We start from the raw sequence: 144,179 nt of genomic DNA, 5'->3' as shown, positions 1-144,179 counted from the left end.
AAGTGCATAGGCCTCCATTTAGAGTGTGTGTGTGTGTGTGTGTGTGTGTGGTGTGTGTGTGTGTGTGTGTGTGTGTGTGTGGTGTGTGAGTTTACATTCATTTGTTTTTATTAGTTGAATTTGTTACTGATTATTAAAATTCTGCAGTTTTCACATTAAGTCAGGATAGCTGGCACTTCTTTTGAAAACAAAAATTGACTCTCAAAATACTGAATTTATATTCCCAGATGGCAACCCTGGAGCTGAGTGGAGCCCCTGTCCTCTGGTTTCCCACAGACCCAACACCTCTAACTCCCTAAAACCCAGGTATGGTGCCAAGGTCAGGTATCACTGAAATTCTGATGTCATTTCCTTACTGTAGAGTTAGAAGAAAATAACTACTTGATAGACTCATGTTTCATGCAGGAAAATGAAATACAGACAAAATGGCATTTTAGCTTTAAGAAAAGTGGCAGTGAGGACATTTCCTGGTGGAAATGAAATATATTCCTACATGTCTAAGAGTACAACTTAAGAGTAGAGTTGCCAGATAAAATATAGGGCATGAGTTAAATTTTAATCTCAGATAAATAATGAATTTTATTTTAATGTATGTCCCAAATATTGCATGGGACATACCTATGCTAAACAATTGATCAATCAATCATGATTTTTCTAAATTTAAGTGTAACTGGGCATCCTGAGTTTGGAGAATTTTTGTTTGCTTGTGTGTTTGTTAAACTCAGCCACCCTTCTTTGGAAGCTATTAGAAAACAAATCTCTTTCCTCATTCATTTCAAAAAACATATGCTCATATTTTCTAAGAACATAACAGTAGAAGAGAGTCTCCTGGTTACAGGGTAAAAGTCTCTCCAATAATGCATGCAAGTAGAAGAAGAAAAGAAAGAAGTGGAGAACCTGTAACTTAAAAGAAATTGAATCTCTCTTCTTAATCAATAACATATGGATCATTTGTAAGTTTATGCAAACCTTGTTTGGTCCTATTTATTGCATTCATTCATTCATTTATTCAACAAACAGGTATGAACTTGGCATGGGGGCTCTAGGTTCTTCTGGAGAGTGACAAATGCTGAATGCATACTATTCAATATATAACACTGTTCTGTCTTTTTTTGCCCTCAAATGCTTTCTTCCAACTTTGAAGGGTGCCTAAGTGCTCAACAGTTTTAGAATTCTCCGCTGGCCTTTTCCTAGGTTTTTCCTCCCCACACAAAAACAGATACAAATACAGTTCACTGTGAAGACTCGGGTTGGCTCTGGGATGGGAGTGGGTTTGGATTGGTTGTGTGGTGTGAGCTGCAGAAGATGAGAAATGAGCATACTGACGTGATTCCCTACTAGTGAGGAAAATTCTAAGAAACTGTTCCCAAAGCAAGGCAGTAGAGGATTTTTCTCTTCTATTAGACTTATATAACTCATAAAATAACAGGCTGCCATTTTAGAATAGTTGGTATTGGCATGCTATTATTGTGAAAATTACACGAAACTATTCTTTTTAGAAAATATTACTTCAGGTTTTAGGTTAAAGCTTGATGCCAATGGGTTTACACAATTATCGCCTTTTTCTTAGAAATAAGGGCAAAACCTCAAAACATGCCACAGCAGAAAAGCTATTTCTGTCACTGGCTAACAATTGAAGGACATCCATAAACCTTTGGAAATTAATATCCCTCAGGAAAATCTACTTGACAAAAGTCACAAGGAAGTTATTAACTAGAGTTAAGTCACTGGCAAGAGGTATTATTAATGATCTCATCAAAATTTCAAGTGCATTTAACTATCACGTTGCAAGCCTTATTATTGACGACTCAGAGTATTAAATTATTCTACAGTAGTTACTTGGCTAGAGATCAAATGCGAAAGAGATGAAAAGCTTAAATTCTAGGTAATTCCATAATTCTTTAGACTTCATACAATTAAAAAGTTAGAATCATTAGCCTTTCTGTCTTCCTCTGCCCCAAATCTACCTATCGCTAATACAGTCAGTTTCTTTTCATTGTTAATTGTTCCCTGTTTCTCTTCCAAATGCTGATGCAGGAACCGTGAAAGTCAGAGAAATCCTCCAAGCCTTGGTTTTCCAAAAGCAGTTCAGGAAGCCCAGTTTATTTTCAGATTGGAAGAGACACTTTCAAGCACACTGGGCATTGAATTGCCATCCATCAAAGACATTTTCCACAAGGGAAAGGCATGCTCTTTCCCACTCAATTCTCTCTCTCTGAGATTTTGTCTCAACTTTCAGGTTGACACCAGTTTCAATCTGTGTTTTGCCTCTATAAGGTCCTCTCCAAATGCTAGAGCTTGAGCAAGCACTGAGGTTGGGTAATAAAATTACACACACACACACACACACACACACACACAGAGTGTCCAGATTATTATGACCACCTGACGTTTGTAGGCAAATTAGCTATAATTTCGTGCTAAAGTTGCTGGAGGGCCAGACCATTATAAATAGGGAAGCAGGTTGTTTACCACGACAGTAGAAGTGATTTTTTTCTCAAGATGTGGGTAAACAACGTGATTTAACAGCCTTTGAACGTGGAAATGAAAGTGAGGGACAGTGCAGGTAAGAAGATCAGGAGAAACACATGCTGTGATGTATCTTTTCTGGGACCCTCAACTTCTCTGCTGAATCTTCTTGTCAAACTAAATGCTCAGCGATCTTATTGGACTTCTTGTGAACGCCAGCGAAGGACAGCTTCTGTATTGCAGAAGCCCAAGCAAAGAGGGTTCCAAAAGATTAGCCTTAGTTTCCAGCGAGACAGCCAAGAGACAGAATGTCTTCCATTTTTAGAGGTGTGTGTTTTGATCTACCACAATAATTTCCCTCTTATTGTCATTGTTTTTAGTCTGAATGAATTTGACAACATTGTAAAGTTCAACAGATCTCACTTTTAAAAACACAGATGTTCGGCTTTTCTTCAAAACGAGTAAACGATGTGGCAACTCTGGGCCCAGAATACCCCGGGGAAACAACTGATGGGAGTTGGATAAGGTTGCCCAGTTATGTGAGGCACAAACACTTTAGTTGCCACAGCCCCCGGCACTCTCCATTGCCTATATAACTAAGTGAACCTAACCAGTTTTGAGTTTGCGATCCCTTCTGTAAGACTAAGAAATTATCGCAGGACTCTTGGTGGTGGGAATTGGGGTTGCAACTAATTTCTTATTGAAGACAGGAGTCGTTTAGTCATGCTCTATTTCTATAGCTATAGAAAAAGGCCAATTATTAGTTATTAAATAGGTATTTTAAGTATCTTGAATCTTCTAATCCTCACAAAAACCCTGGTTGGTAAATACCATGATTATCTATATTTCACAAATAAAGAAACTAAGACTCAAAAAGGGTAAGTAACTTGGCCAAATCCAGTCTTCTGTAGATGAGGATTGGAATATGAATCTGGAATTCCAAGGTCTTCATTCTTTCCTCTACTCAGCCTTTCTCTGGACTGTGATATCCACCATGTCTTTTGTTGTCCCCAACTAATCACCTACTGTGTACTGGATAGAAAGTGATGCCATTTATTGAGGCATCTGGTGGCAAATAGTGCAGAATTCTCTGGTCACCCACTTCAATGTTTTTCTTAAGGAGTCTTCTCATTCTCCCTCTCAGTTCTCACCTCTTTTTGGCTTCATTTTCAGATGGCCATTCTTCATGTGGTAGCAAAATGGTTGCTGTCAGCTCTAAACCTACTGTGTCCTTACAGTGTCTGTCTCCAAGAGAAAACATCTTTATTCATAATGTCAATAAAAATCCAGTGGAGATTTCTGATTGGTCTGGCTTAGGTCATCATCTCTGAATAAAATCAATTTCAGCCGCCAGGGCCGGTTTGGCTCAGTGGATGGAGCGTCGGCCTGTGGACTGAAAGGTCCCAGGTTTGATTCCAGTCAAGGGCATGTACCTGGGTTGCGGGCACATCCCCAGTGGGAGATGTGCAGGAGGCAGCTGATCGATGTCTCTCTCTCATTGATGTTTCTGGCTCTCTATCTCTCTCCCTTCCTCTCTGTAAGAAAATCAATAAAAAATATTTTTAACAAAAATCAATTTCAGCCCCACATTGTCCAGTGGCAGTCACAAATAGGAAGCCACAAACAACAATCATTTCACAATAGGTATTCTCAAAGATATACTTATTTTCTCCATTAACTACAATCTAAGAATAAGAAATTCTTGAATACCACATTTGGAAATCAAAGAAGACAGAGTGTATTCTTAAAACAAGACTAGGCCTAAGGGCCCACCCCACGAAGAATAGGCTCACTGATTCAGCTCTAATGTCACCTCAGCTTTTCATTAGATACATCAGGCATTCCAAAAAGATTGGCTGAATTGCCCTTGTGAATGCAGGAGGCAGTGGGGGGAAGAGGAAGAGAGGACTGAATAAGGGAACAGGAGAGGATGAAGCACTAGGAAGATATAGGGAAAGGAGAAAGAGAAAGGTAAGGAGAAAGGGAGTACAATGCAGTGTTCAGAGACTGTACCCTAAAGTCAAATATCCTGATGTTCAAATCCCACAATGCCATTATCTTGAGAAAATGTACAAGATTTCAAAGATTCTGCACCTCAGTTTCATCATAGAGCATAACAATATGTTTCTTACTAAAGTCTTAGAAAAATTCTAAGCAATTATAGTTGTAAAACTCTTTAGCTCAGTCAGTTCCTGGTACACAACATTCATTTAATGATAACTTCTAATGTTATCCTTACTTTATGCCCAATGTTACTGTGTTATCCTTACTTTATGCCCAATGTTACCGTACAGAGATTGGAATATAGGGAAGGGTAAAATGGGGCCTCCCAGAGCCTCGGATGCCTCTCAGAGGCCATGAACAGTTCTCTGAAGAGGTTCAAAATATGCTCTGGAAAAAAAAAGTCTGCAACCAAAAAACTCAGACCATTTCTAGAACCCAATCCAAACCAAACCTTCTTGAAGGTCATAACGTGTTCTGAGGTTTCATTCCACTATTTTTCACTTATACAGTCTTCAGCCCTGCCAGAGCTGAGCTAGGATTTGAGCTCAATGTAGCCAAATACCACAAGGTGGGGGGGGGGGGGGGTACCAAAGTCCTTTGCCCTGAATGTATTTCCAACTCAACAGAACTGAAAGCCCTGGAAAGCTCCAGGCCTGTGACCCCAGAAGCCATCTCTTCACAGTAGCTTCAGAGCATCATCCTGTGGGCCCTGGGGAATGACCACAGCCCCCAGCTTGCTCTGTCTGTTGCCTTCATGGCCATGGATGCAGAAAGGGGTGCTGGCAGTCCTTGAGTTCTGGCGACCCATCCACAGGCTTTGGTGAGAAAGGAAGGCTGCCAGAGTGGGATAAACTAACTGATTTTTCCAGAAAGTATCTTCCCTCCAACAAGGCTAATGTGAATGTAGTCACAGAGCTGATTCATGACCACTTTCTTTGTGGAAAAGAATTCCCCAGTATTCAGTATACTGTGTGTCTACTAAGTTGCTTCTTGCAAAAATATGGGCGGGGGGGGGGGGGGGCAGTATGGAAGATAAGATGGGTTCATTTAAGAAACAAAGTAAGACAATTGCTTATAGAGAGGGAGGGGAGAGAGGAGGAATAGTAAGGGAGGGAGGGAAAGAAAAGAGAGAGAGAGAACAGAACACTAACATCTGTTGAGCTGAAATGGAAATACAGTGTGTTGTCTTTTAACACCTTGTGCTTTCCAGTGACTCCCACACAGATTTTGCTGGAAATGTGGAGAGTACTTGTAGAAAGAATGAGTTCTAGAAAACAGCCTTCCTACACTTAAGATTAAAGAAAGAACAGACTACCTGAAATACAGGGATCTCTTACAAAGATGTGTAATAGTCATTGATTCAGCTAAAGTTTATATCACTGATAAAACTATGTGTGTGAGTGTGTGTGTGTGTGTGTGTGTGTGTGTGAGAGAGAGAGAGAGAGAGAGAGAGAGAGAGAGAGAGAGAGAGAGAGAACATTTTTTGAATTTTACCATTTACTGACTGTGTGATTTGGGAAAGCTATTTAACCTCACTTTGCTCACTTTGCTCAAAATGGACATAAACTAGAATCAACTAATAAATATTAAATGTGACCAAATATGTAATGTACATGGTGCCAGGGACATCATAATCATTCAATAAATAACTATAACAATAAAATTATTATTAACAACCTTGGCATATTGGGATAACACTCTAGCCATTTGAGCTACCTGGCCAGAGCCCAATTCCAGCTCCAAACAGTCTGTGTACCTTCCTACTCCAAGTTCCCTACCTGCTCTGAGCCCAATGTCCTTCCCACTAACAGAGGAGAAGACAAAAACTGCACACTCTTCCCCTTTCCCATTTTCCTCTTTGCACCTCTTTCTTCAACACCTCTATACATATATGCGCACCCCTGACCAAGTTCAATGATTGCAAGAAACATTTATCCCAGGTCTGTGCTGAGTATTAGCATCAAAAGCATGAGGAAGGTCTCTGTAGTGATGCAGGATCAGGACAAGAGCATGACAGTCATGGTTCATAGAAGTCATTTTCAGAGTCACCTGAAGGGCTTGGATAAACACACCTCATAAGGTATACACCTCCCAAAATTGAAAGCAGGGTCTATAATAGATATAGGTTGTCCCAAAAGAATGTATACACACACTTGAATAAGTGTGCTGATTAAAATACATTTCATTTACAAAATTGAGCTATCAGCTATTAAAGTGTGTATTCATTTTATGGGGACACCCTGTATTTGTACACTCATGTTTATAGAAGCATTATGCACAATAGCCAAGAGGTAGAATCAACTTAAGTGTACATTGATAGAAGATGAATGAATAAACACAATGTAATACGCACATGCATGCGCGTGTGCAGACACACACACAGTGGAATATTATTCAACCTTAAAAAGGAAGGAAATTCTGACACATGCTACAACATGTTTGAAACTTGAAGACAGTATGCTAATTGAAATAAGCCAGTCACAAAAATAAAATATTGCATGATTCCAATTATATGAAGTATTTAGAGCCATCAAATGTATAGAGACAGAGAATAGAATGGTGGCTGCCAGGGGCTCAGAGTAGAAGGGGTAGGAGTGTTTTTAATGTGTTCAGAGTGTCAGTTTTCTAAGATGAAAATAGTTCTGGAGATTGGTTATACAACAATATGAATATACTTATCATTCCTGAGCTGTACACCAAGAATGGTTAAGATGGTATAATTTATGTTATGTGTACATTTTACCACTATTATTTTGCATGGAGACCTAGAGTAGTGCTTAGCACATAATGAATTCTCTATGAATGCAATTTTCCTTCCATCATCCTATTTACCAAAGTGCTATTCCAACCTTCGCTATCTAATTCCAGACTCCTAGTCCTCTTCTCCTCTTTGGGCAAATGACTTTTGCTAATACTTTTTAAAGATTTTTATAAAATTTCTCAATCTCCTACCCAGCTCCCACAACTACAAATATAGTCATTTTTCTAAATATTCTTATCTTCTTTCCTTCTATTTTAAAAGGAGAAATGTCCTTTAAGGCTAATCCTTCCACCTGTCCTTTGTTTTCCCTGCTTTTGTTCTACCGGGACACATATAACCATCAACCATGCCCCTCTTCTTCCTACCCCTTAAGCCTCTCTCCTCTGATTCCTTCACCTCAGAAAAGAAACCCATTCTTTAAAAAAAAAAAAAAAAAAGGAGCCAACAAAATGCCTCCTCTCTAACCTCCATCTCTGTGTGGTTCCTGCTCTAAACCTCTCCTTCTCTTCCCAGGCAAGTTCTTGGAAATTTAGGCCACCCCTTGCTGATTTCATTTCCTCTTTTCGTCACCCACAGCAATCTGGCTTCCAGCCACCCCTCCACTCACTCTGTTGTTGTCAAGGTCATGTTGACCTCTGTAGTTACAGATCCAATGGAATCTCCACATGCCTCACCCTATTTGACCTTTCTAATGAATGCATTTGGCACTCCTCCTTGAAACTTCCTCTTCCGTTGAATCTATTCCTTTTTCCAACCATCTCCCACATATATCTGCTCGGTTGTCCCATGGTCATTTCAAAATCTGTGTGCAAACTGAACTTTTTGTCATTTCCTCCAAATTGAACTATCCTTTTCCATTTCTTATCCTTGATAATGGCTCCTCCATTCATCAGCTTACCAAAACCAGAAACTTGAAAGTCATCCTCGGTTTTTCTTTCCTTATTCTCCATTTTCAATTGATAAATGAATTGATATATAGCTATAGATATTCTTTTAACAGTTTTGGAATTCATCTGTGCCACTTCTTTTTACTATTGCTGCCTTTTTTTTCAGGATATTACAACATTCATCTAGCTTATTTCAACGGTCTCCCAAGTAGTGGAAACATCTCTAGTCACTCTTAACAACAATCTGCCTTGGAGTAGATGAAAACATAGCACAGTGGTTAAGCAATAGACAGCCTCTATTGAAATTTAGGCTGAGCCCTTTCCACCTATGTAATACTGAGCAAGTAGTCTTCTCTGTGCCTCAGTTTCCTCAACTGTAAAGTGGGGATGCTAATAATGGTAAGCTTCCTTTCAGAGTTCTTGTGATAGCAAATGACTTCAAAGTGCTTAGAATAGAGCCTGGCAAAGAGTATATGTTCATTAGCTATTAGTTATTAGTCATTGTTATTATTATTTACTACCAGAGGCCCAGTGCATGAATTCATGCATGGGTGGGGTCTGGCTGCCCACCCCAATAGGGGACAATTGGGCTGGTGGGGGGGAGGGGCCATGGGAGGTTGGCCGACCAGCCCTGCCCTTGATTGGGGTGGGAGGGGCCAATCAGGGGGCCAGGCCAGCTGGGGGGAAGGGCCATGGGAGGTTGGGGGCCGATCAGGGCCCTTATTGGGCCAGTTGGCCATCACAGTATGCATCATGGTGACAGGTTTTTCCGGTCGTTTCGGTCATTCTGGTCACTTGGCTTTTATATATATAGATTATTATACTTTAAGTATTAGTTAAGTCACTCTCTCATTTTGAAATAAATTGATTCTACAACATGGCAGACAAGCTGATCAGATTCCCTACCTGCTCCTTCATTTCCATCTCTTATGGCTCATGCTCCACACACATTTACATTCCAGTCTTACAGTGCAAACAATGCACTTTTAAATTTCTGGAACTCTGTACATTATTTCCCCATGCCTGGTATGCTCTAATGCTTCTTAAGCACCACAAAATTCCTATTCACCCCTGAAATCCCCTATACTGTCTGTGAAATCAGATTATTTTCTACTACCTCCAATTTAAAAAAATCACAGATTTTTATATATTCCTTCTATAACTTGCAGATACTTACACGTAAATATACATACATTATGTTGCATTGCATTTGTACACCTGCATGTCTATCTATCCTTCTAGAATGTAAGTTCTTAAAGACAGAAACTATCTTATTTACCTCCAAGTAGACAGACCTGACATATAATGTGCCCTTACAATATTGACATTTTAATTCCTGTGTTTTGTAATTTACAAAATTATATTTGTAGCAGATCGTCATAATCAATTTCTTCCCTCACTGCATGTGTATCCTGCTTTGTCTGAAGACTTTTTTCTCTCCTCTTAAATTTAGGCTCTCTTTGTTTCTGCTTTAACCAAAAGGATGTGGTGCAAGTCACATTTTGAAACTTTTAAGCCTAGATCTTGAGAGAACTAGCAGCTTCTGCTTTCCCCCTTTTAAAAGCCAGCCCAACCACTCTGAAACCATAATGCTAAAGGGAGCAAGGGCTGTGAAGATTGGAAGATTGTTTCTTCCCAATTTTTATCACACCATTGCCACCATCCAGGGAAAAACCCAGCCATGCCTCAGAGCCAGTCTGCTCCCTCCTGTAGGTAAGTTAATCGACTGGCCTGATTTACCTGGAAATTTCTTGATGTTAGCACTAAAAAGGCTCATATCCCAGGAATGCCTTCAGTCCTAGGAAAGCCAGGACAGTTCATCCTCCTGGCCCTGGATGCCTACCACTCTTAATCTGCTCTCCTGGATTTCTGTTGCCCCCCAGAGCTCTCTACGTTGGAAAAAGACATTTATTACCTCCAATATCAGTTTTCTCATAGTCCAAAGAATCACTCTCTATTCTATTTCCCATCTCCAATCATGCCTAGCCACATGGTTCAGTAGAGCTTGCCAAAGATTATACAATGAACCCAAGTAATACAATGAAGACTATTCCAGAGTTATGTAACAGAAACTCCCTCTAATTATTCAATTCCCAGTGAAATGAAAGCCTGAAAGTTAAACCCCAAACGAAGTCCCTTTTTAAAGCTCAAAGTACAAAAAGTTAAATACATAAAATCAAAAATCCTCTCCTCTCCAATTTCTGTCTCTGTTCAGTCTCAGCCAGATGGCATTTGGGTTCCTTCCACATCTCCTGCACCATCTTCCTCAAGAATGAACAAAGCTCCTCTGCCTCCTAAGATGCACAACTTCAGCTCCACAAGCAAACCTGAGTATTGCAGCTCCTCTTGCCTAGCACATGGTCTCCTCATCATAGGTAACTTGGACCTACAATGTTGTTGCAAACCATGAACCATCACAGAGACATGGTGCAACTTAGGGGTGGAGAGAAAAAAGAAATGGGCTGAAGCAAGAACTTAAAAGGTAGTTCTCTCATCCAACTCAAGGAGAGATGGAAGGAATTCTAGCAGGGGATTTATCTTAGTTTGTGATTTCTAATTCCAATGTCCAGTTAAGAGGATTTCACTCATTTCCTGTTCTGGGGGGTCCATCAAATACCTCCTTATATTAGAACTCATTTCTGTGAAATTCTGTTGCCTGTCGTCAGAGAATCTTGACTAAAACACCATTGCTAAGAAATTACTTATTAGGGAAAGGACTTTTTCCCCCACCAAGAACTCATCCATTGGTTCCTTGAATTATCATCTTACACAATGAAGCTATAAATAAAGCACTCATTAAGCACAAAGTGCAAAGGAGCTCTGAGAACGTAACTGAGTAGATAAGAAGCATGAACAGAATTTTTAAAATTTTAATGATTAAATTGCATTTTTACTCATTTATCAGCTTTTTAAAATATTAACACTGTGGAATCTATAACAGCATTTCTATTTTAGGGGGAAGCTTCCACAGACATGTGTCATGGCATGATTTAAGATTTATGGAATCCCAGAATGCTCAGAAATATTATCTGCCCAGAAATATAGCCCTTATTATGGTTCCCCAACTGCATACATGAGAAGTAGATGAATACACAACAGATGGATCAAAGGACATTTGATGTCTTTTTAAAATAAAATAAAGCCCTAGATGCTTTGAATATGACAAGAGAAGAGAGATTCTCCATATTCATGTGGGGGTAGGAGAATTGGATCTTATAACCTGGATGCTTGTCCCCAAAATTCACCATCCCCATGAACATCTCTCACACTAAGAACAATCAGCACTAGTGTGCAAGCCGAAGGAAGTGGAAAGGGGTGCTTCTCTCCTGTTTCCCTTTTTGGTCCAAGTGTGGACACATGAGCCTTTCTTCATATTCTGTACTACAGCTTGAGACCAAGCTGGAATGTTTAAACAATACTTTTCTAAAGGCTTAGGAATGGTGAAAGGAAAGAAAATGCAGATGTAAGCTGAAGTCCTCCCTATCCCTTTGTTCTAAAAGAAATTGTTTTAAACCATCTCCTATACCACCTACATCACCAATTACCATGGCCTAGGAAAGCCCAGAAACTTGTCAGGACCCTACAGCCTCAGGTCCTTTCTTCCCTGAGTGTCTTCTTCACAGATGCTGCGTCTGCCTTTACACTGAATCAGACAATACACAGAAATCAGCATCTATTTCATACCTAAAAGAGCATTGTGCACACATGTACACTCACACATACACAACACAGCACCACACAATCTGGGCTACCAAAGATTCTTGTAGAAGCCCAGAAGAAACAATGACTTATATCACCTACCAAGCAAGAGGAAAATCCCTTCTTGAACATTTGTTATCCAAAGTCCCCTACCATATTGGGGCCATCTCTCTCTCTCTCTCTCCCTCTCTCTCTCTCTCTCCTTCTGCATTGCTATGCCAGTCTCCTCCCCTCATCTCCCATCTTCCTTCTTGTGGTTTCTCAACCCTTTGTTCCAAACGGAGTCTTAAGAAAAGCTCCTTTTCTTACCTTATGCATAGCAGTTTGGCAACCATCTCCTGCTATTGAAACATACCCTTGGGATCTCAACTTCCAACCTTAGAAATGTGTCAAAGAATTTTTTCCACATAGGTACAGTGCATTTCTAAGAAAAATTCTGCTGAATAATACTTTCTCTGTCTTTGTACAGAAATTAAACCCAGAGAATAACATAAAATTAGAGAATCCACTTTACTCATATTACTTGCCTTCAATGCCCATAGACCTGATCCTATCCAAGCTTTAGACCTGCCTTAATGTGGTGGATGTCACTGCCATCCAGTTCCTTGAAATACAGACCCAAGAGACCACACCCAGGACAATTTTTTAGTATCTGGTTTTCTATCTGAGGATCCATCTATTATTCACTTGATTGACTCAGGAAAATTCTCCTTTTTGAGAAATCCATGGCTTTTCAAGTGGGCATGATTTTATCAGTAGACTACACATGGTCACTTGGTATTGACAGCATCAGGGCCAGCTTCGTGGGCATGTGAACTAGTCACACAAGGCCTCATGCTTAGTTTAATGTTCTGTAATTACCGTCTTAAAATTTTTGGTTGTCATTGAACAGGGCCTCTTCCTCACATTTTCATTTTTCACTGGGTCCCACATATTGTTTAGATGGCTTTGCCCAATATTTTTATGAGGTACACACAGAAAGAACAGGGGTGTTTCTTTTCTTTCCAATGGCCTTAGAAACAGTAGCAGAAATGATGTTAGAAATCATTATATACAAAGCTTCTTCATCAGATGAGAAAATGGAATCCCAGAGACTCTACATGGGTATTAAGTGGTCCCAGGATTCACAGCTCATTGGTGGGAGCCCTATTGCTTTGCACAACTCCAGGGAGCATCAACTTATTATCTTAGAGCTGCAAAAATCACCGTCCACCTTATTTGCTATGGGAATAGTGGTCCCTACAGATTGTTACACAGCAACTCAGAACTCCATCTCCAAACCAGCACACTCTCCCTCTCCTACCATCCTAGCTCAGGGCACATCCCACCACCTTCCAAAGCTTTTGTTCTCTTTTCTGTGTCCACTTAGCTACATGTACTTGAGCAAGGAAAAGGCAATGTTGTAAAAGGACAGATCGAGGAACAGGTGCCCAGAGAACAGAGGAGGATTCTAAATGAAGGAAGAAACCAGAAGTTCGTCAAGAAAAGGAGACCCAGAGAACACTTTTGTTATAAATTAAATTTCATAATGCTGGCAGGGAGTTGAAAACACTAGAAAGGCAAAGCTAGAGTGGGTGGCTGACAGCTGTAGGCAGCTGGAGCGGAGAGAGAGAAAAGGGAGACCATGAATGCACAGCAGTGGGAAACGGACCTGAAAATAATGAACATAAAACCCGACTGAGGAGCGAGGTGACACAATTAGGGACACATAATGGACCAATAACACAGTTACTCAGTGCCTTTATTCTCCGCGAAAGGAGTTTTAATTTGCTACTAATAATTTTGATGTACTAGCATGTGCTGCCCGAGGAATGGAACACACTGTTCGAAACTCAAGGTCATTTGAGCCAAGTTTTGAGGTTTCTCCAAATAGGGCATATCTGAGTCCACCTCTGGCAGGAGGTCTGATTGCCTCACCTCAGAAAATAATCCTCCTGTATCCATGTGTAGTCATTATCTGGCTCCTGTGGATGCCTCTGGTGTTTGGGAATTCTTTCTGTTGGGAGATTAGAAGAACATTGTTTAAACTTACAAACTACAACCCAGATTAAAGCTCAGCCCCAGGGGGTAGGAGCAGATGGGAAATATGAATTTAGTGAAAAAACATCTGAACATTTGGAGTAAATCTGAAAACAGAACCATCTGTTAAATAATCAGATCCAGTAGACTCCACACTTTGTACCACCAGCTGCTCTCAAATAGGAGATTATGAAACCTTGTAATAAATGCTCCACTAAGTCTGTTTTCTTGTTTCAGGGTTAACTTGGGGCAGAGCCACAAGGTTGTGGGGATGAAATGCTGGAGTCCTTTTATAGAAGCATTTTTTTCTAGATGTAAGTCTTTATTTCAATCTGGTCATCCACTGTGGATGTAGAAGTACCCTCAAGCTCAATGTGTGAGGCTGGAAGAGAGGAATAAGAAACAAGATCCACAGCAGCTCTGTCCCTTATTTAGTGTAAATTCTGATTTCCTCTCTCATCTCCCCTGGTGTTTGTCCAGTCATCTTCCCTTCTCTGCTCTTCCATGGCCCAACATGGTGGATTAATCTCAGAAATGACCCAGCAAGAGAAATAAAGGCCAGGATTGAAATGGATGTAAGGATCAACATTTGGGGGTTCTTTCTTTTACTTCTGGCTTTTCCCACAGAAATGAAGGGGGATTGTCAAGGCAGAGGGACAGTCAATAATAATGCCAATGAAAAGACAAGAGGGACCATTCTTTCCATTTCTACCCTCTAACTTCTCTTCTTTCTTTGGTCCATGTCCAGCTCCCAAAACTCTCGTTCTGAGTAGGTCTTGGTCATTGCGATGACTGAACTACTCTGGGTGTAGCTAAATAAAAGGTTTCTGTTTACTGCAATCTCACAAGAGAACTCGGACCTGTGAGAATCTGGAGCCAAGAGTTTGAGTCAAGACTGTCCTTATACCTGGCCAACATCTGGGAGTCTTTTTCACCTGCTCTGTTTCTCTTATTACCCACATCTAACCCATCAACAAGTCCTTTTGCTTCTATCCCCCAAACTTTTCCCAAACTTCTTTCCACCCCTCTCTTTACCTCTGGTCTGGAAGCCTGCCTCCTACTGGTCTTAGCCTGCCCACACTTGCCCCACCTCAATCCTACCTCCAGCCAGTAGCAACAGGGGTCTTTGAGAAGCTTAACTCAAATGATGTTGTCCTCCTGCTTCCCGCCAGTGGCTTCTATTATACCTAGAACAAAGTTAAACTCCACCATGTCCTATATCAGTGGTCCGCAAACTTATTAGTTAACAGAGCCAAATATCAACAGTACAACGATTGAAATTTCTTTTGAGAACAAAATTTTTTAAACTTAAACTATATAGGTAGGTACATTATTATTAACTTAATTAGGGTACTCCTAAAGCTTAGGAAGAGCCACACTCAAGGGACCAAAGAGCCACATGTGGCTCGCGAGCCGCAGTTTGCCAACCACGGTCCTATATGATCCGGTCTACCACATGATATGATCACTTTGGCTTCATTTATCATCATTCTTCCCCTCACTCACAACACCGCAGCAGCTCCAGCCTTCTTGTTTCTTGGATAGGATAGATTGGTTCCCAGCTAAGGGTCTTTGCACTGGTCACATCTATGCTCAGAATCTTTTCCTTCTGGGTGTTCCCATAGCTTTCTCCTTCTTGATCCCCTATTTAAAGTAACTGCCACTTCCTGGCCTCCAAGTTAACTCTCTCCTCAGCACTTGGATTGCTTCCTTCACAGTACTTAATACAATCTGAAAATATGTAGCTTATTTATCTTATTGTTTGTTTACTTACTAGTATTTATCGCCTGTCTTTTCTCACTAGAATACAACCTCATTAAAGCCTGGGAATGTTTCTGAATGGTTCACTCCTGTGCCCTGGCCAGTGCTTGAACATGCTTGTGAAATGAATGAATAAGTAAAGACACTTAATACATTCTCTCTATTAAGGGCTCTCACATTCAGTGATTTCAGAGCATCATTTGAAAATTCAGGCCAATACATTGCATTTGTTCTACAACTACATTCATGTTTATCAATGGAAATTATATGCATGAGTGATACACATGCTATGTACAGTGATTCACATATTATGTAGAGCCCATTTCCCCCATAGCATGTAAGTATAATCATAGCAAACCCCCATGTTTGTGAAATGCCCAACCATTCCAAAGTACATCCTCACAATAACTTCCTTCACCCGTTTCACAGCAGCCCTCTGAAGTCATACCATTGCACCAGTGGGGAAACTGAGGTCTGGTGACATTAGATGACTTCCCACAAGGGTTCAGAGATAGGTAGGGAGCATCTGCCTATGTGTTCTAGTTTCCCACTCAGCCAGGCCGCCTCTCATGATCTCATCTGATGCTCAAAAACTTCTGAGGGGACAGAAGTACAAGACAGTAATCCCTGTGACATTCCAGTGAAGTGTTCACATCACACATGTGATGCCAACCCTGGCTGAAGAATCCGTTATGCACAGATCAAAATTGGAATCAGGATTACAAGGGGTTCTCTTAATGCCACACAGTAGCAGGGTAAGCTCTTCCAAGTTACTGTATGTGTGAAGCTCATGCAAAAGATGAACCCATGCTTTCACCAGCACCACCTACCCCATGCCAAAGTCACAACCTTCAGGTCTATCTCATTCCTCTCTCTGCTTTACCACCACCCACCCACCTATGCACTAAGTCACCACATAGGGTTCTTTCTCTCACCAACCCATCCTCATCTCCTCTCTCTTCATTCCTTAGTTGTGAGCCAGTCTGACTAGATTAAAATCTCTGCTCTATACTTACTAGGGCAATAAGAACTGATCTCACAGAAGTATTACGAGGACAAAATTTTCTGGTGTCTATAAAGCAATACTTAAATAACCAGCTTTGAGAAGTTGATTATTGCTTGATGCTAAATACACACACACACACACACACACACACACACACTTTTTAATGAATAAAAAGGGAAGGAAACAAAAAGAGAGGAGGCAGAGTTATAGACATATAAAGGGACCATAACAATTAAAATGTCACTCATGAATTTCAAAAAAGAGAACTTAAAGGGGATTTCATTACATTTCTCTACATTTTGAAGGGAAGAGAAATGAGGCCTATTAAAATTGATTGGGTTACTCAAAAGTGAAGCTGTGGCAATGTGTGTGTGTGTGTGTGTGTGTGTGTGTGTGTGGTGGGAGGAAGGAAGGTGGGTAAACTGTTAAGCCCAGCAAAACCTCATCAGACAGTGGTGTAACCCTGCTGACTAGCACTTTGAAGATTTCCTGTAAGTTTATAACTACAGAAAAGAGGCAATAAATTGAACTCCTTCCTTCTTTTCTTCCTTCCACAAATCTTGATCGAGTTTCTGCTATACAACCAGTACTATACTAGGCACTGTTACAGCAAAGATGATAAAGACCTGGTCTTTGCACTCAGGAGATCCACATATGTGCTGAGAAGACAGATGTGTTAACAAGCAACAGTTCCAAACATTGCAGGTATAAAAGGACGTACAAACTACAGTGCATGGTGATGAATTTTATTTACGGGAAGCTAGAGCACAGAATTACGGTAAGGAAGGCTTCTTAGTGGTGGTGACAACTACATCGGGCTTTGAAGGTTCCACGGGAGCATGCTGTCAAACGAGGACAGGCATGAAGAACAAAGTTGGATGGATCGCAATACAAGATATCAAGCTATATTACAAAGCCACTGTACTCAAATCTGCCTGATACTAGCACCAAAACAGATATATAGACCAATGGAACAGAACAGAGAACCCAGAAATCGATCCAAGCTATTATGCTCAATTAATATTTGACAAAGGAGTTAAGAGCATACAATGGAGTTATGACAGTCTCTTCCATAAATGGTGTTGGGAAAATCAGACAGATACATGCAAAAAAATGAAACTAGACCACCAACTTACACCATACACAAAAATAAACTCAAAATGATAAAGAGCTTAAACATAAGACAGGAAACCATAAAAATCTTAGAAGAATCCATAGGCAGCAAAATATTAGACATATGTCGTAGCAATATCTTTACTGATACAGCTCCTAGGGCAATGGAAATTAAGGAGAAAATAAACAAATGGACTACATCAAAATAAAAAGCTTCTGCACAGCAAAAGAATCCATCAATAAAACAACAAGAAAGCCCACTGCATGGGAGAACATATTTGCCAATGTTATCTCTGATAAGGGTTTAATTTCCAAAATTTACAGGGACTTATACAACTTAACAAAAGGAAGATAAACAATCCAATCAAAAAATGGGCAAAGGACCTAAATAGACACTTTTCAAAAGAGGACATATAGAAGGCCATGTTGGACTTACACACTTTTCAAAAGAGGACATACAGAAGGCCAAGAGATATATGAAAACATGCTCAAAGTCACTAATCATCTGAGAGATGTAAATCCAAATGACAATGAGGTACCATCTCATACCTGTCAGAATGGCTATCATCAACAAATCAACAAATGACAAATGCTGGTGAGATGCAGAGAAAAAGGAACCCTAGTGCACTGCTGGTGGAAATGCAGACTGGTGCAGCCACTGTGGAAAACAGTATGGAGTTTCCTCAAAAATTAAAAATGGAACTCCCATTTGACCCAGTAATCCCACTTCTAGGAATATATCCTAAGAAATCAGAAACACCAATCAGAAAGGATATATCCCTATATTCCCTATATCCCTATATATGTTCATAGCAGCACGATTTACAATAGCTAAGATTTGGAAACAGCCTAAGTGCCCATCAGCAGATGAGTGGATTAAAAAACGGTGGTACATCTACACAATGGAATACTATGCTGCTATAAAAAAGAAGGAACTCTTACCATTTGCAACAGCATGGATGGAACTGGCTGGAGAGTATTATGCTAAGCAAAATAAACCAGTAGGAGAAAGATAAATATGAGATCATGTGATATTTACATTTAGATAGTTATGTAACAGGCAGTACATTGGATAGTAATCTAACAGACCATCCAACCTAAGAGGGAAGGCAAGGGTGGGGGTGGGGCGGGGTAAGAGATCAACCAAAGGACTTGTATGCATGCATATGAGCATAACCAATAGACACAAACAGTAGAGGGGTGAGGGCATGTGCTGGGGCGGGGGGGTTGGGGGGGATGTGGGAGCAGCCAGGGAGAGATAAATGGGGGAAAAAGGAAATTTATGCAATGCTTTAAACAATAAAGAATTTAAATTTAAAAAAAAAAAATGAGAACAGGCATGCCCAGCAGGGCAAGAGCCAGGTTAGAGATCCTACAATGCCATCTTAAATCCTTCAGCTCTACCATGTTTATTTACACACTGATGAGGCCAGCCCTACCCAGGCCTGGTGCTGGGCGGGAGACAAATGCCCTTTGACAATTAAAACATGCAAAGAAAACACAAAAAAGAAATGGCAGTACACTGGATAGTAAGCAAGCAAAAAAACAAAAAAACCCAAGACAAACAAACAATTAGAGTAGCAGAGAGTTAAAAGGGACCCCAGGATTCTCCAAACCCTTTCCTTTCCAAATGAGAAGGGGATTGACTAAGAGTGAGCATTAGAACCAATGCAGGGACTCTCCCTGAATCACGCTGCCCCTTCCTGACCACCCCTTCTCCCCAGGCTCTGCAAAGTCAGCCCACATCTCTGCAGTAGGAGACAAGTGTACAGTCTCCAACACCAGGGAGTTCAAGTTCAAGGCTTCACTGCTTCCTTGCTGGGTGACTCTAGCCAAACTGCCTGTCTTCTGTGAATCCCAGTTTCCTCCCTGATAAAATGAGAGTGAGGACGTTACTGACCCACCTTGTAAGAGTCTGCGAGCAAAGCAGGTAGCAGTGTGTGTGAGGCCACGCTTGCACTTCATAGGTGTTGTTTAAAAAAAAAAATCAAATCTGTATTCACACTGCAAAGCAGCAAGCAGGAGTGAAGGCCCGTGCTGCCACAGGTAGCTAACAAGCCCAGGCTGTTCCCCTCCAGCCCTGGAAGATTTATCACCCAGAATGCCCCGCGGGAGGCGCTTGCCCAGCCCCTCAGCCCACGCATGCGCCTCACGCCCACACGGACTGCGGTGGCCAGGTGGTCACGCTGCCCTGCCCTGAACGCATCTGCCCAGGATCACAGAGATGTCAGGGGAAGCCGCTCTGACTAGGTCGCAGGCGCAACCTGACACTGGACTTTTCTCTCACCGGCCAGGGAGGACACATGTGGAATGAATTAATGGAGCCAACTGAGGAAAGCAACTGCAGATGAACTTCAGTGGGCTGGCTCCCAGTAGGCCCAAGGAGTGACCCCTCAGCCAGCCCTCAGGCCTAGGGAGGTGGGGTTTGAACCCAGGCAGTCTGGCTCATGACTGAGGAACTAATGGATCGAGCGAGGGAAAATAGTGAGCAAGACAGACACAGTCAGGACCTCATGGTGAGAGCAGCTTCATGCTTGCAGGTGAGGAATAGTGGAGAGCGGTGGGGGGGGTGGGGGGGGAGGGATCAAAGCCCTATAGTTCATCCTTATACAGTGGGACCTTGACTTACGAGAGTCCTGACTAACAAGTTTTTTGAGATACCAGCTGTCTCTCAGCCAATTTTTTGCATTGAGTTAACAGAGTAATTTGAGTTAAGGAGCTCCTTAACAAGCTCCTTAACGAGCTCGGTCTCAGAACGAATTAAACTCGTAAGTCAAGGCCCCACTGTAGTCCGGACAAAGTTAAGCTGAGAGACTGTGCACCTGTGGCTTTAAGTGCTCCGCTACACCTGAAAACGATTCTTTTCCTCCCACCCTTGACCTGGGTTAAGTCTTTATCCCTACAAGTGAAGCAGTAACTTCCTTGCAGCCACACGGTCCCCGGGGGTAATAGAACTGGGTCCTGGATGTGCTGTTGCTTCTTCCCTGTCCCATCACCCAAAGTGTCCTTTCTTCCATTGGCTGCCCTGACCTAGGGTCATTCTCCATGATGGCATTTCATGTCTGGACAGGTGATGCCCAGTTTGAAAAGTTCAGTCTGCACTGACAGATGTTGCTGGGTGCTCACACCTGCCTGATGTGGGGCATCCTCTCCTTTCAAGGGACATGGCACAAGGGGCTGATTAAGGAGAGAGGAGCATGCAAAACAGGATGCCAGGTATCTAACAAGGTACTTGCAGTGGAAACAAGGAGGGACGCTGGTGGAGGTTTCTCCTAACGGGAGACTGCTGTCTTAAATCATATTGGCTGACAGCCACGGCTAAGGCTTTGGTGACATCCTGCTGCTCTGGGCCAAGTGAAATGAATTTCTCTCCTCCTTGGGGAGAAATGTTTATCTAAGACAGGCTTAAGGGGGGAGGCGGGGAAGTTAAAAGGAAGGTTAAATACAACCAGCACTGAAGTGGAGTCTTGGATAACCTTTGCACATTCCAGTGTGATTATTACCTCTGCTCCCATCTGAGTTCCACGCCCCTCTTCCCTGGCAGAGCATGCTACTAGCATCTTCCTGGCTCCACCCAGATCCCTTGGAAGGTGATGCTTTGAAGCGAGGCTGTCTTCGTGAGCTTGTCTCTGTGATGGATGGCCGCCATCATCCATCCTCCCCCAGGAGCCTGCACATCTGGGCACATTGAATCAGGTTGTGAGATCAAGATGGGGAAAGGAACTGCCAGCTAAGGGACACTGTGAGAAGTGGAACACGAAAGCACCAGTTCTGCCTAGCCAGTTTGGCTCAGTGGATAGACCGTCAGCCTGCGGACTGAAGGGTCCCAGTTTCGATTCCGGTCAGGGGCATGTACCTTGGTTGCAGGCACATCCCCAGTAGGAGGTGTGCAGGAGGCAGCTGATCGATGTTTCTCTCTCATCGATGTTTCTAACTCTCTCTCTCTCCCTTCCTCTCTGTAAAAAATCAATAAAATATATATTTTTTAAAAGCACCAGTTCTAAGAAGGGCAGCCATGGGATGGGGTAAGTTCTCCCTGATACAATCTTCATAGGACCCCAGCCACTGTCAATGGTGTATTTTCAGTCACATGGGGCTGTCTTTCTTCTTCTTCCTTTTTTTCCCTTTTAATTGTTGAAAATACACATAACATGGAGTTTACCACTTGAACCATTTTTAAGTGTATAGTTCAGTGGCATTAAGTACATTCACATTATTGTGCACCCATCACCACCAACCATCTCCAGAACTTTTTCATCTTCTCAAACTGAAATTTTATACCCATGAAATACTCTCTATTGCCCCTCCCCTCAGCCGCTGGAAATCACCATTCTAACTTCTGTCTCTATGAATTTGACTACTAGAGTCATACAATATTTGTTCTGTTGTGTGTGTGGCTTATTTAATTTAGCATTATGTCTTCAACATTTATCTATGATGTAATGTGTATCAGAATTTCCTTCCTTAGCAAGACTGGGTAACATTCCATTTTGTTTATCCACATTTTGTTTATCCATTCATCTGATGACAGACACTTAGGTTGCTTCCACCTTTTGGCTATGAATATGAGTGTACAAATATCTCTTCAAGACCTTGATTTTAATTATTTTGGTTATATACCTAGAAGTGGGGTTATTGGATTATATGGTGTCTCCCTTCTTCTCTCCCCAGACTTTACCCTCTACGTATGTAGTCCCTGGGAACTATCCAGTATGTAGTTCTCCACAATGTTCTCCATGTTTATGTGATCATATCAATAAATACATGTTCATATTGTATATGAAAAAGTAAAAGCCATTATAAAAATGGGAAGTTATACATGCTTTTCTGAATTCTGGCTTTGTCACTCAACTTTCCTCATGGAGTTCCCTCTAAATCAAGCGGCACACTCTAAGTCAGTCTCTGTAATGGTTTAATCCATGGTTTGCCTGTGCTGTAATTTATTCAGCCACCCCCACTTGGTGAGCATTTGGTTTTCCTGTGCTCATGTGGACTGAGTGCCGATCATGGACTGTGACTCAGCTACTCAACACTCTCCAGAGGTGCCTTTCTCACTCAAAATGAGATCTGGGGGCCTTACCATGGTCTTAGATGATCCCTTCACCCTCCCTTCCCCACCATCCTATGCCTCACTCTCTCTGCTCCAGCCACACTGACCTCCTTGTTGCTCCTCAAACCTGCCCCTTCCCAGGCCGGACACACATCACACAGGCAGTTCTATGCTTTTCCCAGCAAACTTGTACCTGATATGTACCCTAAACCACCACCCCTCCTTTTGCTCTTCATCAGTTAAGTCAGTCAGTTCTGTGTTCCCTGGGCACCTTGTCTTTGTCCTTAATTTGCCTTTCCTGGCTGTAGATACTGCATGTGGCCCCACCTCTGAGGTTCCCAAAGTTGTAACCATCTCTCACCAGAAGCTATAGGGAGACTGAGACCAGGCGAAGTAGAAATCAAAATGTGTCCCCACAAGGACCAGAAGTAGAGGACAGAGCCAGAAACTGAAAAGCTAGTTGTTAGCCTCTCCACCTCTTTCTCTGTAAAATGGAGCTCTGGTCCTGGTTAGTTTAATGGCACCCCTAGGAACCCTATTACCAACGTTTGAAAAATTCTCTTAGCCACTCTGGTTCTAATGAGGAAAGTGAATATTATTGGGCCAGATGTTCTGGAAGGTGTTTTTCAGCTGTAAAACTTAGGATTTTACATTTCAATTCAGCCAAAGTAACTGCTCCCACCCCCAAATCCTGTTCTCTGTTTTTTGCACATATAAGATGCCATCCTACATTATCTAGTGCACCGCCCCCCCACCTCCTCCCTCTTCCCCACCCTCTCCCCTGATGGCAGAATTTGCCATATTTGCATTCATATTTCCCATGATCAGGAGAACCTCTCTTTTCCAAGTCTCATATTTCCATGTGGAGAGGTCTCCTAAATGATCACTCCTGGTTTCTCTGGGTGCCTCCAGTCACTTCTCCCTTGGGATAGATGACTAATCTGATTGGTGTTTGGAAGAAGGAACAATGTATTGGTGCTCAGCCCCTTCTGAGTGGTTCTTTCTTGTGACCCTTCTGCAGAGGACACATTTGACCTTCTCTTCCATGATCTGGAGCTGGCCCTGTGGGAGAGACCTGCGCTGCCAGTATCACTTAAGATTCAGTTTGGCTGAAAATGGCAGAAAACCCAAAATAACTAAAGTTTAAGTCAAATAGTTTATTCTTTATCATATGTAAATGTCATCAGCATTAAGCAGTTCAGACCAACTTAATACTGAATTACCATGTTTTTCACAAGAAGAACTGCATCTATTTTACATTAGATATGTTGTTTTACATATTAGATACATATGCATTAGACACCTATTTTATGTGAGATACCAGCAAAGCAGCCCATCACTTTTGTTTAAGGGCACATATTTGGGAGAGACAAAAAGCATTTGAATAAGTAAGAGTTCTTCTCTTATTCACAGAATGATTCATTTCATGTCACACATAGACACTTCATTTTTGACTCATACCAGCTTTGTAAGACATAATTATTGATGCTATTTTGGCACCGCTATTCACTGCCTTTTCCTTGCCTCTCTGCATTAATAACCAGTTTTTCCTCTTTATTATTTAGTATCCAGCCAAAGATAACTGATGTCAGCCAATCAGCATCTTGGATGATTACTCATGTATATTCAAAAGCTTAAAAATATTAGGTTCTTATCAACAGAAATTAAGTTTGCTGCTACACACTAGGCACTGAGCTAGGTCGAGGGAGACAATGGACTATAAGAGTGGGTCCTGCTCCTGGTCTCTCCTGCTGAAAATGTAAACAATTGATTCCATTCCTGCTGAGATCCCTTCCAGAAGAAATGTGTATTTTAACACAAAATAATTACTATCACTGACTTCACAGCTAACAAACTGCCTTCAACTGCACTGAGCTCACTGGAGTTGCACAGCAGCCTCAACAGAGGTCTCCATCATTAGCCCCATTTAACAGACCAGGAAACTGAGGCTTGAGTTAAAAAGCTAGCTCCCACATTACGTTACAATGTCAAAATCAAAATTATCTTTAAAAATCCCACTCCATACATTCCTTAATTCTGGAAATCTTCCCTGAAGGTCTGGATAAAAATGTATGGAGTGTTTTCAAAGAGAGGTGCCTGAATTTCCAGCCTCAGAATCATCTTGGGTGCTTGTCTAACAGGCACACTCCTGGGTCCCATCCCAGACCCACTGAGTCAGAATGCCAGGAGGGTCCAAACAAGTGGCAGTTGAACAACTCCTCCCCCAGTTCTTCTCTTGCCCACTGTAGTTTTTGGTCCTACTGCCAGAGGAGGTCCTCCACAGGCATTAAAGGAAGGATAGAACATTCCAGGCTGGGAGAAGTATACAAACCAAATATTGGAGTTATGGACATTCATGACAAACTCAGAATCCACAGCAGACCAAAGTGATCCTTTGCATCAGTGTCTGGATGATGTCATAGTTTAAGCACTGAGTTGAAATTCTTGAAGGAAGGGGCTGAAATGCTTTCAGAGTCCTCAGTGCCCTGAGTCTCTGCAACACCTTTAGCCTCTTCAATCAGATGGGCTACAACAGCTGGAGGGTCAAACGTCTGCCTCTTGAAATCAGGGACATTTCATTAATATCCAGACACAATCTGCTGCTGGCTGCAAAGATCTGCTTTCTTCTTCTGGAAGGTTTGTTTTTTTTTCCACTAAATTATAGCCAGGTCCTAGACAAACTGTGTACAGTAATAATCAGAGAAATGGACTAGAAGCCAGGGGACTCTGGTTCAAATCCTGTCTCAGCCACTGAACTCATTATATCTCTTTGTTTGCATGTTACTGAGCTATCATAAGCTAACAGAGGCATTTATTGTAAAGACACAGAGTATCTCATAGATTCCTAAAGACATATCTCTATTATTATTTTTCTCTACCTCTCTTGACACATCTGTTTATTTTCCTTTCCTTTGCCAGAGTAGCTTTTTCTGCTGCCCTTTTTATGGGATGGAACATAGTTCCCTCTCTTCTCCCAAAAATAGCTATAACACAAACCGTTCACTTACTTCGGTCAGGCATTATTCTAAGCTGTCTGTAAATACTAGTTTATTTAATCATCACAAAAATTCCTTTTGATAGGGATGCCATGATTACCCCTGTATACAGATGAAAAAACTGAGACACTCAGAAGTTAAGTAACTTGCAAGGACACACAGCTTCTTTTGTTCTTGACTCCAGCCAAGCTGAACTCAGAGCCAGTAGATTTATGTCCTGCCTTGTATTCTTTCATGCCACATACAAAGGTTTATTGACTGTCTCTCCATCTGTTTTCATATTTCCAAGTAGAACCAGATTGTCCCAGCATGACTGAGGCCTGTGCTCACAGCAGTGGTGGCCTTGAGAAGCCTCTGTGCTTCCTATGCAGGTTCCCTCCCTGCCTGTTAATCCAACCAAGTTATTTTATCCAAGTCCCTTCTAATCGTTGGGTCTTAGGTTCTCCTACCATACAATGAAGGCATTGATCCTGCTCAGAACGTATGCTATGAAACACGGGTTCCACGAGATGTTATGCACATAAAGAGTTTTGTGGGCCAATGGGAAATGCTATTTACTTGACCCCCCTCTTGGACACTCACAATGGATGCTTGTGTACTAAAGACTCGGAAAAGCCCGTTGGTGGAGATAACTGCTAACCTGTAACACAGCATTTCTCAATTATATTTGTCTACAGAAACTCTTTCCCATCCTCATTATAAACATGGAGCCTCCTTCTCTACAGAATCCATGGAAAAGTTCAAACTAAATCCAAAGTACACTATACTGGTCCTCACCTTCCATCTCCTCTCAACAGCATATAACACTGCTGAACAAGCCCTCCCTCTAAGCATGGTCCCCCTCCCCCGCTATGGTTTAAAGAACACGCCCCTCCCCTGGAGTCCTTCCTACTCCTCTGCTCCTTCCAAGACCTGTGGATTTCTATCCTGTGTCAGAATCCCTCACGGTGAGTGCTCTGATTATTATTACCCACAGCTCCAATTATTATCTCCTCTGAACACCATACATGTAGCTCTTTCTGCTCACTTGACATTTCTACTTGGATAACTCAGACATTACTCCAAGGGGAGCTGGTAGAGGAGGCAGGGAAGACTACATTTTCACCAAATTAAAGAATAATTTGTGGGCCACTCCACATTTTCTGTTCCTCTTAGATTTACCTCAGATACATTCAGGACATGACAAAAGGCAGACAATTTATTTTACTAAGAAGATGACAGATGTGTTTGTGACCCCATCAACCTGGCCTTCTGTTTGTTTTTATGGCTTCAGTCCTGAACGGCTGCTCTTTTCCCCGCTCTTGACATGCTGGCCATTCAGAACCATCTACCCACCACCACCGCCATCATCATCGTCCATCACCACCCCAGCCGCTGTGGTCACATGCCATGACCGTTAAGCACCATCTTTAGGACAAACAAGCCTAAATTGCTAGGTTTTGTCTTAGGACAGCATTTGAACAATGTCAGCAATAGCTAGGATGACTGAGCGCTTGTGACAACCAATGCTTAGCACTTGACACACTCCTCTCATTGACTCTTCACAGCCACTCCAAGATGCTGGCACTGTTGTTAACCCTATTTTCCAGATGAGGTAACAGGCCACAGAAAGGTTAACTAATGTGCCAAGTCCACACAGCTGGTAGATGAAGTCCTTTTTCCTGGATCATAGAAAATGACAGATGAAGTCCCTATGAGTTCGTTTGTTTTCATTAAACTGGTCTTTTCTAAAACTTCCCATTAAAAACAAGAGATACACAAGAAAATCTAACCAAACAGTGTGGGGAACGAACAAATGAAAGCAGAAGTCTCCCCTGCCTGCCTGTTCCTTTCTGCAGCGCCTGTCCAACTGTGCCAGGGTAAAAGCTGCTGAAAGTTTTTGGAAGGTTTTTTGCAGAAATTCTCTGCATATGCAGTGAAGCAGTTCTTCCTTTTAAATCATCATTTCCTACCCATTTCAGGACAGCACTCTCTTGACATACACCATCCTTTGCCTTGTCTGCCACCCCTCGCCGCATGCCCACAGGTCTCTTTGCCCCTTCCGGCGAGGAGGGGGGGCAGAAACTACCCTCCGCCAAGATCAGCACAGCCAAGTCATCTGAGCACAATGACCATCATGATCACGGGATAAGGGGATGACAGCTCAGTCACCAGCATCTCGTGATGAGAGAAAGAAAAAAAAGATTTTAAAAAATCCTAAAAAGCAGAAGTTTCCTGAACAGTCTTCCGCAGCCCTGTTGGGCAGCTCTCCCTCACATCTGAGTTGTCACCCTAAGTCTGCAGACTCTGCCTAGTTGCTGAAATGTCAGGGTGAGCCCTCAGCTGGACAGTTAAACAAACACCTGAGGTGACTGGCAGGGACAGATATTCCCAAGGGTCTGTGCTCACCTGGAGATCCCAAAGTGACAAGTGGCGGCAGTCCCGAGTGTGAGCTTGGGGTTCCACCCTTTGTTCCACTTTCACCACAAGCAGCTTATGTTGTTGTTATTGTTGAAGTTGAAAGGCAGCTCTCACAGAAAGGCTTTAGGAAATAACCCTTCAAACAGGGCTTTCCCATGCATTCTCTTCTGAATGCTTGCTCTGTCTGGAAGGGGCACATATTTCCCAGCCACTCACCCAGGCTCACTCTCCATCTCCCTAGCATTTCTCAAGAGCCTCGGCCTAAGTATTAGTGAGTAACAAACATTTACTCCTTAGAAAACCAAATGAAAATTGAGCAGCAGGCAGTGGATCTCTGTAAGGCCCAGTCAATGCTGTTCACGTCTGAGAAAGATGTGCAGCTGCAGCTCAGGTCCATGGGGCGAGAGCTCCGAGCCCACACCTGGAGGATTCCATGACATTGGTGACTCGACGGTGACTTTGAGAGGTGCCCTACTTCCTCAGGAAGAGTCTTGACCAGCTGGTGCAAAACAAAAATAAATCAAGCTGCTTCATTATTTTCACATGCCATGAACCTATAATCCACCCTTTAGACTCGGTGACTCAGGACACTCCTTCCAAGATAAGGTATAAAATATAAATATTGAATCTTGTTTTAAACACAGTACTATTTCTCTTTCGATGTCCATCACCTCCACCTTGAGGCCATCTACTAGTCCTCCATGGCCATAGTTCACCACCATACTGGGATGCCCAGTTTCATTTGCATTTCAAACAAAAATGGAATATTTTTAGTATAAGTCTACTCTACCCAATATTTGTCCTGAAATTCAAACTGAACTGGGCATCCTGCATTTTTATTTGCTCAATCTGGCAGCCCTGCTCCTCTCTACCACTTACTCTGCTTGGCTTTGGAAAATAAAAAAGATGGGCACTCCCACCCCCTCCACTTAAAGCTTAGGATCATGTATTCTATCTCTCCACAGAAGAGTTATCTGCAATGAAAGCTTAGAGTATTTGTTTTTGTCAGTCTGTTTGAAGTGATTGCCCAGTGAATATTCTCTCCAAATTCCAAGGGACAGGGGTAAGGGAAGAAAAATATGTGGAGCTGTTTACACTCCACAGTTAACTAACTCAGAGCAAGGACCCCATTTCTCTCTCAAATTGCTATGAAAATTTACCCAGTCTCAACACATCAGAGGTGAAACAGACAGTTAAATACCAACAGCCACATACTGAGATAGCAAATGGCTGCTTATCATTCCTTGTTCGTAGAAGAACTATATCTTATATTGTCAATTTGATAAAAGGCTTCAGCTTCAAAATAAGATTCGTGTCCAAGGGGCTTTCATTTTCCCTTTGATAAACAGGCATAATTCACTTTTCTTTAATGTTATTCCAAAGAGTGCTGTGTTACAATGGGGTTTTTGTCATGCCCCCAAAACATTTTTGAAAGCATTCTTATCTTTCCAGGCTCTTGCTAACAGCCACCATGATATTCTCTTGGGCATAACTGTGCCCACTCTTCCACAGGCTCAAGAAATAAGTTTATAACCTTTGAAAGTTGCATCTCCTGGGTGGGAGGGAGAAAAGGTAGCATATAAATTGTTTTCCATTAAAGGCTTTATCAAACGACTGTAACACAACATAGTAGGCAACCAGTTCCAGATTCATTTTCAATCAATATTTTGTGAGCACCAGCTAGGTACCGGGTGGCTCACAGACCAGTGGTTCTTAACCTTGACTGCATACTAGAATCACATAGGGAGCTTTTTAAAAGTATTGCTCTCTGGGGCCTGCCTTCAGATTCAGGCTCAACTGGTTTGGGGAGGGGGCTGAGCATGAGTGTCTTTGAAAGCTACCCAATGGTTATAAGCTGGAGGCAACACGGATAAGTACAATTTCATTTATTCTCCCCTGCAATGTGACAAGGCAGCGGGAGGATGGTATATAACTCATGAGGACCCCTGCTCAGTGTAAAGCAGCCTCCATGACCTCCTTCTCAAGGTAAGGCCTACTTCATGCTCAATTTCATACCCTGACAACTCAAGATACCACAGGGCTGCTGGGATGTCTTTCTTTTTAAATTGAGTCCTTTAAAAAGAGTATAAATGCTCAGAGCATCTCAGAAAATTCTACATATCAAAAATGATAGATGTATTCAACTTATATTATCAAGTATTTCATGTACCCCAAAGTGAAGGAACAGTATAATAAACCCCCATAGCCCATCACTCAACTTCAACAATTATATGCATTTTCCAAGCCCTGTTTCTTCTCTATCCTCCTGGGGTTTGGTTTTGTTTTACTTGATAATTTTCTAGCAATCCCCGGTCATCATATTATTCATACTCCAGCATGTATCTCTAGTACCTGGGGACCTCTTTTTATTGTGTAAGATAAAAATAACAGATAATCTACTATTTTAACCTTTTCTAAGTGTGTAGTTCAGTGGCATTAAGTACTTTCACATTGTTGTGTGACCATCATCATCATTGGCCTCTAGTTCTTTTTTCATCTTCCCAAATGGAAATTCTGTCCTCATTAAATAACTACCCCTCAGTTCCCTCCTCCCATCCCCAGGCAACCACCATTCTACTTTCTATCTCTGTGGATTTGACTGCTCTAGGTATGTTGTATATGTGGGATCCTACAGTTCTTGTTTTTGTGTGCTGCCTTAATTCATTAGCATCTCTTCTCCCACACTGGCTTTCTTTTCATCCAAGTTGTAGCATGAAATACTTGAAGATGTTTTTCTATAAAATCCAATGGCATTTTATTGATACCACAGGATATTAATATGTTTCCTTTAATATGACAGTATCTCCTCATCTAAAACCTTGCACTGATTTTGTTAAAGAAAGCAGGTCATTGTCCTGTAGTATGGCCCACATTAGATCTGGCTGGTTGCATTCTAGCTCCCTGGGAAGCTTTCCACAGGCTCCTCCATCCCACTATTTCCTGAAAGCTGGTGCGTAGATCTAGAGGCTGAGCTGGACCATTATCCAATTTTCTGGCAAGACGACTTTATGGGGAGTGTGACATAGATCACATTGTGCCACTCAGGAAGCCAATCCTGTCTGATTATCCTGATGTTGAGATTGCTCGGGTGATGTCACCCTGTCCTTCCATCCAACTTCTGCATAATGAAATTTCAACATTGAAAAAAGGCACTCTGAGTGTGTGACCCCCTGCCCAGCTCCTCTCATCTGTTTAAAGGAAGAAACAGGACCAAAGAGGTTTAATGGTTTGTTCAACATCAATTGTTTGTCAATCAATATTTATAAGCTTCCACTCTTCCTGGCACAGAGCAGGGGGCTGATAAGTACTTGATTTTAAAAAAAGGAAGGAAGGAAGGAAGGAAGGAAGGAAGGAAGGAAGGAAGGAAGGAAGGAAGGAAGGAAGGAAAGAAGCATGGATTTGGGGAGCACTTTTTCCAAACATATGTTTCTCCATCTTCTTTACATGCATATATCTTCATATAGATTAGTGTCAGAAAAACTGTGGTTCGGTTCCTAGGTCTGTTTTTAATTAGCTGTATAACCATGGGGGCAGTTCTAGGCTCCCTCTTTGTGTTGTCAGTTTCCTCATTGGGTACAACAAATCCCCACACTATACTTTCAGGATGAAATAAGTTGATTCATACATCAAGTACACTTTCTATGGGCAAATTCCCTTCACTCCTTTTTTCATAAGCACTTTACTTATTCTCAAGTTTCCTCATGGCAGCCATGACCTCCGGTTTGAACAGATTTGTTCAGGTTGGAGCAGGCACTTCTATTGAGTGGAATAGGTGTCTGGGGCAAGGTTCACAGACACCAGGTGAAGAACCCCTGATGTACGTCTAGCTGCTTCAATACTCAATGGGTGACTCTGACTCTAAATGGTCAATGTATGTTTGTTTTCTGTTCTATTTTTGGATATTTTATAAACACATCAATGTCAAAGAGCAACATCAGAATTCAGCTTTCACATTGGACTTTGTCACTACCCAAGGTCCCTTGGCCAATGTGAGCTCTGGCCATGAGTAATTGTGGCAAAGCTGCAAAGAGGAGCCACACTCATATCCTCTTAGAGGAAGTATAAATTGAGGACACCTTTTGGAAGACAATTTGACAGTCCATATTAAAAACCCAAAAGTGTATACAATTTGTACTCTAGAAATTCACCACTAAGACTATCTTGTGAGAAAGAAATTCATTATATGTTTGTTTATAAAGACTTGAGATGGAAAACCGTTGTGTATCCAACATGAGAGACTTGATTAAATCAAATATGGTTACCCACAAAATGGAATACAATTGACAATGAAATACAATATCTCATGATGAAATTAGAAAGTGTAATCTATTGTTAAGTGAAAAAAGCTGGTTATAAAATAACACAGTACAATGTTACATAAATATAAATATATATATATATATATATATATATATATGTATATGTATATAATCAAAGATGCCAGGATACATGTAAAAAAATTGCCTTGATCCCTAGCCGGTTTTGCTCAGTGGATAGAGCCTTCAGATCAAAGGGTCCCAGGTTCGATTCTGATCAAGGGCATGTACTTGTTTGCAGGCTCCTCCCCAGACCAGGCCCTGGTAAGGGCTCATGCAGGAGGCAACCAATCAATGTGTTTCTCTCACATTGACATTTCTCTCTGTCTTTCCCTCTTTCTAAAAATCAATGGAAAAATATCCTTGAGTGAGGATTAAAAAAAAATTGCCTTGATCAGCCCCATTCTGCTCAGTCAATGAAACAATAAAATATCAGGGCAGGAAGGAATCTCAGAAATAATTTATTTTACTCCTCCCTTTCCTAAATGAGGCATCTGAGCTCAAAGGAGCCTAGTGACTTGTCTTAGACAGCAGAGCTAGTCATGTCCTTATATATGGCACTGTATAGCAAGTACATTGGGGTTCACAAGATGACTGGGGAAAGATTATCACAGATTAGGAGGGCCCTTCACAAAACTGTCCATTTGAAACAAGGTGCGGTTTAATAAACAGTAATGAGACAAGACAGAAGCTGTTTGCCAGCATTCCTCTTGAGGAGAGCACAGTGTTTGTTCCCAGGGATTTGTGATAAGCTTACTTGGACTAGAAACCAAGGCCACCGGGCCATGAAAGGGCTGATTCCCAGGCTTCAGGAAGGGGCACATAACCCCTCTGCACAAGAGCAGATAATTGTATCTATTCCTAAAAAACTGAGGGATGGAGAAAGAGGAAAGACGTGAGAAATGTCCGTCATATGTTGGTGAGTACATCATTTTTGGGGGAGGACCATGAAATAACTGTTTTCTGTATCTAAGTTGGGGCAACCAATAGTCTGATTTGTCCCAACTCATCCTAGTTTGTCTGATTCTTTCCCAGTGTTAGCGGTGACAGTCCCATGTCCCATGAACCCCTCAGTCCTAGGCAAACCAGGGCATTTGATCACTTCAGGGCAACATGTGCAGTTATGGGAGGTAGAGACTTCATCTGACATGAGTTACAAAATAGATTTTTTAGAATCCAAGAGACTGTCACATTTTTTAAAACATTCTCAAGTTTTGCAACAGATTAAATGAGCAAAATTATAAAGAAACATCTCTTCATTCAAAGAATCCATAATTTTTCAAAAGCCAGTTCCTAAACCATAACAATGTTTTAAAATATTTATTAATGTGAGAACCTTAATTAGAAAGTTTTTTTTGTCATCCTTGTGCCTAAAGACCAGGGATTACATACCTGCCCTGACAATTGCGCAACTCACCAGACTTCTGTGATATATGTAGAAATCACATTTCCTAAAAATAAAACCCAACTTCCATATGTAAAGTGGAAATATAATTGTTGTACTGCTTCAAAGTACTGAGATTTAAATAAGCTCATGTGTATAATGATGACTTAAAAATTATTAGTTCTCTTGCTTTGACTGGTTAGATCTGCTATTTGCATTTCTATTTCATTTTAGGTTCCGTGCAAATATGCTAATATTCAAGGCAGAAGAAAGGTAACTATAAAAATTCCACAATCACAGTGCTGGGTCAGAAGATACTCCCTAGTCCATAGAAGCTGCCATATTTTCCTCTCCTAGGATTTTTCACTTTTTCTTTCCTGGTCTCTCTCATTCTCTGCAGCTTCAGAATGAAGATTTCAGTTGCCACTACCTGTGCCCCTCCTGTTTCCTCCCTGTGCTTGGGAGGAAGAGTCAGGCCAGGTGGGAATAAATGTGCCTTCCTCCTGTGCTTTCATCAGAGCTCCTCGGGGTTTGGCACAGTTCTTCTTCTTCTTTGTTTTAAATATATTTTATTGATTGTTTACAGAGAGGAAGGAAGAGGGATAGAGAGTTAGAAACATCGATGAAAGAGAAACATCGGTCAGCTGCCTCCTGCACACCTCCTACTGGGGATGTGCCCAAAACCAAGGTACATGCCCTTGACTGGAATCGAACCTGAGACCTTTCAGTCCACAGGCTGATGCTCTATCCATTGAGCCAAACCAGTTAAGGATGGCACAGTTCTTCTAACAGCCTTTTTCATGGTATCTTCATGGCCACAATGGTAAGATGGAGTAAGAGGGAGGTGATGGAAAGTTATGAGTCGAACAGTAATACCATCCACTGAACTTCTAAATAGAAGTTAGGAGGACTTAAACATGCATTAGTATCATCAAGGACATTTGTTTAAAAATAAACAAACAGAAAAACAGAGATGCCTGGGGATAGATTACAGACTTCCTCAATCTGTAGGTCAGCTATGATCTGAATGTTTGTGTCCCCTCCAAAATTCACACATCGAAATCCTAACCCATCAGGTACGGGGATAAGGAAGTGGGGCCTTTGGGAGGTGATTTCATCATAAGGGAGGCACCTCATTAATGGGATTAGTGCCCTTATAAAAGATGCCCCTGTTTGATCCCTTTCCCCTTCAGCCATGTGAGGATGGAATGAAAAGTTTGCAACCTGGAAGAGGTTATTCACCCAATTGTGCTGGCACCCTGATGTTGCACTTCTAACTTCCAGAACAATGAGCAATAAATTTCTGTTGCTTATAAGATACCCAATTTGTGGCATTTTGTTATAGCAGCCCAAACAGACTAAGTTAACATTTATATTTTTAGCAGACACCTGTATATTTAATTACTTACTCAGATAATTCCAATGTATAGCCAAGGTCAAGAACCTTGAATATAGCATATGGTTGGTACAGTGGATCTGAGACTGGCTGGGTCTGAGGCAGGTGGCATGCAGACTGCACTTTGAGAAAGGCTCTTATGCACTGAAGCTGGGTCAGAAATGGTGATGCTTCTGCTTAGTTATTTGGGAATGCTCATCCTTGGAATCCAGCCACAATGCTGTGAGGAACCCAAGCTCCTGTGTGGAAAGATACACGTGGAAATTGCCAGCAATGTATGTGAGCCCTCTTGGAAGTGGATCTTCTAACCTCAAATTAGCCACTTCAGGTGACCCTAGGTAGAGCAAATATGAGCTGTCCCTGCTGAACCTTACCCAAATTGCAGATCTGTGTTATAAACTAGAGGCCCGGTGCACAGATTTGTGCACCAGTGGGGTCTATAGGCCTGGCCTGAAGGGATCAAGCCTAAACCAGCTCTCCTACATCCCCTGAGGGGTCCCAGATTGCAAGAGGGTGGTTCTCAGGTGACACACCCTGAAATCAGGCTCCCTCCTCTCTGGTTCCTGGTGCATCACCCAAGAACTGCCGCTGCCAAGTGACCAAAGCTCGGCAGCTCCTGCATTGAGCTTCTGCCCCCTGGTGGTCAGTGTGTGTCATAGCTACTGGCCAGTTGGCCGATCACTTAAGCTTTTATATATATATATGATTGTTGTTTTCAAGTTTGAGGGTGTTTTGTCATATAGCAATAGATAACTGGAACACTTAGCAAATGTGATGCTCACATTTGAACACAGGCCTTCAATCTCCAGGGTCTATATATGGAGTTGCTACAGAATGCTGCACTGCCCAGATTCCCCTTAGGGACTGGAAGGCATATTCATTCAAATGCTGAAAATGTTGCCCACCAACACCTCTAAGCTTTCAGGCCTCTACAGCAATTGCCTGTGGCTGTAAAGAACCACTTTGCCCAAGGTCATGACTCCCTTCAGGGCACCCTGCATCCAATATCTGGTTGATGCAAGAATATGAAAGCTCAGCCTCCTTACCCCAACTTGGGCCAACTCTGAAGAGCTATCCCAGATTCAGAACTCTCTATGGGGTCAGCTAAGGCCTTGTTGCTACTATACCAACTTCTCTTTTTTCCCCAATCCATTCTTTCACTTCCTCCACAGGTGCTGATCCTGAAAGACCATCCCCAAAGCCTCCTGCATGGAAATCTCCATTTCCGAATTATTTCTTGGGGAGAACCTGTAATACTCCAACTACAATAAGAGTAAAATGAGATGTCTACAGAGGTGGTAAGCCAGAGGCACACAAGTAGAGGCACTTGGTGTGAATAGGATAGAGGGAAGTTGATCTGTGTAAACAACTTCTATTGAATGCCTACTGCATGGGTTATAAAGGTAAGAGACTGTCTTTACCTAGGAAATTTTACCATCTAATAAAGGATATAGGCAAGGAAACATGAAATTTCAATCAATGTAATAAGTACTACAATAGAGTGGGATTCTGACAGGGCCATGGGCCAGAAAAGGTATCCCTGAGCTTGGAAATATTGGAGCCCTAACCCTAACCCTAATCCTAACCCTAACCCATGGGCAACAAATAGGGATTCACAGGCACGGCTCAAAAAAACAAAGAATGAGAAATGATAAGTGATGTAGCTAGAAAAGTTGGCATGGGCTGGACCATGAAAGGCTTTGAGTACTCTGATTAGTGAATGTATTTTACTTTATAGGAAAATATGGTTCCACTGAAGGAGTTCAGACTATCAGAGTTATACCCACATTTTGGAAAGATCACTATGGCCACACTTTGGAAGATGATTTTAAAAGTGACAAGACTGGAGAGAGGGAGACCCTTTAGGGTTCGATGTTGCAATGATCCCAATGAAAATTTATGATCTATCATTATTATTATTATTATTATTATTATTCAATGGTGCCAATTAAGAGAACTGGGAGTTCTGTATCTCCCCCTTCCCTCCAACTCCCTGCCAAAGACTGAACCATCTAATATGGGCAGTCTATGCTAAACGTGGCTGCCTGTGCTGATAAAATTGAGCAATTAGTTGATTAATCCTCTCCATGGAGAGGCTGAGAAAGCAGAAGGAACAGCAGTAGTCTATCAGTTTCAAAAGGACAAATGAGTTCCTCTCTCCCCCAGCACTATAGAAAAAGCACCAGTTCCTCAAAATGAAGACCTATGTTCATTAGACACTTCTGTGACACACCACTGCCCAGCCAAATGTTGAGACATTCTGGCACCCCTGGAGAGTGCAACCCTGCTCCTGAGAGTGTCTTGACCACTGGAGGGACTTTCCTCAAGGAAGAGAACATTTCTGTTGGTAACGTTGTATCAAGAGCATTTAGCCCAACTGCTGCCAGAGCTTACTCACTGTTTGTGTTTGTCTTAAAAACATTCATCAGCTACCATTTCTTTGGTCCCGGGAAAGCAGGGACCTGTGAAAAATGCAACAGGGAATGAAGCCTGGAGGAGGTCACTTTCATGATTGGTTTGGAATGGAATAATCTCAAATTAGCACATCTAAGAGCTCCAGAGGATGGCTGGAATCATTTGAGATTAAATTCCTTGGGATTAGAAGGTGGGAATGGAGGTAGGGGAAGGAATTTCTATTTTGTTTTATTAACTACAATTTACACACACACACACACACACACACACACACACAATTACTCACTTAAAATAGGTTTTACGTAAACGTATTTTAAAATTAGGCAGTACAACTGATTGCAGCAATAAATTGTTTCCTCTTCACCTTGTCTGCCTTTTCTCCCATTCTCAATTTCCTTTTTCCAGAGAGAGAGAGAGAGAGAGAGAGAGAGAGAGAGAGAGAGGAGAGAAAGAGAAGCAAACTATTCAAAGCTTTATGTGTCTTGCTTTTTTAAACAATAATATATGTTGGAGATCTTTCTGTATCAGTACAAATAGAATCTTATTTATTTAGAAGCCACATAGGATTTTGATATATGATTGTGCCATAATTTATTTAACAAGCATCCCACTGATAGATATTGAGATTGTGTCCAAAATTTTCCTACTATAAATAATTCTGCATGAATATCCTTGTGTGTATATGTGTGTTTGTACAAATATGTGCATTTATCAAGTGTGTAAATTTGTACAAGCGCAATTTCTGCACAGAAGATATATACATTAAAAAAATTGAAAGATACTAACAAATAGGCCCTGGATCTTTGCTCTTGATGCACTACCATGTCCCTTCCTCAGTCATTCATGGCTTCCTAGGGCAAGCACCTGGCTCTCTTCACCTGAGGGATTTCCCTGGCTCTAAGAGCATGCTTTGTTCACTCACAGGGTAGGCAGGAAATGGTGGGGAGTGAACACATCCGAGTGCAGTCCTCAGTCAATGACAAATAGGAGTTGATTTTAAAATGCCCCACTTTCTTCATCTTTCAGCAGGGGACAACTCTGATCAACCACAGTGCAATTCCACATCAATGGAATTGAGCCTCAGCTGTCCCCAGTGGCAACCATCTCATTAATGTACCCTTTTATGGGCTTCCTTCCCTTACTTCCCTCACTTCCACATCCCTTACCAATGCCTCTGGGATTACCTCCCAAATGAACTAGTTGCCCTCAAATCTTTGTCTCGGGGTTGACTTATGAGGAAGCTCAATTAAAAGGTACCCTCCAGCACAGTTGTAATTTTTTGCTCTTCCATCAGCAGTGTCTGTTCCCCATCCCAAACTCATGGTCAATTTTATTGTCTATTTATTCATTTACTCATTTGTTCATTCATTCAGTAGATACTTGTTGAGAATTTTCTCTGTGTCAGACTACTTGCTGGCCCCTGGATACAATACTGATCACTGGAGATCAGACAAACTAGCTCCATTACCTGCAATCATCCTCCTCTAAGTTGGTACTTACACTTCTAAAAAAAAGCTAAGTCCAATATTATTCCACAGTTGGAACAAAGCAGTGAAAATGCATAACCTTGACTATAGCAACACATGAGTGGGAGATTACAGTAATCTAATCGGTAGCAACTAGACTGGTTATCAAATCCTTCCCAGATTTGCTAAGGGATGGGGTTGAAGAGATCAGAGATGTCAGACCTTTGAAGTAGGTCAGGGGGACCTGGGATAGGAGATATTCTTCAGAGATTTGACATGTTGATCTAGACTAAGGTCTGGTTCAGGACAAAAAGAAACTGTACTCAGTAATATTGTCATAAGACTACAAATGGTCTACTTTCATGATTTATGGACATGTTTTTTGTTTTTCAGACTGCCTGTTTTCATAGTAAAGAGCTTTATTCCCGGAGCACTAATTAATGGAGGTATTATTGTTTTTAAAAGAACAAGAAGGAAATTCACTCCTATCCTGGATAAATTCCACAGTCTGCCTTCTCTGCTCCTCAACAAGGACTGCCAAGCTTTGCTGGGAAGAAGTCCCTCCATTCTATAATCACGAACTCCAACCACAGCTGGGCTCTTGATGTTTTGTATAAAACTTGCAATCGTCATGGTCAACTTTCTCCCATTCTTCTCAGCAGCTTTTTCAAACGTTCTTCTTTCTCTTTAAATGCCTTGTTCTTTTACTTTTTCCCTTGCTCTGAGCACATGAGCATCTTTAAACATGCCCAAATCTCTCCTATCTTTAAATAAAAAAGCTTTCCCTGTCATTCTCTATAGCTGGCTCTCTCATTTATTTATTTTGATAATTTAGCTCCTTGATAGAATCATCTATTTGCACTGCCTCCACTTCTTCTCCCACTCATTCCTACTTCTCTGCATCTTCTTCTACTCACCACAACACAAATACTGTTTTCCTTTCCCACATTTTCAAATAAAAAAAAAAACACCACATTTTAAAATCTCACTGTATTCAAAATCTTTATAGCAGTTATTCTCAGACGTGGTCCCTAAATCAGCAAGAGAAAGAAAGAAAGAAAGAAAGAAAGAAAGAAAGAAAGAAAGAAAGAAAGAAAGAAAGAAAGAAAGCCTGGCCAGTGTTGCTCAGTGGTTGAGCATCAACCCATGAAACAGGAGGTCATGGTTGATTCCTAGTCAGGACACAAGCTTGGGTTTCAGGTTTGATCTTCAGTATGGGATGTGTAGGAGGTAGCCAATCAATGATTCCCTCTCATCACTGATGTTTCTACCTCTCTCCCTCTCCCTTCCTCTCTGAAATCAATACAAATATATTGAAAGGAAGGAAGGAAGGAAGGGAGGGAGGGAGGGAGGGAGAGAGGGAGGGAGGGAGGGATATGGAAAGAAAGGAAGAAAAAAACATCACCGGGGATCCTGTGAGAGACTTGAATTTATGGGCCCCACATGCCTTTTTACTGAATTAGAAACTCTGAGATGGGGCCCAGCAATCTGTGTTTCAGCAAGCCCCCTAGGTCACTCTGATGACACTCTGAGTTTGAGTTCAATACTCCTAACCTCTCCTCTTCCTCTTTGAAATTCTTTGTATGTTTTCTGTGAACTAGATATTGCTGGTTCTTCTTTTACATTTTAAGCTGTTTGGTTATGTGTTGTTGTTGTGTGTGTGTGTGTGTTTTCAGTTTTCTTCTTTCATTCAGCCCTAAATATGGTTATTCCTGGTGCTCTATTTTCACATTATCTCTTCCATGTGATGTCATCTATTTAAAACACTTCAGTTACAACCTGTATTAGTCACAAGTCTTGCTTATAAATGGTAGAAAATGCAATTCAACTTAAGCAACAATGAGCAAAGTTAAACAAAAGATGGAATTTATTGGCTCATGTAACATGTTTGTCTTGATCCAGGATCTTAAATAATGACATCAAGATTTGACCTCATTCTCTTTCTCTCTCAGTTCAGTTTCCATCTGAATTGATTTTATTTCTAGTCTAGACTCCCCTTTGTGGCCCCTTGAAGTTCCAAAAGAACATGCTCATAGTTCCAGGGCCATGTTGGTTTATGTGCCCATCCTAAACAAATCATTGATGACTTTCTTAAGCCTGAGCACATCACCATCCCTGGAGGTAGGAATGAGGTCAACCTTAACCGAACTGACACTCATTGATTTAACATACATTGAGCACCTACTATGGGAAAGCACTGTTCTTCATTCTGCAAATGCGACAGTGAACAACAAAGTCAAAGTCTTTAGGCTCATGAAGCTTATATTCCAGGCAATAAACAAATGATCAGATAAGAATAAGCATAGGAAGATAAAGGGATGAAGAGTGATGGGACTGCTGAGGGGGGAATAAGAGTAACTTCCCAGAAAATACCAAGATATTGTTAACAGAAGGATTAATGAATTCTAGGTGGGTAAATACAATAGATATAATTCCCAAGTCTACATCCTTAACAATTATATCCAATTGCCTATTAACCCTGTCACTTAATAGAGAAATTGAAATGTCCCAAATTGAAATTTTCAATTTGCGTATTCCTTACTTTTCACTTTCTACTCAATTTTCTTTGAATTGATTATTTCTTTTAAATAATTTTTGAATTAATAGATGTATCTTCTCTCCATCCCCTCATATTGGACATAAAAAATAACAAGGGGTATTAGAATGGAAACCATGAAAATAGAAATGGAGCGGAGTTACAAAGACTATTTTTGAGAAGTCTGAAGTAGAAAGGTGTTGAAGGATGGTCAGGGTGAAAAGAAAGGACCTTCCTAAGAAGTCCCCTCCAAATCTTCCAATGAAATACTCTAGATAATATCTCAAATTTAGAATGATTTCATTTGTCCATTGTCTCTAGCTTTCACCTGATGGTCCATGATATGAGCAAAGCTGATTATCCAATTGCCCACGCCTGACTTCACTCACCAAATCATGCCAATTCTGCCTCTAAAATGTTTCTGGAGAGTATTCTCTGACTTACATTCCTGTGACCACTTCTCTAGTCCATGACCCATCATGTCTTTTCTGAATCTCTCATCTGAATCCTACCCAATCTTCTTGCTTGTCATCTTGTTTCCTCTCTCAATTTTCTACATATTATTTCTGGAAAGGTCTTGGATTTCCAGGCAGTGTTGAAAGCTAACTTGATGTTTGTGGTAAAAAATCTAGTGTGAGGCTATCAGTGTGATTACCTGTTTTCTTCAGTCACACTCAGCTGTTCAGATGCAAGCATGGAGATGACAGAGATTCAGATTGGGGTTTTGCCTGACAAGTATGATGGGAGGAGGGATGGACAAGTTATACATACACAAGGGGATGTATTAAAGTGAAGGGTCATTGAATCTATGTTGGGTAAAAAAGAAAGCAAGAGCACAAGGAGATATGGTAGGAAAATATTGTAGAATCAAAGGACTAGAGATCCCAATAGGGACAAAAAATGGTTAGAGGAAGAGTACAAAAAGAAATGAGCTGGACAGAGAGAAGATGGTATGCAGGGCATGGGATAACTGAAGTAAAGATTTTGGAGGTAGTTTCTGCTCTTTATCCCACTTATATAACATATTCTGAAAAATAGCAGAAGCACACTCAGTGTTGGTATTTTTATGTGATAGGATTTGGTGACCTAAGTAAGGATTAAAAGCCACAGATGCCCAAACAGGGATTTAAACCCTTGGCCCTCAGATTAAAAGTCTGATAGTCTACCAACCAAGCTAACTATGCTGGATATAATTTATCTAACAATGTCTAGAATGTAAGAATGGGAGGTGGTAGCTGAGGTAGAGTAGAGGAACAGATAATTGAATACTAGGAGTTCATAATACAGGTCATTAGATGGACTGTCTTTATCAATGCTGAAGTCCTCAAGACTGGTGACAAGAACAATAGTGGAAATTAAGGCAAGATCCAAATAACAAATCTTCAACAAAAGAAGGGGAATGACCTGGAGGACAATGGGTAACAGCAAGAAGATGAGAGAGATGGTAGCATATTATGATAGTTTGCAGTCTAAAGAAGATGGAAGTGGAGTAGCTTAGGAAAAAAAATAGCAAAGATCAGAAAGTAATCTTAAGCAATAAGGAGACCACCATCATCTCTAGACCCTGTTGTAAATGAAATATAAGAAGAAAACAATCCCAATGGAGGGCTGGGGGAAATCACTGTCCTCGAGAAGCAGATGGATTTCAGCTAGAGCAAAAAGGTGAAACAAAAGATGAAAAAGTAGAGGATTTTTCTGAAGACATGCCCTGATTTCCAGAGAGCACATTAGAAGAATGTGGTGGAAGGACTATAGATTAAGTCAGATTAAGGGATACACAAGCAGTGTAGAATCCCATGATGAGATGTGGCCTACAATGTAAAGAGGGATCAAAAGCATGATGGGGTTAGTCCATGTGGTCTTTTAGCAAAAAGTTAGTAACCAGCTCTGACTGTAGCCTCCTTTCTCAGATGAAGTAGTTTTCAGTGATGGGGTGGAAAGTGTGGAAAGCAATATGGTCTTGCTAAAAAGCATAAGCTCTGTTAGCCTTATATGGAACCCCAAAGCAATTCTAATTAAGCTCTGGATAAACAGTAATCTTTCTAGGGATTGTTTGGATTTTTAAAGGAGGCTGTTTTCCTTAAGTCGTTGGAGAAAAGAGGCTTTGAGCCTCTGCTTCTTGCTTTCTCTGACCCACTTTCCTGCTCCCCACTTCACCTTAACTAATTGTCTAGACTGCCGTGGTCAGCAAACTGCAGCTCGCGAGCCACATGCGGCTCTTTGGCCCCTTGATTGTGGCTCTTCCTAAGCCTTAGGATTACCCTAATTAAGTTAATAACAATGTACCTACCTATATAGTTTAAGTTTAAAAAATTTGGCTCTCAAAAGAAATTTCAATCTTTGTACTGTTGATATTTTGCTCTGTTGACTAATGAGTTTGCCGACCACTGGTCTAGAGAGCTAATGTGGAGGAACAAAGATTGCAGTTGCAACTTTTCCTCATCAAATCATCAAAATCAGGTAAATACTAATATTTTATGTCTTTCTAAATTACAGCTAGTAAGTATGGCAGGAAGATCAATGTGATTATTTACGATTTGAATAAAATTTCAGAATCTGAAAATTTGGGGGGCAGTTATTTTTTTTAGATTTGGTGCCCACTGTAGATTAATAAAAGGGATGGTAAACTTTACTGTAAGTGATACTTTCTAAGGGCTCTGCAGTCATTCATGTTAGCTGGCTTATTTCTTAAGGCTTAGATAAATTTGGAATACCCAGGTCAGTTTGAAACAGGTCACCTTGACCTTGACGCAGTTTTCCAACCAAAGAGAGGCCATCAGAGAACTCTGTATGCTGATAACACAAAGTAGTTTTCAAATTGAAGAACTTTATAGGTTAGTGATTTATACTAAATACATACAAACATCTTTATACTAATAACATCTGCTCTATTAGCACCTTTTGTGTGCTCAATCTGTGACATAGGTATTGATATCCCAATTTTATAAGTAAGTAGTTTCCCAGAGAATGAATAACTTGTCCAAGGTCATTCAAGCAGTCCATGATATTGCTGGGATTTAAATCTTAGTCTGTCTCAATTTGGGATTGTAGCTAAGAAAGTTCAGAGAGAATGAATAACTTGCCTAAGGCCATAAAAGTATTCAGAGATACTTCTGGGATTTAAACCCAGGTCTTGCCTCAACTTCTGCAGCTCTTATTTTGGGAGACAGTTATTTACTCTTTCCAACAGGATGCTTCTATTCCCCTACCTGGACATTCTTTAAGCTTGGCACACCCACCCCAAAATCTGTTTCTAAACTCCCTTTTTAAAAAAAGTCTCTCTTTTCAAAGGCACACAAATCTAGAAGAAACGTTTTTCCAATGTAGGTACCCACCAATGTGTTCAAGCATCCTATTTATCATTTTTCTCTTATACAAAATATCACATTTGTGAACATATGTAACAAAAAATGCATTTCTTCCTTCTTTTCTCTTGCCCAGTTGGGATCATTGTACCTCATCCCTCATCAGTTCTTCCTTTCTCCATTTCAATGAAGTATCAAATGGGATGGCTTCTAAGGTTCCTTCTGATCTGAAAATTCTGTGCTTCTACCAATGCTGTATTTCTGATTCTTGTCTTGAAACATGGTATATCAAACACTGGTAGCAGTTACATGTTTTTGTTGCCCCTCCATGCTTACCCTCAGCAAAACTACTCTTTTAAATGTTGGATTTGCATTTCTGTAGTTTCTTCTATGATGTCAAGTTATAAAGTTTGATCATGAAAAGAGAAGATGGTCATGGTTTTCTGTATTTGCCATCCCAGATTCCAAGTACTCAGTGGTAAGATGAATAAATGACATTGATTGGCTTCTGAAGATAGGTATGTATTTATCAAGTTGTTCATGTTCTTCATCTAGATGTCTACAGATTGACTGTTTTAGAAACTGTCTTGGCAATTTACCAGTTGAACTTTGTCTACTTCACTTGCTGATTTACCATGATTTTTCTCAAATCAGTATCTATATATCTAACATAATTTTAGTATGATTCTATGTGATAGATTAAATTATTCCTTGCCAATAGACCAAAATTATTATAGTTATAATTCAACTACATAAGTAGCAGTACCTTATTTGCCAATGATTTGTGTCCCAAAGAATCTATTCCAAGAAATCAGAGTTGCACAAAGAAATTGAGGCCTAGGGATATTAACACACTTGCTAGACTATTGGCTATGAAGTCACACTACAGTACACCAGTCCTTTCTTTTATCTCCCCCCCTTTTTAATTTTTAAGAGGTCCATCCTTTTTTCCCCCTGTTGGAATCAGATATTTAGAAATCCTTAGCAGTGATTTCCCCTGCTCCCCATAAAAATAACATTTTTTAAAATTAAAACAAAACAATGCTTATAACAAAAAGAAGAAGTGAGGTAGCAGCTCCATGGTGAAGTAGAATGAAGATGGAAGGAAGGCCAGCTTACTTATGTGCTAATGAGACTGATGCAGGAGAAAGAGCTAACTGAGAATACAGGAGAAAGGAAAAGAATTTCTGGAGCGAGATCCTTGAAAAGGCAAGGGGGGATGCAATTGGCCTCAACTAGATTGATCTCAACTAGGAGCACAAACCTTTATGTCTACTAATAGGAAAGAAAAACATATATGTGGTGACAAAAACACAGTAGGAAGGTGAGTGCTATAGGAGGAGCTTGCAGAGAGTCTCTTATGGCTGCTACTATCTCTTTGATGAAATAGGAAGTAAGGTCTTCAACTAAGAATGGAGATGGTGGTGTAGATGGTAGAGAACTTGAGCGAGAAGAGAAAATATGAAACAGCCATCTACGAGAAAAGGCGAATGAATAGACAAGGGAAATGAAGTATGATTGCCAGGCAAGGTCAAGGGCCCATTCTTCCCTCTCTGGCCACCACAGCAATAAACACATAACAATAATCAAACCATTTAGAAACTGATCATGTGCTCAATTTTGTACTTGATAGTTATAGCTTCTCTCTATTTTTGTGTGTTTACTGTCTCTTAAACAAGATAGCAAGCTCCTCAAGGTCGCAAATCATGTATTGTATTTCTTTGTGTCCCTACAGTGCCTACCAAAGGAACTGGGAAGACAGCAGAGTTTCATGAATACTCACTACATTCAATTAGAACCATGATTCTCTAGAATCAGAAACTGACCTGGTATGGCAGAGCTCACAAGCTTGACACAGAAAGAGGATGTGGGTCAGGGTGGTTGATTTAGAGCTTCCTGGACTTTTTAGCTTGAAGATTTTGGCTTGGGAGTCATGGTTAGAAGGGAACAAACTAAGATACAAATATCTATACTGGAGAGTTGTCTGTTCTGTGCAGACTTTAGACTATAGAGGTCACTTTAGAAGACTTAGTTGTGCTCATTATATGTCTCCAGGCAGGCATGATGAAACCTTATCTGGCCCATGGCAAGTAGAGTAAAATTTTTATCTGTAGCATTTAGATGAATTAACTGGGATTTATTCTTAATCCATTTGCTTGCTCATTTTTCAAGAACATTTGGATATTTGTTTCCTACCTCTATGTTTTCAATTTATAGAAACTTCAATTTCAAATGAGAACATTTGATTCAGCTTTTAGTACTAAGCTTCTTTTGCCAGCTAAGAGGTTGGAGGCAACTTGAGATTTTAGTGTTTTATTATTGTTTCTTTAAACCATGATGACTATAACAGGTCATTTTTACAAGTTCAATTTTTTAAGAACTACTTCTAGATTCTTATATTTCTAATCTTATTTCAACTTTAAAGAATCTACCATCCTTCAAGTCTAGCCTATTCTCTACCTACATTAAACATTTTTTTTTACTTTGTGTCCATGTTATTTAGTTAAAGTCCATAGTTGGTGTCCACAGCACATTTTCTCTTTGTGTTTCTAGGCCTCTTTTCAAAGTGGGTCAGTGCCACAATCAAGTCATCCCAATGCTGGGTATAAGAATACACGTAGAAAAATATAGGATGTATTTCCAGTTCTTAGCATGCTGTCTATGACTATTAGCATGTTCAATGACTATTTTATGGATTAAGGAATCAATAAATACATGAATATATGTCTACATATGCACGTAAGTGTGTGCACACAAGGGGAGAAGGCACGAACAAGGCAATAGGAGAGATCGCAAGGAAAAGTCATCTCTTCTAGCTGGTGCACTGAGAGGGGTTCAGAAGAGATGGCAGGAGGTTTGAGGAATTGGAAAATGTGCTGAAATTTTCTGCCAAAAGGGCTGGGATTGAGGTGGTGAAGATACATTAGCAGAAGCTAAAGGTATAAATAGGGCAAAGCATGTCTAGAGTATAGTCGGTAGTCCAATTTGAACAGAGAGGCAGTTGAATTTATGTAAGATGAGGTACATTTCTTTGCAAAGATCAGTTCAGGCTGAATTGTAAAGGGCTTAGGATTGATTGATTCCATAATAACATCAACAAAGTTGGTGTGATTCAATACAGTACCCTCCAGGATAAAGAACATTGTGAAGCAGTTATCTACAGTCTAAATGTCTAAGTACTTTTAAAAAGTCTAATACCTTCCAGTGAGAAGACTCATTAGAGGTTGCTTTGAACTAAGTCCTTTTGGAGGATATTTTAAAATGTAAGCAACACACAAGTAAAAGCATTTTTTCTGATTGTGGAGAACATTGAACCATCTGATTTTCCAAAGGTCAGTTACTCAGTGATACAATTGATCTGATCTACATCTGCATTTACTTTTCATGCCCATAGACCTTTCCAGTGAAGGCTCAGTTTGACAGTAGAAATGAGGCTGAACTGGGAGAGACCTCAGTTCAAGGTCCTAAAGGAAGGCCTTTGCTTGCTCTTTCTTTCCTTTTGATCTTTCTTTCTTCCCCATGTGGTTTTTTTTTTTTTTTTACATTGTTTTGTTTTGCACACATACACTTACTTCATTGGAAATATGGGATTTAGCATTATAATTCCAAACATATCAGATTTCCAGTGTGTCTGTCTCAAGGACTAAAATCAGACTTTCTGGGCAAGGAGAAAGCCTCCCCTCTGCTCCCAGTGTGTGATTGGGACATAATGAACATCTGGAATGTATACTCGGCTTCTTAACATGGTGACTGATAGACCCAATCCCATCGCATTCTTCCAAGACTATAAAAACGTGTTAACACGGTTACATCACACATTTTAGCTGGTTAGCATAAGGCATGATTTTGCCACATGATATTTATTTAAGAAAGTAAATAATAGTCCCATTCAAAGTGATGCTGTATCTCAGGGCACCCATGTCAGTCCAGCCCTGGCATTTCCTGCCCATTTTCTGGACTTAACCTAATTGCTTGACACAGAGCTGTGTAAACTTATTTTCCAGGCAGCATAGTTCAATCCTCCCAAGAGAAGAATGTTATCTCTAGTTTGGGATGACCCCAGCTTCATTGTGGATGGTTGCACTGCCCCAGTGGATGAGATGCATCTTCCAGTCATGTGTTTCAGAAGTGGCTTTCCAATCACAAAGGATATTTCTCTTGTGTCGAATCAGACAGCCCTGAATTTGGTGTACTTGGGACATGGTTGCCACTGAAATTTTTCAATGGGCTCAATGAAAATCCTGTGGAACTGTTTTATTTATAAACTGCAGAAATGCAAATTTATCCCCACCAGTGCTAAATGCTAACAATTGCTACTGCCTGTTTATTCCTGACTACGCATAGCATCTGTTCTTGGTTCCTCTCTCCCACTGAGAAGATCTCATTCCCCAGGAGCTTTGGGTTTTATGTTTTGTCTGTTTCATGTTTGGGTCCGAAGAGTTGGTTGGGTTTGGATCACAAGAGTCCTTTGCCCCACTGAGTCTGTCCACAGAGGCAACACGTGGCAAATTGTCTGTGGTTTGATGACACTTGCTTTATCTGCAAAAGCCACAAAAATGAATGTGTTGGAAAAGTCCAGATGTTGGAAGGCATGACCTAGATAGCCTCCTGGGAAAAACAGATGCCCTCACTCAGCAGCCCCAGCCTTTCTCCAAACTTTGCAAATGCTACAATTGCCTCTGGAGGTCTCTTGCTTTCCAAAGCGATGGAGTCAGTTTAATAACCTTGGCACCTGGCAGAGCGGCTAGCCAGTCCAGGATGTGGGATTGCTACCTTGATGGGAACCCAACTGGGAAGGAGCCTGCCAGTTGGATTGGCAGTGCTCTAGCCCCAGCAAGATCCAAATCTTAAGTCACCATTTTCCTTGGGAAGAATCAGGGATGTAAAGCCAGAGAGCAGTTGATTAAAGGGAATGAGTTCAGCTAGTATTCTTTAGCCAGGGAAAGAGGGGAAAGAAAGGGGGGTAAAAAAGAACACAAAGACTAACTGGGAACAAAAGCCAGAATACTAGCCACTGAGCCCATAATCTGGTCAAACCATCCTACCTTGAATTTCAGAAAGTTCAGCAAGCCTTTAGGAACTGTCACTAATCCATCATGAGCCATTTGGAAATGGCCAGATAAGAAAAGCAATAGCTTTCTGAGAAGCCATAAGTATCCTGTTGACAGGGATATCCTAAGTTATCCATCTCACAACAACTTATAGATGCTTTCTTAACCTTAGGAAGTATAGATGCCAGAGATTGAGTTTGCCCCAGCCTCTTGGACTCCAAGAAGTAGAGCATAAATTGTCATTAAGTGGGACATGCTTAGGCCCTTATGTCTCATCAGAACAAAATTTGTTCAAATCAGAGTGGGATTCTGTAGATCGATGTTTGGCAGTGTACCTTGCTCTACTTCAGAGACCCACATCTAAACCTCCAGGAAGACTACACCCCAGGGAACCTGACCTCTGATCTTACTGTAACTAGATGAGTCCAAGTGGCTTCCTGTTTGAGGCAGGCTTTGCCTGAGCTTTTGGCTGGGACTCTTGTACCTCCAGCTTCTGGAGAGTAATTATCTATTGTTACAGCTTTGGTGGTTTGTTTTGTTTTATTAGAGGCAACCTAGTACAGTGAAAAATCTGTAGGCACTTGTTTTCTTCTCTATGTATTCTGAGAGTATCTCGGGCTGGAAGTGGAAGGGATGAGGACCAGTAAGCATAATGTTTCACTGCTAGTTTCCCCTAAGATGCTCCAATATGGCTATAACCAGACTATATCCTAAGAGTTCATCTCTGAACTTTTCAGACAGCCTATTTTGGAAATGACTATTACAATTATTCTAAACTTGTATTTAGAATTAATTACTCCTTGATTGAGCACCAATTAAAGTGCAGCATCATACTGTGCAGCGGGGGGGAGGAGGAGCTTATAACCACAAAATAATGAAAGAGAGCACCCATTGACTAAGAATGTGTAAATCTTGGAGTGTTGTGTATCAAGACCAACCTGAATTTAAATCCTGGCTCTGTCATTTACTACCTGTGGAACATTAGACAAATCATTTAACTTTTTTTAGCTCAATTTTCTCTTTGTTCATTTTGCAAATATTTTTGAGAATCTGGTATATTCTAAGAACTGAATGGGGCATTTTGAAATGAAAGTGGAAGAATATTTCATTGAGGCAGGTGAGAATTAAGCAAGAAAATGAAAATAATATTAAATAAAAGATTAAATATAATTGATACTCAACAATGCTATTGGTTATTATCATTATTAATTAACAAATATTAATTGAAAACCTATTAGAAATGAAGCACGATGCTGGGACTAAGGAAATACTGAACAATAACAAGTTATAAAGAAGCCAGGATGAGCATCAGAAAGAGAGGAGGCCTCTGAGGAAGGGGATGTTTTGAATGGCAAGAGAAACTAAGCACAGATGTTTATGTGTATGATTGTGTGCATGTGTTTGAGTCATATGAGTGTGAGAGTGTGTGTGTTATGCACACTTATTCCTCTTGGTGGTAGGAAAATATAAAACACTTGATTTTCTTGTCATCAATGAGCAGCATCTTATAAATTATTAATGGTATAATCAAGGCAAGTGCCCTGTGACTTTTTTTTTTGGCAAAAATTAGAGAATAGTAAGTGCAAGAGCCAAAAGTTTAAGAAAAATGTATGGAAGGGAAAATTTGGGAATGTAACCTATTAACTTGAGTTTTCTTTTCTGTAACTGGGTAAAAACCATTACTATTGTACAGTTTTAGTGGGGGAAGACCAGTGAGTGCCCTTTATTAGAACCACTGATGTGATGGTTAATTATATGTGTCAACCTGGTCAGGCCATACTACCCAGATATTTGATCAAACATTCTAGATGTTTCTGTGAGAGTATTTTTTAGAAAAAATTAACATTTAAGTCAGTAGACCTTGAGTAAAGCAGATTACTCTCCATAAAATGGATGGGCTTCATCCAATCAGTTGAAGGCTTTAATAGAAAAAGACTGGCCTCCCCAGAAGAAAAGGAAGTTTTGTCAGCAGATGATTGTTGGACTCAAATTGTAGCTTTTCCCTGAGTCTTCAGCCTGCCCTTCAGATTTTGAACTTGTCAAGTCTCCATAATCACATAAGTCAATTCCTTAAAATAAATGGATAAATGATCGATCTGATAGATAGATAATAGATGATGATAGATAGATAGACAGACATACAGATAGATGATAGATAGAGTATTGACCTAGTTGGTTCTGTTTCTCTGGAGAACCCTGACTAATCCAACTGGGTTTAAATACTTGTTTTGAGCCTTGAAAGAAGCTGAGGCCTTCACCCTGGTGTGGAAAGGAGCAAAGTGTGTTGTAGGTCCAACTGAATGCCTGCAAAGTATGCATGGCACACCTTTAGTCCATGCTCAAGGGTCTGTGCTGGGTGGAGGATGAGGTGCAGTCTCCATGAGTGTATGCTTACCAGATGGATCATTAACAAAGGCTTCCCTAGATTCTGTGTCTTCTCTTCAACTGATTACTCAAACTTCTGTTTATGCAGGGAACCCTACCAAGAAGTCTGAAATGTTCCCAACAGCTACTTTTAAATAAAGAATTGAATCTGCCTGGCCAGCATGGCTCAGTGGTTGAGTGTTGACCTATGAACTGGGAGGTCACGGTTCGATTCCCAGTCAGGGAACATGCCTGGGTTGTGGGCTGGATCTCCAGTGTGGGACATGCAGGAGACAGCTGATCAATGATTCTCTTTTATCATTGAAGTTTCTACCTCTCTCTCCCTTTCTCTCTGAGGTCAATAAAAATAAAAGCATCATCCAGATGTTCAGCTTGATTGAAGCTGACAGTGGGTAAATCCAGTACTTGCTGTTTACCCATTAAAAAAAAAAGAATTGAAGCTCGAGTTTCTGTGCCCCACTTTCAAAGAGCACAGGGAAAGCTCCTTAAGTGACCCACATGAAGAGTAAAGTGTCTAATGAACCAGGTTTTCTAGGAAGTTCAGAGTTCACCAGAAATAAGAGCTTTTTGCCTGAACCCTCACAGTGGAAAAATCCTTATCAAGAGTTATCATTTTTTCCCATTAAAACCTACTTACCAAGGCATAAAGACTATAATTAAATCTTTCAAAAATGGAACCTCTGGCAAGAGAACTGGGTGATCAATCTACACCGCAGTTCTTCTTACCCAGGACTGCTCAGATTGACCTAGGTTATAATGTGACTGAGTCTCTTGTTGCGTATTTACCTTGAGGCACTATGCCATTCCCAGAGTTAATCGCAGATTTAGTTACATACGAAGCTTTGTACACAGGGAATCATGAGGGAGTTAAGACTGGCTTCCAGCCTTGCAGCTATGTAAACTCTACTGATGGGAAGAGGAGGATAAAGGGCTTCCACAGTGCAGGGGTCTGAGAGCGTGAATACAGCCTCAGCTCCCAGATCACCCCAACACTGAGCACCTTCTTATTCCTAAATAACTTTGTCCATGCTGTTGCCTCTGCCTGGAATAGCCTTTACTATTCTTGTCTATCTTGGAAGTGAGCTCATGCCTCTAGACTTAACTCAAATGTTATTCACTCTACCAAGCCTTTTTCAACATCTCCCAACTCTGAAAGGTTGGTATGAAAAATGTGTGAGCCTACAGGGTCTCTGAATTATCAAGAAATACAATTAATTTGTTTATGTGGTGGCATTTTTTTATGTCCAGGGTCTTTGTTCCCTGATTTTTCACTGTGGTAGTTTGTCCCCTAATGCACGGCATGTTATGCTGCAGTAATCCCAAACACCAGACATTCAAACACCAATTGTACACATTTCATCGTAACTGTCTGCCACTTGTAATATTATTTATTTACTTTAAAGTATTTTTCTTAAATTTTTAAGAATTGGATACATATATTTTCAAAACTTTAAAGTGTCTATTTCAAAACAGCATCGCTTGCCCTAAGTAAAATGTATTCTTAAAACAAAAAACAGTACTGTTAAATTCTGCATAAAACTACTGCCTGTTAAGCCTTTGGGCTTAAGGTGTCTTTGTTTGTTTGGTTGGCTAATTGGTTTGCTGTTGTTCAAAAAGGAAGATAAGCAAGTGTTAGGCACGGAACCTAGGCTACTACCAAACTGAGAATTCCTTCTTGGTAAATTCAGGATAGAAAGATCATTAAAAATGGAACCACTTCCACACATATGTGATTCTTAGATGACATGTCTTTGACTATTAAAGTTTTAGCGCACATGTTGAATACTGATGTGGTAGAACATGCTGAACAGACAGGGAGGCTGGATTTAGGATCCATCCGTGAGCACCTACATTTGTTTTATTTTAAATAAGTCCCTTTTCTGTCTACCCTTGCTGCCCACTCCCTCACTTTTCTTATTTTTCTTTTTTCCTTTTTAGGAATTGGTTGTTTCACGCTCAGAGAGTTTCTTCTTTATGTTAAACATTTTACCTTTATCATCATCAATTTCCCAGACTCTCGTTCAATCAACACAGTATTTTGAGCCCATACCAGGAGTTAAACGAGGGGAATCCTCCTGTGAAGAATACATCTGTGACCTCACGAAGTTGATGATCTTTCTTTCTCCCCTTCGCACTTTCCCCCTCTTTAAAACATAGATTATTTTATTTTAAAAGGAATCATAAAACTAAAGATCAGTGCAATTTAAAATATATTTTAATCCAGAGCTTTTCAAAACGCCCACTCTCTCCAAAAGGCCATGTCAATGGTTAAGATTACTGTGGCAGTTTCCCCTCAGCCCACTAGAGGGCGTACACCTTTTCTTTTTTCTTTTTTTTTTTTTATTCCAAAAGAAAGCGCTTGGGTACAGCCCTTAAAATTCTATTCATTTTCTATTCAACTTGGGACAATTGTGGTGAATCCTCTGATTCTCTCACTCCACCAAGCCATCCTCGCCCCATGCAGTGAATCCTCGTCTGCCTTTACGAAGAATTGTTTTGCTGCCCCCAAACCACAGCAGTTTTGCTTCTGACTGCTTTCAGCATTTGCCCTTTTGACATTTTAGAAGAAATAAGATCCAAGTTTGATGTTGAAAAGAACACACTGATTTCTTTAGTGAGAGGATTTCTTCTCCCTGTTATGGTTTTCCCTAGCTGTGGGGGTAATGCTCCTGTAAGGGTTTAAAGCAACTCCTTTGAGCTACATAAGATCTTTCTGAGCAATAACAGCCCCTTCTGAGCAGATCTTTGGAGCTGACAGTAGTCCCCTTGTTCGGCAGCATGTTGTATTTTTGAGATCCGGCCTTTTCCTCTGAGTTTTACATTCTGAATTGACAAGCTCTTGATCTCAAACTTTGGAGAATACACTCCCAGACCAACCCTCCCCACAAACCATGATCCAGGACACACGTCCAATAGTTTCCCCAAGTTCTTTGCCTGGTGGGTGGCCCTAGAACCTTAGACCTCACCCTTTATTTGGTTCCAAAGTCCTCCTACCTCCAAATATCCATTCTGAGCTTTTTTTGGGAGTCAGCCAAAACATTAATAAAATAAATTGTAAATATGCCCTATTGCACATGGATATGAAATTACCTTTTGGATAAGCTCCTCTTCAGTAGGCATGGGGAAGGCTGGCAACATGGCTCGAGCAGTAAGAGTGGGGACTGGGCCTTGCTCACCCCTTTTCTGTGACTCTCACTCAGCCTGTGCTTTAAGGAGATGAACAACTTTATATTTTTAAAGGAAGGCATCAGAAATCTTCTGAGGCAGCAGCTTACTACAAATATGCTACTCAAGGAGTAAACTTTAGGGTAGAGCATGTATACCCACTAGGCATTATACACCCAAAAGGTGAAACTGTGAATCTGAATTTTCAGGAGTGTATGTTCTCATGTTGAGCACCTTTGTGCAGTTAGCTATTTTGTTGGCACACAATTCCCATATCTGCCAGGTTGTCCCAGGCAGGAGACTACACAGTCCTTCAGTCATTTTAGAATGAGCCCATATGTTCTCTCCAGTGAGACTCCATGACCTGAACTTGTCCTGGAGATTAGATTTACTACCACCTCAGACTCTCTAGTAATAGGTGCATTCATTTGCTCAGTCCTTAAAAAGTAATCATGTGGCATATTTATTGCCCTTTCATTTTCATGTTGACTCTGGAATTAGCAGAGAATATGGCCATTTCTCTAAGAAATTACTGCCCTGTTCTTTGGTTGGCTCATCCTACCCAGACATATAGACCATTCCCCACATTGAAATATGCAATAATCACTTCAGGAAATTGCTTTCCCTATTGGAAACTGGGAGCTCACATTGGAGTGTTTCCACAGCACAGCTGATGATAATTACGACTCACTGAAATTTCAGTTTTCTTTGTGACATAAAAACTGGGACATAAATTAAAACTCAATTATCCTTTAAGGGTAATTGGGGTTATGAAACCAAGACACTGTGAGTCAGTATGTTGATATCACAGGAGCGCAGAGTCTGATGGAATGGTATGTGCCCTGTCTCCTGAAGCAGCCTTTCACAGGCCATGGTTGCCCAGGGCACACCAGAGGGTATACCAGACCGGGTTCCAGCTTTGGAAAGATGCAGTGAGCCCCTAGGACATCCTGGGACAATTAAAATATGCTAAAGCTGCAATGGGAAAGTCCTGGCCTTCGCCTGGTGATGGAGCAAGGCACTCAGAGACAAGACTCCAGCCAGTACCTGACACTGTGCAGGTGGAATGGCAGTTCTTTCTACCTGGAAGATAGGTGAAGCTCTTTGGTTATACGATTTCATCATCAGAGTCTATGAGAGGAGGACAGACTTTGTTTTTCCCAAAGGGGGTGATCTGCAAAAGCTGCATAAAAAAAGAGACTTTGGGTACATCAAGTCATAAATTAAATGCATGAAGAGGATATCATTAAAGGAAGCCTTGAATTTTTCTTAAAGTACAGGAATTGCCCACGCACCTGGCCATCTCTTGATGATGCTTATTTGTATTCTCTTCTGGTCAAATCGTATCCACTAAAACTTCCCAACCTTGTACCCAAAGCCTCTCATGATTCATCCTTCTCCCCATTCTGGATTTTCAACCGGGTTTCACTTCCCTGTCTTTCCAGAGAATCTGTTCCTCCCCCACCATGTGCACTGTTCATATTTTTAAAAGAGAAGATACCCACCACATGACAGTGACGATTTCCTCTTTGTCCCTGCCACTCAGCTGAGAGCCCTATCGTGCCATGACCATGGTGCATGTAGTTGGGCACATAGTAGGCACTCACTATATGAGGCTGACTTTGTGCACCATTCAGACGGCATTAAATTCTAATAATTTCTAACTTTTCTTCCTGGAAGGTGAACCTTGCTGCGAATTTTTAGCTACACAGAAGAATGATCAAACTGAACCCCCTTCTGAAACCAGCCAGGTTTGCCATTGCGGGCACTGACGCCTGCAATCAACTTTCTATCCACAGGACAACATAAAGTTCCAGACTATGGCTTCCAGCAGACCTCTGTTTTCAGTGGACGCATCAGTATCATCGTGGCCCCTGACAGTCATGAGAGGGGAATGCAGGGTCCAGGTTATTCCCACCGTCCCTGGGCAGCCATGCCTGGCTAGACATGCAGGGAAACTGGTATGTCTTATCTGGACTTTTGCAACCTTGTTACATAATCCACTTTCTTATCTACAACCTCACAAAACCAAAGAGAAATCGGTACAAACTATATTGACGAGCAATCAGAACTTGATTCTCAATGGCAAAGGCAAGGATTCATTATAAATAGCAAAACAGCTGGCTTGGGCCATGTTGCCAGCCACTCATCCAGTGGAGGGATTTGAATGACATCATAACCCTTGAGAGGGCATTGCTAGCCAGCTGGTGTTATTTAGAACACACAAACACCGGAGAAAGAAAACACACACACACACACACACACACACACACACACACACACACACACACATACACAGAGAGAGAGACACACACACACAGTTGCAAGTTATGCAGAAAAATATGAACAATGGGAAAATAGCTTGTCCTTTCCCCTGGCGGGGGTGTGGGGGGGGGGTGATAGGCAGCCTAGTAGAAGAAGGAAAAAAAAGATTTTATTTTTTCAGTTGGCTTTACAGTTCAGCAAAGTCTTTGCCCTGTCTCGGGCAAAAAGCATGAACCGGTGTCTTCCTAAAGGGAGCCAATTGCAACGCTGCCTGCCCCTTTTCTAGGTTCTGGGAAATGAGATCATTTTTCTGGCTTGGCAAGTAGGACAAGGGGTCACCCCAGTGCTGTCTTCCAACCAAGTCTACCTTAGTCACTTCAGGGTTAAAATCGTAGGTTTGCTTGGGGTGTCTTTGCTTCACTCTTTTATTTTGCATTTGCTAGAATGTGAAATTGCTTGCCCACCCGCCACATACCCTCCTTTAATACTGGTAAGGTGTATTAACAGATGTGTGTCTTCATGCCCAGGAGAAAGTTAATCAGAGAACAGATCCTCATCTCCTATAGTAGCATCAATATTTTTAATATCTGCTCACCCTGTCACTAACACACCTTCTTTTAAGAGAAAAAAAATGCTTCTGTGCTCTAGTTTTAAAATGCAAAGGTATGATGTTATTTGTCACCATGCCCAAAAAAGTCCTTACTCGATAACTTTGCCAGAAGAGGGAGAGAGAGAGAAGGCAAATGTTCCCCCAGCTGTTTCCTGTCTACAGTGTCTGTGTTTTGTAGATAAATGTGAGGATTTTCTCTAAATCCCTCTTCTGTTTGCTAAACCTCACTGTCACTGCTAAATTCAGAGCAGATAGAGCCTGCGCAATGGAATAAAGTCCTCAAAATTGAAATGTGACATTGCGCTCAACATCTCCCATCTCTCTGGATTTCTTCTTGCCTCATTATTCCTGCTAACCAATTCATTTCCAGACTTTGCACTTCACAAGCAATGGGAAAAGTCAGCAGTCTTCCAACCCAATTATTTAAGTGCTGCTTTTGTGATTCCTTGAAGGTAAATATTTCTTACTCTTTGAAATCATTGGGGGATTTGCTTTTATTTGTGTACTGCTTGCTTCTTCCTAGAAATGTTATTCACTTTAGAATTTTCATTGTTTCGGAACTGGGAGTTATTTATAAATTGCTGAATGTGCAATTCTGTGGGATTTGAAAAGATAGCTCCAGGAGATAGATGCCTTTACACAGAGATATGTATGAGTAGAAACGATTGCAAGGTACTTATGCTAAATCCTCCACTTCGCCGGGGTTCGGTGGTGTCTTTAGAGAAGAATCCTTTAAATTCTGCCTATGGTTAAGGGCTATCGAGAGTGAATATGAACTTGGGAATTTTTTTTTTGCAGGTGCAGATGTTTAATTTTAAGAAATTGTTCTTATGTATGTATGAGAGAGAGAGTGTGTGTGTGTGTGTGTGTGTGTGTGTGTGCAACTTGTCAGGATTTTTATTATAAGGCATGCCACATACAGAGAATTACATTTTAGATGATATTAAATCTTTTAAATATGATCTTTGGAGCTAAGGTCCCGGAACTCTCTGCACTTCTGCCCAGAAAGTCCAAGTTAGAGAGGAGTTTAATTTGCTCTTGAAAAAGAACTTGACAACTCTTGCTGAACTTGCATATTCATATAATTTAAACAAATGCATACTGTATATGGGAAGCAGAAACTTTCTAGTAACTGTTTGTCCAAGTTTTCTGGTTTAAAGAGGACTTTCTCGGGCGAAGTTTGGGCTTGGGGGGTTGTGTTGTAAAACTCGGACTTTACACTCGGTGCTGCAAAGTCTCTTTAGGTCAATTTGGGTGCCACCGTCCGTGCCGCGACTTCTCCTTTCCAATCACTGGCCCCAGTTCAAATTTCCATTCTCAGCAAAATTATATCCTTCAAGGCATGTGTTTTTCCAATTTGCCAGCACTTTTAAGCTGCTGTCACTGGTTCCCGATGAAATTGCCTGAGGTCTCAATTCATAAAATGTCCCTGCTCCTGGGTACTGCATTCATTTGCTGCTTTCAAATCCTCCGCTGCGGGGACTTTTCTGAGTAAGTGGCTTAGGAGTTAAGGATCCATCCTTGTCCGGGCACCTGATTCTGCTGCCCTTGAGATGCCAAGACACAGGCTGGCTACTTTGCTTTTAAAAGAAATCAAGTCAACATACATATATGCTATGTGGTCTGACAGGTGGGGGATTTGTCTCCCTACAAGAGGCCGTTGAGTGTTATGTCTGCCTTAATTACAAGTTTGGAAAACTGTCTCCAAATGAACTTTCCATGCTGTGTATGAACTTTTCAAAAGCAGAGCTAGCAATAAGTTGTTCCTTTTTCCTGCATTTGGGGCAGGAAGTGGTTTGAGGGAGGTGAGTGGTCTTTCAGATGTCATTCAGGGAGTAAAGATGTCCTGTCTGGAAGCAGAACTCACAAGGTGATGGATTGTACTCTGAGTCTCAAGACATTTTCCAAGTGTTTGAGTCAGAGGGGAGATGGTAAGGGAGAGGGCTGGAGCTGGGTCACTGTCTGGGGTACAATGGAAATTGGTATCTTGATTGAAGGGAAAAGATTGACTCAAATCCAAGCTGTATAATTTGTTCATTGTTTGAATGGACAAAAGGCAGTTTACCCAGACTCATAGCATACCTGCTTGGGTGTCCAAATGTAACTAGATGCTTTCACAAACCCCACCCACAAAGCAGCACATGTTTTTAAGTCCTCAGTTTTCTATTCACATCAGCCTCATAATACTCACCCTGACCTGCTGTAAAAGATCTGGAACAAACAAAAATGGTTACACCTACAGTGAGTATTTTCTTATGACTATTGCCCTCAAATTCTGCTAGGCATTTTCATTGTAGCCCAGACATCTGGAATCAATTGATATTCCATTGATTTAAGATAAAAAGAAAAGTCTTTTAAATTTTGGATTTGTGGGGGATTTTTGAGAAAGAGTGTTCTGATATTTTTTCTTCCTCTTTTTTCTCTTCTCTTTCTGGTTTTTCCTTTCTTTCTATCATATTTTTCCTTTCTCTCTCTTCATTTATTTTGTGTTTGGCAAAACAAAAGGCCAAGGGAATGATGAACATATGGGGCCACTTGTTTCAAACTTTTAACTCCTAAACAAGTTCATTATTGTTTTCTGTTTGGGGGCACATAATGTGATAAATTCTTTGGTTCTTCGTGGGTGTACTGAACTGTTTTGTGAACTAAAGGAACATGCATTAAAGGTTCTATCTTGTCCTAGAACTGTAAGTGCTGACATTTATCTGACAATATAATTAAGCAAAAGAGAAAAGGCTGTAAAAAAAATCTTAAATTCTTAAATGCTAGAGATTTATATGTATTGCTGGGCTTAAATGTGTTATACCAGAAATAACTATTTAAAATATAGTTTTGACATCTACTGATGTTATCAGTGCACTAAGGCTGTAAGTTGAGTACCTTTTCCCCTGGATTACATGACAACTGAAGAACTCAAAGGCATCTATAATTGCAAGTGCTTGGCTTTGAGCATTACTATGGAGAAATAAGGTTGATAGCATAAGGATACATCCTAGAACTGACCCATTGCCAGAGTGTGGGTATATTCTGTAAGATCAATTACAAGTAGCTCTTTTGAAAGGGCAATGAAGTACAGTTGAGTTGGTTTTGTTGAGGTTTCCACTGGAAATATTGAAGGGGAAAAGCCCCACTAATTATTTTATAACTAAGGAAAATGAGGATTGGTTGATGATTTGTTTCTAGCAGTCTCAGTGGTTTGGGCTTCATGTGTGTGGAGGGTTTCCATAAGATTCCAGTAGAGTCCTATTGAGAAAATGGAAGAAATGTTCAATTGTGCTTTTACCTCCTCTTCTATTTTATGCCTATTACTTATGATGATTTGCAAATAGACGGTGTTTTTTGTAGTCAACTGTTTAACAAGAGTCCAAGGTTCTCCCCACCCCCAATTTCTGAGCTGAAGGTCTGGCTACCAACATGGAAATCTTAATTAAAAGGATGGGGCACACTTTGCCACTGATGTAGAAGCATTAAGTGGAGAGTGCATGGAGAGCAAGGAGCATGGCAGAAAATTGATGACTTGAGTCTGTTTCTCCAAAAGTGATGGGGTTGAATGGACCTGCCACTACTAGGAGGTTCCAAAGAGGCTCTTTTTATCCTAATAGCTTCCAGTCTAACTTTAATAGGGTCCTTCACTTAACCTATTCTGATGACTCTTCCAATGCTGTTGAAAGTAGATGCATCTAAGAACAGGGAAGCTGCTCGCTTTGGGAGCCTTCCTGGAAGAAACCACAGCTTTGTGCCACAAGTAGCAATATGGAAACACTTAATGATCACCTTAGCCTTGTTTCTTCGACTGAGAGTGAGGATAGAGCTGTGAGCCACAGGAATTCTGCCTCTGGCAGGGCTGCCACTTGGCTGTCTGTCACTGCGAAGTGAAGCCAACCAGGGTCCCTCAGTATATTTTGCTATAAAATTTATTCAGTGTCACATAAGTCCCTCCAAGAGGTGAAGTCAGAATTCCTGGGACTTAAAAAAAAAAAAAGCTTTTGTAGGTTTTGAGCCTGGTGCCCTATTCATGGAAAGCATTCTCTACACACGTGTTGATGTGATATTCAGCTTGACACAAAGGGCTTTAGAATGCAGAAAGAATAGGGTCTACTTAGCAAGAGCCAATTTCATTCCTGAATCCTCACATTGTTTCTTGTTTCTGTTTTTCATATTCCCACTTGTGGTTGTGTTAACTTCCGTAGGTAAGATATCCCCCAGGTAAGAAATCTCTCTCTCTCTCTCTCTCTCTCTCTCTCAAAAAAAAAACACAACTCTATAATGATATATAGTATTTTTATAAGCCACAGTAAGTTCTTTTTAATCAGTAGCTAGGGAAGGATGTTCTGGTTAATTTAATATTCTGGTCAATAATGAATGCATATGCTATCTGTGGATGGCCTGTCTTTAGAGAATGTAAATTAATAAAACATATTTGGCACCAAATCTGGACTGAGCACAATTTAACTTTTGATAATTCAAAAGATTTAGGAACCCATAAAGAAGGGGTCCATGGAGGACTTCTCCAAGGTTTCCTAGTAGCAAGGGGATTACACACAGGTCATTTGGTGTCCAGATGTGCTCAGCTCAGGCCACCTCGTGGTCTCTCGTGCACGCTGTTGCCCTTCTGTGCAGGGTGGTTCTGATTCATGACAGTGATGGAATGTGTGTGGGGGGGTCAGTGCACCTGTGACCCACCCCGAATCCTCTTGCAAGATCCCAGGAGGAAACATGACCCTCCTTCTGTTTCCTCGGCAGGTAAAGGTGCACATCATGTCATCCTCCCATCTCTTCTACCTGGCCCTGTGCTTGCTCACCTTCACCAACTCCGTCACAGCTGGACCGGAGACACTCTGCGGGGCTGAGCTGGTGGACGCTCTTCAGTTCGTGTGTGGAGACAGGGGCTTTTATTTCAGTAAGTAGCCCTCCCTCTCACAGCTCTGTGGATTTACAACCACAGAGAGTGTGTGAAGAACTGAATGACTGCCCGTGGCTGGCAGCCACCCTCAGCCTGCGATTCCTCACCTTAAAGTAAGCCTAGTGTTTCAGTGGGGCTGTGGCAGGTTTTGTAGATTTCAAATGGAATTTTCCTCCTTAGCAGTTTGTCTTTTAACTATTTCCTGATGGGCACTCAGGCAACTCTTATGCTTTTTCCTCACCATTCCTATTCCCTTCAGTGAAGGGAGGGGACAGAATGACCCTCAGGGATTGAGGTTTTTGTTCTCTAAACCTTTGTGTGCACATATAAGCATATGGAAACATGTAGGCCTGTTTGAAGTGCCAAGTAATTTGGAATAAAATAATAAGGTGGACTTGGAAAAAAATTAAGAGGGCACATCCCATGTCTCCATGCTACATGAAATCACCAGGAACAGACAGAAGTTGAACTTCCCTGAAAGGCATGTTTGCAAATACACAGGCTCTTTTCAATGCAAACAGAAATGCCAGGTTCATTTGCCCTCTACACAAATTGACCTTGAGTTTTTGTTTATTGCCTTCCTTTGGCACAGCCTTTTTCTGAGGCTCTCCAGTGATATCACCATCTGGAAAGGGGTTTCTGACAAGTGTGGGGTTACTTATTCCACACGGAGGTCTCAGGTGATTAAAAAGTCGACAGTCAATAAAAAGTAGACGGCCAAGTCAACGCTTACAAATAACAAACAAAAGTCGGTGCTGCCTGAGGGAACTCATCACTTAAAGAATCTATGCCAGAAGCTTGTACATTACAGTACAGTGAAATCTAATGCCAGATGTTCATTCTGTATAATTTTTTTTTTTTTTTTTGGAATTTTGGAGAGTTCCAGAAAACTGACGCTCAGGTCCTCGGTGAGCATGAATCATTCTTAGAGCTTCATATCGCTCAAGTGTAGACAGCTTACCTCAGTCACCCACTAAGTTTTGAATAGCTCCCGGGTTGACTCACACATTTCAAGTCTTTCTCATCTTCTTGCCAGGGAAGGTGGTGGGTGTGGGGAAGGGGCGTAAGAGGGGCGCTGGGACAGGGATCCATGTATAGGTTTCTGGGGTGGGTGGGTGGAAGGATGGGAAGGAAGAGGCTGAAAGGAGGACTGATGATCTGTACACATTGTGGATTTGGCAACAAATAGAATTTAAACAACTAGTGACAGAGAATGAGATGTGCTTTCTACTATTTGAATGGGCAAAATCCCACTCTGTTTCCAGCCAATACTTTAATTGAGCTAATTCATCTATTTCTCTGGCAATAACGTGATTCTGTCCAGCTCTTGGTTGCAGTGCAGATGAATGAGTTCACCAGGTGGGTTCTTATCAAGCAGCAGACTTGTTTTACAAAAGGCAAATGTGTCTCATCAACTTCCCTCAGCAAAGGGTTGTCATTAATCTTTACGGTGCTGCTACTGGTCCACATTAAAAATGAATAAGTAGTCCTCACTTATTATGCCCAAGAGGATTTCTCTTGCCTTGATAATCCATTTGTGTAGTTTCCTTTGATGCAGTTCACCAGGTGATTACCAAGCCCACAAGTGTTTTCTGTTATGTGCCAGGTTGAAGTGTCCTGTTCAACGTGATATGCTCCAGGATTTCCATGCACAGTGCATGGAAACTGGATCCTCCAATGACGATGATGGTAAAATGAGAATGGAAAGAATGATTTCATCCCAAGTAACCCCATGGTACATATATATGTTCACACTGACACTTAAGAGTATTGGACAACTATGATGGAAACCAACTTCAAGGCACTGAAAGGATTCTTTTATTATTACTACAATAATCCAATTTAAGCAAATGCTTTGAAATTGAAAAGGGCACATTAATCTATGGCAACTCTTGATGTTTAGAGTATGACTTTGAAAAGGAAGGTGTTTTATAAATTGTGTATTATTATCGTCAGCATTGTCATTAAGAGTCTATGTTTCATAAGTTCTGTTTTATACAATTCTGTGGCTTATGTAAATCCTTTCCCTGATGTCGACCCTCATGCACAAAAGTATTCTTATTAACTTTCTACTCAACTGGGTAATCCTGTTTGCCCAAGAGAAGTTAGCCCATTTAAATCTTTTAACTCAAAACATTGATGGAACATCTGCTCTGTGTAAGACCCTATACCAGTCATCAATGAGACCTAGAAACAAATGAGAGAGATTGACTTTGCCTTCAAAGAATTCACAGTCTAGTCACTAGTTGGGAGGTTAAAAAATGCACATAAGTATTATCAAGTGTCATAAGAGAAAAATAACAGTGGGAGATTAGACTAGAATCATTTATACTTTTCCTGAATATGTTGTTCCATTTTTGAAATCACCTAACCAGGATTTACCCTCTCAATGGGCTCCTTGATGTGAAATGCTATATTTATTTACCATTAAATCCCAGTACCTCACTCAATGCCTGGCTACTATAGTAGTGGCTCATATTTGTTGAACTGACAGGATTGAATTGAGTTGAATTGAATCCAGTTGAATAAAATGGAATTACTTGTTTGAGATCTTAGTCTTCAACACCATCAAGAATTAGGTTTATCAAGTACTTTGGACAATTCTCACCTCATATTTATGCAGCTATTTGATAAAACTATTACTTTTTAAAAAAATGAATGCAATATATATTAACAAACTTATGGCTGCATTCTAGTTATCCCCCAAGCTACAATGATGGTCTATTTTGTGTCTGAGCCAATTATTCTTACAGACATTAACTGTTGTCAACAAATTTTATTTAGTTTCCTGTTTGTCCCCTGAGATTTACTGTGTGTGGAGAAGTCAGCTCTAAGCATTTACAGTCTTTGAAATCTTATTAGAACAAAGCAGTCTTTTCCACCTCCGTCCCATGTAAATTGACTCTTACTATTTTTTTTACCCTTATTTTCAAAGTTTTATTGTGGCTGCACCTTGTACCTTAAGCTGCTTGAAGACCCATTTTGAAAGTATAAAATTTTTTTATAGTAGTGGAAGGCAGTTTTTTATCTTAGTTTGAAATTCAAACATCTGAAAGAAAGCTGCCTCCATATCTATCTTTTTTTGTTGGGCCAGAATGTTTAACAAGGAAAGATTTTTTTAACCTTATTAGAAACACAACTGAATAAAATTTTCTGTCATGCTAATTTTGTATAGATTGACCCAGTGTTGTGAATGAGCTCATATTTCTCTACAAGCCCCAGTCCCACTAGATCACTGTGGAAAACAACTATCTAGATTATCTTTTTTGTAAGCATCTTCCCAGCTAAATGAAACACTTCCTCTATAATTAATGCAGCTTCCCCAGACATTTTCTGAAATGAAAGTTCCAATGAGGAGCTAATTACTGATTCTTCCCTATGCATCAGAGTAAGAGAGCGTATCAGCCAGTCTTGTGTGCTCATAGTCCTATGAGAAAAATGGTGGCTTAATAGAGGTGGCACATTGAAAAACAGCTAGCTGTTATCTTACCAGATTGATGGAGCTTTCACAGAGGGTGGTTTGTTATAACCTCATTTTGTGTGGAATTGCAAGAGGAAAAGAGCTTCCAGTGAAATAGGAAACATTAAGTTTACTATAGACATAATTTTTGAGAGCCATTAACCATTTTAACATGTTCTTCAAGACCTTTGGAATTTCTCTCCTTGGAGAGAATTAAAAAATATTGATGGACAACCAACCATCTTGGATGGTTTCAATTACCAGCAGCTAAAAGAAAGTGAGTTTCTGGGGTCCTTTTTAGTTTTAGTAGTCTATAAACAATCCCTTAAATAAATTGTATATGCTTTACCTCGGCAGTCTGGAAAAAAACAGAGAAGTAAATCAATTAGAAAAGAAAGTTGGTTACCCTTTCAGATCTTCCAGATTTATAGCTTTTATAAAATGTACTTCCAATGCATAGTTATTAAGAACAGATCTGAATAAACAAATGGCATTCTTTGTGTGTTAAAACATACTGTTTATATAGAGTTCACGTGAAACTTTGCCATGAATTTCATTGTTATTGATTGAAACAACCTTCCTTCATCTAGGTTATTATTATTAACTCAAGTTTCTTTCATTTGAAATATTGTGCTCAGAAAACTGTTTCCAGACCTGTCACTCATTAGTTGTAAGACTTTGGCAAACACTTAAACTTCTTGGGTTGAAATGTCCTTGTCTATAAAACAAGGAGATTTTGTTAAAGTAAATGACCTCTTCCAACTTTAACAGACTCATAGTCTAGGTTGTAATTAACAAAGACTTGGCACTACTCAAGAAAGGTGGGCCTTGGGTTTAAGTAGTGACCAAAGAATCTTTCATCTCCTTTATCTTCTTTAGATTCTGTCTGTTCCCTAAGAGAATATTACGCCCACTTAAAGAAAGAAGAACCACATTCTTTTTTGTTTGTTTGTTTAAGTTGGTCTTCAACCCCTCAGAGAATATACACAGCTCATCTGGTCAAAGGAGCACATACCTCATGAAAGTAGATTGCCATTTTCCTTTGCTGGGAAAGACCAACGGACAGGTCTCATCTACATTTTTCTCACTCTTTTGGATATGATGGGGACAAGTGAGGTCAGATTTTAGCTGCCCTTTATTAAATTAGAAGGAGAAAATAAGAATCTGTAGCCTTCTAAACCTTGACCAAAAGTTTTCCCCCAGCCTATTGATGCTGCCTTCCAATTAAAGCAGAGATGGTCCAATTTGGGTCATTCAAAGATATAGTCACCCAATTTACTTAGCATTGCTTGAGTAGGGCTGGATTTATGCTGCGCCTTGGCATTTTTTTGGCTTGGTACCTCGCAGACCACCAGCCATCCATTTGTATGACAGCTGGTCAAAGTTAGTCCAGTCATTGGCTATAAAAAAAACTCTTCTCTTTGAAACTGATTGGCATATGTAGGGTTTGATCTTAATTCCCTGACCTCATCATTAGTGCCACAAAGCTAATAAGCCACAGATATTCTTAAAGAAAAACAATGTTTTTTATATTGACCCTAAGTAGTTGCTACTACTCTTTAAATATGTCTAGTGACATATTTAAGGGCCAAGGAACCACTATGAAAGTGATGGTTTCAATGCAAAATTAGAAAATAATTTCCATTTTTATGACATTTCAATGCTCTCAAGACCATCTCATCCCTGATGGAAAATTAAAAGAAGCAAAAGAGTGAAGGGTCCAACACCAAGAATATGGTCTCTATTGCCAAGAATCCAGGGTTTGAATACCACCTCTGTAGCTTACTTGGGGATGACCCTGAACAAATTACTTAACCTCTTTATTCCTCAACTTCCTCATCTGTAACATGGGACCTGCTTCATGGAACTGATGTAAGGGTTTAAAAAGTTAATACATTAGAACATATTAACTTAGAATTTTTCCTGGCACATGGTAAGCACCATACACATGATACTTATTTGTTCTGTTCTGGGATTAGTTGCAGAGTCTGTTGCAAAGGTTGAGGTATCTGAACAGCCAATTTATTATGCACTCATTTTCTCTCCTTAGGCGCAGCTTATATAACCCGTTATTAGCAGAAACAGTTATATAGTAGGGTCACTAACAAGAAAAATGTCTTATGCTTGACTAGTATAGTTACTTTTTCAAAATTCAGTAGTATCAGCTCTCTCAACTTATCTATACCTCAGTCTTGGAAGGCAAGCATTGTTGCTTCATTGGACAAAAGTGAAATGCGAGACACTGAGATTTTGTCATTTACCTTACTGGATGGATCCAGAACCAAAGCTAAGGTCTCTTGTCTCCAAAAAGCATGTTCATCTGGCCATTCATAATGTATAGAGGCCCAAAGTGTTGGAGCAAAGGGAAACGCTTCCAAAATCCCAGTCCTCTTTTGAGAAATAAGGAACAAGAACCCCTGGGTGACTAGTTGACTTTGAACACTTCTTTGAAAGGAGGCATGAGGGAGATATCCATGTAATTTCACCTTCTAGAAAATTTTAGGAAATAACATAGTTTCCTCAAGGTGCACAAGAAAAGTCTTCTTGATGAAAGGCTGCTGCTGTTCAAGAGCCTTCCTAGACTGGATTCTTGGACTCCACTCAGACTGAACACTATAGTTCACCTATAGGTACCAGATTATGCAATATGATCTGGGGGAGTCCCTCCTCAGGCCAACTTCAAGTTTTCCTCTTCCTCTGCCAGCAAACCTCAACTTTTCATTTTTTGCAATTATTAGTTCTTTTGGTTCTTCTCAAATACCTACTGGAGAAGAGCTAATTATTTGGACCAAGGACCTTTCTCAGGGTGCCATGAGAAAGGGGGTAAGGGAGAGGTGGTCACAAGGCACTATCATCTTGATAGTGTTCCAGGCAGAAAGAGACTTCCCCAACTTAACCATGAAATGAGTAGTGGGAGCAGCCAAGTTGGATACCTGTGCAGGTATCAAGCAACCAGTTGTTTGGGGACCACGGATATTGGAATGTCTTGTATCTTCAGTGGCTGATAGGTTAGACATTTTGGATCCAAAAGAGAGTTTGGGTGTTCTTCGAATTCTCTGGGTCTTTGTAGACCTTGTCCAGACATCATACACCATGCCAGCATTCCTCAAGGCCTCGGTGAAGAGCCGATCTCATCCCTCTAGCAGCCTTCTTTCTGATTTCACAGCCCATACAAAGAATCAGACACACTAAAAACAGGCACAAGATCTCCCAAGGAGATTTCTCATTGTTCTCAACAACAATGGACTACAAAGCCCTTGTTCTTTTATGCAGCCAGGCATCTTTAACAACCAGGGTGGCAAAAAATCGGTTTGCACTGAGCTGCTGCCCTGGCAAAATTCCATCCTACACCTCTGGGTGAGACATCAGCAGGCTCTGACATCATAAAGCATTACTTTTGGTTGCCTGGAAAGTTCAAATCCTCAGGCCTTATTAGCTGTCAGATGAAGGCGATGACAACCCAGCATTTTGTTTGTCTTTATCTATATTCGAGATCATGTTTAAAACATAGCAAAGAGCTGTTATTTGACATGCAATTCCTTAACTGCAGTAAGCTGTATGCCTATTTAATGCATTGTTTAGTCTCACATTGGCTAAAGCTACTTAAAGAAGCACTTGGCAAGCTCTGGCTTTTCATTCTTGGCATAGCTGCCCCTCTTACTTTTTCACTGAACCCTGAATACCGAGAAAAACCCTTCACTTACTTTGCATCTGGCATATTGCTTTATGTAATTGGCCAGAACTTTTGCACATGGCTCTCTGCATTTGTCCTAGGGTAATTGATGGCTTTGCAATATTTGATCAGCAGCCGCATGGACACGAAGAGAAATTGTGCAACCAGAGGAAGCCACACAGTCTTTTAAATGAAAACATTTTACGTTAAACATTCAGCCATTCTGCAGGGATAAGAGTTTATATGCCCCCCCAAAAAAGTGCATGGTGAAGACCCTGGAAGACACCCAAAAACCTGATCATTGATTAAGTATCCATCTCTGTACTATCTCCCTCATAAAACTAACTCATTGTTCAAAGGAAGTAACCTGGAAAACTGCTACAAGCCCTTGAAAAATAATCTAGTCAAACACCAAGAATGAAACACAGAGAGAAGTGACAGATCCAAGGTCGCACTGCTAACTAATGCAGAGGCAGAAGGAGATATTGTCAATTCTGTTTTCTGATTCCAATGCAGTGTTCTGCCTTTAGTAGCAATGAAGCCTGCCTATGTCAAAGTCACCTGATATGGCAAAATGATCAGGAGGGGCCTCCAATCAAGCTCATCCAAATGAATGTAGGTCTTGGTGGCTCTCTCATTCCAATAAACTCACCTGAGACTTTAGTTAACACTTTTGTTCTGTGCTGTAGAAATTCGTACAAACTGAAGTGACTCCCTACCTGTTACCTATACTGTGCTCAAAGCCCTCAGATGTGCTTCAGGCCTTCCAAGTCCACTTCAGGTCATAACTTGGAGTGTTATTATATCTTATACTACTCTGACTCTGGCCACTCTCTCCAATGTCAACTTGGGTAAAACTGCTTTGGAATGACTTAGCAAAGCTGTGCTCCCGGAAAATCTGAAACAATCTGACCAGTTGTTGGATCAGCTTTTTTTTTCTGGAGATTTCTCCGACAGCCTCAAGCCAAAAAAAAAATTTACACCTGATTTTTTTTTTTTTTTTTTGCAGTCTTCCAAGCAAATACTCTATGAATCTCTTCAGACTTTCTTCTTTCATCTGTGGTCTTTATGAGGCAGTAAAGAGGCTGTTGGAGGGGTCTTTTGAAACTTTGCAAATGTGTTAGTCACAGAGTCTGATCTGTGAGTATTGCTGGGAAGATGGTACCACCTCTGTGCCATTTACCCTGATGAAATGGGTCTTTCATCAGAGGGAAGTGATTAAGAAAGTCTGCCCTGAGCCAATCCACACGCAGCCAATTCCTGATTATCTTTGAAACTGGGGAAAGGAGCACAGAGAGTTAGAACTCTCGATTTAAAAGATTTGGGGACACTACCGATTTCAGCCCCCTCGCTTCTCCTTCCTCCCTGTCCCCAGCCTCAGCCTCTTTGTGAGACCAAATAGCAGGCTTTTAAATCCTACTTCTTTTTCCAACTCCCCCACTTGCCTCTCCCAGCACTGCTGTTAGCAACACAGTTTCTCAATCTCAATACTATTGACATTTGAAGGCAGATCATTTCTGTTGGGGGAGGGAGGCTGTCCTGTGCTTTTTGGAAATTTAGCACCATACTTGGCTTCTACCCTCTAGATGCCAGTAGTCCCCTCCTCCCAGTAGAGACAATAAAAAAAAAGTCTTCAGACATTGCCACACGTTCCTGGGTTTGGAGGAAGGGAAAATCACCCCTCACTGAGAACTACTGGACTAGAGAAGTCTCTGGAAGAGAAGTGACTAGGGATATGGAAAGCCATGAGTGAAACAAGCAACACAAATGAATGATCTATCACTGGTTCATCAGGAGTTTGTGGGCACTGCCCAGAGTAAGCAATGAGAAGAGTGATTGTAGTTTTGAAAGCTTTTCTCTGAAAAAATAAAAATCTCTTCCTATAGGCTAAATAAAAGGTGTTTACAGGCCCTCCCTTTCGCCTTATGGCCATGAAACTCATTTATGTTGGTAACAGCAGTAAAGGGAGACAGAAATGGTACAGAGCAGAGCTGTGTGCTTAGAACTTTGCGACCATCTGGAACAAATTAAAGAGAAGCTGGTTATCTTTGTGACCTCAGCGTTTGTGGCCATTCTCTTCTTGGTCATATAATAAATCAACTCTCAATTCCTCACAAGTGAAGAAGCCTGGTTGAGAGACAGTGGCCACAATTTTTCTCCTTCGTTCTTGTGTTTTTCCTATCTCAGTATCGCCACAGTCGTTTTATTGCCCATAAGCAGTCCCAGCAGAAAGCAGAAAGAGAAGATCAAAGTATTAATTTGGAAATCATCAGTTCTATGTTTGGGCCTCACCCAGCTTCCCTACTTAACAGCTTTATGACCTTGGGGCAGTCACTTAATATCCTTGGACCTTATATTCCTCGTTACTAAAATGGGTGTAAAAACATTGCACCTCGGGCTGAACTATAGAAGAGCTTTGGAAACTGAAAGGGCCATCCATATGTGTCACTATTGATGGACTGAATAAAATAATTTGCCCTGTCCCTCTAATCACCATCCATAAATTAATTCGGTGGTTTGGCTTCAACCATTAATGACATTGACTCATTAGCTCAATGGTTCTGCAATAATTGCAATCTAGAAAAGTTAATTTGGCAGTGTATCTTCTCATCTTTATTAATGAAAAAGAAAAGCATGTTGGTATTCTCCTATTCATGTATCTCTTTGCATTTAGATGACCCAAGCATTAATTAGCGGATCTTCAGAATGCTCACTCAGTATCACTGCTTATGTCCTCATTGGAAGGAGAAAAAGAGATGGGGCCTATCACTTTACCACACTGAGTGAGCTTGCTTAAATAGTTTGTCTCCATAAAGTGGTTAGGTAGTCACTGAAGCATCATACACATAGGCAAAAGATTTCTATTCTCCCAAGTAAGCTCTTGGTGATTTCTGCTTAACCTCAAAAAGCAGTGTTCAGCAGAAGAAATGTACTCACTAATCAGAAAAGTATCTTTGCATTTTCAGGTTGCCCATTTAAACTGCTTCCTTATCACAGCCTGACTTAGGGGAATTGAATTTTTTGTTTAAGCATGGTTTTGATGAAATCAATATTGTGAGTTTTATCAGCATGTGGATCAATGGCTATTTGACTCTATCCCTGAGGCTTCGCATCTAATGGTTCCCAGAGACACAACTTCTGGCACAGCTAAGACACTTCTGAACCACACAATCAAATACCAGTTACTGCTGGTGGGAATTTTCATCCTTTCTATTTTGAGCTCTTTCATAAAAAGAAAGTAAGTTTTAAAAATTGTTTCTGACCTCCCTAGCATCCAGTGGTGAGGACTGAATAAAATTCCTTGACTTGATGTTGGAAAAGTTATTCCAAAAGCTATTTTCATCTACCAGAATATACCCCATGACTTTTCATTTGCTACTGCCACCACTGTGGATCTGATACTGAAGGTATAGATTTTAAGTCTATTTGATTTGAGTGTCAGCTCTTGAAACCCATTCATGGTTTCCCCAATGAAACTTCTAGATCAACAATAAGCTAATTCTAGTCAACAGGGAGTTTTTAAGGGCTACCATAGGAGGCCTCACAAATGGGTTCCACCAATGAAAATGGTTATGAAAACAGAACCTCCACTCAATTCCTTTATCTTATTTCATCTGGGGCATTCATACTAAAAGAAATAGGGGTAGCCAAGGGAAGGTACTCAACAAATGGTACTACATCCCTGGCAAATAAGCCCCAAGGCAGGTATAACAGATAGAGCACCAGCCCTCAGAGAACACTATGAGAATTGCTCTATTTTCCAAAGCATAATTGAATTGAAGAGATAGAAAGAACCATATAGAGCAATCTGGTCCAGTGCTCTCACTTCCCAGATGAAGAAAGCAACGTCCAGAAAAAAACATGATGTGCATGAGGTCACAAAGCATGCTGCTGGAAAAGCCAGGGCCACAATTCAGTCACCTCATTCTCAGTGGGACTGAATGCACAGTGGGACACTTTAAACTTAACCTTGAAACTCACATGAAGGTAGTACTAGCAACCACAGTCCATAAACACAGAGTGAACTGCTATATCGTAGTCTCTGGTGTAATCCATCAGGGTAGTCTTTGAAAGCTCAAGCTCTTAACCATTCCTAAAAGCCTTTTTTCCAATTTCTACCAATTGAATAACATCATCAAGTCCAAATCTGATCAACCTGACTATAGGACTATGGATTTTCGTAGACCTTAGTAGTTTGATGGATTGAAAGCTTTAAAAAAAAGTAATGAGCTAATTATTTTTAGAGGTAATTTTAATTTGAAGTAATGTTAGCTGGTTGACATGTTTATGCATTTTGTATTGTGTATTAAGTCAAATGCTGCACAAAACAAAAGAAACTGTTGATGCATTATTTCTGTCTCCACATATTCCTGACTTGCTAGTCTTCCATTAAGGTCTTCCATGAAGAAGCTTAAATTTTCCTACGTATTTTGAGTTTTATGTTTCTTTCCATTAAACTTTCCAGCAGTTCATAGACATATTTAGTTTGGCAGAAGGTAGTGGTGACTCATAGAAAGAAGAAATTTGAAAGCAAAGCTACTGAAAATGGATCTAATTTCTTTTTTGGGTAATTTGGGAGCAAGAGATTGATAATTTGTCTAATTTTTCCTGGTTTCATCAGCTACCATACTGCCAAATATTTGTTCCATATGGATGCTTTGTTATTCCTGAAACATATAACACATTTCAGCTGCAACTATATATAATATGGTCAAAGGGTAAGACTAGTGTTGGCTCATTTTCTCATTGTTTTTGGCTGGACACCCTCAATCAATGCATATTGAGTGAAAATACAGGATCATATTGAAACCATTTTCAGCACGTTCCTTCCTATGGATCCAGTTCTTTCATTGTGAGTTTGTCAAGCACAGCAAATGTTCCCCGTTACAGGGATGGTTATGTTTTTGGCATAGTCTTGACTGCTAGCTAATTGCATTAATCTTATAACTCCATTCTCAGTTTGATGTAGTGATGTTTTTGGCTCTCCATAGATATTTGAGGAGCCCGGGTCTAGGGAATCACAGGAAACAACAGATACCTGTTGATTGGTGACTCTACCCATTAAGAGAGAGAACACAAAATAGTCAGGGTTGAACTTTCACTGAAGATTTGGAAAATGTTGCTGGGGCCACACGTGCTTGTGGTCATTCACAGTATACATGCTGACTCAACTGCATCAAGTCCCAATTCTCTCAAGTTGGTGGAGCCTGTTCTCAGAAGAAATATAGAATTGCTCCAAGGATAACCCCGTGGCCTGACCTTCTGTGAACCTAAAATTGGAACTCCTAATTGCTGTGGCTGCAATTTCCAAACCCATCACTGGGGCCAGAAACTGTGATCCAGTCAAGATCTTGCCAGTTTCTTTTTCAATCGTTACTTTTTTTTATTTTTTAAGAATAGCCAAGCAAGAGTCCTTAAAATTATTTTTCTAATTGTACCAAGTGTACAAATGTGTGCTTTATTCATGTCAAATTGTTTCCCTTGTCAAGCTCAACCAGGTTCTAATATTATTTCTTATGGCTCTGAGTTGGTTAGTTTCATTAGGGTTGCTATTGGGATTTAAAAGAAATGGTTTTAAGCTAAGCGAAGGAGGTTTCTGTCACCTATTGGAAGGTGAAGGTTAAATTTGAAACTGTTTTTCAAAGAGACAGCTGACTCCCTAGGTGACAGCTTGCACTAGACCTGTTCTGGAACTCAGCACACTCCCCAGCCTGAGCCTGTTAATGAAGGTCAAGTTACCTAAAGGACATGGCTTCAGAAAGACATTCTCCCACAGCAGGACAGGTAAGAGGAACAGAGGTCCAGTTGTGATTTCTATTCCTTGAATGACATTTTAAAAAATGGGGGGGGGGGAGGACTTTGAACTTGGGAATTAAGGAATCCTGAGTTTACTCAGTGCTTTACTACTAAATGAACTTAATAAATTTGGTGATTGGTCCCATAGGTCTCAAAACCTGTGTCCATTGGAACAATTATATTAAGGTAAAGTAAGACATTCCACTTGTTTTTATAATTTTCCAGGGGGAAAGTAATACATCACAGGTATAGTTTTTACTTTTTTCCACATATGTTTTCTTAAACTTAAGTACATGCCACTTCTTGATGGTATTCAACTCTAGGATAAGGAGATATTGGACTTAGCTTGCAATTGTATATTTAATTTGTTTGAATTTAATCCACAGCATTTTAATACAACAATATCCCTGACTCCTTAGCACTCTACCCATTGAAAGAATGTTGACAAGATAAGACCTTTTTTAGAACTAACGTTTACTGTTGTTGCATAGAAATCTCTAAAATCCTTTAAGAAATACAACTGGATATGTAGCTTATTTTATGTTTCTTTATTAGCATCCTTTCATTATCTTTGCTCAGTGCTTTAGTACCATGTATGGAAGTAAAATTATAGCACTAACCAATTTAATTATACCATCACTGGCTGGGTACCTGCTCTGTGCTAAGCAATGCAAGGGAGGATGAAGCCACGTCTTCACAGAGGTTTCATGATAGCATGTGGGGACCCATTAAACACCAATCATACATCCCCAAGCTTGGGTCATACAGGAATACTTCTCCCCTATGACATTCTAGTCCATGCCATTCACTGAGTACCTCCAGTGAAAAGGATAAGTAAAGCATAACCCTATCCTCTTGGAGTTAATACTCCAGAGCAGATGTCACAAAATGAGGGCAGGCCCTACTCCCAAACCACCTGAATCTAGCCTACAAACATGTTTTGTTTGGTCCACTCAGTATATTTTTTAATTTTTGGAATTATAAAAAATCAAAAGATTCTAAATAAAAACAATATTAACAGCTTCTCTTTAAAAATTGGGTGACCTAGCATTACTGGCCAGAATTCCTAAGTGGCAGGATATGTGCTCCTCAATCTCACCACAGTGCCTTCTAGGTTTGCATTATTCATCTATATACCCATCAGGTTAAGCATAGATTAACTCATGCTACCCCTGCCCCAGATATGCGTGATCTTGCTGGATATTAACCATACACCTTTCTCTTTTATTCAGTTCAACCCTCATGTATTGCTTTTGTATATCCTGCAGGCAGTAGACTAGCCACTACTGTTTCATATGAGCAAGACACAAAACTTATCTTTAAGGAATTTCATAGCTCTCCTCAAACATAACAAGTGTACAGCTCAGATAGAATTTCAAAGACAATCAAGTCCTCACAGGGAGTGAAGAACCCAACTCTGGAAAACCAAATATTCAATAATTTAGAGATGATCCAAAAGCTTATTTCTTCAAGAGCAAGTGGAGTTTTTGGCCAATGACCTTGTAAAGCAGGAAAGGTCAGGTTCCCAGCCAATGCAATTGGACAAGTTACACAATCACTCGGGGTGGTTAAGACACTAGAGACCATCAGACCCCACTTTTCAAACACAGCAAGTTGTAGCACTGTAGTTTGTCTTGCACCAAGATACAGAACAGCTGTAACAAGCTCACTAGAAGATTACACATGTCCCTTCCATTCCCATCATTATTAGGTCCTCCTCATTACTCACTAAAACTATTTTGCAACAGCCTCCTCAATGATTGCTCTGTGTCCAATACTGCTTGACACCGGCCATCCCTCCCAAGAGATTAATCTTTCTAAAGCACAGTTCTAATCACTTTATCCCTTTTCTAAACAATTTCCAGTGGCCATCAACAGCTAAGTAAATTGAATCCAAACTCCCAATTTTGATGTTAAGGCATTTTATATAAGTCCTCTATCTAACTTTCCAATTGTATTTCTTCATGTTTCCCTTCAGCAAAATTCACCAACTGGTAGTCTGTAAGTCGTATCCAATCTTCAGAAGTATTTTGTTTGGCAAATATAGTGTTTTTCTAAAACTTTGAATTACCTACCAGTATTTACTAAAGTATTCTCCCCTCTAGATTGACACATGCTTTCTGCTTTACTGAAATCTCCACCACTCGCTATTAACTTACTCTGGCCCACTTGACTCCTTTATATGATTTGCTTGGTTCTGATAGGCATTTGAGTTTACAAATGCCCCTTACATATTCCAACAGCCAGCCTAGATGACTTACTACTACATGTTTTATTTTCCTGAACTTTCCTTCTGTACTTCTTTCAAATGTCACCTTCTCTGTAAAATCTCCTACTAGGTGTCAACTTTCTTCCCTCTGAGTAGCAATTTCACAACACTTATCACCTATTCTATATTGATTTTTGTGAGTGTTCATTCTCTATATCATCTGGTTGACTCTAAGCATCTCGAAGATGAGGACTGCTTTATTCATCTCTGTACTATCCCACAAATTCCCCATACACAGTACGGTCAGTGTGTACATGGAATTAATTGTTATCCATTTTTCTCGGGCTGTCCAGGCTTAGATTAGTTCTGTGTATCCACAAGAAGGCAAGAACTCATTTGAAATGCAGACATGGCTGAGTCAGAAGGCCCCCGTGGACTTTTAGGCATTTCAAGTAGGGAGTGAGAAATGCCCTTTCTCAAGGAAACTACTGAGGGAATTTAGGTAAATAGAACATGATCCTTTTTCTTGGAAGCTTGCTGTGATCTTCCGATTAATTTACTATTGCATGTCTCACGAGGAACATCGGCAAACCCTTCCATATATCAACAAGTGTCAGAATAACAGGAGTCAGTTCATTCCTGGGGGCCCTGCTGAAATAGTGAGCTGAACCAGGTGGAGCTCCAGTGCCTTGGAAAGAGTGAAACAGAAAGAGCTCTGCACACTGCTTTCAAAAGTGTCCATTTCTAAAGATACCAAATGCTCAGAAAAGAGTTCTCACTCCTGTGTGCCCTGGAAGGAGCACTGCCAACAACTTACAAGGCTATTGGGTTAAAACTCAGTGGTTCCAGAATTGGATGCAACTAAATGTATTTTGATAAAAACGACCAGTTGTTAAATATGGGCTAAAATGAATAAAGTCACTCTTCTAAAATGTAATTAAATTTTGGAGCATTTTATGGACTACTGTGTATCCAGGATATGAAGTGAGGAGACCTGAACACCCTAAGGAGACTTGGCTTTTTGGGTTATAATCTGGGCACCTTTGAGAAATTTTCTTGCTTGTAAAATGAGTACAATCAGCCCTGCCCTGCACCCTTCATAGGTGTTAGCTATTCTATTCCCTTGGGGTTTCTCGGCTAGAAGGGGCTTAAACAGAACCTGCCAGGGAAGGTCTTAGAGATAAAAAGGATCCCATTGAGTATCAGGTGAGATAATACCTATGAAGTCATCACCAAATTCTCAGGGAATCAAGATCAGCTACAGGTTTCTAGCGATAACTTGAGGTTGTTCGAATTGAAGGGCACTAGGGCAGGGTACATTCTGAAGTTGCAAGTAGGTTAGCCAAGATGGTATTCATGCATCTTCCTGCAGATTCCTAGTAGGACTGCGATTCCTTTTGGGGTCAGGTATGTTTCCTGTGAAAGCAAAGTTAGGAGTCACTGTACATTGGGCAGTGCTTCCCTAGTCAACCATCCTCAAGGAGGGATAAGAGGTTAATTAAATACATCTCTCGGGCAACAGATATGATCAAGGCTGTCCCTGAAATACAGTTGCTTCAAAAAGTAGGCGTTTGTTTCAGGGAAAATCTCCCACAGAGAAACATGGAACACCAAAGAGAACTAAAAATAGGACTATCATTTATGTCAATTATAAATAGATTTGTTCCCTCTTGATTAGATTAATGCTAGCTGAAAGTCTGTAGTTGAACAGAAATGAGAGAAAAACTCCTGACAAAATATTATTACGTGTTAACAGTTAGAATTGACACCTTTTCCTCCCCGAGGTGTTTTCTCTGATTTTCCCTAAATGAAGACATTTGAGTTTAGAATTCAGTTTTTAGTCTTTGACGTACATTTGTTCATATTTCATCAGTTCCGCAGGATTGCTCCTTACCTCCTTCTTTTTAAAAAAAAATATTTTTTATTGATTTCAGAAAGGAAGGGAGAGACAGAGAGAGATAGAAACATCAATGATGAGAGAGAATCATTGATTGGCTGCTTCCTGCATGCCACCTACTAGGGATCAAGCCCACAACCCAGGCATGTGCCCTTGACCAGAATCAAACCAGGACCCTTCAGTCCACAGGCTGTTGCTCTATCCACTGACCCAAAGCAGCCAGGGCTACTCCTTACTTTCTAGATTAGAAAATACACACACACCTTTCTTTATATGGAAAAATTGACTGTCAGTGTTAAGAATTCAAAAGGGGCAAAACTTTCTCCTCAGATGCTCCCAAGATGGTCACCATATGCTATTACAAAAGTCCTTTTCTATATTTTAAATTAAACTTATCAGGGTGACACTAGTTAGTAAAATTATATTGATTTCAAGTACAATTCTCTGCTATATCATTTGTATATTGCATTGTGAGCCCACCACGCAAATCTTCTTCTGTCTCCATATATTTGATACCCTTTACCCTTTACTACCCTCACTCCCTCTTCCCTCTGGTAACCATCATAATTTTGTCTATATCTATGAGTTTTTGTTAGTTTGTTTTTCTTGTTTGTTCATTTGCTGCTTTCCATATTATATCCCACATATGAGCAAAATCATACAGTTCTTAATTTTTTCTCTCTGACTTATTTCACTTAGCATAATATTCTCAAGATCCATCCATGTTGTTGCAAATGGCAGTATTTCACCTTTCCTTATGGCTGAGTAGTATTCCATTGTATGTATCTACCTTCTTTATCCAATCATCTAGCGAAGGACACTTTGGTTGTTTCCATGTATTAAAAAAGGGGGGCGGGGATATCAAGGTCAAAAAAAAGTTCTTTTCATGAAGGAGATTCTTTACCAAATTACCATGTAATTGTGGATTCTTAGCAAACACCTATTAGCAGTGAGCATAATAATGGACAGGAAAGATTAAGTAGAGGAAGGGCCACATCCCAGAGCTGCTGCTACTGAGCACTTGTCAGATATGCAGCCATTTTCCTTTCATTCTGGAGGGAACATTACCTTGAGGGATCCCAGTTCTTCAGGTCTGATAAGCCAAATCCTTGTCCTTGTGTGCATGACCCAACTCTCCCCAGGGCCAGGGAGAGAAATGTCAGCTCCCCATCCAAGCTGTCTAGGTCTATCCTGGGAGGAGGATTTAGGGATGAAGCAGCAGGGTGCTCCCATTCTTTACGATGGAATGCACTGAAATGTATGTCTCCCACCTGTGGGAATGAGAGACAACAAATCTTACCAGAGTCTCCCTACCTTGTCTCATGGATGCTCTTGATTTCAGGCACCCCGGACTAGGCATTAAGAAAGAGGCTGGGGAAGGAGTGATTGGGAAGAAGAGACAGATACAATAAGCAGGGGCCCTACTGGGAAATTATTCCCCCATGTTAAATGCCCTATTTTGGCCTCACTATGGGCTATTTAAAAAGAGCTTAGCTTGCCCTTGCAGGTATAGCTCAGTGGTAGAGCATTGGCCCACATATGGAAGGATTGAGGGTTCAATTTCCAGTCAAGGGCACATACCTGGGTTGCAGGTTCATTCCTGGCCCCTGGTCTGGGCATGTGTGGGAGGCAGACAGTTGATGTGTCTCTCTCACAATGATGTTTCTCTCTCTCTCTCTCTCTCTCTCTCTCTCTCTCTCTCTCTCTCTTTCTCTCTCTCCCTTCCTCCCTTTCTTCTACTCTCTAAAAATCAATGGCAAGAATATCCTTGAGTGAGGATTAACAGCAACAAAAAAAAAAGTTTAAAATGAGCTTATCTGTCAACTGGAAATTCATTGCCTGACCCAAAATTCGGGGAAATTTCTGGAAAAATATCAAATTAATCAGGGATTTGGAAAGCCTAGGTCCCAACACATAAAGAAATATATTGAACCGTTTTAAAGATATAAAATTCTTAGAACTGTTGGACAGGTTTCTGTGCATGACCTCTCTCTTCCAAATGGCATTGCTCAACATCCAGCTCCCATCCGAAGGCTGACCTCATGTTGTTGTGCAACTCACAGCCATCGAATGTCACTTTGCCACAGCACTGGCTGTGCATACGACTATCAAGAAGCTGCGCAGCTTTAGGTTTTGAGTCAGAAATTCTGAACAGGATCGTTCCAGTGAAACCTGAGCCCTTGGTACTTCTAAAAAAGTCAAGATACGTTTGGATCTTGCAAATCGAGAATGTCAGAGCCAATATTTCCTCCTTTAATTAAAACTCAGGAATGGCACTGTGGGTCCTCCCTTCCTTTCCTGCCCTTCCCCCATGCTCCCAGCTCAGATTCTCCAGGCTTGAGAGCTGAGTGGGAAAGAAGTCTGTTTAGTCCCAAACTTTTCTGCCAAGTACTGCATCAATGGTGGACCCTGACACGGTGAGATGTGGAAACATGAGCCTGAGATCCCCAATTTGTTCCCAGACTGATAGGTAAACACAGACTAGGAAAGGCTTCTTCCCACTCATCCTCCAGTTCCCAATCAAATATTTGAGGTTCTAGCCAACAGCCCGACTCTACATCCAATGTTAGCTACTGACTCGGTTGACCCCTTGGTGGGAAATCTTCCATCCACATTGGATCACTCCTCTGGCTCAATCTATAAAACGATTTTCAAAACAGTCAGCCAGCTTTATCTTGCTCCTTCTGTGTTGCTGTCATATTTCAGTGAAATCTAGAAATAACAGAAGGGTGACTCTTCTCTGCGCCCCCCCCCCCGGGTGCATGCACTCCCCTCCAGGGAGAAGGAAGGGAAACTGTGACATTCCTCAGACTTCATGAATCACCCCAGAGGTTGGTAGTAGCCTTGGTTAATGGCAAGGTTCAGAAAGGCAGCTTCCAAAAATTTGCCATGATGCCTATTAAGTGTAATAAGGTTATTCACATTTGTTGGGAAGTCATCTGGTGTTTAAGGTAAGCTTTGAATAGATAGGATGTTGATAGATGGAGAGATTTTGGGTGGCGAAAAAAATGGAAAAGCACATGGGCAGCAGAGAATAGGACACGTGGACATGTGCATGAGCCAGCCAGCCAGGTGTTTGGGTAAAATGCTAGTGACAGTAGTACAAGATAAACCCAGAGACAGAGGTTAGAACAACGTTTGCATTAAATTATAATAATAGCAGGCACTTTCTGAGCTCTTATTACAGGCATGGTATGTATTAACTCTCAATCCTCATGACAAACCTTTAATGTGGGTGCAATCATTATCCTCACTTTACAAGTGAAGCCACACAGAAGTACATAATATGCATAAAGGCACATAGCTTCTAAGTGAGACAAACCAGGGTTTTAACTCAAGCTGCTGAGTCCAGGGCCCATGGTCCCTGACCACCTATTCAGCACACTGCCCATAGCAAGCCTTTATTTTGCCATCCCCTCTTCTCTAGCTGTGGAAATACTGGGTAATATCTAAGACCAAGCTTATATATTCCTTCTTTAGTGAGATTTCATCCATCTCCATCAGTAAGAATTTATCTTTCCCTAAAACAGACTTTTCTTTATTTGTACCTATAGCAGCGTTTCCAATCTTGTATTAGACTTAAGTATATGCTCATTTGCAAACTTCTTCAGTCCATAATGGACATCACATTCCCTTTCACATCCTCAGATATTGGAACTGTACTTGGCATGTAGTAAGTGTTCAATTAGCATTGCCTCAATTGTATTGAATAACAGAATCCACTGGTTGAAGCCTGAGGAAATGTCCCCTAAACTCACCACACCCCTTTAAGACCCTCTTTTCTAAATTAAAACAAAAAAACCCTAAGAAATCTTGAGCCCCACAGGGAATTCTCCCACTCTCTAAAACCTGCAACCCATAAAAAAGTTTATAAAAGCCCAGTGTAGATAATCCCAGGCCACAGACCAAGAACACCATTTCAGGTTTAGCCCTGCTTGCCTGCAAAAGAATGCTAATGGTAACAGTGCTTCTAAAAGCAAAGACATAGCCGCACAGGGGTGAAGTACAGCACCAGGCACAGTGGGGTTCCAGGGTTTCTAAAAAGGCTTCCTTTATTCTGATAAAGTTCTCAGCTTCTCAACCCTCAAATACCACCTTCCTGTGGGAGATACAGAAACACCCAATTTAATTAAAGCCTTTCTCTTTCACATTGAAGTCACAAGTTTTCACAGGGTGCAACGTGTTGCTAACCCAGCAGTTTCCAGACTAGGCTGCTCAGCAAGGCAGGTGCTGTTCTCTCTTTAGGGCCCATGTCCTCAAGTTGCTTTGCTGTGTAAATATCTCTTAGAAAATCTCTAAGAAAGATATGCTTTTAGAAAATCTGCTCTGGTGGATTCCTGCCCAAGGTATCTCTATTTTACCCAACTCCTTTTGGCCTGGAAGATTCTTTTGTCCCATAGGTGAGGTTAGCCAGTAGGAAGAGAATGCCTTATCTTTTTTTTAAGTATACTTTTAATGTTTGACATTATTTATCTCCAAGCTCAGAAAGTCAATAACAATAATAAGCACAGGACTATACTTTGCAGAAGGATGTCAAATACTTGTAATATCTGAAGTGGCCTACAATTATCTAATCAGCAAGACCAGTAATTAGACAGATTGACCATTATAGAACCACAAAGTTGAGTTCTAAAATGTGATGAGTGAATGCACAGCTATTTACATAATAAATGCACAGCATTAATTACATGACAGGCTCTGTACCTTGTGCTGGCAATATTGATTTGAACCAAAATGACAGGGCTCCTGCCTGAGGTGCTTAGATTTAGCCAGAAAGGTACAGAAGGCTAAGAGAGAACAAGGAATGGTAAGACCTCGTGCCCTGGGATCATCTGGGAGAACTAAACAATACATCCCCCAAGCTTTCTTTCCTTCCCAACTATTGGTATATCTTTCTCTTCTATCTCCCATCTTCTTTTATCTTCTTCTTATTTTCCTCTATAGGATGCATTGTTGCACACCACTGATATAGCCGCTGGTTTTAGATTCTTTGTGGCAAGGAAGCCTCACTGTTAGGGTCATTTGGGGCTCTTGGTCTTTCCTCTTCTATCACAATCAACCAAGGAAGGCAACTTAAATTGTGTGACATGTTGGTTTCCATCTGAAGTCAGACTTATTGTACCTCTCTGTTTTCCTATACATATTGAGACTTCCCAGGTACATTGGAGTCTCTTGTCCTGGGTAAGGCCCACAATTCCTGAGGTGTTAAGGAAAGGAAACCATTCAATGTCCATTGGCCTATATCTTGATTCCTTGATCTCAAGGTGCTGGCTTCCTGAAAATGTATTACCCACTCTGTGTAAAAAAACAAAACAGAGAATGGTAGAACACATTAGATAGTTCTCAAATTACTTGTTCAATACATTCTCAAGTGTTCTTTGGAACGGAGAGCAATTGCTCTCTAATCCTTGAAGATGAAGACCATAAGGAAATCACAGATATTTATACAACTCCATCAATTAACTCAATTTCTATCAAGGAGTCAATTGGTATACCTAAAAGAGTTCTGGAAATGTACAAGTTACATTAGGTATGGGAACAGAACTATTGATCTAGTTCCAGAGATAGTGACTCAGTTGATATGACATTAGAATGTATATTTTGACATTTGCCAAAATCCTTTTCCTTGCTCTCTTCTGAAACTATCAGACTAACCTTCTATGAGAAGATAATCTGCAGCCTCTTTCAAGGCTGAACTTCTGTGATTCTCTATTCTTAGATCCCAAATCCTGCAAATAACAGAAGTTTAGGAGAAATGACCCAGGACCCTTCTTCTGAAAATCTACCCAAGGAAATTACTAGATTCTTATTGGAATTGGAAAGAATTAATCAAAGCTATATGCATAGATAGAAGAATAGAATATTGACAAACAGCATGTAGAGCTTGAAAAAAAATAAATAAAAAATAGCAGAAAACTTGTTTAAGTACACCAAATGAGTTTGAAAGGGAAAAAAAGCAACTGTGTCCTTTATCTACATTTGCCAGCATAGAGTAATAACCATAATCTCCAAATTAGATGGTGCATAGCCTTGGCCTCCAAACCCGGGGTGAAAGAAATTGAGAAATCCAGAAAAGCAGTGTTTTATCAGGTCTAATTTAGTCCTAGAGCTATCAGGAGTCCATTTGCCTCCAAGTGGAGCATTGCCTGGTGGCTGTGTTTCCATTCATGGCAGAAAACTGCTAGGGCCATCAGAGCAGGAGAGAGTTCACAAAGAAAGTCAGAAAGCAGTGCCAAAAGGCAAATACAGTTCCTGTCACAGCCAAAATACTTCACTTAGCTCTTTGTGTTACTCCCTTATTCTTTGTAATGGAGCAATTTCTATGCAAGTTGTGTAAAAATAAGATTTTTAGCTTTGAGCAGTAAATGAGTGAACTGGGCCAGAAAAGCATAAAATTTAGTAAGAAAAAGAAAGAGTGATAAAGGAACAATATAAAAGCCCTGGAAAAGAGTGCTTCTCCTTTAAAGAATCTACCATGTAAAAATCCACACCTGAAAGTCAGATCTACTCTGGATGGATTTGCTCAGTTCAGAAGAGTCCATCACTTTCCTAAAATACTTTCAAGTATTCATCAGGGGACTTCACATTCGACATGGTTGAGCACTTCCTTTTGGACACTCTCTTTGTCTCATCTTCATGGTAGAGATGAAAAGGAGAATCCATGAGGTAGGAGGACATTGGAGGTCTCTGTGCCTACTCATGTTTGTGCTTCATTTCTGCCAAGTGGTTATAATATGACAAGATTTAGGAAGTCCAGAGGGTAAGACTTTCTGTCAAGAATAAAGGTAGAAGGACTATGGAATTACAGAGTTGGAAAAGACCTTCAAACTCACAAAATCTCTCTACTGAGAAGAAATGCCTAATCAAAGGCCTATGCTAAAATCCCCCCAGTGGTAGAACAACTCTACTGCCTCCCCTGTCCTGCAAACAGAAAACCATAGCAATGGTGTTGGCGCAATCCATGAAATGGTCACCTCGCTCATGAGTGGAGAAAGCCCCTCAGTGACTCAGCAGGGTTCCTTCTCTGAACCTTCACTGTAGCTTGTACCTGCTAAGGCACTTAAACTCATTCTGCTTTGTATGATGGTTATTCATAGGTTATCTCACACCCCTGCTGAGTGATAAACCCCTTGAAAGCCAGGGCTTTGCCTATCCAACAATTTTAACATCCTCCACAACACTTAGGATAGTGCCTTAAATAGGTCAGGTAACCAATAGTGTTTGTTTTGCTTTTTAAAATAACTTGTTTTTAAATTTATTTGCATTTAATTCTGCAGGAAGAATAGAATAAAAATGGCTTCGTCATCATATATTAAAATGTCCTTAGGTTTAATCCATAGAAAGTATGCCTGACAATAGTAGATAGTCAATAAGATTGTTGAGTGAATTTATGAGTGAATAAATCAGTGAATGGCTGGTCAGAGAGGGTGCTCCCCTTTTCCCCTATAAAGCTGAGGCAGTGTTGAGAGAATTTTGTATTCATATGACCCTAACTCTCCTGTTTCAGTCTAGTACTGCTGATTCAAAGGTATCATCATCATCATTAATTCAATACTGATGTAACCTGAACTTTTGCTCTGTGTAATCACAGATCTGGGTGAATTTCCTAGAAGAGAACAGCCCATGAAGTGAACTGTTAAGTAGACAAAATATAAATTGGGCCTCTTCCATATTGTTAAGAGCAAGGATGTCCTTAACTCTGCTCTGCCCCTTCCATTTTAGCCCTTATGCCCTGTAGCAGCACCTACAGAGACCAGACACAGAATCATAGACACCTCAAACTTGCCTATTTTGTGCCTCCTCCTACCCCATTCATTCACCTTGGGTGATCTGTCTGTTACCTTCCTTCCTAGTAGCTCTGTATAAATATATCTTAACCCAATGGAACAAAACTGTAATGGGGACATTTGAGGTACTAGTAGCCAGCCAGTAATGTTCAATTAACTTTGTTCATTCAGTAAGTGGTTATAATTAAGATATTTTGCAAGTAACAGAGTTCCAGGATTATTTTGGCTTAACCAATATGGAAGTTTATTTATTTCATGTAGAAGTCTCAAGATACATAGTTTAGGGTAGCTGAACTATCTGGTGAACAGAAATTCTGTTCACAAAATCCTCAGGGATCCTCAGGGTTCCTTCTAGCTTTCTACTTTACTATCCTAACATCATGGCCATCATCTATATGGCCCAAGATAGCTGGTGGAGCATCTTAGCACGAACATTACAGCCAGCAGGAAGATTGAAAACAAGCAAAGAATGCATGACAATTGTATTTTAAGGAGAATTCCAGAAGTTATCATATGGCACCTTCACTTATATTCTATTAGCTAGAATTTGAGTAAATGGCCACATGTAGCTGCAAGGGATGCTAGGAAATAAAGTCAACTGAAAATTAGTGTTTCCATTATTATGGAAAGAGAAAGAATGGATTCGGGGCAATGAGTAGGAATCCCTGCCAGAAGGACCATGCCAGAACTCTTTAAGTCATATTACCTAGGAGCTCACCTATGCACTACAAAATCAAAGGTTGATATAGTGTCAGCCAGATCCTGATGCCAATTCTAGCAGCATCACTTGATGAGATGCATGATCCCTAAACTATTTCCCATGCTATTAAAATCTGGAATAAAACCTCCCCCTTAGGTTCCTGGAAGATGATGTGAGATGACCAGTAATGCTTAGCATAGTGCTTGGTGCATGGATGTTCAGACAACATTTATTGTTATTATCATTCTGCCTGCATAGAAGCCTGGCTCTGCTCCAGGCTTTAGAAAAACTTGGGCATAAAAACATGAAAAATGCTCCTGGTGGCTGTGTTTCTTGAGCAATTTTATACCCTATCCATTAGCCAGATGTGTTAACATAATGAGTAGCTGCTCAAGAGAATGGCTTTATCCTTAGTTGCCCTTTCCTTTCTCTCTTTTTTGGATGGTGTTGAACAAGACAAAAGCAACTAATAAACTTCTCATCACTGTAAGAAATGACAAATAATATCAGCAAAGCTCAAAGAAGAATCTAAAACAATGGGGGGGGGCATAATGGGCTTTTTAGAATGCAAGTAGGATTCATTTTCATGTCGTTGTTTATCAGGCCAAGCATACTAATATGGAAAGTCACTCTGGAAAAGGGTAAAGAAAAATATACCTCTTTGGCATTGTCTGTTATGTCATATCAGTAAATAAGTTAAGAGATGTACTGGGCTTTTATTTTTTATTGTCTCATACTAAATTTCTCTGAGAAGATGCTCTAAGATACACTAAATTCAGTCCATTGGTTTTTGTCTAGGCAGTAATTTTCTTCTCAAATTGAGAAGCACTGAAGTAGAATGACTTAGTGCTTGGACACAGTTGAGTTTGAAACTTGGCTTGGCCACTTAATAGGTGGGTGATCTTGAGAGAAATTAATAAACTTTTATAAGACTTAGTATTTTCAAATTTAAGATTGGAATAATAATGATACCCATCTCATAGGATTGTTGTAAGAATTGAATGAGATAGTGTATGTATAAACCAAATGTCCCCAGGTTTTCCAATCTCCTTGTGTCACATAAAATGGCTTTTGAACCCTTTTAATATTCCTTGGAAAGACCATGCCTTTCCCCAAAGCTCTGAAAATCTGGAGCACCAAAATTCTCCCAGTCCGTTCACTCCACAATTTGTTTGCCAACTATTTCCCACCCCTAGTTTATTACTCTTAATCCATGAACCTGACATCCTCTATCACCTGTTCCCTTCCCTATAACCACTCTAAAAGATGAATCAAGGGTAGGAGGCAGGGGAGTCATGAGTACCTGGGATTTTGCAGGAGCAGTAGGAGACCGGAGAAGTCTTAAAGGGACTGAGCATCATCCAGTTCCATCACAAATGATCTGCACAAGAACTCATGCCTTTAGCCCAGCAACTGAGTTTCTAGTCATCATTATTTTTGTAGCCAAAATTTTGAATCACAGAATCATAACATATTGCAGTTGGAATAAGCCTTAAATAATGTTCCTGGTTCAAAAGGCTCACTTACATGTGGGGAAATTGACCTGCTCAAAAGTATGGGTGACCCAACCTTGCTCACTCAGATTGAATAATGCTGCCAGGTATCCCATAACCTATTAATAGAATTTCTATTCTTCTTTGCTCATTTTTTCACCTGCTGTTCAGCTAATGAAGATATGTTTTTAGATATTCTACCTGCATTAAAAATGTTTCTTCCAACTGAAGTACAAACATGGGTAGTGAGGACATAGTGTAAAAGGCCTGGATTTCAGTCCTAGGTGGAAAGAACTGGCTGCATGACCTGGAAAGACTCGTTCAATCCTTCAAGATCTCAGGTTCCTCATTTAACAGCAGGGGGATCGGTCTGAATGAGCTCTGAAGTGCCTCGTAGCTCAGATGTTCCTTGCTTCTTGGCAGTGTCAATGTTCTCCAACTGGATCCACATCTTCTGATCCCACACAAGACGGAGAGGAGACCATCCCAGTATTTGGAGAAGCCCATCAGGACAAAAGTTGGCCTCTCTCTGTGGGGGCTGGAGAAGGGAAGCAGCTGAAGCAACACTATCCATTTCCTTCCCATTCAGAAGAGAACAATCCAGCTCCTCCCAGGGGACCCCATCAGGATTTTGACAGTGTGGGGTCTGTCTTATGATGGGAATGGAGGATTATTGTAGAATGGAGGTGCTTAGCAGCCGTGAATCTGAACACAGAATCAAAGATGGAAGGAAAGCCAAGAGGCTCGTAGGTCCAGTCCCCTGCCTCTAACTAAGCCTTCCAAGGCAGATGGTTGTCATCCTACATTTAAAAATCTCCAGGGCAGCTTCCCACCATGCCCTGGGGTCTGCACGTTTCCCCCTAATAATCAAGAAATTCTTCCTGATGTTTTAGTGGAAACACATTCAAAGTAGCAGGAGTCTGTTTACCCTTGTTGAGTCCTGGAGATGAGGTGGAATACTCTGTAATAATAGCCCTGATTATACCTGGCAGTGGTGATTAAGTCACCTCCTAGCCTTTTCTTGTGAGGGATAAATCTTAATTTTCCATCCAGTTAGTCTTCTTTTTTACTCCTATATGGATCCTTTCCAGCCTCCCAAATGAGTCTTAAAATAGGAGGGTGAAATCTGAGTTCCCACTCTAATTAAAACCTCAGTGATGCCAAGACTTGTGGAAGGATTACTCTAGGCTTTCATTTCATAATTCCCAACATTCACCTGCCTCACGTTACAATTTTGTTGTAGTACTTTCTTGCTCACTCAGGGCCCACAGCTATTTAGCTGTAGTGCTTCTCTCTGTCAGTTGGAGCCCATTTTTGTCCATTTTAAACATCCTCCTCTTTTTAATGACCTCCCCATATCTAAATTGTACAAGGTCATTTTAAATTCTAATCCTACCTCCTAATGTTTGAAGATCTTCTTCTGCGTTAGTGCAATCTAAAAAACATTCTAGTCTGTTATTTCAGAAACCTCAAAGTATATCAGTCCTAGAAGGGCCTGAACATCATTCATTTCTTCCAAGACCCAAAGCACAGTTGGAACATGAAAAGCAATGCAGACCCCCCTCTCCATTCACTTATTCAACAAACATCTTTTCCAGCACAAATGATATAGACACTGGGGCTATGAACAAATCAGTTTCTCTACCCATTCAGTGTAATGTGCACCCTATGTATGCAAAATGTCTTCAGTAAGCACTTACTCTCTGCAGAGCTGTGGTGGGTGTTGGATGTAGAGCAGTGAGGAGGACATCCTTTCATGGATCTCACATTCCAAAAGGGGTGGAGGAGGAGAGAGACAAAGTACAAGTCAACCAATAAATAAACACGATAAATAAACAATGTCAAATCCTGTTTTAAAGAAATAATGGAATGATAGACCTCAGGGTGGAGGAGGAGAAGCAGGAGACAGGAGAGACCTCTCCAAAGAGGGGGCTCTAAAGACCTTACAGCTTAGCAGGCAGAGTTCCATTTTTCTGAACCAATCCCTTTTAGCAAACCAACTTTCCTCTTGTCTCTCCTCTTAGACTTAACTTTTGCTGGGATGCTAATGGCTGATAATGTGATGCTTCTTGAATTATTTACATTTCTGAAGGACTCTATCAATTCTTTAATCAAAAATGTGATAAACAAGAGGAATTTCAGGATACAGTTCCTTTAGTTTCCCAGAAAGTTAACAGACATTCCTGGAAAACAGGGATCCAAGACCATTAATTGGGGAGAGTGGACTCACTGGCATCAAATAGATTTCTTCACTTAAATAGGCCGGTGAACTTTAAGACTTGCCAGCGTGATAAGGTTTGCAGCTGATTCCTAAGATTTTCGGATGGAACCTCTTAAAGAACACGCTTGGTGAATGCCTGGGCTGCAGATACCTTGGGTGCTTTGAAGTCTTTTGATGTTGGACTTGGCATTTGGAATATGATTCTAATCACAGCAGCCAGTGTGCAGGCCAGCCTGGGTTCTTCTGAAAGGGACGGACTAGCTTTTCTGGGAGTCTGGACCTGTATTTCATTAATTTCCTCAAATCATGGACCCTTTTGAGAATCTTTTATTTTTTTCAATTAAATTTATTGGGGTGACAGTGGTTAGTAAGATGACATAGGTTTCACATATACAATTAATTTTATAAGCCATCTGTATATTGCATTGTATGCCCAGCACCCAAAGTCAAATCTTCCGTCACCATATATTTAACCCCCCTTTACCCTTTACTACCCCCCTAAACCCATTCCCTCTGGTAAGCATCATACTGTTGTCAGTGTCTATGAGTTTTTGTTTACTTGTTTGTCTTGTTTGTTCACTTGTTTCTTTCAGTTTTATATCCCATGGATGAGTGAAATCATATGGGTCTTTTTTATTGGAGTGACATTGATTAATATAATTATACAGGTTAACTTTTTCTGACTCATTTTGTTTAGCATGATGTTCTCAAGATCCATCCATGTTGTCAGAAATGGCAGTATTTCCTCTTGAGAATCTTTTGAGTGTCCAAATTTCCTCTTTCCAGGAAAATCCACGAACATATATAACTGCACATGGTGCAGAAGGTTCGCGGGCCTCCAAACCAAACTCATCCATGGACTGGAGGGCTCCTAAGGACCTGCTGGTGCTAAAGTCTAAGAAGTTTTTGCGCTCAGATCACGTTAACCTCTTGGTCCACATTTTTATTAGCCTATGGGTATCTTGGGACCAGACGAAGTGTTCTACCTCCCCCCAAGCTTCCCGGAGCCTTGGTAGAGTGCCCAGTACACAAGGGGGGCTGATAAGTGTCCCTGTGCCTGTTGCCACCTCATGGTGATTGCTGCCTGAGAAATAGCCAGGGAGGGTGGGGAGACCCCTCAACACAGAAGTACCCGCCAACACTGGGGATGCCCACTTGGCTTCCCAATTAGCAAATGAGGTCATTGTCCCTCTGCTCTTTTCCAGAAATAGGTCTGTGAAGAAGGCGTGTGCTGAAATGACCTAGCAAAGCAACTGGAAGGAAGTGACTAGAAAGGGAATCATTAAAAACCCAACTCCTTCTTTCAAGGGAAATGGAAACAGGGACCTAGAGGAAAGTTATAACTGCCAAGCCAGCAGTGGCCCTGCTTCCCTCCCCTTGCTCCCAATATGGATTTCCTGCCTGCGGGGCACCATTTGATTTCAAGCCATGGGAGCCTCACACAGTCTCAGGAGAAGGGCTCAGAAAAGAAACAGAGCAGCCTTTGCCCTCTTCCTGCCACTCCTGTATGGAAGCAGTTGGCTTCATTAACTCTGCTTCCTCTGCAGCATTGATTCTACCACATGCTGGGGAAATTTTGGTGATTGTGTGTAGCGTGGGTGACAAATTATGATTTTTTTTTCTTTTTGCAAAATTGAATGTCCTTGGTTTATGTAACCACCTCGGTTCTATAGGCAATCGTCAGTGCTGTATTTCCCTTCCGTCTCCTTTGCCATGAGTTTTGAATGATTTGTGAAAGGATGTTTTGATGATGTGTTCCTGAGGGTGTGCCAAAAACCCACTCCACCTGTTCCACTCCACCTGGGAGGTTACATAAAAGGTGAAAGCAAGAAAAGGTAGATTTGGGTTCTCAAAGAGTCTGTCTTCTGAACTAAGTTTGACAATTGTGTAGACTGGCTCAAATACCCACCTGACAATTTTGAAAGCCTAAAAATAAAGTGAACCTGGTACTTAGTAAAGACGGCTTTCAATATCATAGGACATCCCTGTGTTCCTAGCTCTGCATTTGGCCAGAGGATTTGCTAAAGCTTTGACTCCCTTCCCTGTGACCTAGCTTGTTGTCTTCAGGTGCTAGCTGGCAGTCAGGATGACACAGACTTGTGCCAATAAAAAATGCAGGAAAGGGAAAAAGGTCAACATGTGTTTTTCATTTCAGTTTAGTTTCTTTGGAGGGTTCTGACTTTTATTTTCCTTCTTGCAGTAAAACTGATTCTGCTACTAGACGAACATATGGATACCTTTATCAGGCAATTATCAAAGGAGATATGAAGCCTTTCTGGAGATTTTTTTAAGTGTAAGAGGTCTTTCCCAGGACTGCAGTCCTCACTGGCCTGTTCCTCCTCCCTAGTACTCTGCTGCTTAATCATACATTATACACACATGTTGGAAGTCCACATCCCAGAGGCATCGGGGTCATCTGGGAACTTGTGAAAATGCAGATTCTCAGGCACTGCTCACACCCATTGATACAGATACTCCGAGGGTGGAGCCCAGTGATGATGTTTTAACCAGCCCTGTAGAGGGTACTGAGGCAGGCTCATGAGAAGCACTGGCTACTTCAAGACCCCCAAAGATCAATGAATCTGAAATTGATCCTTTCTAGGGGTTTAGGAGGCAAGTATGTGTGCGGAGAACTTTTACCATTTGGAATCAAAGGAACCTCCAGATTTGTAGGTCACTTAAACTCTGTTTTCCCATCTATAAAATGGGAATAAATCCATCTACCTCCTAACTGGGTTGTTGAAATGACTGAAGGGCAGAATATATATGAAAGTAACTTGTGAACTGCCGGGCACTCTCTGAAGTTAGCTCTGGGGAGGTGAGGGAGAAGCGCTTTGTCCTCATCTGTATTCTGAACCCTGAGTTCAGGCACATAATGGCTATTCACTCACTGACTCTTTGCTGAGTAACTATAACTAATATTTGGTAAGTGTTTACTCATGCATTCATCACAAGTACTCTGTGAGGTGGGTTTGCATTCCCTTTTCAGATGAGAACTCTTAGGTTAAGTAACTTACCCACAGCCACATAATTAGAAATGGTGGAGTCAGCGTCTAACTCAGGCAAATGCTCCAGAGCCTATGCTCTAACCACTTCATCACACAGCCTTATGATTAACTATTAAAGGTCTGAGTGCTTGCTCTGTGACCCTAGTGGTTCTCGGCTCTTATGTGCCTTAACACAGCACAACCCGGTAGATATATGATAGTATTATCATCCCCGTTTAATGAGAAAGGAAACTGACACAGACTGGCTGATGTTGGTGTTTTTCTTTCCACTGTAAACATTTCTTTACATTGTGTTTCTCTGTGTACTGTTTGTGTTCTTGACTTTTCAATCCACTAACCAGTGAGCATTTATGAAGTGCCTGCTAAGTGGCCAATGCTGTGCTTCTAGACACAGAAATATGAGACACAGTTTCTACCCCGAAGATGCTTCAAATCAAATTGAGGAATTGGGCCAGTCATCATGAAACAGAAAATAAAGGCTAATAGATAGTTTAGAGCCAGTTTATAATGCACAAAGAAATCCTTTTACACCTCCAGAGAAGTGAGTGGGAATGAGGTCCTCAGACAAGAATTCCCACGGGGACCTAAAGGCAACTTCTCTTGATAAACTCAGACTTAATTGCTCTGGGCAGTTGTCATTGACTTCAGCAACCCTGCACTATGATTTCCTTTACGGTTATCACAGACATCAGGGTATAAAGGAGACAATGATGTGTTATCTCAATTTTTGTCTGTTTTGTTCATTTCAGATCCTCAGTATTAAGAGCAGTTTCTAGAACATAGTGGGTGCTCAATAAACAGTGGGGATTGCATGACTTCTCAGCATTAGAGAAATATGGCTGAAGGAGGACAGATGTAGTGGGGCCAATTTTGAGTTGGATGAGGAGGCAGATTGTCAGAGTATTACTTTTTGAAAGAAGGTTGAGACACAGCAAATTGGGCAGAAGCATGGTGATCCAGAGAGGATTCAGTAGGTGCATAGATGCAGAGTGATTGATATTTTAATAGATTCCCCACTCCCTACATGGGGTGTGGTGCTGTCTTGGCTCCTTGGGCTCCCCCTCTTCCCACTCTAGAGAAGAAAACCCACAAGTACTTGGTGATTTTGAAATTTGGGAATCAGGGTCTCTTGTCATCAATTGCATTTCCCTTGGTTTTTCTTCTACTTGGCAAACCTTTGGATGCCAAGCCCAAGTTCTGGTTACACCCATGTTTCTTTCAGAGGAAACTGCACTAGTAATTGAAAACAGAGATTGGTTCTTTTATTCTCATTCATGGGATGCAGGTGAGATTCCTGTTTGTGTTCCACCTTGGCTGTCTCTTTTCTAGTCCTGGAAGAAAATCTGGATATAATTCTCGGTTTCGGGCCTTTGGTCTTCCCTTCTGGTCCTTCTGCAAAACTGTGAGCTTTCATCAAAAACATTAAATGTATTTACCTTCAGGAAAAAAAATAGGATTGTCTGGTAATATCCTTTGACTCAGTAACTCTACTCCTGGGATTTAATTCTTACAAATGATCTCAAAGAGGCAGAAAGTTATGTGCACAGAGACAATGCCATGTCAGTTAAAATCCTGATAAAACTGGACATAGCCTAGATGTCTAATAATGGGAAAGTGGTTAAAGAAATAAATGATGGTAGATCTACTCAATAAAATATTCTGTAGCTTTAAAATTGTAATTATGAAGATTATGTAGCAATATGAAAAATGCTTGCAATATACTGTTAAGTGAAAGAAACAATACTACATTAAATTTAGGCTAGGACTATAGCTATGTCAAAATATGTGCATCTGGATGAGAACAAAAAAATTAGAAAAATGAAGATAATCTGATTTGTTGGGATGCCAAGATTATGGGTCAAGTGTCTACATTTCAATTTCTGATAAAGTTTTTATAACTTAGTGCAATTCAAGAAGATCAGAAACAAGCTGTTCTGGCTGCATGATGGAGCCACTTGTCCCTTCTGAAACTGCAAAGAGTCATAGTGTACTGGGTGAAATGTGAGCATCCAATACCCAGCTTTGCCCTCCATGGCATGATTACACAGACTTCTCTCTCTGGCAAGAAGCCATGCATGACATTCTTTCTGGCACTCTCTGGAGCATTTAGAAGAAAACTCTTGTCGACTGCACATGCTCAAACCCTGGGTTTTGTGGGCTGACTCAGATGACCTCACTCTTATCTTCAGGGATGTTAGCATTATGTACCTCTGAGGATCCCAGTAACAGTGTCAACTTCAGACTTTTCCTTACCTTGGAAGTTCCCCACTTTCAAGATGTTCCCCAACTTAAGATGAACTGGCTCTGCAACTTACTAGATATATGGTTTGGGTTAAGTTATTAACTTTGCTAAACCTCAGTTTCCTTCTATGTAAGATGACTATAATAATAATGCCTACTCCATGTAGTTGTTGTAGGATGGAAAGGAGATAAGATATGAAAAGTAATATTTGCTATAATAGCTTAATATAAAGTACTCAACAAAGGGAAGCTATTGATAGTGTATTATTGCAAGGCCCCCTGTTGTTCTAAATGTCAAATAAATAAGTTTAAATATAAAATGAACAGAAGAATGAAATGTCCCATTTCAATCTCAGAAGAAACTTGTGTTTAATGGAAAAGTTTCAATCTCATTTGATTATATCTTTGGGTCTTTCTGGCACTCTCTGGAGCACCTAGGATAAAACTCTGTCTTATAGTTTTATAGTTTCTTCTCTCTCATTAGCTCATCAGTATCCTCTAGATTTGTGTCTTCTCAAGTGTTCTTACTGCAAGGAGTGTCACCCTACTAAGTTAAAGTCCTGTTAGGGAGCTTAATTATGCTCAAACAAGGTAGTAAAGTCTGCATAGAAACTCTGATATTTGAAGAAATAAATAATTTCAGATAGAAGGCTAGAAGAAAGAGACATTCTTGGCGAGGCCACAGATGACCAACCCAGACACGGGGGAGAAGGCTGGGAAGGCAAAAGCCACAGACAAGGACAAGAGGAGAATTTTTGGCTGAAAGGAGAGTATTGAGACATCAACAGCCTGAAAAGATAAGTTCAGGGTGATTTATGGCCTGTTGAGTACCAGAAAAAAAAAAAGATGTGGCGAAAGAAGGCACAGATGTTCTGAAAAAATTTGAGGAATTTATGATAGTTCATAGTCTGACTATAGGAAATGCGGATGGTGGGAGTACTGGTCGGATGAGAAGATACTAGAAGGCTAAGACTTCACAAGTGACCTTTACCAAAGTCTCCTCTTGAACCAGAAGCAAAGGAAGAAGAAGAAGAGGAGGACTAGAAGTTGCTTAAAAAGAAAAAAAAATCATTAAGTTAGCAAATCTTAGAAGTAGATTAAAATGTTTCTAAGCCAATGATCCCCTTTTTCTAATTATTCTTTCCTTTACAAGTCATTGCCAATTATTCCAATGCACAGTTCAGGAATGAGGATGTGTGTAGCTCTCTCTACACTCTCTTATCATAACCTACTATACAGTCAAAATCTTCACTTCTCTCTGCCCATCCCTATTATATGGGAGCTGCTACAAGACCTTGACCGGTCATTTTTTCTCATCAACTTAACGGTTTATATATGTAGTTTTTATACAAATTTGCATCTAATTGACATTGTGGTAATTATGGAGACCATACCCATCTGGAGGCCCATGGATTTGATATTCTCCTTTCTCACAGGTGTGAGGGGCTTAGACTGGGGTTACAAGGAAGCAGGCATAGAAGGTCCTCGACTTACTATGGCTCAACTTAATTATTTCTCAAATTTACGATGGTAAATTATACTTTGAATTATGAATTTTGGTCTTTTCCTGGGTTCGTGATATGCAGTAAGATTCTCTCTCATGATGCTGGACAGCAGAGCCAGCCACAGCTCCTAGCTAGCCACATGACTACAAGGGTAAACAATTGATACTCTTCAGTGTAGTATTAAATGCACTTTCGACTTAAGATATATTCAACTTATGATGGATTTATAGAAATGTAACCCCATCATAAGTCAAGGAGCATCTGTACTTACTGGGAGTCTGAGAAGAGAGGAGGCTTCCCTGACAAAAGACTGTCCATTAGAAGAGAGCACTTCGCCCCTGAACTTGGGCCTTCACTTCCAGCTGGTTAGGACAGAGCTAATTATGCCTAAATATTAGCATAAGAAGTCCCTCCATACAGACTTCCCAACACAGATCTGAGCCAAAGAGAACAGACAGGAGGCAAGTATTAAGGGAAATAAGATGTCCCACAAGTAGTATTCCTGGCCCAAAGGATCTTCTCAGCTCTATGTCACATTAGGTCTTGCATTGCTTGTTCCTAATGAAGTTAACTCATTCTGCAACCATGCATAGGTTTTGTGATAAATTGAAAATGACTGCTGGGGCAACTGTCCCCAGTTCTCAGAAAGGAAATTCACAGAAGTGAGTGAGTGGCTAGAAGGCCAAGTGACCATTGCCTCAGAGTGGAGCTCCAGAGCAATGTGGTCATTCACAGCGTGATTGAATAGTAAGAAAAAATTAGTTTGATTTTTTTCAGCCAATATCACAAACTAAAAATATTTTTCTTTGTTGAATTTAGTAAAATAAATAAGAGAATCAGAGAATTTTATTGATTGATAAGAATATTTGCTGAAAAGCACTTAGTGAGGTTTGGAGATATAAGAACTATATTGGTCCCAGATGAAACAGAGAACAGGATTTAGCTTGGAGACAAGCTCCAACTGAACCAAAACCTCTCTTTCTTCTTATTCATAGTCACCTCTTTAGTTCAGAAAAATAATAGTTTTGGGGGTGGAGTGCAGGAGGGTAGCTAAAAGTTAACAGGCTCCGTAATTGCTAGGTTACTAAGAAGCCTCTTAAACAGACTTTGAGTTTCCTCTCATGTCCAAAGCACTTAACGTCTCTTGGTCATGTTTAAGCAATAAAATATTAAGGGAAAAGTTGTATCCTGAAATAATATAGTCTCTTTCTAAGTAAACCATTCAGCCTTAGTCTGCATACTTGCTTGATATTTTGATGAATTATACTAAAACTTGCTTGAGAACTCCTTGTACAGATTTTAAAATTTTAATAACCTTACCATTAGTTTATTTTACAAAAAAAGGGGTAGCATTTGAAAAGCCATGTTTATAATAGTCCTCTTCTAATTTTGTCCTCTGGGCAGGAGTTGGGTACCAATGGCAGAGATGATTACCTGCCTGGAAGCCCATTCACTTTATTGGAGATGAGATAACATGTAGTCATAGCTGGGATTTTCAAGGGAAAATATGCATCTGTCCCCCTGGGAGGAACTGAATGTTGCACAGAAGATTCATATACCATTGACAGGCACCAAGGAAAGCAGTGAAATAAAATGTTGGCCTCACTGAGCTCTAGGAAGTTCAAAATTCTGGTCAACAATATTAATGCCCCTCCTAGAGTTTGTCACTTACTCATCTTTGAAGGTGCAGCCTTGGAAAGTGTGATGGTCAAAGGCCAGGCCCAGGGATTTCCAGAAAGAGTCTTCTCACACTCATTCTCATTTCCAAACACCCATGCAACTGAGGGGCATCGCTTTTCCTTATTCCTCAAAGCCTTTAGGACCCTGGTTTTCAAAATGTAGTTTGATTCTTTCTACTGTTTTAAGAGCTTCTGCCAATGAGAAGCTTCTTCTCCTCCTCCTAATTGCACGTGTATCCTGTCTTGAGCGGGTTTGTGCAATCCCCATAGATGGTCTTATCCCTTCCCCTTACTCCAGCTCACCTCCCATATTGGACATTTTCCCCCCATCAAATTCAACACTGATCCTCGATTTCTTTAAATTCAGCCCATGAATCTTGTTTCTATCTAAAATTAAATCCGACAAAGAGGAAACTCCTGGTTCTCTCATGGAACTTCTGTTCTGTACGTTATCACCGTCATTTTAGGGAGAAACACAGAGATATCGTATATACCTTATTGATTAAAAAGTGGGTAGCATAGCCCAACTGGTGTTGCTCAGTAGTTGAGCATCAATCCATGAACCAAGAGGTCCCAGGTTCAATTTCTGGTTAGGGCACATGCCCAGATTTCGGGCTCAAACCCTGGTGGGGGGCATGCAGGAGGCAGCCAATTGACGTGTCTCTCTCATCGATGTTTCTATCTCTCTATCCCTCTCACTTCCTCTCTCTCTAAAATCAATAAAATATATTTAGTGGTATAATATAAAATAAAATATATAAAGTAGTATAATATATATGTGTGTGTGTGTATATATATATATATATATATATATATATATATATATATATTTAGCATAACCATCCAGATAATCCTTGGAGTCGGATTGTTGGAAGAAGTGCTTGATCTTATTATCTAGTTCTAGTACTTTGGCTGTCTACGTGAGAAGACTGCATCTCAGAGAGTTTGGGTGACTTGTGAGTTCACATGAAGGATCTGGGGCAAGAATCCATTGTTGCTATCAATATACCATACTGTCTTTTCTTCATTCTCTCTCTGCATATTGCTCTGTGCTAGGTGCTCTAGAAACACTCCCCATGCCGACACACCGGCATGAAAGGGACATCACACACAACCCAGCTGGCACTGAAGTGCACCACATGCAGTTATTTATATCATGCAATGCCTTACCCACCCTCTCCTCCCTCCCTCTGCCATCTCTCAAAGTGTCCCTGACTCGGGCTGTTCTGCTCTGCGGTAGTGCCAAGGACTGTTTCTGCCACTGTGGAAGCTGCCTTCCGACAGCTTACCACCCCCTACCCCCGACACAGACCCGGATGCCTCTCCTCAGGAGCCTCCACCTCCTGAATCTCTCCCTTCAGACACACCAGACTGCCCTGGCAGACGTTACCCCCTAACCTGCCATCCTGACCGTGTCACACCCACCCCTGGGAAAATCTCCAGATGTGCCCTAAGCAAAACACAGAGGCCCGAGTGAGGAGACTGACAGGGAACAGGGCCCCAGAGAACACAGAGTAGGTGCCAAATTGCAAAGAAAAGAGAAATGATAGAGTGAAACTAAAAATAAAGAGAATGTGGTTTAATACCCCTTTGGCTGATTCATCTTTCTGTGGTACCAGAAAGAGGGGTGTTCCCCTCTATTCATGAGGGCCTTCTGTTTTGCCTACAAGGCATCTCTTCCCACATCTGAAAGAGTAAACTAACAATAACAGTGTAAGTAGAGCAGATAATGCTGGTGGCTTGGCTACAATATCCAGGTTGGAGCCAGACTCATCTTACAATTTCCGTCACAGTCTGGAAAAAAAATGAGATAACCAAGGTCCACGTATGTGATTCCTCAACATCCTTTCTTATTCTTTCTCTTATGATATCTTTTCAACCCATTCTGGCATGGGTCCAAGATGGAGTAGTGATTACGAGGGCCTGGTGACATTGTATACTTGGGAGCTGCTTATCCCCAAAGCATGGTTGGCAGGAGACAGAGCCTTAGTTCTTAGTCATTCCAGGGAGGAAACTAAACTCGAATTCCTAGTCTACCATGAGCTGCCTAGTCACATAGCATGAGCTTTTGCCCAAGAGTTTATCTGTGAATAAAAAGAATGGTCAATGGTTACCAACAGCAGGAGACTGGAAGATACAGATGAAGGAAAGAAAAGAAAGAGGTGTGACATGAAATGGAGAGAGGGCAGAGAAACACATAAGCTGGTTGAAAGTGATTGGGAAATCCCTCTGACCATGTATTTTGTCCATCCCATGGGTCATAGCATTTTTTTAAATAAACAAATGGATGCTAATCCTGGAAACCCAATTATTTTAGACAGTGGATTATTGGAAGAAATTGAAGGTAACAATAGGTTAAGAGAAGCCCATGTGACTTTGCTTTGTTTGCCTTGATTGGAGGATCCATTCCAATAAAGTGTCTATTTCAGATTAAACTATTCAGGGCAGTCTAAAGGGGGTGGGCAAAAGTTTTCCAGTTGTGAGTACATGAAACACAGAGATCATTCATTCTTGCATTATTAATTATTGATTATTCTATTATTTATTTGTATTACAACTGCAAAACCACTTTTGCCCACCCCTATATATAACAGAAAGCTTGGGTAGCCTTTCAAAAGAAGTTATTCATTCATTTCCATGGAGAACAGAACTCCTCTACCTAGAAAGGCCATGTTTTTCAACCAAATTTTGCAAAGGGTGCATTTTTTGGAGTAAGAGAGGAAGAAGATACCTGCCCAGCTAGCTGTGTTAGCCAACTCAACTCCATAATAATAATAATAGCTACATTTATTTAGAGTTACTATATACCAGACATTGTGAAAAATAATTCACATACATTCTCATATAATCTTCACAATAGCTTTGGGAGTTACTCTTATTATGTCTATTTTACATAAAAGGACCTGTGTCTTAGAAGATTTGGTGCCTTGCCCAAGGTGAACAGTGAACATGTGGCAGAATCCAAGTCTGTCTGACTCCCAAACCTGTGGTTTTAGTCACTCCACATATTGCCTCCTGCACTGGTATGACAGATGTCACAGGGAAGTCATACTCAATACTTATAATATGTTCTAAATAATTGAAGACATATAACCAGAAAGTGGTAGCTAGCATATAGACCAGACCCAACTGAAACAATTCGAACATAACAATGATCTCTTGACACTTGATTATCTTTTACCTTAGATGTTGATAAACCAAACCATTCCCTTAGGAAAATATTTCTGCCCAGCAAAGTATTTCTCTTGCCAAAGTGCAATTTTTTGTTGGCTATGTCTACCTCCTCTAAGCCCTGGAAACAGACCTAAGCTAGTAAATTGTGCTGACCTGGCAAAACAATCATCCCCAGGGCTTTATATCAGACTAAAGTAATATATAATGTTGCTTCCCACTCTGTCGGTCCATTTCTCCAAAGAGTCCTAAAACAGTCATGTTTCTCCTCTGAATCTCTAGTTCTACTGTTCCTAGGCCTTGTGCTCAAGCACCTGGCCTTGGAGACAGAGACAGACTGAATAGCACTCTTTTCACACTTGCCCTTGGAGTTGGAGCTTCCAAAAGAAAGGAGGATTTGAAGAAAGGGGCAACGTCCTGGAGCTCTGCTTCGTTCCTTTTAGACCCAAAGATATACAAACATTGATTGATTGGGCAACAGGAAGACTTTGGTCTTTGGGGTTATGAGGATTTAGTAGCTGCGAAACAGCTGCTGGGGGTGGTGGCAGATTGAACAGGGTCGTGATTCTTAGAAAAGATGTCCTTGTCCAATTGAGAAGTAATGGGACCAGCAAACACTGGCAATTAAAAATTAACAAGGGCCAAAGTGAAATCGATGCCTACATTTGATATGTTTTCGAGAAAAGCTTATGACATGCAGTTCATAGAAGAGAGAACATTTTCTGTGCTCACTTTTACAGATGCCAAAGGTCAGTCTTACTTGGAAAAATCTTTCTGCAGAAAAGCAGAAATGTTCAGAGTTCTCTAGCACCGTATAAGGCAGGCATTAAGTATATACTTTAGAAAAACTTCTCCAAAACCAATTCTGATTTTACAGTGTTTGGCAATAGCTTTGATACTAATGGGAAGTCACTTGATTCTTGATATATGTTTGAATATGTGTGTATACATACCCGTATTAATCTAAGTGCATAATGATGCAGCTAGTTATGGTAGCAAAAGCTTCTTTTCTTATCCTTACTAAGCACATGTTTTAACTCAAGTGTGATTTCCATAAAAATTTTAAAAGGTAAAGTATTGATTTATCAAGGGGCTTTAAGTAAAATGTAAATCCTATTTATTCAGAAAATAATAACCATTTAAGGTAGTATTACATTTTGGGTCTGGATAATAGTCATATCACAATTTTCTTTCTATTAGGAATTCATGAAAGGAGTCCTGTTTTCCATAGAAAGCCACAAAATGTGTAAGAAATATTGAGAAGTGAGTCTTAGTTTACCAGAAATGAAAATAGCAATTGAAATGCTAAGATGGAGACAATTTTAAAATTACTCACATTTTACCCAACTTTCCTACTACTATCCCATGCAAAATTATGTCTACTGAGCACATTTTTATTAGATAAGGTAGTCCATGGAGCAATGCTGAGCTAGAAACTAACAATACACAGTTATTCCAAGTTGTCATCATGTCTGGAAGTTATGGATAAATAGTTAGTGCAGGACACCTAACTTTCTGCCTTCTAAAGATTTTAACAGTAATATTTGGTCATGTAATCAAGCCTCCGTTAATCAAAGTTAAATGCAAATTAGGTTTTTATAAAAATCCCATTGTGTTTTCTGTAAGAAACATAACTGTGAATTTTCTAGAAATAGCCCTTGAAATCCAACCTGAATTGTCTTACTTCTTTTTTCCTGCTTTCAAAATATGATCAAATTTAGAACCTCCTTTTGTTAGCAATTTCTAGAGAATAGTTTTATTCCTCAGAACCCAAAGATTAAGTATATGTCTTCAGAACTGCATATTTCCCTACTTGAAAAATGTTTCTATTTCCATTATTCAAGTACTGATTCTTCAATTAGTGGCAAAATTAAAATAATTGAAGCGTTCTCAATAAACAAGTGGGGAAGTGTCCAACTGCCTTCCCAGAAACCTGGAAGAAACGCAACCACATGTAGAACCAGTAGAGGTAGCACCATTTTTACCAGTGATGAATGACTAGAGCTCTCTGCTCAAGAAGTGATGACCCCTGGGAACTCTCAGCATTACACCTTCTCTTTCAGGGATGGAGGGAAGTGAGGAGCTTGCAACCCAGACAAAACGTGAGACTCAGCTAATTGGTGTGGTTTTGATGATGCCACAATTCTGCCCCAAATCCTTGTAACTAGCAAGTTTGCTCTGAAGATTATTGAATTACTCCACTGATCATGCATTATTTAAAGGGAAATGCTATTATTATAGAAGCCATCTGTTTAACCATTGGAATTCTGTCTGTTGGACAACTTTCAAGATACAGTAGTGCACTGTGACTACACAAGCAATAAGACAAGTCAAGGGCTACATTAAATGGCCAACTTTTATAAATGCCTGTTCACTCTAATAACCAAGTGAGTGTATATAGATACTTCATGATGCCAGTAGGACAGAACTCTGAGACTGTACCTAGCTAAAAAAGAAATTATCCAAGTCACCTGTCTTTTGTTTTAGCATCAAGTGCAGGAGTGGGGAACCTTTTTTTCTGCCAAGGGCAGAAATATATGATGATATTTATAACATCATATGTGGGCCTTACAAAATTATCAACTTAAAAATTAGCCTACTATATTTGGTCAAGCATTAAATTTACTCATCCCTAATGCCATGGCAGGGCTAGACCAAATGATTTTGAGGGCCTCATATGGCCCCCAGGCTAGACCTTCCCCACCCCTGAAGTAAAGAAAAATGTTTTGAGCATCTTGGGGAAACTCAAATGATAAATAGAAAATAAATTTTCATCTTCTGAGTCATAAAGTATTCTAACCTCTTTCCTGAAGACAACATAAATGGCTTCCAACCATATTGAACATTTGGCCCGGATGAGTTTTCTTCTGCATTTCTTTACTTGTTACAGATTCTTTGGAATAGAAAGAACCATAGCACCATGTACTGTGTTCAAAACAGGAATATTATCCTTGCATCTCTCACAGGTGTTCATACCACCATTACTTAACTACTTCCAGCAATGGGAAATTCATTACTTTTAAAAGAAGTTTGTCCCATTTTTAAAACTTTTGAGTCCAAATTGTTAGAAAAATTTTCTCTTATATTAAGCCAATACTTGTTTCCCGTTCAACTACCAAGGTCTGATTCCACCCACTGGAGCAGAATTGCATAGTGCCTAATGGGAAGTTTTTAAAGGAAAGAATAAAACAATTCACTCTATCACATTTAAAAATTAGTCATAATGACCAGAGCTGCAATTTAGAGGTCATTAAAAATCCCTTTTTTTTTCCAACCTTGATACTGGAGCAAATTATGTTACTGCCTTTCTAGTAAACCACACTGTATTGGGTTTCTAGTGTTAGGCCATAGCAATAAGTATCTTTATTTTGTTTCTGGAAAAAGAAGTAATGTGAGGCATTTGAAGATAAAGGGAAAAACTTGGACCCTCAACTGTGGCCTCTCGGTTGGCAAGAAATTATTTTTTATTAAATATCTTGATATAGACCCAGAAACCAAGCCTATAGGGCACTTCAAAGGACTAATTAAACTTTAAAAGGCAATAGATAAATACTGTTATATTCATATATCGCCCAATGAAGTACAATCAGTCCATTGTAGACACTATGAATAGACAAAGAAAAACATCTTTCTAGGATTGTGGTAGGATAACTGATAGCTGCATTTATAGCCAAATCCAAGTCTTTATACCACTATTTCAACATTTTTAAAAATATGGACATAAGGTACTTTCTTTACAAAACATTTTTTAAAGAGTCCTAAATTTCTCTTTCCCTAAATTCTTGATCTGTGGACTAAAAAAGCACAGCTATTTTATAGACTGAGTCTTCTACACTAGCTGATCTTCCATGGCAAGTGGAAATCCTGCTGAGGCACCAGTGGGGGCCAGCTGCCTGGTTCCCCCAAAACCCTCAATCACAAGGAGCCCATAGGGTTTGCCTCCAGCTAAAGCAGCAAATCCCACCCAGAGAGACCACAAACTGAACCCTCACTGAGCTACTACCCTCTGCTGCCCTAAGAATGATAATACACCTGCCTTCTGTGAAGAAGCATCCCCAGGCTCCTGCACTAAACACCAGGAAAACAATTTGTGTTCTCAGAGGATGCCACCAACAGTTGGCCCTTTGGGCCACAAGGCTGCCAGACTAATCTGGTGGTGGGCCATTACCCTGGGAGTTCAAAATATGCATTGTGGATTCTGACTTTCAAAACTCCACCCTAAAGAACAGTGTCATTATTATGCAAATGTAGACTTTTAAAATGTAAAATATAGTGCTGTCTCCTGTGTCAGGAGTTAAGATCGAATATATGTCAGATTGATTAATTGGATTCTTCTAGATCAATGGTTTACACATTTTCCACCATGAAATCTGAATGTCAGTGGAGAAAACCAGCCCTCCTTCCTCCCTCTCCTTCCTACTTCCCAAGGGAGTTAAGGGACAGGAGAGAAAGCTGAGACAGGGTCCCCCTGCCCTTGCCTGAGTCAGGGCACTTTTACTTCTGTCTGTTTTATATATTGGTGTATAAGCATGATTCGTTTTAACAAGAGTTCTGCTAGGACAAAAAGCTTACAAAGGATCCAGGTACATTTTAAGGTCCATGTAAGCTTGTTTTGCCCTTTCTTTTCATTCTAGAGCCAGGAAAAGTGTATTCAAATCAAAACAAAATGAAAACAGACCAAAACCTACTTGCCAAGTAAAGAGGTCTAATTGATTTGCAAATATCAAGAGAAATTTGACTCATCTGTTCTCTATGGGCAATCCAGGTCACAGGAAAGGTGGATGTTTAGTTCATTCTGTCTCGGTCTAATAATTATTCTATAAGAAGACAGAATTGATTGTTCTGGTCTCTCTGGGGTGATAGGAGAGAGAGCCCTATCACATCGGTATTGTCATCAGTTCCAACTTCCAACGTTTCTGGATGCAGTCAACAGTAACGCTGCTTCTTCACAAACCATTTAAGTTCCTGGGAAGGGGTGCTCAGAGAAAGCAACCCAATATTTATTTAGGACCTACTATGTGTCTAGTGATACTCTAAGTACTTTCCATATATTATCTCATGTAATCCTCAAACAACCCTCACAAGAAAGATATCATTAATCCCACTTTACAAATGAGTAAACTGAGGCTCAGGAAGCTTCAATGACTTGTCCAGAGTTGTGCAACAGGTCTTCCAGGCTCTGTGAGGTGCTTGGGCTTGGCAGAGAGAAGATCTGGGTTAAACTCTTGGTTCTACCATTTACTGCAGAATGACCTATAGCAAGTCCTTCCCAACCCCGAGTTTCAGCCTCCACACCAGGAAAGTAGGAGTCTTTCCTAGATTTAAAATCTCACTGATGTTCATACAGTGGAAGCAACTAAGCAAAAGAGCAAATATTTGAGCCATCCTGCATATAAAAACGATGCAAATTTTCTAAAAAGGTAAAGGAAACTGAATGCATGGTCCTCTTTTATTAATATCCCTAGCAGCCTCTCAAGCCAATATATAAGGAAAGGGTAGGATTGGGCCATACAGTTTTTTGGCTGAAGGTTGCTGAGAACATCAGGAGAACTAACACAAAGTATGTTGTGAATGAGTGTAAACGAGTGTGATACAGGTTCCTGGAAACATACTAGAATCCAGAAGGATCTATAGGAACAGGAATTGTTGGAGAAGCTTCAAAGAGAGGTTCGCATACAAATGTGTGGGATGACTAGGCATGGGGAGAGGAGAGTCTTCAGAGTCTAGGTGGAACCATGAATTTGGAATATTCCACTCTAAAGCCAGGCCACTCTGCATTTCATTTGTACAGACAAGCCCACAGGGTATGGCTCCAACAGTCGGAGGGCAATTCAGACAGGCATTGTGGACGAGTGCTGCTTCCGAAGCTGTGATCTGAGGAGACTGGAGATGTACTGCGCCCCGCTCAAGCCTGCCAAGTCAGCCCGCTCCGTCCGTGCCCAGCGCCACACTGACGTCCCCAAGGCTCAGAAGGTAAGCCAGCTGGAGTGGGATCCCTCCATCCTCAAGAGATCTGTGTCTTATATGTGTGGGTGGGCCAAACAGTAATTTAGTCCCCAAGGTCTCCTGTCTTAGAGGTCAAAATAGCTCCATTCTCACGCTAGATGTCCATCCCTTTGGTCACTCCGCATTGCAAATTCTCTTTTGCACTACTCTGGACAATCAGATAACCAGAAGGTGGTGAAGAATGGTAATAGCTACCTCATCAGGTCGCTCGGAGAATTAACTTACTGCACATACAGTGCTTTCCATGTGTCTGCACAACACAGCTGTTGGGCAAGTGTTAACATCTGTCATAATTGTAATTAAGAACAAAACCTGAAAACTTTCAGGTCCTGGTATTCTGCAAAGGTGTAAAAAAAAAAACACAACTCTAAAATGGGAACTATTTGAAATTCACATCCAGTGGCAAACATAGTTAAAGAAAAAGATTAAAAATAGAAATTTCTGTTTGGCTCAAAGAATACCTAGAAATTTCTAATGACCAAAATTTGCAGGTGTCTTTTTAAAAAGCTAGAATTTAAACAAACCTTAGAGGTACTATCTCTGCCATCAAGAGCATGTAAATCATCTGATGCACGTTTGTCACCTGATAAACTTTTGTTGAATGAATGAATGAGTGAATGAGTAAACAAGTGAATATAAGTGATTAACATTTTAGTCATGAGGTAGAAAGAATGAGAACTAAAGAGAAGGTGAAGAATGAAGAAGAAAGAGAGGAAGGTTGAGTAAGGAAAGTTTTTCGGTGGGGATTCTGTTGACAAAAGGAAAAATCAAACAAAACAAAAAAATACCACCTGTGGTTTTAATCTTTGGAGCCAAGACTAGCATAGTGCAGAATGCCCAAGACGAGAAACCAAGATGTTTACAACGACACCTTTGCTGCTTCCTGGTCGTAAACTGCAGCCGAGACTGGCGGAGGACCATGGGGGTTGAGCAAAGATGTGACTCCAGGGAGCTACCTTGAGGGGTAGAAAGAGATGGGGCACAACCTGGTGTCCAGAGAACACAGCAGCCAATGGTCAGAGAGCAAGCACCACAGAAGTTACTTTTAGGTGAATGAGACTGGAAAGTTGTGCTGGGGATGGTGAAAGCAGGTTAATTCTCTTTCTTCCCAGGTGACCCAGTGCCTCTCAATTTCTAGTTGGTTAGAGGGTGGGGGTCCAAGATGAGCCCCAAAGTTCTGGAATGTTGGGTCTGGTGACTGAGGTGTAGACACCTGTCCAACACCAGTGCTGTCTCCCGCATCCCATGGAGCCCAGGCATTCTGGGCTAACTCTAAGGCTGTCTTCCAGGACACCAAGGGGACCACCTGTTCTCAATGCCATTATTTTTGTGATGTTTACAGTATCAGCCCCCAACTACCAACAAGAAAAAGAAGTCTCAGAGGAGAAGGAAAGGTGGGCCAAAGAAACACCCAGGAGGGAAACAGAAGGAGGGGACGGAAGCAAGTCAGCAGATGAAAGGAAAGAAGAAAGAGCAGAGGAGGGAGACTGGAGCTAGAAACTGAACACAGAAGCAAAAAGGAAAATCAAGGAGAAGAGCAGAGAGGGGCAAAGACGATGAGAGAGAAGCAGACAGCGATACAGAAAAGTGGGCAATTCTAGAGGAAATGAAGAACAGTAGCCTAGTGGAGCTAGCTAATATCCATGATGGAAGGATTGAAGAGTCTCTTATAGAATGTGGCTATTAAACATGGAGAAAATGGAAATGAAGCACGTAATCCCCAAGAAAGCCCAAAGAAAGGCAGTGGCAAGAATGAAAAAAGAACAAATATTATAAAAGAGTCAAATTTCCTGCTCCCCAAAAACAATTGAATAAAAAAATTAAGATTACAAAATCAAGGCTTTTGTATGCATTTAAAAATTTTGTGTGAATCTATAATAGAAGAATTGCTCATGTCAATATATGTCCAGAGTTAAATATTAGCCCCAAATTCTCCACAAGACTGAATTGTGTCATAGAAATTCCCAGATTTCCTTTCCTGCAATGAACTTGGAGTCGGCCTGTCTTGGTTTGGGCCAAAGGGCATCCAGTATTTGCCTAAAGGCCTGTGAGGCCTGTGAGGTAACCTATGAGAGAAGGTCATTGAACCTTTTTTTTTTCACTTTGGAATCAGATATAAAAGATGTATTAGTTTGCTAGGGGTGCCATAACAAATACCACAGACTAGGTAGCTTAAATAGCAGAAAGTTATTTTCATATACTTCTGGAGCCTGGAAGTCTAAGATCAAGATGTTGGCTGGGTTGGTTCCTTCTGAGAAATATTAGAGAAGAATCTGTTCCAGGCCTTTCTCCATGGCTTGTAATTGGCCTTCTTCTCCCAGTGTCTTCACATCATCTTACTTTTATGCATATCTTTGTGCCCAAATTTATCCCTCCAATAGGACAATGGTCATATTGGAATAGGACCACCATAATGACCTCATTTTAATTTAATTACCTGTATGTTGACTCCCCATCTCCAAATACAGTCACATTTTGAGGTACTGGAGGTTGGGATTTCAACATGTAAATTTTGGGTAAGTGACACAATCCAGCCCATAACAGGAGACTTCTGATATATGACTACTGCCTTCTGATTCCTAGAATACTCTCTGTTGCTCTGTTTCTCTCTCTTACTTTCTCTCCCAAACACACAAATAGACTCCTAGATTTTTAGATCTGAAATCTTAGGCATTTCAGCTCCATGGAAATTCTAGGACCATGTTATGAGCTGCAAAAGGCCTCAGAAATCATTTGGTTCAATCACTTCATTTTAAAGATAAGAATACTGAGATCCAGAAATGAGTAAAGATGTGCTTGGGTTCTAAGATGCCCTCCTTCTGGCCAGCAGAGAATAGCACATAATCAATATGGACTAATAAGAATTCCAAAAGAAAAAGATGGGATAGAAGTGGCCCCATGAAGTCTCCTACTAATTTAATATTTTCCCACCAGAAGGAGGGAGTAAATGAGAGCAGGGTTGATGGATTTCCCTGAGGGAAAAGAAAAGCTCTGTAGAATCATAGAATGTAGGTCTTAGAGATCTTCTCCTCCACCTTCCTTGATTTAAACAGTAGGGTTAGGGTCTTCACAGATAATAAAGCAAAAAGTCTCAAGATCATCCAAATTGTTGATTATAAGAGTTGAGAGAGGTAAGTGTACAGCCAAGCAAATGATGACCCTTGGGAAAAGAAGATGACTAAACCAAGAACCAAGAAGCAAAGCATTTCATCAAGTAGCCTACTTTGATGATGTCATGGTGTAAAGAAACCTCCTTTCTGCCTGGTCCTTCCATGCCTTCTACTTCAGGGCCATTCTTCCTTCATGGTTCACTGAAAATCCAGGCTATATAATATATTCTCAATCTAGGAGAAAACGGTCCAATCAGAAGCATAGCAAAGCCACAGATGGAAGCCAAGTCACTGCTGTGGTGGTTGCAAAGTGGATCCTGGGTTATTAGATCGATGAAAGCCAGCTAGTACCTGAGCACATATGGCCAGCCACCTTATCCAGGAGATGCCAAGTACTCTTGCTAAGACATCATGCTCTAGGACCAGCCTCAGACACAGGCCTACTGTGACTACCATCTGAGAGTAGCCAGCAAACACAGATGGCTCTTCAAGGGACCACTGTTGCACAGAAGAATTAACAGTTAATGTCCTATGAAAAGGTTCCTTAGAGAATTGTCTGTTCCTTCTTTCATTGATGAGTGAATAAATGTCAACCATAAATCAAGACGTTGGATAAAGTATAATTACACCCAATGATGAACTTCATCCAAAAAGAAGACAAGGACATCAAAAGAAAAAAAAAGCAATAGAACTTTCTAGCTAAAGAATGTTTAAATCCTAGATTATGGATTAAAACCCACTTCTTTATGTAATGGGTTTTTATCAACTCTAAAGCAATTATCTTGAATGGCTAGATGTGACTTCAGAATAATATGAACTAATAGGAAGAATCTACTATTGTCTTTCCATCTCCCCCTTTCTAGAATCAATACTAAGCACCTAGCGATACATGGTATATAATGTTGGGTAGATAGATGGATGGATGGATGAATGAATGATGGGTGGATTGGATGGATGGATGGATGGATGGATGGATGGATGGGTGGATGGATGAATGGACAGAAAAATGGGTGTTCTAGGTAGATGAATAGAGGTAGAAAGGCAGCTATAAAAATACATAGCACTGCTGAGATGACATGATTCCTCTCGTCCTTGCACAGGGGGTGAGGCAAGTTCAGAGTAAAGAAAGAAAGAGCAAAGGAGTTGTGCTCACATAAGTGTTGCAGGTTTACAATTTCCTTCTCTAGCCTCAACTGAAATCATTCAAGGACCTATTGCCAAAAGTACAATTGCCAAAGGTGGCATCTGCCACCTTTAAAATCAAATGTACTTTATAGCAAATGTTATGTAACTATTAGTCCCCCCCCAATACTTTCTTGAAGTAGGCAGAGTAGTAGCCATCATTTAAAATTATATTTCAACTGCTTCTCTTAGGGAAAATCGATGATTATGTGTAAAACTTATGGGATATGTAAAGATTCAGGATCCTAAAAGAAAATTGCTGAAAAAAATTTTTTTATTGAGCACCTACAATGTGCAAACCTCTGTACTAGGCATGAAGGAGAATTATAAAGATTGTAGAAGCAGTAAAACATAGTGGGTTAAGAGTAGAGAATGTGGAATCAGACTGCCTAACTTCAAATGCTAATTAGCTTACTAGTGGTATGACCTTGGGCAAATGATGTAACTTATTTGTGCTTCAGTTTCCTTATCTGTCAGTCAGAATCTACTTGATTGAATTTATCTAGTTGAATTTATCTAATTGAATCTACAGTTGTGAGGATTTGAGATGTGTGTGTGTGTGTGTGTGTGTGTGTGTGTGTGTGTACAAATATATATGATAGTGAACAAGTTGGTGCCTGGTATGTAGTAAGCACTATTAAAGTTTTTGTTAATATTATTTTACTTCATTCTAAAAAATAGAGCCATCTGAAAAAGAAATAGATCTCCTCAAGTGGAAGTAGGTCTCATATTCCCCAGACTTCAAGCTTAAGCTGCCAACACTCTTCAGTGACATGGTAGTTGGTTTCAAGCACATGGTGGGAAAAGAGCACTGAGTGACCTAAGACCCCTTCCAACCAAAGAACCCAGTTCTACAAATAATTACAACTTAAAAAGAATCCCAGCCATCCCATGTGAGAATCGCTTAACTTTTATTTTTAGGTCATAGAATGAACTTTCAGAAAACCATTTTTCTCAACCAGTTAAAATCAAATGCAATATGTGTTTTCATTTCATGGTGACTGAGGAAAATTTAATTGTAGCATGAACTCCAACTCTTACTAGTTTTAAGTCAAATTGCCAAAATAAATAGAAATGTGGGATATTTTCGGGCTCACACCGCTTCCGGGACATTTCAGTTTCTAGGGTTGCCGATTCAGTGCCTTTCACAAGTATTTGATCTTCTCTCAAACATCTCTTGAAAACAAACAAAACCTCATACAGCTTCTAATATGAGTGCTGTTAGGATGTAAGGGTGGAGAGGGAGGCAGAGAAATGAGCTCCAGAGAGCCTTTCCCCTTCTCTCCCCCAATCTCCTGACCACCTCCCTCCCACCAACCACCAACAGGAAACAGTGTTTTCCTAAGTAATACATTTTGCAGTTTCTCAAGTTCATTAGCATACATGGGGTAGATGAGATTTATTCTCTTTACTTGTCTATAAGAAGGAAATAAGACTTTTTGCAATATTTAATAGATAATAGGGAGCTGACTTTTTTAATTTTCATTGAATTTATTGGGGTGACATTGGTTAATAAGATTATATGGGTTTCAGGGGTACAATTCTATAATACATCATCTGTATGTTGTGTTGTGTGTTCACCACCCAACTCAATTTTCTTCCATCACCATTTATTTCTCCTTTACCCTCTTCTACCTCCCTTACCCCCCTTTCCCTCTGGTAATCCCCATGCTGTTGTCTGTGTCTGTGGGAGTTGACTTCTAATCTAAGGGCAAAGTTAATAGTCTGAAGTTCAAGTGGAAGGCTTTGGTATAAATTGTTTTTAGATGAAGCAGGATGTTCTTTATGAAGTTCTGAATATTCACTACAGAATTCCTCAGCTTGTATGCTCACCAGCTACTAATTCCTTTGAAAATCAGTGACAATATTTATTGACCTGTAAAATCAGAAATACACTGGATTGTTCTTGCGCCATTTTCTGTCTTGGAAAAGCACTGGCTGGCAGCAGGTGTGTTTACTTTTATATGCTGAAGGCTCCCGTCAACCTCAAACAGATGCAAATCACTTCCACTTGTCAGAGTGCTATTTTGTTCATCCTCAGAGTTCAGGGGAGCCTTCCAAACTTCCAAAATTTCTCCCAATTCAGTGAGGAGGAAAATTTAGAACACACTATTCTTTCTGTGTTCTTGTTTTTTTCTTGAATTTTGGGGGGTGATATTGGTTAATAAAATTAGATAGGTTTCAGGTGTTCAAGTCTATAATACATCATCTGTATATTGTATTGTATGTTCACCACCCTAAGTCAAATCTCTTTCCATCACTATTTATCCCTTCTATCCCCTATTCTACCTCCCCCGACTCCCTTTGCCCCCTGGTAATCACCATGTTGTTGTCTGTGTCTATGAGTTTCATTTGTTTTGGGCTTAATCCCTTCACCTTTTCCACCCAGCTCCACAACTGCCCTCCCTTCTGACAGCTGTCAGTCTGTAAAACACAGTTATGAATGTGCTGCCCAGATTTGTCACACACACCCAGCATGAGTGGAAGAGGGCAACACCCTTTCCTGCTAATCCTGTGAGCTCATTGTTATTGCATTGAAATGACAGCAAAGGTAACAAACTCAGGGCTTCCCCTCTCCCCAACACGTTGTAATAGAAGTTGCTGTATATGCTAATTTAAATATTCTAGTATAAGTTGTATGTCAGATAAAATAATGGCATTTTGGAGGCTTATTAGAAAAAAGTAATCAAATTCAGTTTTTAGGTAAAAATGTGCTGAATCTTTAGCACGTTATCAGTGAAGTTGTTAGAATGTGGTGTTTCTCTTTTTAAAATAACACAACATTTGAACCTTTCAGCAATTCCAAAGTCAACTCCCTCTGGGAAAGATAGTGTGCTTCAACATTTTTTAAAATTTAAAAATGTAACACAAACACAAACACAAACAGCTAACTACACAAGCTGCCCATAAAAATCAATAGTCTAGCAGCCCTGGACCCCAAAGTATTTTACAACATCCTTCAAGACTACTAAAGGCAATAGAAATACCTCTTGCCAGTGAGGGAAAATGCCCCTTGGCATTTCTTTTCATTTTTTCCAGGCTTTTAAACCATTTTGTTAGTGATTTCTTACATCATAGGCAGGCATATTTGAAATAGAGTTAGCCAGTATTTTTTGAAGAGTAAGAAAGTGGCTAGGTTGGGATATTGTGGGATAATTATGGGACAAATACGAGTTCCCTATTTCCTGGGGATTCATAGGGATGTACCAGTTCCTAGAAAAAAATAGCTACGCACCTGATATCCCAGCACTCAAGGGGTTGATAGATAACCAGTAGGTAGCTACTCTTTCTCTCCAGCCAGAGAAAGGGCAGCACCCTAGCAAGGGATGTATTTTTTATATATATATTTTATTGATTTTTTTACAGAGAAGAAGGGAGAGGGATAGAGAGTTAGAAACATCAATGAGAGAGAAACATCGATCAGCTGCCTCCTGCACACTCCCTACTGGTATGTGCCCGCAACCAAGGTACCTGCCCTTGACCAGAATCGAACCTGGGACCCTTGAGTCCGCAGGCTGATGCTCTATCCACTGCACTGAGCCAAACCAGTTAGGGTGCAAGGGATGTACTTTAACAACAGAAACTACCAAAAAAAGAGAAAAAATAAGGCAATATCCATAACAATAGCTGGTATTTATTAGGCATATGCCCTGTGCTAAGGGCTATAGCAAACCACCTTATTTAAGTTTCACCATTAAGCCTGTAGGATAAATACTATAATTATCCCCATTGTACAGATTAGAAAACTTGGGCTGAGTAAGGTTAAATGTCTTGCCAAGGTCTTGCTCTAACAAGTGGCCAGACCAGAATCCAAAGTCAAGATGGACTTCAGTGTGTTCACTATGCACTGCGCTCTCTCTCCTGCATCTCTGTTGGTATTTTCCTTAGCACAGGAGGGGACTGTGTGCTTTTTATCCTTATACAGAGCACAGCAGGAAGTAGGCAGCCTTGCTGTTGACTTGAATGAAGTCTATTCCACCAGTTGTTAAGTCAATTTGACAAGCATTTCCTTGTTTGTCACTTTGCTCAAAGCGCCATGCAGGGGTAGATACTAAGGTGAAGGACCCATACGATGGCACTCGAGGAGCTTACTTTTTAGTGGGGAAGCAAACACAAACATAATTTACTCTGTAGCAAATCAATGACCTAACAAAGGTAGATCCAGAGTGGACTCTTGATAGCACAAAAGCCAGAGCAGACTGACGTTCCTAACAAGTTCATAGAATGGATCTAAACCAAGGGCCTTCAAATAATAGGCTCTCTTGCATACAACTATAGACAGTTCTCTATGCCAGGTAAATGTGTGAGGGAGATCACATGCCATCATAATAACATTATGAGGTGGTTACTCCTACTCTGCACTTTCATTTTACAGAAGAGAAAACTGAGAAAGAGAAAACAGTGATTGTCAATCAATGGTCACACAACTCCTGTGTGGGACCTGGGATCCAAGCCATGTGTGTAAGCCTATGTCCTCTAAGAAAAAAGAGATGAGATTGGGTTAAAGGAGCAAGGGTGTTATTAGGGGAAATGTTCGTGTGAAAGGACATAGGAGAGAATCGGGGAAACCTAAGCAAGCCATCAGAAGAAGGTAATGCAAGTCTGATCCCAAGTGAAGGAGAGAGAGGGAGTAGGTTAGGTGGAAGCATCCTAGATGGCCGTATAGTCTAAGGAAAATCCTTGAGCCAAAGCTGGCCAATAAAGGAATGGGTCCGCCTTGATATAGCTACCACATTCAGACCTGGGGGTTGGGTAAGGGACCTGCCCTGGGGGCCAATCCACTATGACTGGAGGAGAGGATCATATTAGAAAAAAATGGCCATTGCAACCATAACCACAATAGGAGATATAATGCAGTGGTTTCCAGGAAAAAAACAAGAGACTGGGCTGACCAACACTGCATCCAGTCTTCATACTTCTCACTTTTTGTTAAAGAGGCAGCCACTCCATCAGGAACCTGAATCTCTCAAAATGTGCACCTTGACCTCTGGTTGTAAAAGTCACATTCCAAAGTGCTAAGTAAGTCACATGACACTCATTTTGCTTGACTCCCAGAGAGGAAAGGCTGACCTAACTCTCCTGAATTTGAACTTGTGATTCCCCGTAGTAAAGAGATACCAGACTTGATCCTGAGAGATCTAACTTGTCCTCCACAATTTCACGTGCCTCCAGGTCAAGCCAGCAAACTAGCTCAAGCACATCCCTCTTAACAAGTGAAGAGCTGAGGTCTGGCTCATCTTTTCAATCATTCACTCCTCATTTTGTTATTGTTGTTATTGTTTTTCCTATTTTTTTCCCTTCTTAGAAGAAGGTCAATGCTGAGTTAGGACCTTATACTATATAACAGACAAATATTCCATGCTGGACAGAATTTTCCCAACACTCTTACAGTGTGTGAGGCTTTTCTTAGACTCTACGTCACACAATGCTCAATTTGTTTGGAAAGGGTAGAGGTGGAAACATAGTCTATTGAAAATATCACTGCTTCCTCCCTGAAATTTAGAAGAGCCTATTAATTATCCTTCATTTAGATTCTCTCTCTCAGGCAAAAGTCTCATAAAGATAGGCATGGAGAAAAGAAGGGTTTATAATGCCCATGGGGTTAGCTTTTGCTCACAGAATACTGTGCTTCTGTTCTCTATCAATAACCATACAAATGGGGTTCAGTTCACACTTGTAGTTGGAAGGACACCCATCCCTAAACCAGCATCTACACCATCTGGGATCCTTAGTAGCTCATGACTTGATCAAAGACAGTTATCTGAGAGAGATTTGGGCCTTGAGGCACCAGATATTGTTTGACGTCTGGGGGAGGCAGTATGGCAGAACAGCTAACTGGTGAACTCCAGAATCAGAAGGAACTGGTACAAATTCCAGCAACAGGCACATCTTCACTGCAAGAAATCACTTTTAGTAGAAGCTTTGTATTCCTTAAAGGTAAAATGGGCAAGACACTAGTACCCACTTCCAAAAGAACTAGCAGAAATAAATAAGAAAACATATTCAATTAACATATGTAATACAGTGTCTAAAACGTTATATGGGTTAAGTGATAGAATTGTTATTCTTTTGTTAAAAGAATAAACTGTTTTATTATTAGTCCTGGGTCTATCCGTTTGTTCCTATGTAACCTCAAATTCTATATGAGACTGTTGTAGATGAAATCATCTCAGGAGGTATTGTGAGATTATTGTATAAACTGTAAAGTGTCTGCAAATGTTAACCAAGATCATTATTATTGCCATTGTTACTAGCTCTCAGTGACCTTCTTACTCAAAAAGTTTATGCATAGCTTTCCTTTGAAGTGCTAGGAGCTAGGATTGGAGCAGAGAGATAACAGGAGAATGTGAATGAGCCCTTCAAAGCATTTTCCAGCTTCATAAATATCTGTGTATGGTCCACAAAGTGTAATAAGGTATATCGCAAATTAAGCCCTTTCCCAATGAGCAGGTCAACCTTTTCCTGAGAGAAATAAATTTCCTCAACCAACCCTTGTGAGCTAGAGAACCAACATTTTTTTTGAAAAGTAAGCTTACCTTCCCTAGTGTCAATAGGAAACAGTATTTACTTACTACTGTTTTCCTTTCAAAAATCTGTCTAGTTGCATACTAGAAACAGCTTCGGCTGGTTTGTTTGTCTTGGACAAGCTGTTGAAGTGAAAAGTTTTTGCTTGGCTAAATGTGGGACAGTTTCATAACCCTTCAAGAAGTGCACTGAAGGTGGGTGCCAGTTCTGAAGGCTGCCTCAGACAGGCCTCCACTTGCTGCCCATTGTCAAGGGTGGCCAGCGGAATTAAATTAGGAAAATGAACAAAGCAACAGATGCAACTGAGACCAAGTCCCTGAGTGCTTTTGTTTTGTCCCTGTCATTGTCTACAACAAAGAAGTCCCATGGGAGAGCCTGGGAAGAGAGCCAAATGCAAACCAGACGACATCCCAGCTGGTTTTGAATGGCCTCCATCGAACATGTGTGTACATGGGAACCATGCTCCTTGGAGCCGGGTAGGCTTCTCTCGAGTGAGTCTGCGTATGGCTTTGCTGTGATGCTGACGCAGACCCAGAAGAAATAGGAAGGATCCCTCTGTACAGACATTACACCTCAGCTTTGAGACAAAAGGAAAAGAATTTCCCTGTGGGGAAAAGGACAACATCTATGTGGTTGGCCCATCTAACCTCAGTTCCTTTTGCTCCAGTCCTCATGAATTTGTGACACATAGAAGATACCTGAATTTCTCCTTCTGCAAATCTGGGATTTAATTTGGCTCAAGAGGAAGATTAAAGATTAATCATCGCATGTGGCTTTCTTTTAATTTCTTATTATTTCATTCTTGAGTATTCTCTTAGTTTGGGTGTTTCCCACAGTCTTAAAATATGTTTGTCTAAGTTGGTAGAAAAAAAAGGTAAAACTCAAATTAGCATATTTTTAGACCTGTCAGTTAATTTGGTCAGTAGTTTGATAGAAAAGTAGTATTCTTAATAATAGTTATTTGGAGTTTAGAAAGCCACATAGCTCATCAGCTGAGAACTGAACAAAAATGCAATGAGGAGTTTAGGATGACAGTGATCCTATGCTGTGGCGTCATATGTCTTTCTGCCATTTTTCTGAAGAACTCCTTTAAGAAGGCAAAATGAGATGTAAGATCAGAAATACAAATTTACTGGTAGTTCAACAGTAGATGCTTTTATTCAGCAAGAAATACATGTTAAGTGGACTGGATAAAAGGTCAATGATATTTGGGAGAAAAGTGCCAGGATTTTAAACAGATGGCATTTCACACTGCCCTATACGAATGCCCAATTTTGTTCCACAAGCTTTTTTTTCCAGTGGCCCCTGAGCTAGATAATTTAACAAACATTTTTTACACAATGATGCCATCCTCCTTCTATTCAGTCCCTACGGGATATTGACCATCAACTTACAAAGTGTTAACTGGCTTTTATGAAAGAGTTGGTGCTAACTCCAATGTGAGGTACAGCTGAAAAGCATGTGAAAGAACAATTACTAAATCCCTATGGGCCTTAGCTCAGGGATTGGTAGTTGATTCTGCTCCAGCATCTCATCCTCTCCAGGTATCAGGTCTGGGTGAACACAAATGTCCCTTACAGTGATCTCTAAGCTACTAACAATGATTGGGTGAGCAGTCACTACCTTAGCCGGAAGGAAGAATTTGAAGATTCCAGCAACTATGGAAAGAACTCTTGTTTTTGGTCCTGATGGAAACATGTTCTAAAAAAAAAATTTTTAAAGGCCTCTGTAGATCTTTAAACCCTATTCTATGCTAATAATTATCCATTATATTCTCCTATAAGGGCTTCCTGGTTAGAGATGAAACCAAGAGAAGAAGCATCTTATGTTTATGCATGCAAAGGCCACTTCCTCCTAGATTTCATTTCACATCTTATCTGTCTAAGTAAACTTTGTTATTTAAATATATCCAAGGATAAAATAATAACTATAGGAAAAGTATAAAAACCTGATTCTGCACATTATCAGAGAGTCCATTATACTCACTCATTCATTTAATTCATCCTTCAGTTATGTAGTGAGCACCTGCAAAGTCCTGAGTACTACTCTAAACATGGGCCTGTAACAGTGAACAGACAAGTCCCTGCTATCATAAGGCTTCCTCTCTAAGCAAAACTTGCAGGAAAGCATTGCTTATTGATGAGTGAATGGTAGCACCAAAGTTAGGAACCCTGGAATTTTAGTCTAGGAATGGCTACATCCTAGTAAAGATGAAATAATGATAATAAGAGTAAGATAAAATAATAATAATACTTATATAGTGCTTGCCATGCGCCAGACCTATTATAAGTGCTTTTATGTACTAATTCTTTAATCCTTAACCCTACATGGTAAAAACTATTGTTATCCCAGTTTATGGATGAAATTGAGACACAAGAAATTTTCACTTGAAGAAGCTCACAGGGCTAGAAAATGGAAGAGCTAGGATTTGAGCCAAGCTCAGTATGTCTGTGATTTTACAGAGTCTAAAACAATTACAAATTTCCCCACTCTTCTAATTCTAAATCTCTTTTTCTTCAAAGAGAAAGAATGAAAAAGAAATACCTTTTCACAAAAATCAAAACAGAACTAAAATGCAATAAAACAATAAAAAATAACAAAAGACGCTACAGGCCAGGAGACTGAACTTTTCAGGATCTCCTTTCAATCAATGAATGTGTGATAGCAGCAGATGAATAGAAACAGTTTTGTGTGGTTATAAAGCAATCTGTGGTCCCCATGCCAAAAGGGGCACATAGAAGTAGCTTGAATGAGGTTTAGCTACACTAAAAAATTAAAGCCTATTTACTTAAATATGTCTTTCTTGGAACAATCTGGCCCAAGCTCTCTCTTAGATTGACTGGTGAGTCTTAAGCCATAAAAGGTTGAGACCCAGCATTAGAAGTAGATGGGTAGGATATATAAAATGTCACCAAGTTAATGTCGCTTTTCCTCCCTTGCTTTTAGGAAGTACATTTGAAGAACGCAAGTAGAGGGAATGCGGGAAATAAGAGCTACCGAATGTAGGAAGACCTTCCTGGGGAGTGAAGAATGACATCCCATCGGCAGGATCCTTTGCTCTGCATGAATTACCAGTTAAACACCAGAAGACCCACCAAAATATAAGTTTGATAACATTTCAAAAGATGGGCATTCCCCCCAATGAAATACACAAGTAAACATTTCAAACATTGTCTTTAGGAGTGATTGTTAAAAGCTTTGCACCTTGCAAAAAAGGTCCTGGAGTTGGTAGATTGCTGTTGATCCTTTATTACTAATGTTCTATAGAGAAAAAATATATGGATGTATGTATGTATCTATCTATCTATCTATCTATATATATATCTTAGTCCTTGCCTCTCAAGAGCCACAAATGCATGAGTGTTGTCTAGATCCAGTTGCACTAAATTTGTCTCTGAATCTTGGCTGCTGGAGCCATTCATTCAGCAGTCTTGTCTAAGTGGTTTATTAATTTTTTTATTTGCACTTCTTTCTATGCAACACAGGCTGTTTGTTTTACAGTGTCTGATTACCTTGTTTGTCTATCGTTGCCCACCCTTCTTCATCCCCGTTATATTTGCCCAAATGTGGCCTCCTCCATAGCAGCAACAAGCAGTCAAGTAGCACACCAATATTTAACCCACCAGATTCTATCTGTGGCACTGGTACAAAATATAAATCAGATGCATTTGCTGTAGACACAAAGCTTTATTTTTCCACATCTTGCTAAAAAGAAAATGCAAATAGTTGCAACTTTGAGGCCAAACGTTCTTAGGTGTATGTGTTAAGTCTAGAAAGTCTCAAACTCTCAACAGTTCCTTCAAATGATGAGTTAGTGTGCGACCTAATTAGTAACTTCTCTTGGATTTTTTTCCATATAGAGCACTATGTAAATTTCACATATCAACATTACAGGATATATCAAACAGTATGTAAAACTCTCTTTTTTTAGTACAATGGTGCTATTTTTGTAGTTTGTGATATGAAAGAGTCTGGCCAAAATGGTAAAAGGTGAAAGCAAAACAAAAAAAAAAAGGATGCCTGGAGCCAAAGACACAGAGGGGAAGGGTCCTAAAACTCCAGTACCCCCAATTACGCCTTCCAAGAGAAATTGAAAACACAAAGTCCACCGATGCAAATTTGTTTAGCAAGTCTTGAGAGGAGTGGAAAAAGCAGAAGGTTAGGAATTTAATAGTCCTGGTTTCTTCTCACTGATGAAACAAACATCTGCCGACTTGGCCACGGACTCACCACTTTGTGACCTTGGGCAAGTCACTTCACCTCTGTGTGCCTCAGTTTCCTCATCTGCAAAATGGGGCAATATGCCATCTACCTACCTCACAGGGGTGGTATGAGGATTAAAAAGATAAAGCTCCAGATTATTATCCTAAATTGCTACAAGGGTGGAAGGTCAGAGCCCTTGAGTCACTGGGATGCAAGGAATTCTATAAACAGCTCATTCAGAGCATAGCTAGAAAACTGATTAGCCAAATGCTCCTGACATGCCAATTTTTGTCAATGAAGCCATCTAATTAAGTATCCAACTAGCTAGTTGTTAAAAGTTAGCAATCAGATTGATCTCTTTTAAAACCCTTTTCAAAATAAGTTAGAAACATTTGATTAACAACTTGATTTTAAATTCTGCATCTGGGTTCATAAATACAAAGTGAAAAGAGGGAAATAAAAAGAAAATAAAGAGAAAAACAAAAAGTTTCTACCAGCAAAAGGGTGATTACTCAATTTGTTAGCACTCACTGATTTCTAGGCAGTTTCTAGAAATCCAATAATACTTCTTTTAATATTATGATACTCCATTCATTTTGAACAACAGTTATTCCATCTTTAGGCAACCTACAAAAGATGGCCCAAGATTTCAACTATTGAAATAATATCTTATAAAAAGTCACAGTTACTTTCTTTAATCAATTTTGCTCTTATCCTTGGCTATATATATTATTATTTTGTTGTTGCTGTTGTTAACATACCCTTGACTAGAGTTGCTAGTTTATAGGCCAAAATTTTCTTCAGAGCTAGAAATTTTCCCTCATGTCTTCTTAGAAGAATGGCCCCTATGAATGTGTCTTATCCATTCAATTAAAAATCGGTATGAAGAAAATCCAAAGTTGAGGGCAGGCCCATGGTTGAGGGCAGGCCTAAAAAATGTTTCTGGTCTCCGTACCAAAATTTCCTTATTAGAACAATGAATCATCCACCATTCGGATATTTTATTGGCCTTAGAACTTTTTGGTGAGAAGCAACCAGGTTTATTATTTCATGCACATTGTACCCTTCTTATTCTTGGAAAGTATATACGGAAAACAAACCTTACATGTTTAGTTTTCATCCCACTGGTACACCTCAAGATTCAGAGGCCAGAAATAAAAAAATTAAATTAAATTGAAAAAGACTCCCTGGATCTCAGAATGTGTGCAAAAAGAAGGCCTATTTACTGGATGCCCTGGCTCAGCCAACAAGTATTTTAACCCTCAGTGCGCAATGTTTTTTGAGTTGAGCATCGCTGGTATACTGAGTGGTGTTCTAACCACTATGGACAGATGTCAAAGGAACTACAAGTCATTTTTGTCCTTCATCTGTTTCCACACATATGGGTTCTGCGGAGTGAGATGCGCTACTCCTCTTCCCAAGATGGCACTTCTAATTTTATTTCCTGTTCCTAGAATGCACCTTTTAAAATCACTGGCTCCCAGAGACATTTTACACGTATTCTTCTGCCGACCTAGCTGGACAGGGTAATTCTAAGAGTGTCTATGACTTACTTGATTCACTTAGCAATTCTATTCACAGCCCAGATGCCCCAATGAGGAAAGCTTAAATAGACAAAAAGACATAATCTTTCTTAACTTTTTCCAATACATGTCCTCTCCAACTACATCATAAATCAGCGAATTAAAAAGTAACTAATTATTATACTAACCCAGCATCTTATTTGCAAAGGAATTAAAACTAGAAGACAATTTGATGTAAACTGCAAAAGTCCCTTGGTCCCCATACACTCCAGCAGAATGTCCCAGGATTGACAGAGAGGGAGCACCTAACATTTCACAACTCAAAACTTCATAAGCTTTGCTTTAAATTTTAAAATGAGGAAATTTCAGGATGTTTATGAAAGAGCCGTACATACTGGTAGGAATTAGCTTTCAACGTATAGGCTTATTTTTTATTTAAATGACAATACAGAATACCTAAGTCAAATTTCTACTCCAGCTTCCCCACATAGTATAATAGCACTATTTGAACATTTTAAGATGAGGTGGCTCCCCTGAAAAAGCTAATGAATCTTTCCATCAGAATCCACTCTTCTAGACCTAAAAAAAACTCTCCTAATCTCTCTCTCTCTCTCTCTCTCTCTCTCTCTCTCCCAGAGAGTCCAATGGAATACTTAAAAAATAATAATAATAACTTCCTGGAAAAAGAAGAAAAAGCCTGGCCACCTTGAGAATCCTTCCCCTCCTGGGAATGTCAATGTTTGTGTAGATGGAACCATCTCATGCACTGTGGCTCCAGGGTTTCCGTTACTACTTCATGCACTAGGGGGATTAAATTGGAGGATGTAGCACAATTTTGCTTTCCCATTTATTGTTTGGCCAACTATGCCAACGTGGTGCTATTGCTTCTTTAAGAAAGTACTTGACTTAAAAAAAGGAAAAAAAGAAAAAAGAAAGCATGGACATATTTTTTTAAAGTGTAAAAACGATAATTCTATAGCTAGGTGGCTTCATAAAACAGCACTAGGTCTAGTCACCACCACCTTTCAACTTCTTATCGCTCACAAGTAGCAGACTGTTCACCAAATTGTGAGTGTGGTGGTGTGGGGCAGAAGATGGAAAATTTTTAGAATCACAAGGCTCCACTCTTTTGTTGGCTCTCAGCAAAATTAGCACTATGTTACCCAATCTGAACACCTGGATCAAGAGCATGGAATATAAATGGGGCAAAAAAATACTTTATAGAAAAATGGCAGAACTAAAAAGATGGTTGAGTTACTTATTGATTTTTTTTTTATTATTTTTTTTTTTTTTGGTGTGTGCTGTCTGCTCTAAAACAGATATTCAGCAAGTAGAGAAAAATACGGAGAGAAAAAAAAGCATAAGTTCACCTTCTGAAAATAGCATCTGCCCCATTTCCCATGAGTAAATTTTTAGCATTGACTGGTTTATAGAAAATGTTCTCCCTTCATCTAAACATCTCAGAGAGCAATAGCTCCCATGAAAAGCAATCACTAATCTCACTGGGAAGGGTTGGAAAGTATTTCTTTATGAGCTGGGGGTTATCTATTGATAAGGAAAGAGAAGAATTTAGGAGAAATCATTGGAAGAAATGACTAACAATCTGTGAAGACTTTTTTTAACTTTATATAGTCTTTATAAATATCTTAATGTTCAAAAATGACTTGGTTCTTTCTTCTTCTTTTATATTGGAATAGGGGTGATATGTTAAACCCAAATAGACTTTAAAACTATAGGCTAGATAGAATATTCGTTTGACTTGTCAAAACTCTAATCAGACTATCTAAAGTGTTTTTGCTATTTTTAACCTTAAAAGATTGTACTAATATTCAAGACAGATCCTGTTAGCGCTCTTCTTTGGAAAGAGCATTTCCACTCAAATCACCTGGGCTTTCCCAGCAATGTTTTCAAAAGATAAGTCTGACTTATGCATCATTGTGGCATCATTGATTTTAAAATTTTAATTTTTTAAAATAGAAGAATTGTGATTCTTTATGCCCCTCTCCTGCAATGATCAGAAAGTCCAGAAACTGAGGAGGCAAAAACAAGAAGAAAATTTTGTTGGTTCTTTGTTGTTGGTTTGTTTGTTTTCAATGCTAGTGTTTAATCCTATAATACATATTTGCTTATCAATATTTTAATATTCTAAAAGACTTTCCTGTTAGGTATTAGAAACTGATGCATAGATATCTTTTTTTTTTGTATGATTTCTATTTTTTTTTTTTTTAAAAAAAGGAGATGAGAAGACTGTCTGAAGCTTTGAGTGCGTATGGTACAAGATAAACTATCAATTTAAATAACAAAGTCCTATCTGGAACAATATTTTGCTTTAGGAAACCTCTTCCTAGATAAGATAGAGGCCCAGGGAATTTTGGAAACTGTCTTTATCCCTCCCAGTCCTTATTCATTTAGTATCTGTCTCAAAAATATAGAGAGGGCCTAGAATTAAAGGGTCCTCTTTAAAAACATGAGTTTTACATCTTGCCTCTTAATTTCTGATTACACCTTGACCTTCAACATGGTCCCTCTTTTTCCCCATTCTTCAGCTGTCATTGATAAGGTCTTTTGAGGGGGAGAAAAAAGGAGATTTTTTTAATTTAAAAGACGAAAACACAAAAGCCCAAATACCACTGCCCAGTTGAAATATGAGTTAACATGGAGGACACAGAGTTCCTCCTACTTGACCCATAGAATCACCTTCAAAATGATCTTTCAAAGAGATCCTTAGAATCTGCCCTCTTTTTTTAATTGCCCAGGCCAACAGTACCTGAAAAATAAATATCACTCATTTTCTTTTGCCCAAAATACACTGATGTAAAAGTAGGAAAACTGAAAACAGAACTCCAAAATCCCTTCCAAGCCCCCCACTGGCCCTACTCACTCACCCTCACTCACTGATGGCCAAGCCACTTCCACTAATCCCTTAATCTGAGTTCTTTTGGATATTTATCTTGTACCTGCTGCTATACACACTGCAGGAGGGACTCTGAAACCTCAAGCATCTCCTCACATCTCTCATCTGTGTCTGTGTATCATTAACATGTCTATTCAAAAACTTTCAACAACTTTCAAACACCATGCAGCTCAGATTCAGTTTACATACGGGCCCCAAATACCATGTCGGATCTCTTTGTGCTAAGAGGGTTAATAAACTCTGAGAAATGGGATTACATCATGTGTTTTGCTTCATATGTTTTTATCACACTTACAGGCCAAGTGTGATAAATAAACTTACAGACACTGAATTAATTTTTCTGGCTACTCTGAAAGCAGAGAATGGGGTTCAATGACTTGGTCATTCATTACATCTGTCTTTGTGCACAAGCATATTTTTTATTAAGTGAACTCTGATTGTATTTGAAATTATTATTCATTTATGGCAAAGGAATATCAATCCTAATGACTTCTAAAAATGTAACTAACTGAATCACTATCTTACATTTACTGTTTAATAAGCATATTTTGAAAATGTATGGCTAGAGCGTCATAATAAAGTGATATATCTTTCTTTAGTAATCACATTAAAATTGATTCTGTTTGATTAATTTGTTCTTTTTGGACAATGCTGGTGTAACGTGTCATTCTTGAAGAATTCTATTGTTATCTAGCATTTTAACAATACCAATTGTTAAAATACCAATTGATACATTCTTGTTCAATTTGGTTTCACACACTACAGGCAGGTTTATAGCCAATTGCGCCTTTGAGTGATAAGCTATTTTTGAACATGACATCATTAAGATAAGTAAGCATTTCTGCTCAATAACCCTGCCCATCTGTCGCCCTGTTCACATTGCAACGTCAGTCACAGTCCCTCACGCTGTGTATATGACATCCAACGGTAAACCAACCTCAGATACCACAGTGAGAAAGGACATGTCTTGGGCCATCATACAGCCCAGAAATAAACCATTTCCACAGAAAGCTATAAGCTAATCATAAAGAATCTTGCCAAAAGCTCTGACAACTACCCACCCATGGTTTTCTTGACAGCTTATCAAAGGCAGTGTGTTCTCAAGGAATGTGGCTGAATCAGGGCTCCCAGAGACAAAACTGTGGACTCACGGAGTGAGGTTCATGACACCCACATTCCTACATCCCTGCCCTTCAATAAGGCCTTAGGCATCCCACTCCAGGGTTCCCAATGGGTACAGTGTTAGTTCTAAATAGCATTTTGGAAAGGTGCGGGGACATTTGGGGTTGTCACTCACAGGGATGAGGAGGGCACTCTTGGGATTCTAGACATTTCATGTAGATGACAAACCTACTTATAATCACCTAAGCCTAAAATATATTTCCAATTTATTTATTAACTCAAAATATTTTTGCATGATTTTAATGTAAGCTGGATCTCCCGGAAACAGAATGCCCATGTTAAATCAAAGGGAGGGCGGTGCTTTATTTCATTTGGAACTTTACCAAGTGCCGTCCACTGTCTTAGAAAAAACATCATGGATGCCACTCTCCACCTGTGTCGGTCTTCTGGCAGCTGGCACAGCCAGGATTTGCCACATCGGTGGAAACATCTGGCCACTTCATTTCACTCTCAAATACAGTTATGCCTGAGCATATCTGTCTTGTAATGCATGCTACTTTATTATAAATAGTTTTTTTATTTAGTTCTCCCTGATATTACAACACGGGCATCATTTTGATTTTTGTTAGAATTGTATAGGTCAACATTACCTATGAATTTCACTTTGGGACATTAAAAGGTATATCGTAAAATAATTGTTATAAAAAAAGAGAGCTTTGGGTCTGATAGGCCTGAACCACTGGGCTACACATACACACCAACTAAGATCCTCTCTGGGTCATAATGGCAGGCAGGTGGCAGAGCTTTTGCCCTCTCTACCCTTATCTGAAAGTGTAAAGTTGAGCTAAAAGCTGGTGTTTTTCTCACCTTGTTTATGAATAGAGAATAAACCTCTGTGGGATCCAATAAAGGATAATGGTTATGGTGAATATAACATCTGGTTTCTAAATGTTCTTTCCTTCACCCTGTGATGGGATGAGAGGATTTTTGAAAAGAATAAAGCAATCGCTAAAAACAAAAACAGATGTAAATTGGCTTGGAGACAATTGCAGCAGTACATTAGCAGCAAAATTCGACCTTGGATTTCAAGGGAGGTAGGAAATGGGGCCTGGAAGGGAGGTTTCTCTTTTGAATGGTTACTACCAGGAAAGCAGGAGATGGAGTAACTGTCCTATACTTTCCTAAAGCTACTTGGTTTCTTCAACTCAGAAGCTCCTGCTTAGCCTCCAACCTCCTCCAGACGGGATAGTGGGGTGAATCTCTCTCCAAATGGAAAGGGGGCGCGGAGGGAGACAGTCACAGTTTCTATTCATGGCGACATCTCTATATGAGCACTCTGTCTGACTCCAACGTTTCACCTCGCAAACATGGAGCTCCCCTTCCCAACCCCAAACCTCTCAAACATGAGAGAGGGAGAGAGGAAGTGATAGTTCCTCTAGAGAGAAGGGAGAGAACAGTGACGGGATTGATACCCAGGATGGTGGTGTCCCCTTATATGGCCCAGAGCTTCTAATTCAGCCACCCTCATAGAACCTAAGTACCCAAAGATAGAGTTACCCAAAGACCAAATTTCTCTCCATATTTCTTCTGACTCTCTCTGCTTTAAAAGTCATTTGGAGCCCTGGCCAATGTTGCTTCATAATTAGAGTATGACCCCGTGCTCTGAAGGGTCTCCGGGTTCTAGTCTGGTCAAGGGCACATACCTGGGTGCAGGTTCCCCACCCTGTTGGGGCACGTGTGGGAGGTAACCAATTAATGTGGGTCTCTCACATTGATATTTCTCTCTCCTTTCTCCCCCCACCTCTTCCTTCCACTCTCTCTAAAATCAATGGGGAAAAATATCCTCTACTGAGAATTAACAAAAATAAATAAATAAATATCGTTTGGAAATGGAAATATTCCCATCCCACCACACAGCCTAATAAATTCTCTTAGACTGTTAATATTGAAAAGTCTCTTTTGGTATCTAGACCCCACTGCCATAGTAAAAGACACAGTCAGATAATTTCATCCATATTTATGCTAGAGTGTACCAGTTGTTTATCTATTTGCTCTCTTATCTATTTCCAAACATTTCCCTCATTGCTCTGTTTTATAAAGGACTCATTGCTCTGTTTCATAAAGGACTACATCACGCAGCCCCTCAGTTCTCTACCTCCTGGGTAGGTGTGGCTAATAGGAGGCACTAATGAAGACAAGGGCAGGTGGAAGGAAGAAGCTAGGGTATTTCCACCCTGTTCTCTCTCTGCCCCAAGCAACATCTTTGGCAATAACTGCAATTCCTCCTTCCATGATCCCTGCCCCGCCCCCCCCACCATCAGCATCCTGTCCCCCCATCCATCCAGAAGGTTTTTCTCAGAGCACCACTTCCTCTCTGCGTCTCTCTATGTCCTAGGGATGGTAGTGACTTCCTCGTGTTGTTCATCGCTGGGTTGGCTCCCCTCTATTGTCTACTCATCCCTTCCATCACCTGTATTAAATACCCTGTTTAAAATACCTAGAATGACCTCTGCTCCCTGCCTGGACCCTAACTAATAGCCACAGGAATGACATAATGGTAAGTAGCATGAGTACTGGAGTCAAGTGGATGTGGCTCTGAAACTTCCGGCTGGGTGCTCTGAACAAATCAGTCAACCTCCGTGAGGCTCCCCTTTTGTAAAATGGTACTAATAACATCATCCATCTCATTTTGGTATTTGAAGATTAAACATTATCATGCAATAGTTCCTAAATTCTACATTTCTCAAAATAGTGAAATTTCCAAAAAATAAAAAGGTAGACATTGCAAGAAATTGGTATGAGGTGGCAAAATCTTTATTTGGCTATCATTGCAAAGGAAATTCATTTAATAACATGGCTGTATCTCAGAATAAAAGGCAGTTTCTTAAATGTAATAAGTTAACTTTCTGAAAATTGATCACATTGGCCGAATCTATTCTTTTCACCTTTTTAGTTTCTCTATGACTAGCTGAAAATCCAGTCCAGCTCCAGTCTGCTCATCAGCTCTTATTCAATGTGATTCCTGACACTTGTATGATTATTTATTAACACTACTTCTATGGTTACTATTAGGAAAGTGAGCATTAACTAAGGATCTAAGATATGCCACCATAGCATTTCTTCCCCTGGCTTTGTCACACCCTGATCTATATACACTCTGATTCACGGCCTCCACTTTTCTGACACTGACCAAGAGACCACCTTTTCCCCTAACTTGACCCCGATTTAGCAAAAACAGGTAGAAAGTACTGTTTGAACCTAAAAATCCTTGCACCACAAAGGCAAATGTAAAATTTCAAATTTTTACTGTGTCACTATGATCCTTTTTCTTCCCCCTCCCACCCCAGCCCAGTCCAGCAGGCAGAGCTACAAATTTTCTATATAATAATTTTTAACTACATATATGATAGTTTCAGGCTGTGTCCCCTATAATACCAAAATAATTACTCTTGTCAATATAACCAATTTGAAGAAACAATGCAAATAAGTCACTTGTTTGTCATTATGTACAACCTAAACCACCAGTATTTTTCAACCAGTTTTACTGAATTTATCAGCATATAAGTTTAGTTATTCTGCCTTTTACTTTTAGTCATATTTGTTTCACACCATATTCTTCCCAGTCATCACCATTATGTTTAACAAGCTATTAAATAATATTTTATGGTCTTCAACCTTTAAATTTTCCATAATGTCAAATAGGAGAAATATCCCTGATGTGGCAAGTACCAAGTTCCTGGAAAAAAAGTAAACCTATTTTATTTTTTTCTAAAATATATTTTTATTGATTTCAGAGAGGAACACAGAGAGAGAGAGAAACATCATTGATGAGAAAGAATCATTGATTGGCGAGCCCGCAATCCAGGCATGTGCCCTGACCAGGAATCAAACCGTAACCTCCTGGTTCATACGTCAATGTTCAACCACTGAGCCAGACCAGCTAGGCTGAACCTATTTTCAAATCTTTCTTGAGCTGATTTATTTGGAATCTTTCTATATGTATATAACATTCTTCCAAATCCTCTTTGGGGTCCCTCCTGCAGGACCAGGGTGTATAGTCAACTGGAGAAGCAATTTGAAAAGTTCTAAGATTGGTTTTTGAAAATACAGTATTCCCAGATACAAGACTTCAGATGCTATCCCAGAAAATGCTGCTAACTTTGTACTTGTGTGGAAGATGGCTTCTAAGGGTTTGGCCATGGGCTGTTTTATGGACACTGTTATTCTTTTAAACACAATACAGTCTACTCTGTATCCTTGTATGACCACTTTGCAAGAATTCTGAGTCTAGACTTATATTTCCCAATAAAGTATGCTGAAAGTTACAGCAGCCTGATAAGGAAAATATATCAGCAAAAGGCTTGCTGCGAGAATCTTTTGGGCACATTCATGCTCTCCAAAGTTTATTTGTACAATATTAGTAAGTCAATTCTCAAAGTCAAATTGATATTATTCCAACACTTACCAGCAGACAGTTGCATTGAGAACTACACACTCCTGGGTCACCATATTCCTTTTCACCTGAAAAGCAAATGAATGTGGGAAAACAGATGGTGAGTGGCCAGGCACATGATGGTTCCATTTGCATTTGGTCAGGATACTATCTCTGAAAATGTGACCTCTGCCCTATGAACTGCGAGAGGAAAGTAGACAGAGCTCCTTGAAGAAGCAACCCAGACAAACACTTCTTCCAATAGTTCTAATGGATTGCACACAACTACTCACACTTTTTCACCAGACCCCCTAGGGACCAACACAACATTGTTTATAGACAGGCAGACAGGATTAAGGGTGAAGTCTGTGAACCACAGAACACAAGTTTCTTCTCCCTGAAACTAACTCACCCTTCTGGGGATCAAATCCATGACCTTGGGCTCGTTAGCACTCAACTCCAAACATGCCTCAAACAAATACAGGTTTGAAACCAAAAGAGCTTCAAACCACACATAAGAATGTAATCAATAGAACCACAGGGAAACACAAAAAGTAAACACTTTCTATATAGGCTGAAAGAACAGAAGATTTGGAAAGAACCTACATTCTCTGAATCCCTTAGTCATCTTAAGGCTTACTGAAAATTTCCACTTGGATATCTTCTACCACTTTGACCCATTTTCCTCTCTCAGCCCCTACCCCTGAAAGGAATTTACCATTTGAACTTTCAGTCTATGGCACCATCATGCATCAACTAAGTTCAGAACTTTGGAGTTGTCCTTAGCAAAACATTTGGCCACCCAGTGCATATTTATTTCAAAACAAAGTCCTTTGAGGCCTCTATTCAAACATCTTTCATATCTCTCTTCCTGCCGACCCCCCAAGTATCACTATAGTTCAAACCTCATCACCTTCTGGGGAATTGCATGAATGACTTCCCAGCTTCCCCCTCTCCACTCCATTCTGTATACCCTTCTTAAAATTCTGCTTAGCAAACCTTCTCAGAAACTGCAGTGGCTACTCAGTGGCTATTGTTCTAATCTGACATCTTACATTTTTCCAATATCTATTACAACTAAACTATTCATGTGCATCCCTACCTTTGCATAGCCCCTTCTTTTCAAATATCCAAAGGCTAGCCACCATTTAAGACATAACCCAAATTGAATTCTCTTTCTAGGGTACTTCAAACACTATGGGTCTTTCTCTCTTTTTAACTCCTGGATCCCACATTAGCAACACTTTTCATTAGGAATTTAATTTTCTACTAGTCTGTCATTAGTTAATCTTTCATCTATGCAGCCCTTGCCTGTAAATTCTCTGAAAGGAGGGATTTGGTTTTTACCCCACAGGAATTTATACAGACCTAATGTGTGAGAAACACTATGCTGGGAATACAGTAAAAAACAAAACAGACTTACATTATAGTATGAAGAAAACAGACAATAAACAAATAGATGAACAAGGTGCTTGCAAGTAGTAGAGAAAACAGGAGAGCCATGTAAGAAAGCATGAATTGAATCACTACTAATCATTCACCTCTTTTCTGGGGCCAGGCAATCTAATGGGGAACTCACACCTTTGCAAAATGAACTATTACTCTGATCTGTCTTGGGTTCCTTTCTCCTCTAGCATTATCTCTCTTACAACTTTCATCCTATCATCCAGTTGCTTCTTCCATGCAGATGATGCCAGACTGATATCTCTCTTCTGAAATTTAGTGATTATAATCCACCACCTGCCAATCACCTCCACCTAGAATTACACTGTCCAATACAGCAGCCAATGGACACTATAAATATGGCTGTTCCAAATTTGGCCGTGCTGTAGTGAAAAATACATACCGGCTTTCAAAGGCTTAGCAGGAAAGGAAACATAACATAATTAATACATGTTGAAATAATAATATTTTGGCATTAAGTAAAATATATTAAAATTAATTTCACAATTTACAATAGCTAGGATTTGGAAACAGCCTAAATGTCCATCAGCACATGAGTGGATTAAAAAACTGTGGTACATCTACACAATGGAATACTATGCTGCTGTAAAAAAGAAAGAACTCCTACCATTCCCAACAGCATGGATGGACCTGAAGAGCATTATGCTAAGCGAAATAAACTAGTCAGAGAAAGATAAATATCACATGATCTCACTCATTTGTGGAATATAATGAACAACATAAACTGATGAACAAAAATAGATCCAGAGATAGAGACGCATCAAACACACTGTCAAACTTCAGTGCAAAGGCGGGGGTCAGGGGGATAGGAGACCAACCAAAGGACTTGTATGCATGCATATAAGCATAACCAATAGACGCAGACACTAGGGGAGTGAGGGCATGTGCTGGGGGGTAGAGGTGGACAGGGGGAGGTCAATGAGTGGGGGGAGGAGACATATGTAATATTATATGTAATACTTTAAACAATAAAAAAAAGAAATCAAAGCCATAAAGAATAATGGGTGAAGTAAATGTGCTATGACTGATGTTAGTATCTGCTGATTTTCTATTAAATTTGGCTTTGAGCTTCCTGATTGAGTAAAAAAGTCAAGGCAAAAAAAATTTATCTGCTTCTTTTTACTTTATTGAATATGACTACTAGAAAAAATTTAATGACACATGGCTAACATTGTGGCTGTCATATTTCTATTGAACAGTGCTGACCTAGAAGATCCATCAGCCATTCGATAGATACCAAGCACTTACTGTACACCTGGTGTGACCCTACTTGATGCCTAACTTGTAGTATTGCCAGTATTTCAACGTGGTGAATTTAAACTGTGTCCTTTCCCCCTTCCAAGGCTACTCGACATTTTGGCTTTGCTACATCTGTCTTCTCTGCTCCAGCCTCCCAGAATTGGAAAGTCAGATATCTTTATATTTCCTCACAGTTCATTTTTTGCCAAGTGTTGTGCAGTTTCCTCTGTAGGTTCATATCTATTTCCTTCCTTTTATTCTCACATCACTGTTCTTGACATCTCTCAAAGGACAGTTTAGTACAGCGGTCACCAACCTTTCGGACCTCAGGGACCACCGGTGGCAATTGCTGGTTTAGTCCATGTGTCCCCATTCCAGTCTAACCTATGTGCTGCTGCTATATCAGTCTTCCTAACCATTACACTGATACCAGAATCAAAGAATGGTATGATCAAAGGGACACTAGGAATCCTTACAAATAATGAATAGATAAGATCTGTTGAAGGAGTACTGCCTTTTGCCACAGACCTCATATGCATAATCTATATGTAGAAAAGCCTAAGCAACCAAATGACTGAACAACCAGTTGCTATGACATGCACTGACCACCAAAGGGCAGATGCTCAATGCAGGAGCTGCCCCCTGGTGGTCAGTGCGCTCCCACAGCAGGAGCACTGCTCAGCTGACCTACAGGCGCCAGACACAGAGCCCATGGCTGGTCGCTGCAGCCAGGACACCGCAGCGGAGTGGCAGCGAGCCTACAGAGTGGTGGTGGTGGCAGGCACAGCAGGGCCGGGATGAGCAGGAGTGGCAGGTGGCATTGGACTGCTGGTTTCCAACCAATCCCTGCAGGATATGCTGAGGGACCCCACTGGTGCACAAATCCATGTGCTGGGCCTCTAGTCACATATAATCATCCCAACAAATTTATGAGGGAGATAGTATTACACCCATTTTTCAGATGGGGATACCAAGGTCTAGGGAGACTAACATGCACCAAGGCACAACTCTAGTGGTGAGCCCAGGTCTATCTGACCTCTGAGGCCTGGCTCTTAATTTTTATGCCACATTATCAATGTAAATGGGGAAAGTCTGCTCCTCAAAACTTGCCATTGTCTTTAAATCAGTAAATGTTACCACTATTCACTCAATGGCTCACGTAAAACACCTGAGTTCTTGATGTCTCCCTTTCTGTCACACTCCAAATTGAATTAATCAGTAAACCCCATCAATTCTCTATTACAAATTGTATCCCAAGTCCAACTTCCCACTATCTTCGGACATACATCCCCATCATAAGTTCACTTGAAATTCTGATTTGGTCCCTTACTACTGTAGTAGATTGACTTGTGCCTGCCCCTCAAAGAGATAGTTCAATTCCTAACCCCCCACAATTCCAATGACAATGACCAAATTTGGAAATGGTCATCGCAGATGTGATGAGTTAAGGACCCACAGTGAAATCATACTGAATCTAGGGTGGGCCCTATATCCAATGAGTGGTATATTTATAGGAGAAAAGGGAGGGAGCTTTGGACACAGAAACACTGACACAAATGAGAGCAAGCCACTTGCAGACAGATGGAGACAGGGATTAAAGATACGCTGCCACAAACCAAAGAACTCCAAGAGCCACCAGAGGGAGCGTGCCCTGTCAGCAACTTGACTTTGGATTTCTGGCCTCCAGTACTGAGAGAGGATGAAACTTCTGTTGTTTTAAGCCACTTAATTTGTAGTAATTTGCTATGGCATCCCTAATCCATTAACAAACTGCCCTTTCCTCTTTCATAGTCTATTCTTAACATAGCAACCAGTTGTCCATTCAATTGAAAATCAGATCAAGCCACTCCCTACTCACAATCCTCCCTCTCCACTATCTCATCACACTTGGAATAATATTCAAAGCCCTGCCCATGGCCTTCCAGGCAGGATGTGAACTTGATCAGGCTGCTCTCAGATCTTCTCCTCTTAAGTCCACTCACTCTGCTCCAGCCCCTCTGGCCTTTTCCTGTTTCTCAAAGGCAAACGTATACTCCTACCTGATAACCACTGCACTTCCAGTTTTCTGTCTGGAAGGCTCTTCCCCCAGTTATTCCCATGGATTTTCCTCAATTCATACAGGTTTATTCTGAGAAGGAAGATAGGCCATCCCTGGCCACCCTAAAAACCTTAAATAGCCTACTTTTACCCTGCCCCATAGCACTTGTTGCTGTGCTCATGGATTAGTTTTTCAGTTGACCTCACAGATGCATCCCCAGCACCTACAACAGACTCTAATACATAATAGGCCCTCAATAAAGACTCACAGAATGCATGGAAAACGAATTGAGTCAGGGCCTGAGAAAAATTTGATAGGATTGTGTGATGGGCCAAGGATTATACGTCAGGGTAATAAAAATATAAACAATAGTAGCAGCAAACATTTCTTGAGGGATTTCTGTGTGCCAGGCATTGCATGAAGAGCTTTACATATTTTATCTCAATTAATCCTCAAAATGACTCTATTAGGTATCAAAACAATATAACCGGGGCTACTTTAAAACAGGGTCAGAGCTGCCATCCCTAAGAAACTGCATTACAAATCTTATGCCTCAACCCTTTGGAATGTTAAAGCAGGGCAAAATAACCTTTGGACTGGGCCTAAAGCAACACTGTGTGCCAAAGAACTGTTTGCAAGGGGAACAAGAAAGCAGATATTATGACTACCCGACTGATGACTACCAGACTAATGACTACCAGACTGAAAGTTTAAAACATTGTTTAGAATTAGTGTCAATGTTAGCTATATGCACCTATAGAAATGTCTTTCTTCTAATGATGTTATTGCTCCCCTACTCTTTCTCATAAATACTCCATGCCTTTGGCTTCTAATTGGAACACTATTTGGGTTTCTGCCTGAATCAGTGCTTCCAGAATAGCTATTCTTTTTATCTCAAATAAATACTTTTTGTCTCTCACTTTGTCCTTTTATTTTTAGATTAACATAGGTACTCATGATTATCTATTGAGCAAACAGTTTAGAAAGATTAAGTAGCTTTAATATACATAATAGAAAAAAAGTTTGTAGAATCCTATATAATAAAGAGGAAATATGATAATTGACCATCACTCCACCACAAAGATGGCAGCGCCCACAGGGGCGGGGGGGTGGAGGAGGTTCATAACACAAGGTGGCTGCACCCACAGCAGAGGCCGAGTTCCCATAACAAGCCTTAACGAGCAATCAGCAGAGACCTGAGGCTGTGCACCTCCCCGCCCCCATGGAGCTTGACAGGGTACCTCAGGCTGTGCCCCCCAACCCAGCAAGGCTTGACGGGGAACCTCAAGGAGAGCCCCCCACACCTGGAGGGGCTTGACGGGGGATCTCAGGCTATGCTCCCCGCCCGGCAGGGCTTGACAGGGGACCTCAGGTCACATCCTCCACCCAGTGGGGCTTGATGGGGGACCTGAGGCTGCGCCCCCATCCTGGGGCCAGGCTGGGGGACCTGATACTGTGCCCCCTGCCTGGCGGGGCTTGACAGGGGACCTCAAAGCATGCCCCCCACCTGACAGGGCTTGACGGGGGATCTCAGGCCATGACCCCCATCCTGGGACCAGGACAGGGGACCTGAGGCCATGCCCCCTGCCCAGCGGGGCTTGATGGGGGACCTCAGGTGTGTCTCCCGCCCCAGTGCTGGGTTGGGGGACCTCAGGCTGCTCCCCCTGCCCCGGCACCAGGCTGGGGGACCTGAGGCCATGCCCCTGCCCAGCGGGGCTTTACAGGGTACCTCAAGGTGTGCCCCCACCCACCCCAGTGCTCAGCTGGGAGACCTCAGGCTGAGCCTCTCGTCCCAGGCCAGGGGACCTCAGGCCATGCCCCCCTGCTCGGCGGGGCTTGACGGGGGACCTAAGGCTGTGCCCCCCTCCTGGTGGGGCCTGATGGGGAACCTGAGGCTGCACCTCCCTCCTGGTGGGGCTTGATGGGGGACCTGAGGCTGCACCTCCCACCTGGCGGGGCTTGATGGGGAACCTATAGGCATGCCCCCTGCCCGGTGGGGCTTGACGAGGGATCTCAGGCCACGCCCCACACCCAGCAGGGTTTGACAGGGGACCTCAAGGCACACCACCTGCCCTGGCCTGGCTGGGGTAACTCAGGCTGAGCCCTCAGAACCAGCGCCAAGCCAGGGGACCTGAGGCTGCACCCCCGCCAGGCGGGGCTTGACAAGGGTGGGACTGGCTGGGTCTGGATCTAGCCCAGTGCGGGGGGTGGGGGCCGGCTGGGTTTGGGTCTCGCATGATTTTGAGGTGCACGTGGGTGGGCAGGGACTTGACTATGGGTCCTGTGGTGTGCCCCAGACTCTGACAGGAGGAAGATTTTCATATACATTTTACTAATTTTCTTTCATCTCTGACACTTCTATTATAGAGAAAGGTCAAATAGCAATATTAAAATGTTTTCTCTCATTAATCCCCTTTAAATGTGCACGAATTTTGTACACCAGGCCACTAGTCTATACATAATTCTTATAAACCAACTAGAGGCCCGGTGCACAAAAATTTGTGCACTCGGGGGGGGAGGGGAGGTCCCCCAGCTCGGCCTGTGCCCTCTCGCAGTCTGGGACCCCTCGGGAGATAATGACCTGCTGGCTTAGACCTGCTCCCAGGTGGCAGAGGGCACGCCCAATCCCTAGGTGCAGCCCCTGGTCAGGCTCAGAGCAAGGCTGATTGGGGAGTTGGGGCGCTGCCCCCTGTCATGCACAGAGCAGGGCGGATCGGGAGGTTGCGATGCCACCCTCAGTCACGCTCAGGGTAGGGCCGATTGGGGGGTTGGGGCACCGCCCCCCCTGTCACACTCAAGGCAGGGTCGATGGGGAGGTTGCGGCGCCACCCCCTGTCACGCACAGAGCAGGGCTGATCAGGGGGTTGAGGCGCTGCCCCCTGTCACTCACAGAGCAGGGCCCATCAGGGGGGTTGGGGCTCCGTACCCTGTCACACACAGAGCAGGGTCAATCAGGGGGCTGGGGAGCTCCCCCCTGTCACGCACAGAGCAGGGCCCATCAGGGGGTTGAGGAGCTCCCCCCTGTCATGCACAGAGCAGGGCCCATCAGGGGGTTGAGGAGCTCCCCCCGTCACTCACAGAGTAGGGCCGATAGGGGAGTTGGGGCACCGCCCCCTGTCACACACAGAGCAGGGCAGATCAGGGGGTTGGGGCGCTGCACCCTGTCACACACAGAGCTGCAGGGCGATCAGGGGATTGGGGAGCTCCCCCCTATCAGGCACAGAGCAGGGCTGATCAGGGGGTTGGGGCACCTTCCCCTGTCACGAACAGAGCAGGGCAGATAGGGAGGTTGTGGCCCCGCCTCCAGTCACACACAGAGCCACAGGGCGATCAGGGGGTTGGGGAGCTCCCTCCTATCAGGCACAGAGCAGGGCTGATCAGGGGGTTGGGGTGCCTTCCCCTGTCATGAACAGAGCAGGGCGGATAGGGAGGTTGTGGCCCCGCCCCCTGTCACTCACAGAGCCGCAGGGCGATCAGGGGGTTTGGGCGCTGCTCCCTGTCACGCTGATCCCGGTGCCGGGTGCCTCGCTGCTCCACTGATCCCATTGCGGGGAGGCATATTACCCTTTTACTATATAGAATAGAGGCCTGGTGCATGGGTGGGGGCCGGCTGGTTTGCCCTGAAGGGTGTCCTGGATCAGGGTGAGGGTCTTCACTGGGGTGCCTGGCCAGTCTGGGTGAGGGGCTGAGGGCCGTTTTCAGGCTGGCGGGTGACTGAATCTCCCAACTGCTCCTTTACTTCTTTATTTTTTTTTCTATTCTAGGCCAGCTTTAGCTCTGAGGCCTCGCTGCTGAAAGCAGGTTTCTGGCCTTTACCTTCTGTATTTGATACAATGTTGCAGTCAGGCTGGCTGAAGCCCGGCTGACTGAAAGCCGGTTTCTAGGGTTTTGTTTAGCTTCTATATTTGCAACATAGTTGCTTAGAGTTGCAGCTGAGAGGCCGGCAATTCAGGCGGGGAACGTTGGAGTCTGTAGTCACTGGAGCAAGCAAGCCTCCCTGTTAGTTTCAGTGCATGGCTGCCAGCCGCCATCTTGGCTGACAGTTAATTTGCATAAGGATATGCTGATTAGCCAATGGGAAGGGTAGCGGTCATATGCTAATTACCATGTTTCTCTTTTATTAGTGTAGATATAAAAATACAAATAACCCAGTAGAAAAGAAGGCAAAAATATAAACAGAGAACTAGTGAAAATGAACAAGCAAAATGACTGATAGTCA

At 40.8% G+C, this 144,179-nt stretch overlaps 1 protein-coding gene across 5 annotated transcripts; it reads left to right on the top strand.

Annotated features, from left to right (window-relative positions):
- The first annotated feature begins 58,601 nt into the window (after positions 1–58,601).
- IGF1 (insulin like growth factor 1) lies at positions 58,602–127,391 on the top strand. Of its 5 annotated transcripts, XM_070410920.1 has the most exons (5): positions 58,602–58,911; positions 63,203–63,359; positions 109,994–110,175; positions 111,551–111,602; positions 123,972–127,391. In XM_070410920.1, exons 1-5 carry the CDS (start codon positions 58,849–58,851, stop codon positions 123,995–123,997), a joined length of 480 nt encoding a protein of 159 aa, XP_070267021.1. In that variant the 5' UTR covers positions 58,602–58,848; the 3' UTR covers positions 123,998–127,391. The 5 variants fall into 5 exon arrangements, with proteins under 5 accessions (XP_070267021.1, XP_070267022.1, XP_070267019.1 ...); XM_070410921.1 differs by lacking the exon at positions 111,551–111,602 and having other exon boundaries at positions 58,606–58,911; XM_070410918.1 differs by lacking the exon at positions 123,972–127,391 and having other exon boundaries at positions 58,606–58,911; positions 111,551–112,376.
- The last annotated feature ends 16,788 nt before the right edge of the window (positions 127,392–144,179 follow it).

The sequence above is a fragment of the Myotis yumanensis genome, unplaced genomic scaffold (genome assembly GCF_028538775.1).
Source record: "Myotis yumanensis isolate MYYU_CA2020_CCGP unplaced genomic scaffold, mMyoYum1.0.hap1 SCAF_3, whole genome shotgun sequence".
Classification (NCBI taxonomy): domain Eukaryota; kingdom Metazoa; phylum Chordata; class Mammalia; order Chiroptera; family Vespertilionidae; genus Myotis; species Myotis yumanensis.
Note: the sequence above shows the minus strand (reverse complement) of the source record. Positions and strands in the feature narration are given on the sequence as shown.

Bases quoted from the DNA above. Each gene is read 5' to 3' on its own strand.
- IGF1 (XM_070410918.1), top strand. From the start codon at position 58,849: ATGGGAAAAGTCAGCAGTCTTCCAACCCAATTATTTAAGTGCTGCTTT. The intron at 58,912-63,202 runs GTAAATATTTCT...TTTCCTCGGCAG, and splicing joins GCTTTTGTGATTCCTTGAAG to GTAAAGGTGCACATCATGTC. The intron at 63,360-109,993 runs GTAAGTAGCCCT...TCATTTGTACAG, and splicing joins AGACAGGGGCTTTTATTTCA to ACAAGCCCACAGGGTATGGC.